Raw genomic sequence first — 124,638 nt, forward strand, 5'->3', positions numbered from 1 at the left:
GGAGTTATTTTATTGAATTTTCACCATCCAAAGTTTCAACAACTTTACCTTGATCAAGGGGAGACATATTTAAATCATTTTCCACCATCCCAATAGACTTCCAACCACTTTTTGGCTTTGTTTCAACTAACCAACTCCTAATTGCTCTTACAATGCAAAAATTGTCTTGAGAACATTTTGGCAACATTGACAATTTTATCAAAAATGCAACCTAGACTCAAACCGAGACTTTTATGGATCACAACCAATATTAATAGGTCCAAATAGAAATAAAATACCTTCATACATCATAAAATACCATATATGACCCTATTAAGATATATTTGCCACAAAATGACAATTTTGACAATTTTTACAATTCTTGAGCTATATCAACAATATGACCCTACTAGGACTTTACCTAACATCCAATGGTCTCAATGACTTTATTACATCACATATGGTCTCAAAAGACCTTATTTACAACCTTTATCCTTCAAAACACAAAAACTTCATAATTTGCCTCATAGAAGCCTGATGGTGCCTTGGGTGCTCCTGCACCAAAGATGTAAATTGTGTTTTGGAAACCTAAAATGGGATTAAAAAGTACATGTTACCTATCAACAATAAAAAATAAAAATTGAAAAAATAAAATTTAAATTACCTTCAACAACTCCAACTTGGAGAAGGTCTTGAGTATGGCTTGTGGCATATGATGATTAGTAATAAACATTTGTATCTATGTGGCCTACATGTAGACTTGTTTGACCCATTCAATTTGTGTGTCAATATTTTGCAATATCAAATTGAGTGACTAGACCACACATGGTGTGCAAAAATTTTGACTATATGTAGTGTCCACTATAGACCCAACTACTCTATAATTTTTAGCATTTGTTATGACTTGAACAAAATTTTAAAGCCACACCATAACAATGGATTCCATGAGGATATTGACAATGAAACTTACAACTTTTACTTTCCCCTTACAATCCAACCTTCAAAAACATCATTCGTTTAAGCAACAATACTCTATTTTGATAACTAGTCTATTTTTGCAATTTTTCCATCCATCAGGAGTGATGGACGCACCTCTTTTGTGCCATGTATCCTTTTATGACTCTCAATGATGTCTCCATTGAAGTTTTCCCCTTCATCGATAAAGTGGTTCACACCTTTTCATACCAAAGACAAACATAATCAAGAGGTGCTTGGCAAAGGGTATTCACCATATCCCACCCATAAAGCGATCTAACAATGTTGAAAGGAATACCATTGTCATATATGCAACAAGCAATCATCTTATTTGCAACCTCTCTTACATTATTTTTGAAGGCCTTGTCCAATGGATCTCTTTTTCATGAAACCAAAACATTCTCTTCTTTGAAATGGCAGCATTGCCCTATAAGAATGTGAGCCAATTGTTTGTGTGAAGCCACTAGGAGGTTTCTACGAGCTTTTATTAGCAAGAGGATGTGCAATAGCCTTTGATCTATTACTTTTCTTGCTAGCATCATCTTGTTCTTTAACATAAGCCAATATTAGTTCCTTTGCAACCCTTTTTTATTTGGTACAGGATAAAATTTTATTAATTGTAAAAGGATTTGCATAAGTGAGCTTTCACTCAAAAAAATTATCTCTTAATACTCTTTCCCATGATAGTTACTTCGCCAAAGAAAATGCCTACCACCAGGAATTTGATGAATCATTGTTATATATTGCCAAAGAGGCAACACTACATCAAATTTAAAATCTATCTTCATTTTTGGCAACCAAACAAGGACTTTCAACAATTTTATATGAAACTAAAATATTACAAATTAACAATAATACAATTCAAAAAAATCACCATTATAACCCCTTATTAGGCATTAAAATATCAAAAAAATAAAAATAAAATTTTATTGAAAACTTAAAAATAATGAAAGATTTGCTCACCTTTGATAATTAAATCTTCTTTGTGCAATGATTCATAAGCTCTCAATGTATGCCTTACTCATCCATAGCCCTCACCTTCAAACATAAAATAAGCAACCTTGAAATCCCAGCAATGGTTGAAGAAACAAATGGTCCTTGGTGCTTCGTGTTTATCAAATGACATGCAAAAACCAAATAGCAAACACTTTAGGGCAAATTAGGGAGAGCACGTTCACTAGGGAGAGTGTGGAAAAAAAAAATTGGTTCAAAAATCAACCTTTATAAACATCCCAAGTCGTGGATTCACCTAGGTACATCGAAGCAATACCCTAGACATACCTAGGCCAAAACTCATACCACACTGATACATGTACCTAGGCCCGAATACATGTACCCAATAACACAAATAGTGGCTGAGACTACCAACTCAAAAGTTATCCTACCACATATATGATTTCATTTCCCTTATATGCTTTAAATAATCATAATAATAAGCTAACAATAAAAACCCTCGAGCATTATTAGCTTGCAAACCACCTTTTGGTCAACATCATAATCATTGTACCTTGGCAATAATTTTTAGTTACTACAGAGGACCTTGATACTTGCTACAAGATTTTTGTGAGTTCTTGCCAATGTTCTCCATCTACACCACTATTGGTGGTGAACTCACAGCCACTCCACATTTCACAAAACCCTCATTGCAATCTTGATGTGAATCGTTATTAGTGGTCTCTTTTTATACTCCTATTGTAGGTGTACTCACAACCACTACACAATTCACAAACTCCTCCTATCAAACATTTGTTGCAAATTTCACATGTGTTCCAACAAGTGTTGCTCCTCCAACAATACATTGCATGTCAACCTATAGCCACTACAAGGACATCTTGAATAGTTGTGCCACTCCACCATTAGTAGTTTATCTAGTCCATCAAGACCTTTCTATAGTTCATTTGTCCCACACAAACCATGAGTTGCAAGTACTTCAATTCCATTGATCTCCTACCACAATATTGTTGTCTTCAGCTCTATCATATGCCATCACATCAACAATTCCACCTCAACATCAATTCTATCCTAACCATTACATCCATTATTTCTTTGGTCAATCAATAATAAAGTATCCATACTAAGATCATGTGTTATATATTTTGTTAAATATTTTTTGAATCATTTAATTACAATTGCATTGACTTAGTGCTTTATTTAATTTATTTATTACCATTTGAACAAATCCTCAATCTTCCATACCCCATCCCCATCAACCCTCTTCTTACAAATACTTTTCCTTAATCTAAATCACGTATGGATAAGTGAGTTTTCAATGGAGGATAATTGGCATGCATGACCTAATTGACAATTATATTGGTAGTTGATGTGATGGAATGGACAATAACGACATCACAATTTACCAAAGTCGTCACCTCAATCATGTTGTATTCACACAAGTGTGAGCTCTTAATTCTTATCACCTTAACTAACATCATTTTTCTAAAATTATGACTATTTTGAATTTGCCTACTAAATAATTGCAATAATTAAAAAAAAAAACTTGTTTCATGAGTTACTAGCAACCTAACAAAAAGAGCTATTTAGTAACCTAGAGTACTAGTTTCACCAACAACATGAGGAACTAGAGTTACTAGTAGCTTAAAGAAAATTGCCACCTTATTCCAACTCTTTGTAACACAATGGAGGAAAATAACATTTGTTGAAAGCCTACAAACCACACATTAATACAAAATTACCAAGCATGTCTACCTATCCTCTAGTAGGCGGGTTGGTTATATTATTTTCAATGACTAAATGGACTAGTAAAGGGCAAGTTCATGAATTTGTAGGAACTTATCTAATGATGTAGCAATTGTGAAAGGACTATCTCTAAGGGAATTATTATAGAAGTTTCAAGGTTACCCACAAAGAGAGATGTGATGATAAAGACCCAATGCAACAACAACCAAAAACAAGTTTGCATTGTCAAGAGACCAATTTGAGCACTTCTCACAAAGCACGAAAGCTAGTCCTTCCAAGGATATTCCTCATAAGGAAATCAAAAAGGATGAAGAGAATGTATTTGAAGTTAAAACAAGCAATGGCTTTGAAGCTTTATAGATTCAAGAAGAAGAAAATGTAATTATAGAAGAAATTCTTGAAGACGGTGAGATTGGAGACACAAATGAATCACAATATGAGATTCCAAAAGAAACAGAACAGGAATGTAATAAAGTGTGTTCAAAGGACTTTGAAGCTCTAGATGTAATCTTTGAAGAAAAGACCCAGTTTAGATTGCCCCAGGTTAACCTTAACTCTCTATTCTAGAACTTTGGGACTGATTTGCCCACCTCATCTCAGCGAAAAGGAGAAACTTGGAATAGTAAGAAGTCTGCATATAAAAATGAAGAAGATGAAGAGTTAATAGAAGTGGGACAAAAGAAAAACAAGAAAACAGGGTGTACTAATGGGGTTAAAACTAGAACCATATCTAAGGCGGATATTGGTCTTTCCAAATCTTCACAAGGGCGCAAAACTATGAAGTGGCACAGGGACCAGGAGAGCAAACAAAATATAGCTGATGGAAGATAGCGAACCATTCAAGAATCCTGCTCCCAAGTATACAAATGAAGGTAATCTCTTGGAACATTAGAGGCCTAAATGGTCTCCATAAGCAGGATGTGCTCAGGAATTTTATCAGAGATCATAAGCCAAACATTATCCTGGTTCAAGAAACTAAAATGAGTAAAGAAAAAGTAGAAAATTTAAAATTCTTTAAACTTGGGGGTGTGTGTGGCAGTAGTTCTAATGGAGCGTCTGGTGGGGTTGCCATATTTTGGAATAAGAAAACTATTGATAGAGACCTGATTGATGAAGATGGTAATATCATTTCTATGAGAGTCAAATGCATTGCTAAAGGACAGAACTGGGTGGTTACCAACATTTATGCCCCCAACTCTAAAGCTGCTCGAAGCAAGTTTTGGGACAAAATCCAGCAAAAAAGAGGGACTTTTACCCAGGATAGTTGGCTTTTGATGGGAGATTTCAACACTTCTCTGCGGGAAATTGAAAAATTTGGTGGAACCCAAGCTCAACTGGATAGAAGGATTGATCTTATGGACTTTATCAATGCCAATGCCCTCATTGACGTTGACCTTTTTGGAGCTTCCTACACTTGGTCTAATCGAAGGGATGGAGGAGAACTTATTCAGGTAAGGCTTGATAGATCTCTTATTACTCCTGACTGGGTCCTTAAGTATAGATGCTCTCTATCTGTTATTAACAGAATTGGTTCGAACCATTATCCTATTTATTTTGTTGTTGATTCTATAAGGGCAAACGTTGCTTTCCCTTCCGGTTTGAAAAAATGTGGATCTCACACCCTTCCTTGGAAGCTTCCATTTCCAAATGGTGGACTATAACTGTGGATGGTTCTGCCATGTTCAAAGTTGCAAAAAAAGTTAAGAAACATCAAAGATAACATCAAGGTTTGGAATAAAAAGGTTTTTGGGGATATTTTTTAATTTAAGAGGAAGCTCAAGGAGGAATTAGAACATATTCAAAATTCTATTCAAAAACATGGTTATAAGAATGTCCCCAAGGCTAAAGAAGATGAGGTTCTAGCCAAATTACACAACACTATTTCAAGAGAAGAAATTTACTGGAGGCAGAGATCTAGGGTAATTAGGTTAGAGGTTGGTGACATAAATACTAAATTCTTTCATATGACATCAATGAAGCATAAAAAAGCAAGTAGAATTTCCAGATTGATTGTTAATGATAAAAATCTTGTCAAAGATGATGATATAGCTGATGAAACTGTAAGGTTCTTCTCTAACCTTCTAACTAGTAGCAAGGAACTTGACCTTGTTAAGCAGCAAGATCTGGTTGAAAATATTCCTAAGATTATTGGACCTAATCAGAATAGAATTTTATCTGCCATCCCCTCAGTTGATGAAATTAAAAGCGTTGTTTTCTCCTTCCAAGGGGATAAGGCACCGGGCCCGGATGGCTTCCCCATGTTTTTCTTTCAGGGAATATTGGCACATTGTTGGGGCTGATGTGGTCAATGTTGTCAAAGAATTCTTTGGTTCCAGAAGAATTCTTAAAGAAATCAACTCTACCTTCATTTCTCTAATTCCTAAGGTGACTGGAGTTGATTCTATGGGTAAGTTTAGGCCAATAAGTCTATGCAATTCTTTTTACAAGATAATCTCAAAAGCCCTGACTTCTAGATTGTTGGTTGTTCTTCCTCTTGTTATCTCTGAGGAGCAAAAAGGATCTGTCCCAGGTAGGCAGATTTTGGACTCTATAATTCTTGTGCATGAGAATATCCATTCTCTTAATGCTGCAAACAAAGAGGGATTCCTCATAAAGGTGGATTTGGAAAAAGCCTACGACAGGGTTGAATGGCAGGTTCTTTTTAGGATCATGGAAGCCTTTGGATTTGATGAGAAGGTTATCAAAATCACTAGAGAGTTGATATCTATGCCGAATTTTTCTATTCTTGTTAATGGATCTCCTTCCATATTTTTTAAGTCTTCCAGGGGTCTCAGCCAAGGAGATCCTATCTCACCCATTCTTTTCACTATTTTGGCGGAATGTTTGAGTAGATTGATTCAAAAGTTGAAGGAGAAAAGGATCATCAAAGGATTGCAATCCTCTTCAACCAATTTCTTCTGCACTCATCAACAGTTTCTTGATGATACTATATTATTGGGATACTCTTCTGTGAGTGAAGCTTCTGCCTTCAAAAATGCTCTCAGTTCTTATTCCCTTGTTACTGGCCAACAGGTTAACAGGGATAAATCTACTATTTACTTCATCAACACTCTCTTGTTGAAGCAGCAGAGGATTGCTAACATAATTGGCTGTAAGGTTGAGTTGCTCCCCTCTACTTATTTGGGCCTCACTCTTGGTTTGGCTCCTCCAAACTCTTTCTAGAATTCTTTGATTGATAAGTTCAACAAAAAATTGGCTGGATGGAAAGGCTCTATGTTGTCGCAGGCTCGTAAGCTTTAGCTTCTTCAAGCTACCCTTCAGAATCTACATGTTTATGCTCTTAGTTTGTTTAGTATACCAGTCAAATTTGCAGAAGTATTAGAAAGAATTCAAAAAAGATTTCTTTGGTCTGGTGTGGAAGATAAGAAAATGATTGCTTTGGTTGCTTGAGATAAATTTTGTGGTCCTAAAAGTAGTGGGGGTTAGGTATCAAATCCCTTAAACCTTTCAATAAAGCTTTGTTAGCCAAACAGGTTTGGAGGGCCTATGGTATTAAGAGAGATTGGAGTAGGGTGTGGTTTGACTAATACATCCATAATCAGCTCATTCATTCCCTTCTCTATTTTGAAGATATCCCTGCTGGATCTTTTATTTGGAATAGTATGATAAAATCTATTAAAATTGCTAAAGCTAGAGCTGGCTGGGTCCTTGGCAAAGGTAACAAAATCAAATTTTGGGAGGATGTCTGGATCAAAAATGAGCCTCATTTTTAACTAGGATTGCAGCCATATCATTGAAGATTGTAAAAGGAGGTTTGGTTCTATGGTCTGTAATTATTGGGAGGAGAATAAATGGGTTAAACTTGATGTTGTTTATGTTGGATTCTCTTCGCTCCAGCATAATTTGTTGTCCTTTTCTGTCGGCAAAGACTCAGATAATGTCTTCTTATGAAAGAGTAATCCTAGGGGTACTTTTACTGTTGCTTCTGCTTACAAAAAGATATCAACTCAAGCTTGTAACCCTATATGGACTAAAGTTTGGAATAGATTCCTCATTCCTAAAGTTAATATGTTTTTATGGCTTGCCACTCATAACAAGATTGTCACTATTGATAACCTGGTCAAAAGAGGATTTATGATCCCTAATAGGTGTGAGTTATGTCAGAAAGAGGTTGAGTCTGTGGATCATTTGTTCATTCACTGTTCTTTTACCTGGGAAATATGGGGTAAAATGTGGACGCAATGGAAAGTTGATTGGGTTATGCAGAATAGTTTTAAGGAAGTCCTTTGGCATTAGATTTTTCCTACCAAGCTTCCCATCATCAAGACCCTTTGGTCCTTTCTTCTTCCTATGACCTGTTGGCATATTTGGAAGGAGAGAAACAATAGAATTTTTAGGGAGACTAAGTGTTCTTCTCAAGTGGACTTTGAAAAGATTTGTAGGGCTATTAAAGAAAACAACAACACCATTCACAAAAGAAACAAGCAGTGTAGTTATATTGATATGAATGATAATGATAAATTGATTCTTGTAGAATGGAAATTATTGATTAAGGTTTGGAAGTTTGATTTGAAGAGTAGAAGAGATAATGTGGTTTGGAGGTTCCCTCCTTATGATTGGGTGAAGGTGAACTTTGATGGTGCAGCTAAAGGAAATCCGGGTAATGCTGGTGTGGGAGGTGTTATCAGAAATTCTCATGGCTTTTGTGTTGTTGCGATTGCTTCTCCCTTTGGAATTCAAAACATGTTGCAGAAGCTCTGACAATGTTAAAATGTCTTCAGCTTGCTCAGGGGTTCAATTTTTTTTTTAAATGGCTGGAGGGGGATTCCCTTAATATAATTCAAGTTATTAAAAGAATTAGTTCCCCTTCTTGGAATATCCAAAATATCATTGATAAGGCAAAAAAAATGTTAGATTCTTGTGATAGTGTGGTTATTACCCATACCTTTAGGGAAGGTAATAGGGTATTCGATTTGTTAGCAAATGAGGGGGTCATTTTAGTGGAAGATGCTAATTATATGGGAGAGTCATCATGTAAGAACAAAGTTCGAGAGCAATTATTTTATGACAGGATCAATGGTACATATTAATGCTGGAGCTCAAAATTGATAATGTGGTTAAGGATATTAATGATAAAGGAAAAGAGGAAAATTCTGAGGATAATAGTGAAGCAGAGGATGAAAAAGAAATTCCTGAATGGTCGGAGGGTGAGATCATAAAGGGAGATGTGAAGCACCTGGAGGATGTGGTGAGGACTCTCAAAGAAAAGGGTGAGTCTGATTATGAACTGATAAACAACAGGGTTCAAAAAACCGAGAGTGCTCTGAGGAAAATCATGAAGCATAGCTTGGTTGTGATGAAGGTGACTTCCCAAAATATGAATGTGTTGGTTGCATGCCTGGAGAAGGATAAGCAAAACAAAGATACTGTGATTGTTGATGATGAGCCAAGTACTAGCTCTGTCCAACGTTCTTCCAGATGCAGAACTAGGCAAAATGCTAAAGAGTTGGAGTTGAAGACTAAAGGTAATCAACAGGTGCAGGAAAGCAAAGACTTTAAAGAGGCAGCAAATGCTATGATGATGCTTGTCAAGGATGCTGAGGAGACCATAAAGATTTTCACCTAGATGTTCTAGTTTTGTTTTAGGTGTGCCAATATCTTACTGGTCTTTTGCTGTACTTTTCTCTAGTTGTTGTCTTTTGTGATGATCTGTTGATGCCTTTCTTTCTTCGTTATGTCCTTTCTTTCTTCTCTAATGCTTTTATTTATGACATGTAAGTGGGTTTCGGGTCCCTTAAAACCTGTTGTTCCTTGATCAAAAACATTATGGGCTAAAGTATCAATGCACATCATCAAATACATTACCTATCAAGATAAGCAATCTTTATTGTATATAGAGCACTTTGAACTCTTAAACCACCTTTGGCACAATATGTTGGCAAATGCCCCCAATTTCTTGATCAATTTGTTAGGAGAATGCCAAAGAATACTTTTGGCAAAAAGGTAGGCCTGATTCTCTTTCAATCTAATTGTTTGATTCAATTGCTCATTACAAACAATTTGAATGATCATTTGTTTAATGTTTATTGAAGCAATTACTTGTTATGAATGATACTAGAGATGACCAAACATAGGAAATGAATGATCAATTCTTTAAAGTTTCATGGAAGGGATTTCTTGCGATGAATGATACTAGAGATTGATCCAACATTGGAAAAGCAGCCCATAGTAAAAGGTTGAGAGAGACAATTGCAAAGGCTGCAAGAGGAATATACCACAACAAGGAGAACGTTGAGACTACAAGAAAATTCAAATGAAGAAGAGAGCAATGTGGAAGCTATTAAGATTAAGGTGTCATCTACCTTGTAAATATTATGTCATATTGCATGGTTCCAACACTCTTGAATAGTGTCCCAGAGCACTTAGGGTGTATTGGAAAAAAAATATTAATATTTATTCTCATGATTGTTTATAATACATTTACAAGGAGTGATGAGTTCCACTAGCAACGATAAAGTTGACTTGCACACATGAACATTTAATATTGTTTTCCCCACATGTGGATCCCTAGAATGGGATTGTTAATGACACGAGAAGAGGACAAATGAGTGATTGTTGGGCTTCTCCAAGTGGGCACTTGGAAGAGGCAACAAGTGTCTCTTGGTATTTCACCACTTATTGCATCTAATGTAATGTTTATCATCCATGTTTGGACACCCAAGTTGGAGGGAAAGTATTAGACCCAAAATCGATGTCCTTTTGCAAAAATGCAATCAAGAGTTTGGGATGTTTGAAATGAAAATTCTAGAGGCGCCTTGTTTGATGCTTCTACATAAACCACTCTTTGGATGTAGAATTAATGAGGAACAATTGAATGTAGAGTTACTTTGCAAGAATTAGGATCGAATGAGGCATAAAGTGATTGTTCATAGGTACACAAGTCCCGTCATTTTGGAGGTAGAGAGGAGAATGGCAGTGGATGTTATTTATTTTATGATAATGTACACTTGGCATCTATTCTTGCTATAGTTTTTTTCCCACAAGGGTTTCTCCATGTAAATATTGTGTTATGTGATGCTCTTATGTTGTTGATTTGTGCCTCTTTGTTGCTATCTTATGATGATGTTATTCATTATTTATTATTGATATAAGTTTACATAAGGTAGTGTTATTAAGCATGATATGAGAGTTGATTTTTAGCATCATAAAGAAATAGCTTTAATTATGATAATTCCATATTAAAGGAACTTATTTTCAAATTTGCGTATAAGTTTCAAATTTTTATATTGTACTTGTCCAAGCCTTATGTCTCATGCATTGGAGTCGTAAATTGATTTGTTGGATAGAGACTGTAACTTCCCAACCATTAGTATTAAAGAATAGGGGAGAAGACCCAATAGTTGTGCACCCTAACTTCGTGCTTCTCAAAATCCTACATGGAAATTTTAAATCACTCCCAATTTTTTACAGCAGCTTACTTGGCAAGTCCCCTACTTATAACTAAGGTTTTGAGGCCACATCAAAATGCTTTTTGCCAAGGTGTCCAAAACAGGCCAAAAACAAGGTGAGACCAATAGTGGTGCAAAAGGGGCCCCAATACTTGTGCAGCTGATGTGGCATCACATGATTGGTTGTCTGTTACAACTAATGGTACATTTCATTCAGTTATTGGTAGTCATCATCAACAATAACAACTTTAAATCACAACTATTGGTGCAATGTCAAAAAAATTAGACATTAAATCAACAAGTATGGGTATTAAATCAACAACTTATATCACAACAATTGGAACACATTCAACTACTAGATCCTTTCCCCTATATATTTCTCAATAGAAACAAGACATGTAACCACACATTTTGTCCATGCAACCTCCTCTTCCAAACCTATAGTCACAAGTTTTGCATATGCAACATTCTCCTCTGTACCTGCAACTATTGATTTTAAAAATACAGCATTATCCCTTGTGCATACATCCATGCCAACCTAATACATTACCCGCTATGCATGCAACCATACTAGTCATTATGGGGTATCCTCCAAACAAGCTAGAAGGAAACAAAAGTTCACCTCAACACCAAAACCTCCCCAACACAAGCACTCACACCATCTTAAGAAAAAAGGGGTTAACTCCAAGAACCTCTATTTCGGCTTCCAAAGTTGTCTTTGTTGAGACTAATATAGATTTTGAACAAGAAGAGTTGTTTACTCAAAGGATAAATGAAAACTCAAAGACTTATAGCAGCCTTGACTTTCATCCAAATGCGGTGTCAACTCTTTCCTCTAAACCTACAGCCCAAGAACACAAAGAAGAACCAATCCCTATAGCAACAAGAAAAAATAAAGAACTACAAACTGCCCTACAAAAAATTGAACAAATAGAAGCAAGGTTGCAAGCATATGAAAGTCAAAGAAGTGAGTTGGACACATTGACTCAAATAGTAGAATAAAAAATATAACATGAAAAAGCTGAGTCTATGCAGTACATAACCGAAGAAGCATCATCTATGGAACTACCCACAATGATTGTCACAAGCACTCTAGATATTAATAACCAAAATCTTTGTGAATTTACTAAATTTAAACAATTTGAAATGACCACTCAAATAAATGGACCAAACCTTGAAACATTATTGTGGAAAAAGGACGAGGCCATCGATCTATGAAAAAACATGGGCTTGAGATAAGAAAGAGATGGAAGAATAAGTGAATAAAGAACTATATTTAATGAACTAAAAAAAAAAATGTAAAAATCAATAGATTAAAGAAAAAGGTGGGAAAATTGGGTAAACCAACTACACAAATAATGAAATGTTGACCTCCTATTAGGATAAACTCAACTGGGAAACATGTAGAGCAAAAACGATACAAGGGGGATGGAAAGTTCTATACTCATTGCAAAATAGATGTTGAAGAGCTGAGCTATGGGATTGGAAGACTTAAGAACTCTTTTTGGGCTTTCAATAGTTTTGTTGGTGCTATACGGGTGCGAAGTATGGGGTAACAACACCTAGCAAGAAAGTGGAGACAGATAGAGAGATTACAAAAACATTTAATCACAAATAGCCTCAAGATTAAATCAACTATTCCATATGAAATTGTCCTAGCAAAGACCAGGGCTTTCCTCATTGAAGCATCAGCTATTTTTCGATTGTTAAGTTATCTAAGAAGACTAGATAACATGGAGACTCATCTCTGGCCAAAATCGGCAGCTAGAGAAAAATTAGATAGAAGGAAAAGCATGTGGATGAAACAAAACATCAAATGGATGAACAAGTGAGGTATTAGCATAAGCCAATGTCCAAATAACAATGGGCAAATAAAAAGTATGTGAGAAAAATTCAAAAAAAGCATGTGGAAAGGGTCGCTTGGGAGGAAAAAGGAATACTATATCAAACATTTTAATCCTACATATGATCACACTCAAAAATTCTACATAGGAATTGAAATAAAATGGAAAGCAAAAAATGTTAATCAACCAAATTGTCAACTTGATCAACACCTTTTGGATTCGTGACATGTACTTCCTCCGCCTCCCGTGGACCCTTTTCTCTAGCCGCTCTCCCGTTCGTTGAAAGCTCGAGCTTTTCACATAACAGCAGCGATGATTCCAACAATTGGTATTAGAGCGCTGGGTTATGGGTTCGAATCCCAGGAGGCCTCCTTCATTCTATCAGTGTGGAACCCTCAGTTGGTGCTGCGGGGGAGATTGGTGACTTGGTTAACACCTCCTTCGGGATTCACACAATGTGCTTCCTCCCGCCTCCCGTGGATCCTGACAACAGGCAATAGAAAACTCTGTAGCAATTCAGACTAAATTTGTGTCATACCGTAATTCTTTTTCTTGAGTTTTACACAGTTAAAAACAATTTTGAATATATATAACTCCTTTCTTTGAGATAAAGAGACAAGCATACCAAGCTATCACCTGTGACATAATAGGAGGACTTGATAAGCTACTAAATTTGGACCCACAGATATCATCTTGACAGCAAAATGTAGTTAACAAAAACAAGAAAGACTTACCAAGACTCTGCTTGAGAAAGCGGTATTTTCCTCAAAGCATCCATTAGACTTCCACACCCATCTAGTATTTAGTTGGTTTCATGTTGCCATCATAAAAGTTTCAATCAACCATCCGCGGAGCACTCAGAGTGGCATTGAAAGAATTGACAGGGGGATGCGGAAGGCAGGGTAGAAGTTTGGGGCTGTGGGTTTTAGTTTGCAAAGTCTGCTCAGTTGGCTAAGCATGTACATTCTACTCTCTCCTAACCCCAAGCAGTTTCTCTATTGCAACATTACAACTACGAATGCTCTGGTACACATCTCAGCATTAAAAGCCTTCTTGTTTGGAGCTCTTGCAAGGTGGGTATATTGTGGGCCTTCACTGTACCAGCGAGTTATTTAGATTTGCTAACGCAGTTTCAATCTTTGGAATTGGAGGGACTTGTATTCTTCTTATCTATTCAACATTGTTGCCAAAGGCAGGGTAAGGAATGTAGGCTTCAGCAGGATTGTTAGAGATTCTAGAAAGGCTAAGATGGGTTCCAAACTGCATAAGATTAAGCGTAGAAAATGGTATTATTGTCCTCAGCAGTGTTACAGACTCCTGAATTAAGAAAAGACTAAGCAGTTACCATTGCATAAAATTTAAAAGTTGTTAATATAACTTTGCTATAACTAAGCCTATTATAGCACATTTCGTCTTCAACCAGCCCTGGTATCTGGTGTTCAAAGCTATTTAAGAACTTTTTGTAGGATATACATCTATATTAATGTAGAGTATACATAGCAAGACACGTGCAAAAAGGATTGTTTAGTAATTTCAATGCACATCTAGCAAAGAATACATACAAGGCTGAGTTCTACTTTATGGTCGCAATCATAAATCAGTATAGCATAGGATGCACAAGTATTTTGAATTTGATAAATTATTATGACTGTTCAAATATTTTGATACTTTTTTATATCATGAATATTCTATATAAAGAAGCCTCAACTCAGACACTTGTTTGTTTATTGTACAGCTTGTTGCCTGTTGACTGACTACTAAAGTGCATGTATTGTCCATTTCTACTACTAAAATGAAAGAGTGCATCATGGAAGAAGCCTGCATTGATTAACTGCTTAATTACATTACCAATTTATTATCCAATCTTATAAATTTTACCCAGCACAGCTTTGGATATATTTAATCATAAAAGTTTGATTCCGAGACATTCATGACAAATGTAATAGAAAAATTGTAGAACCTGCAGTATCATTTGTTGATTGTCCCGCAGAGGCTTTAGGACCTAATTGGCAAACTTCATCCAATCCCACATCCCAACCTAAAAAAGAAAATCTTAAGGTTCAAACCACAACGTATAGTAAATGATTAGTTGTGCATTTCTATGTTACCCCAAGTTTCCGGGATGGGGACAGCAGGGGACAGGGGTACGCGTTTCCGGGACGGTGATTTTTTTTGCCAGTTTTGGGGACGGCTAGGGGACGGCTATATAAAAGTAGGGAAAATTAAAATATATAAGGAAATTTTAAATATTCATATGAAAACATGGATAAAACATGCACATATCCATTATAGAACCTTAACATATAAGAACTAGTAGAGTTCTTATGGCAAATTTGTGTTAAATTGAGAGTCAAAGTCAAATTGCTTATAGAATTCATTGTCTATATGCAGAATTTATGAGGACGTCCCCTAGGAGTCCCCTGTCCCTGGGATGTCCCCGAGACGGAGACGGCTGAAAAAAATACCGAGGACGCGTCCCCGGGTAACATAGGTGCATTTCCTTCTACCATCTACTCATACCATCTCAATATTACAATTCTACTGACAACGAGGCTAAAAATGAGAATATACAATTTGCTATTTTAGCCAACTCGTGATTTGAAAAGAATTCCCTGAGCAAATATTCATGATATATTCACTGCACTGTAAATTGTTGTAGATCATTCGTCGCCAGTTCCACAGATGGGTGTACATAATCATATAGTGAAGGCTCATCAAAGTCATTTGGCAATGACTCCCAATGTAAATTTGGAACCCAATTAGCACTCTTCAATACCTTTAAAAGCTCCTCAAGCAGAATTTGATTGCCAATAGGGCTCAAGTGCAGTCCATCACTGTCAATTTTCAAAAGCTCTAAATATTTAGCGACAAAATATTCAGTACATAGCATAAGAAATAAGCAGAGAAATTAAGATAACACATTACATCATGAGATTTACCCCACCCATAAGGGCGCTAGATCTAACAGATTTGAGACTATTTTGCCAAATATTCCTGTTCAGCTGATATACAAAAAAAAGGAACTACATTACAAGAGATACAATCTAGACAAATGCCTGCATAGCTGCATCACAAACATCTGAGATGTGAAAATAAAAGAGTGCCCTGGGACATGGAAATAGACTATTTCAAAGAAGAGACATTTAAGAGAGAAAGGTGGGAGAAATAAACTGTAAAACACCTATAAACCCATTAATCATTAACACCTATAACATTTCTCAATTTGGCAACATGTAGCTGTGATCATTACAGCAACTTCCACATGGAGAAAATGTCTTTGAGAGGACGGTTTTTAAATGTTTTTGCCTATGAATATGAACTGTTGAGATTGCACCTTGAATTGGAAGGCTAGGATGGCAAGCTAATCAAGAAGGGATGATTGATGCAAGTGGGGGGATAGGATGAAATCAAGTGATGAATGGTAAAGATTACCTTAATTTGCATGGAAAGAGAAGATGGAAACACGTGGAAGCTTGGGATAAGTGCAAGTGCATGAGAAAGATTGAATCATGTGATGGATGATCAAGATTTTATTAATTTGAATGTAAGGATGAGATGCGAATTCAATTTTTGGCTCTCTGTAGTGAGGTAGAGATGAATTTTCATTTTATTTTTTAAATGAGATGAACGGAAGGATGTGCATTATGACATTAGTATAATTAATCAAAGATGCATTTATTTAACTTATTCGTGAAGATAAGTTAGTCTAATTAATTAAATTTAATTAATTATTATGATGTATTTAATTTATTTAAGAAGAAACAATGTGGAATGAATGATGTGATCACAGAAACATGACTGTTGAGTTAGAATGCTGAAGCAAATTTCAAGCATCTACACCTTGATGCAAATGTCAATGCATTGCACTTCTTATCGGGAATGATTTCTGCCACTATACATCACCATTCTAAGTGCACACTGCTGGAAAAAATTCCAAACCCCTCTTGCCATTACATCAATGCACTCCTTCCTTAATATAAGTATTATTCATGCTCTATCCTATGAATTATTTACCAAAATTTGAAAGCCCGTATATAAAAAAAGGAAAGCCTGCTGATGCAACATATCTATTATAGCTTCAACAAAAACGGTTGTGGAAAGCTATGAATCGACCTGAGACATTCTGTCTCCCACTCCTTTGTTCTTTGAATAGCATTCCATAGATCTACGACACCAACATCCATTTCCTTTGCTACGTCCACGCAGGCCTCAGCATACTCCTGTGCTCGTTCATTTGTGCGATCAGGATAATTTCCAGCATTGATTCCCCACTTGCGTCTATATCAAGCAATTATTGTAAAATGTTACAAAATATACTAAAAATTTAATGAATTATCAGCAAAGTATCATTTCAAAGTAAGGATTGAATATGAAAAATTAAATTCAAATGCTATCATAGAAACAAATTTGATTACTATGTCAAATGTTACAATATGTGGTTAAAGCTTTTAATAAATTAACAGAAAAGTATTATTTCAAAGCAAGGATTAAATGTGACAATTTTATTAAAAAAATGTCATATAACCAAATTCGACAGCCATATGATGAGAAATTAGAACATTTGATGGAATGGAACATATAAGTTAGTTTTGAAAAAAAACAGAAAATCGGAATATAACAGTTGGTAAGAAATATTCATACAAAATTAAGAATGTTGCATAAAACAACTTGATTCAATAAGCCACGATTCTGAAAATGGAATTAACAAAACAAAAATTGCTAATTGTGAGGGACATCAGTATGGTGTCCTCCCTCCAAAACAACAAAACATAAAATAACCATGGATGCAAACGTACTTAAGGACCAACAAAATGCAGAAGTGTCGAATACTAATTTAATATTGTTGTATAAGCTAGCCCCTCTAGGGAAACACTACATGACCAACTCAAGCCTCTGTGAGGTCTTCCACGGCTGGCCCAATAGTCATATATAATAATGTAATTGGGTGTTACGAAAAATTGTAATGTGTAGTTTAAAACTTTAATGTAATAGGATAACTGGCAGTTGCCTCTAAACTAGTTTGTACCTCTGCACATCATATTGTCTATATCAAACATCATTAAGTGCTTTGGCAGAAAATGCATTTTTCTTGATCATGATAAAAAAATTTCCAGCTTGGCAAACATCCATCACAGAAATCCTGCACAATGTTATCCTTCAGAGTAATGTAAAACACCTACAGATATGTTTCCAGATTATCAGATAGGCACGTAATTATAGATACTTGGACACAAGATACAAGAAAAACAGCAGGCATTTATAATTATATATCTTACTGTGAATATTGATTTCAATGATTATCAGTCAAATAATCACGAGCAACTACAAGAATGACTACAAAATGATATTGATATTATTGAGTTCTAGTTAATTTTGCAATGAATTGTGCAAATGCTTATAAAGCATTGCATTTTCATACCTTCCCCAAAACTCCCTACTACCTTACAGAAACCAACTCCTGACTGATTATTAATTAAATCTAACAGCAAGTCACTAAGGTGACTTTATTATAAAATGTGAACCTTAAATTTTCAAACACATTTATCAATTATAATTATAAACAATTGCTGATGTTTTGTTCACAGTAGGATATGCAATTATAAATATTTCAACACAAGATACAAGAAACAACAAATATTTATAATTACATATCTTACCATCAATATGGGCCTCAATGATTATCAGTCAAATAATCATTGAAACAAATAACTAGTTGGGCGGCAGTAGTATATGAAAGGATCAAACGCCAATAATAATGGGTTTACATCATCATCTGATATAAGGATTGGATTACTTTCAAGTTTTCAACCGTAGTTACTAGGTTTCGAAAAATTCAATTTGTTCAAGAGCTAAGACAAAAAAAAATAAGAATACCAAAATTTTCAAAATAATTCGGAAAATTTTCTACAGGGCTTAAATAAACTAGGCCAAATTTGCGAAGTTATGCTTTCAAATGATTCTTATATCTATAGTTTGCAGACTTGGCCTCGGATTGTACTTGGCAAACCCAAAATTTTTGACTCGGCAAAAACTTGGCAACTTAAGCCATCAGGAAGGGCTGGCATATTTTGAAGAACCTCAATGATGGGAGGGTGCAAAAAGAAAATAGACAAAAACCAATGTTTTACCCGCATTGACCTTTTTACCTCTGTTTTTCTTGCATTTGTAAAAGCTTGCGAGTTAAACTTGTAAAAACACATGGAGCAAAAAAAAAAAAGTGTACAAGGCAACACGGCTTTTTCTATGCTTTAATACTTGGACTATCAATATTTACTGTGTACATAGATCATACAAATACTAGCCTTCTACCTCAAAAACACCTACCATGTTGCAAAAATGTCGTGCAATAAGAATATGCTGCAAACGACATTCAATATTATTGGCAGTAAGTACTTACCATGCATATAGATCATGTAAAAATGTCCTGCATTTCATATCTGTTGCTAATTTAAAACCTGCAATATTGCTGCAAATCACTTTATTGTTTCAAATACAAAGTCAGGAGTGATCAATGTTGGATAAATGTTGTGCACTTTTTCATGTTCATTGTTTAAAGGGAGGGGATCAACCTCACAAGTTGATCGGCAGAAATTTTCTGATTCACAAAAAATATAATTCTGAAAAATGCTGTAGCGTTCTTAGGAAACAAATTGATGTTATTTTAAGTATTTACTATTTATGTCGAAGTATTAAAGTTCTCGTGTTTACCTTTTGCATGATTTCATAAAATGTGTAAATCTGCTTACGATGAACCAATTTTTATCTGTATGCGGGAAAAGTGGGCTGATAGAATTAAATATGTGAAAATATTTCAAATAACTAGTCCACACACACACACAGGACTTCTTGATGCAAGCTATGGAGTAACGTAGTGTTACTCAGCTTCCCAAGGAGGGTCCCATGGTTCTCTATCTCACAATGTCCCTCAAACCAACGTTTTTGCTCTCAGATCACTGAGCAAAATGGTTTAGGGATGGCAAATATGAGAACGAGAGATGCTTTTGCTAAATTTAGTATGAAATAGATGTTAAGCTATGTATGATGCTAAAAATGCAATAAACTAAATGATAAGATGACGGGGTTAGTATGAATACTATCCTAGCATACTATATGTAGTCTATGATTGAACTAAAATGATAAAGAAAGTAATCTAAGCATGCATATTTGATCTAATTCCTGATCTAAAAGAGGCTAAATGATTAGCATAAAGATGATATGAAAGCTTGAAAGAATTTGAGCATAAGTGTAATGCTTCAAATTTGAAAGATGATTGTTAAGAATGGAGGAATGAGAGCTCTATTTATAGCACAAACAGGGCAATGGATGGTCAAGATTGAATGGTTTAATCAAGGGCCAAGTTTGAAAGTTGGGGATCCATGTGCACAATTTGCACCAATGAAATGGTGACAAGTGTCTACATAGGATTGGGCTAAGAGAAGAGGTTGGAGGCATTAAAGGCCTGAGAAGACCTCATGGTTATCTAAAGGCTAAGGGTCAAGTCTAAGTTAGACTTACCCACTGGATTAAGAGTTAATCCAAGGATAAACCTTTGTGCAAATGATTAAGAGATAATCATGGTCAAAGCATTAAAGGCCTGATGAGACCCTTGGGTTGGATAGAGGTTGAGTCAAAACAAATGTTTTAACCATGTGGGAGGGTTTGAATTAACCATTAATGGTTATTGGAGACTTTGGGGATTAAGTGGTTGAAGGTTGGAAGCCTTTAATGGTTTTCAAAGACTTTAAGGGTTTTAGTGGTTGAAGGTTGAAAACCTTCAATGGTTATCAAAGACTTTAAGGTTTTTGAGAAGTGACTTCCCTTTGCTTAGGGATGTGACAAAATTTAGATGAGGGTTAGGTTAATTAGAAGCGATTAGAAGATTCTAGAAGGGATTAGGAAGGGGTTTGGGATTTTGCAAGTGGATGGAGGGATAATAGGATTTAATTGAATTAAATGATTTAATTCAATTTGGTTGTAATTTGAAGAAATTAAATAAATTAGATTTATTCAATTTTAGGATAACTATTTAATTAAATTTGAATTTAATTAAAAGTGGATAGGAGGATTTATTTGAATAAAATGATTTATTCATTAAATGGGTATAGTGAATTTAATTTAAATAAATTGAGTAATTTACTTAATTAAATAGAGGAATGTGTGTAATTTAATTAAATTGGATTTAATTAAATAGAGAAATGAACATAAAATATTCATTTACGAATATGGTCATTTTTATACGTCTACAATATCCACACATTCTTACAGGTGAAGAAAGACAGATTCATTATTGTATTGGAGAATGGTTCAGTTTTTACATGAAAAATTTTACTGTGCTGTGATTTTTACCCAAAAGCATTTTCCCAAGTGAAAATACAGCATATTGTCTTTACTTTCTATTTTTCTGTTTTTGGTTTCAGATTTGTATATGCACTGCTTCTACTATACAGGTTTACTAAGAGTTTGTCCCCTAAAACCAAGACCACTTAGAGATAAAGCCAACCTTAAAACCAGTATTATATGTATCGAGTCATCCAACAAAATGAATATATGGTATCAATAGCCAAACAACAGCATCTAGAAGTGAAAGACTGCAACATGAAGATGCCATCAAATGACATGACTACAGGACCATATGTATGTTAAAAAACCTAATTAAATAGGACATGTTACAAGCTTAAAAATTACAAATGTTGAATATTATATAAGGTAAAGTACCTCATCCAATTTTAAAAATGACATAACACCAAATAAGGTTAAATGCAAGTCCTATATGAATTTGACAAAAGAGATCAAGAAAAACCTGAGTGGTTACTATTTGCCAATTAATAATATTTCAAATTGTGACATCCAATTTTGTCTTTTCCTACAGACCATCTTGCCTTCTATAGCACTAAAATTTATTTAAAATTGAACTATCCTCCATTAAAATCACCCTGTCACGGTTCTCTTAAATTTTCAGAAGTAAAAAATTTGACTTAAATAATATGCGTGAATGGATCCTAGTCAACAAGAATTTATTAGAAAAAATCTATATTTAGGTTCATTTGGCCATTAATTTAACATGGGCATTTACTCATGGAGTCTTGCTCATCATAAAATTGCATCTCATGTTTTGTCTTTGGATTCTAAATTTCTAATTGTTAGAAACTCGCAAAAACCATTACACAATTCTCAAAGATTCACCACTTACAGTTTGCATCAAAAATACAGAAGGTTTGTAATAATTCATTTTCGTACTTGAACTATTTAATCATTTGATCAGATTCTAAGTGTTCTTCTACACAGTCCAAGACTCTACTTCCATATATAATTAAGTTTGTATCTATATTTTAACGTGACACAAATAATCAATTTACCTAAGTTTGCTTCTCTAAGGTTTGGGTCTCAAGTCTCTACCGTTGTATTCTAGAATCTGAAAATTGAATTTATCATAGCTTTCACTCTTGTAATTGAGGTAATGGACTTCCAGTGAAAATGGAATCCCCAATGTTGATCGTTTGTTGAAAGAACAGTGAAAATTGAGATAAAAAATATTAGAAAACAGCAAAGTTCGGTTTGTTTTTTCATATCTCAACTCTACCTCTAGGTACTTGATCCTCCCCAGTTTCTTGTTTGTATAAAATTATCACCTGGTAACCTCTAAGTGGCACTTGAGACCATATTGCTTAATAGAATAGCTAACTAGGTATCCTGCTTATTTGATAAGCTTCAAAACTAAATCATGACCCCCCAATCCCCATCATTCAATCGACAGATAAATGAAACATGGGAAGTCTATTTCCACCAGCAAATTCACCCACATCCTGCAAAAATGAGATCCAGAAGACATGCATACCCATTCAATTTGTTTAGACTTGCGGCCCTGACTTAAAGGTTCTACATATTGAATCAATCAAATCTGCTAATCCACTCAAAGAGAGAAAGAAATTATATTAATGTCCACTAACAACATTTAATTTTAGAAGGGAAATTAATAAATTATATTAATATCAAAGGGAATATTATATTAATTTAATATTATTAAATTTTGATTACAAATACATTTATTAACTAATTTAATTAATCAATTTGTTTTTATATGTCCAGGATTATTCACCAAACCAAGCAAAATGCTTTTTTCTTTAAGTAGAACTTCACATAAGAAATTAACTTACTTTTAGCATCAGCCTGAATGTCTTCAATTTACTATATTATATTTTAGCCATAAGCATAAATTTACTAAGAAATTTTTACTTTTTTGGAAATAGGTCAAGAATTAATGTTATCAGCCATTATTTGTTAGGATTGAAGAAAAGATATTTTAAATCATTTTTTTTTTAATCTTGGAAAAGATAACACTCTACTGTGACTTCTAAGCCAGAGGTCACCCAGCAAGAGGATATATTAAACCTAAAAAACCAGATATTATACTCATCATGTATATGCCTGGCATTATCAATGCTAATTATATTGTAACCTATAGTTGGCAAGATTGAGTTTAGCAGTGAACTTTGTTCTTGTCAAATTTTCAACTCTGATCAAAAAATGTTTCTCTACTTTGTGTTCAATTTCCTAGTGTTCCACCAAATCTTTTTTAAACAAATCAAATAATAAATTTTAAAAACATATGATTCTGATTCCATCTGAAATAAAATCAAAGAATTTACCTTAACCAATTGAATTTCAGAAAATAAGAAGTCCAAAAAAAGATCTCATTAATTTCTATTTAAAAGAATGAAAGAAAGAAATTATATTAATGTCCATGAATGAGCAAAGAATAGGTCAAAGGCACTGGAACACACATAAGGTACAACAGTAAATAATTAGGACAAAAGGAGATCTAGACTTGAAGCAAATACAGTAAAACAAGAAAAATATTAAAAACATACACATGGAAGTTAACCTTAAAGCATACAGTGTAAGGAGAAGACCCTGCAAAGCAGTGAGAGCAAATGAGGACCAACTAGGGAGGCAATAAACCTCAAGTGTTTATACTCCTAAAAATATTCTAAAACAAATAAAACACACATGATTCTGATTTCATCTGAAATAAAATCAAAGAATTTACCTTAACCAATTGAATTTCAGAAAATAAGAAGTCCAAAAAAAGATCTCATTAATTTCTATTTAAAAGAATGAAAGAAAGAAATTATGTTAATGTCCATGAATGAGCAAAGAATAGGTCAAAGGCACTGGAACACACATAAGGTACAACAGTAAATAATTAGGACAAAAGGAGATCTAGACTTTAAGTAAATACAGTAAAACAAGAAAAGTATTAAAAACATACACATGGAAGTTAACCTTAAAAAAAGTAACCACCAACCTAGTACAATGTATAAATAGGTGTGTAAGGAGAAGACCCTGCAAAGCAGTGAGAGCAAATGAGGACCAACTAGGGAGGCAATAAACCTCAAGTGTTTATACTCCGAAAAATATTCTAAAACATATAAAACACACACAAAAGGCAATAGACATAACATGAAAATATAAACACATAGAAGGTGAGAGTATTTATATATTAATAGCTAAGTACAAGTCAAGGGATACACCCTTTAATTAGGGATGTAAATCTTCTTAACTAGTAGATTTATTAACCTAATAAATACAAGATAAAAATAACAATGTTAGAAATTAAGAATTAGAATATAAATTACACTTAAGAAGTTGAGTCATTGGCTAGAGAAAATCAAAGCCTCTAATGAAGGGATTTACATTCATTATCTTAACACTGGTTCATAGGGCAAGATCTATGGTGCAAAAGGGGTCTGTAATAAAGAGAACAACTTCTCCATCAGAGCCTATGTAATCCCTTTCTTGGCAAGCAAAAACAAAGAGGAAAAGACATCATAAGTCAAAGAGTACATAATTCAGACTGCCATGGACCATTGTTTTGGGCATGTGACAAAACCACCACTGTTCAATAGGGGATGGTTACGAAACCATGACTTTTGTGTAGTTTTTCCCCTCCTACTTCCAAAAGCCAAAACTTTTGCATATGGACTATTTTTGAAATTGCCTTTCTTAGAGGAATCTGACTATGCAAGAATTCAACATTGGATGCCACCAAAACACCATTTGAGGCCCTACAACACAAGTATCCTTTGAGTTGTGATAACTTATCATGGTGTCATAATGTGACTCAACAAATTTTTTGATCATCATTGTCTTTTCCATTGGCAAAGGGAAGATTATAAGATGTTCTAGCCTAGATGTAACTTTCTGAAGACTATGTAAATGGAAAAAAGGTCACAAACTAAAGCAAGATGATTGTAAACACCCTATGATGCCAAGTCCTATAGGACTATAATCCTCACATCTAGCTTACCCTTTAGCATTCATAGTGCAGAGAACAGGTGATGTAAGGATAGATAAAAATCATGTGCATGAATTTGGATGCATCAAGAATATAAAATATAAGGAGCCTCATTTCATCAAGCTAAATTTGGAGCTAGGAGACCCTCAACTGATCATGGTTGGGGATGACTGGGACACAATGTTGAGAATTCTAACATTCCAAATATTTATGGATTAAAAGGACTTGTTTGCCTTAAGTTACAAGGATATCACTTAAGATATGTGTACATAGAATCAATTTAGCACTAGGAGCACGACCAATTAGAATGAAAGTATATAAAATGTGTACATAAATTATGTTGCAAAAGTTCAAGAAGAGATTGATAAAATCCTTGAAGCACGTATAATCATTAAGGTGGAAACAATTGAATGAATATCCTCCATAATAATCAACCGGAAGAAAAAATCGGGACAAATATACACGTGGGTTGATTATAGAAGCTAAATGCAATCAGTATCAAGGACTCATTCCCCATTTCACTTACAGATTCTATACTAGAAGAAATGACCAAGGATGAGATTTACTTCATTTATAGATGGATTTTTTGGATACATCTAGATTAACATAATTGAAGAGCCCAAAATGAAGACTACTTCATACTGAAGGTAACCGTTTCTTCCTGCTATAGATACTTCCTCCCACCCACCACTATAATCCCAACTCAACCTGACCTGCTACTTATTCCCAAACACTATTCTTTCCTCTTAGTATAAAATCATCTCTAACTACCTATCTATTACATCATTTCCAAGAGATATGACACCTATGAAAACAAAGGAAACTATCAATTTAAGGCATGAATGTTCCAACTTCCAACCACTTATGTATGCCTTGATCGTATGTTATGATGATACGTTATGAAGAAATTTGCAGTGTACTTCAAGAAGCACACGAGTTCTAGTCAGATGTACAAGGCACCTAATTCTACAAGTAAGTACTTTAAGAAGGACTGTGGTGTACAATAACATACCATGGGTGTTCGGGTGTGACACTTGCCAGACTGGTAAGTTGCACAAAATGACTATGTTTCTACAGTTGTCTCATCATTTACAAATATTTAACCACAAGGGCTTGGACTTTATTGGACCATTGAAAACAAGCAAGGCATGAAGGTGCAAGTACATCATGATTGCAACTCGATATTTAACAAACTATGCAAAATCTCAAGGCTTGCTTAACAACAATGCACAAAGTATGACAAGATTCATTTTTGAACAAGTACTCTCTTGGTTCAAAATCCCAACACAAATTACTAATGATCAAGGTGAACACCTTGTCAACCACAAATCCAAATAATGATGATTGAATTTCAAAACTTCCATTCACTCACTAGCTTGTAATACCCACAAGCCAATGGTCAAGTAAAGTCCACAAATAAAATTTTGATTACGATAATCCAAAAGTCATTTAGCATAGAGTAAACTAGAAAGAATGCTTACTTGTAATGTTATGGGTTTACCAAATGACCTACAAATTGACTTCATGACACACCCCTTTCCAACTTATGTACAATCAAGAAATTCTCATACTTATAAAATATTTTTAATGTCTCTTTACCAATTTTTCAATAAAAAAACAGATTTGTAACATAAAAAGCTATCTTCACCAAGCCATATCCAAACAGCAGCAATTAATCATACACAAACAGCACTAGTAACTAGCCGGATAACACATAAACTTGCACAAAATTAATCAACCTCCAGTAGCCACTTATATTGATTATAATCTGATTACTACAGAAAAAGGACTGTTATGACAATCGTTACAACAACACACAACTACAATTCTGCGACAAACAATGCTCAAATGAACAACTAAACTTCCTGCAAATCCTTGAAGCTAAAAATGCACTTTGAGTGACAATATCCTCAAGAACCAAAGGGTTTTTGTCCTCTGATTCCAGCAACCAATGGATTTTCATCCATTGATTACTTTCTCCTATGGGTTTTTGTCCACAAAAGAAATTACAAATACAAAGTACTCCAAAAGTGAATATAACATCAGCATCGATGATCTCGAAACACTAAGTTTTCCTAGTTTTATATGCTGCAACCTAAATGTCAAAACTAGTCAGCCTAAACCTATATTGATGCCAAGGCCCAAATTTGAACTGTACATGCTACATCGCAGGTCAACCTTAGTGGACCTTTTGTACATTACATCGGGAGTCAGCCTTGTAGGCCTCACAAACTTTCTTGTCAGAGGTTTGGAGTTTCTCCTCCCTTCTGACTTGGCACAAGTCGGGTGGTAACTCCAATCACCAATTCTCAACAACTCCTTGGCATGCACTAAGAAGCAACCCTAATCCCCGACCACCAACAAATCCTTGGCATGATCGTGTGGCATCACTAATCCTTAACCTCGAACAAGTTCTTGGCACGAGTTAGGCAACCCACAACCTTTGACAACTCCTTGGCATGCATCAGGCAGCAACTCCAATCCTTGACCTTCGACGGGTCACTAGCATGAGTCAAACAATGGTTCCAAATTTCCAAACCCTAAACTGCAATGACTACTTGAGCAAACAATATTTAATCTAGTTTTGAAATAGAGACATGACAAGTTCTGCCTCTCCAAGATTGCTTGTACTCAAAAAATGCAAATTGGGATGCTCAAGTATCTTAGGTCCTTCCAATGTGGCATCTTCAATTGTTAGATTTTTCCATTTAATCAAATATTGTGCGATGCTCTTGTTTCTCAAGTGTTTGACTCAAGTATCCATCAGCTCTTCTAGGATCAGAATCAACTTACCTCGTCATCTAAGGGTGGCAACTCCTTTGATATGAATCATGCTATTATGTGGAAGCTCCAACTCATAGGCCACTTCATCTATCATTTTCACAATCCTATAAGGTCCATATTATTGAGGTTTGAGCTTTTCAACTCCACTCTTCTTAATAGAAGTTCGTGTAATGGCTACAATCTCAAGAATACCAAGTCTCCCATCTCAAAAGATCTATGTCATTTTCCGATCTTTAAAAGTCTTTTGTTCATTTTGTGCTCACTACGAATTATCTTTTAGTGTCCTCAATGTCTTCTGACTTTGATTTAGTCAAATACTTGTTGCAGGTACTCTACCATATTATGTCCCCTCCTTGATCATTATATATATCCTAAATGAAACAATTATTATTAATTAATATAATAATTACCAACAAATGATTATTTGAAATTTTTTATTATTATTTAATTAATATTTATTACTAATAATATTCTTGAAATATTCAAATAAAAATAAATTAATATTATATTATAAACATAAATTATATATTATAAATTATAATATATAAATTATGATCCAATAAATAAAGGAAGAACAGCATTGGCAATGCACATAAATACGGACATCATGGAGAACGATGATAAGGCAAATACAAAGGCAGCCATCGATCATATAGCACATACAAAAATTATGCAAGCGACTCAACTACAACACAAGGCAATGAGTTAGTCTATAAATAATAATATGATTGGATAAGTGCAAGGTGGTGTTCATGAGGATACGATTATTAAAGAATGATCGATTTCCAATGAGGAGGAGCAGCGATTGGTAGTAATAAACAAAGACAAGTAAGTGATTATTATTAAACAAACTAAGCCAGCGATCAAGGGAACCAATTGATACCAAAGGATGCGATTCATGAGAACAGTGCACTTAAAGAAACAAAGCACATAACTATTAATTAAAACCCTCATCTCATGAGGAGTACGATGGGATTTTAGTCAAGTAAGAAGCAACGATTAATGATTAGTAGCACTTGCACCAAAAAAGGGTTATACTGATAGTAAGATATAGACAAACTATTTGAAATGAAGATGTTGTTGTCACATCATTAGAGAAATAAGTAACTGAACAAAAAAATACCAATTGCATATGCTATTAAACAAATTTATAAATCCTTAAAATCCAATTAATCCAATAACATATTTCACATTTGCAAACTTTAAGATACCTAATTCTGTGTTAGAGTTGTACTCAAATTCCCTTGTAATGTATAATGCAGCTACCTCATGCAATTTTCCCATCAATCAATTCCAATTTAGATTGTAGATTCAATCATCTGATATCTTTTTTTAAGGTGGTCTGCTAACATAGTAGTAATGAATTAGTTATGTCTTGCCTTTTCTTTGTTTGCTTTAAAAATTCACACTTTTTTTTTGAAATTCTATTAATTCACATATATTTGTTGATGTTACGAAGGCAAACAACTTCAATTGTTGATTTGTTTTTGAATTGGTTGGATATTTAGCATTAATGATTATACATTTATTATAGATCCTTCAAAAATATTGTACCATATGTCGTGTCAAAAATTATTGTGACAAAGGTGGCTACAATGACACATTTTAATTATAAATATATTCAATATAATACACATTTGAAATGAATATTTTCAAAACCATTAATAAAAATATAATGCTATGAATTTTCCAAATTTGTCTTTTATCAAGAGAAAGTAGGTTGAATGTGAAGTTTGGGAGGATGACATAAACTTTGCCTAAAAAGAAACCCTCTTAAATATATCTCCTGGTTTTAAATATTTTATTTTGGTGTTTTATATTTATTTTCCAAGAGGTTTCAATGTTTACAAGCCCTTCAGTAAGCATTTTATAGTTCCATTTCCTTTCCTAATCTATGTTTCATTGTTTCTCCTTTAATTGCCTTTGTAAGAACTTGCTTTGAATGACACACCACACAAAGCCTTTTTTCTCTTAATTTGTAAATTCTATAGCTTTTTTCTCTCCTTTTCTCTTAAAGCTATGCTTTAGAAGTGAAAATCATTTGTTTAAAAATGAACAATGGAGAACATGCTCACTATTTGTATCGGGGCTTTGGGGTATCTATCTATCTATCAAAATGCATTAAATTATTTTTGTATTTATATGTTATTCTATAATCAAACTTTAGTGATCTCTCTATAAATTTCTATCGGCAAATATTTCCATTTTGAATTTAAGGTTTTGAAATTTCATGTGTTGCAGATATGTTGTAGTTGCAAATGTTATAGGTTGTTTGTATTCCGTCATACAAATTATACAAGAATTTGTTGGTCTATCTAGAATATTCTACTTTTATCTAAGCTCGATCTTCGATTAGGTTTGTGTTTCATTTCGAGTTAATGAAAAACAGAGGGTGATTTAAAATTTCTCAACCTTTACAAATATAGGGATCCTTAAAGAAAAGGAATTCATTGTGATGAAGTAGTTAGTGGCCTACATAGATCCGATGAAGTGCAATGGTTACATCGATAGAAAGATATGCTTTGTGTAATATATTGGAGGTCAAACAAAAGTTGGAGAAAGCAAACATTGCCTTTGTTAGGAGTAGTTATTTAAAATACAATTGAATTGATTTTGAAATGTGGAAAAAAATTAAATATGAACGGATGAAACTTATAATTTAATAGGTAAGCTATGAAAAATGTTTTTACAATATATGAAAATGATTAACTTAGGATATTGATTACATTTACTACATTTGTTGTTGGTTGTTGAAAACATCTTATATAGAAGTGTCACAATTGAGAAAAATATAAAATTTTGTTATTTACATATATTACAAACAATATTAAGAAATTTAAATTATGTAATTAATGGCTATGTATTAGTGATTTATGAAATTAAATATTTAATTTTCACAACTGACTAAATATTTTATATTTCGTTCTATATTTTTCAATAAATGTTATTTTTTGTATAGCCATTTTGCAATTGACAGACTCTACAATGGAGCTTTCAGCAGAGTTAAAGATTGATTCAACCTTTCTAGCCTTATTTTCAAATATTCGTCTATTGTGCTCTTTCAAAATTTCCCAAATTAAACAAGGAGGACTGAATTCCCATAAAGAACTGAGAATTCCATCCTTGGGTCTAATTGGTCAACCCTGAAAAATTGAAACAATATCATTAGGGAGAGCGTTTATCCATCCAAGTTTAGCAGAGAGCCACCTTCAGCACCTGGCCGAGAAAGGGCAATTGATAAGGAGATGGTCAACTGTTTCCTCATTTGCTTTACAAAGAACACATCTCGAGGGACCTTCAAATCTCATTTTCTTGAATCTTTCTGTTGTTAGAATTTTCAACAGGCAGTATCCCTTTCCTTGGTGGTATGCACGGTGATGTGCTCAATATGATGATTAAATATTTGAAGCCCGATAATGATCATGTGTAGAATTTAATAATAATATAAATATAGATATTAATATATTGGTTACAATATGTATATAATCTTATAGCAACTGCTCGGCAGTAATATATAATAACTCATGTAACTAGTAATTAATAAATATGTAAATAATTTACAATGAATCAGAATAAGGATAACAAATGTAATATCAATAAGATTATATACATATTGTAATGTCCCCACTTTAAAATAGAATTTAATAATAAATAATAATAATAAAATTAAAATATAAAAGAATATAATTAAATATAATTAATTAAAATTTAATTAAGTTAATGAATGGTATGGAAGGAAAAGTTGTGACTCTCTCAACAATGAGATATAAAAGAGAGAAGAGAACCTCATTTGAGGGGGGGATAATTTGGAAATGAGAAGTGCACATCTGATTTAAATAAGAAGTGTAGACCTGATTATGAAACGTTATGTCCCTTTCAAAGGGCAGAAATAATCAAGAGTTGCACTCTTTCAAAAGGTGCTAATGGTGAAAGGATGTGTCTCTTGCCAAAGGGCATGCATGATGAAGAGGTGTGACCTCTCCCTCACATTGAGAGATACAAAGGAAAGGAATCAAAGCATCCAGCAACATCACCATGGATTGGATCAGATCAGAGCTGTTATATTTGATTGTGTTCTACTCTTTCTAATCAACACATAATAAAATGCTAAGTATCCTATCCTCTCTTGAATAAGGAAATTCCTAATGCTGTTTTAGATGATCAAAGGGAACAACCTCAAGGTTCCAACTGTCAGGTCTTAACGGCTTAGGATAACTTAACGATGATGTGTTTTGCTAGTAAACACAAGGAGATTTACGAATGCAACAAATTGGTTTGCATCTGTTGATGCCTTGGATCTCAAGCTGGGAAAATTGTGAGATTTTGCCAAGATCTAGAGGCAATGGAAAGCACAAATAAGAGAGACAAAATAGATGATAGAAATAAACTGTATTCTATCAAGATGAAAATACTAATCAACTGGATCATCAATCGTTACATACAATGAATATGAGCCTGCTTATATAGGCAAGGCTATATGGATATGTGAGCACACAAACATGACATGTGGCTCAATAAGAAACAAGGGTAGGTAGGAAATAGGTGTGGGTAGGTAAGAGAAACAATATAATATTCCACATGAGGTGGAATGTAACAACAAGATAAGATCAACACCATAAAAGGTGGAAATTCTCCTACACACACTATCCTAATGTGGCACAAACACCCAAGTGTCTCATACCCAAACTACTATGGAATGCATTTTCTAAGTAAAATGTAATAACATCCAAGATGAATAATTATTTACACCAACAAAAATAAATAACAAAAGGAATAGAGTTTAGGAATCCTATGGACAATGGAGTAATGATTAATTTTGTGGGTGGATGGATGCATTTGCAAGCATTAATAAGGCCGACAAGAACAAAACAATCATTTTTGAGGCCCCTGAACAACCAAACTCTTTCCTATCTTCACCCACAAAAATCCTAGCTCTTAAGACTTACGGAAAAATTCATTAGGGATTTTCTCGGCGAAATGGAGGAAAAAATCGCGACTTTTCCTTCTGCGCTTTGACGCCTTAAGGATTTCGTGAATGATCACTTTGGGGGGTGGGTTTCTTTGGGGATTTCAGAGGCGTGAGCAAGGCATTATGTGAAGATCATGACCTTGCACACAGAGGAGATGACATAAAAAAGCTCGAAATCCTTTTTCAGGGCATGTGTGTGATACACACAACAAATTGTAAGTCAAAAAGAGCTCAAAAGATAATAAACCATAAGAAGAATATATATATATATCCAAAGAGGGGTAATCTAAATCCAAGCAATAGGTTAAGTCCCAAGATAGGGTGGGGATCAACGACCCATTAACCTTAAGGGTATAGACCCAAGATAGGTAAAGGCTTGGATCTGTAAACCATGAGGGAACCTATTGTATTGTGGTATCTAAGCACTTTGGTAGCATAGACCATCATCTTCTTCCTTAAAGTTGAAGTGGTAATAAAGGTTGATATTCGCATTGAGAATTATGAATGATAAAATTAACTAGCAATTGCACTGGTGTGCAATGGGTATGCCGAAGAGGCATGAATTATCAAATTAGGAAACATTTTGGTCTTTTTTTTTTTGCACACATTGGTGTATTGCATGAGATTGATTGGTAGGGCATAGGGCATTTAGAAAATGATGGTGTTTGTTCAACAAAGATCTTAATGGAGAAGAAACAACTTTAAATCAATTATGCATTCACTTACAAGGATCCAAACATGGTTGAAAAAACCTCTAAACTAGGAGGTTAATTAGGATCCATTATGAACGAGGTCATGCTATATTTGCAACAACGAGAGAGTGAGAGTGAGTAAGAGATATAGATAAAATGAGGGAGAAATAGAGGGGTAATATGAGAGAGATAGAGAGAGGGTGGGACTGAGAAGAGATAGAGAGGAAGATTGGAAAATACCTCTAAATATGGAAAAGGGAGAGGGAGGGGGAGAGATGGGATGGGTAGAGAGTTAGAGACATGTCTAGAGATAAAGGGGAAGAGACGAAGATGGATGCAAAGATGAAGATAGAGGAAATATAGAGAGGGAAAGATGGAGAGGGATAGAGAGGGATGCTAATGATAGAGATGGAGATGGAGATGGAGATGGAGAGAAGGATTGGGAGAGATAAAGATAGAGAGATGAGAGAGGGATAAATAAATATGAAGCTAAAAATATAGAGAGGGGGAGAAAAAGAGTGAGAGATACAAAGATAAAGGTAGAGATATGAAGTGATCTATAAAGAGATGTGGAGAGAGGGATATACATACGGGTCGAGAGATGGAGAGATAACAAGACAAAGATAGTGGGAGAGATGGAAGAAGAAATATGGAGAGGTAGAGATAGAGAGACAACGAGATACAAATATAGAGGTCTAGGAAGAGAGAGAGAGAGGGGTGATAGAAAGATAGAGTAAATATAAAGGGAAAGGGAGAGAGAGAGGAAGAGCAAAAAAATAGATAGGGAAATGGGACAAGTAGAGGGATATGCATAGAGAAAGGGGGAGAGTGATGTCCCCATCTAAACCTGATAATGTCCGCTCTAAAATAGAATTTAATAATAAATAATAATACAATTAAAATATAAAATATATATAATCAAATAAATTTTACAATATTATTATTGAAAAAATAACAATATAAATATCATAAGAATACATTATTGCAAAAATAATATTATAAATACTTCAACCAATAATCAGATGTGAAATAAAGTATTAATATTCAGTCCACTGTACATCCTGGACCCACCAGCTTGAAAACAATGCTTTAGATTGTTAATTGCTCACCACCGAAATATATTATGGAACATTAAAGGTAATTTTTCCCGAAGTCCCTGCCTTCAGCAGACACCAAATCAGGGGAAGTTAGAATGTCAGAATAGTGTCAATTTTGGTCCCTTAAAACTACAATAAGATATTTAGAACCGATGAAGACTTAACTCAGCAGTCAAACTATAATCTTTGATTTTTTTGAATGCTTATCTTAATAATTATGATTGATACTATATTCAAGTAAAATTATAGGCGCTGATTAAGAGGATAAAGACAAAAGAGCATGGTTGGCACTAACTTAAGTAGTTGCCACCTCAGCAATGTAGTTCCACATGGAGTTCGATAACCAAATGATATAATTGTTTTACACCGCTGATGATAGCTAAGACTATTGATTAAGAGAGAGCGGCTACGTTAGTCATTAGAAGGGCGATTTTATAATTGTGGATTACGAAAGGAATTAGTGGTTACAGAGAATGACTAACCTGGTTGACATCGATATTGCCCAGTAATCAACAACCTATGTCGATGAAGAGCATTACTAATATCAATTAAGGGAATCGATTTAGTAAAGAAGACTAAGCGAATTGCATACTAATGAAAGGGCGTGATTGGTATACAACGGTTTGTTATAAATATATTTAGTAATCACCTTGAAGAAGCACGAGAGTCAAGAGTCAAGGGATGTATCTCGTCAGTACCAAAGCGTACGATTCTTTCAGTTTGGAGCTATATAAAGATATTTCCCATTCTGTTGTGGGGAATATTATCGAACATTTCTTCTTTTATACATATCCAATATTGATCTGCTCTTTGAGTACATTGCCTCTCAGCAAATCAGCAGCAGACAATTATTGTAAATCAGACACAGTCAGCATATTGCATATACATCAAAATCAGATCAGACACAGCAATTTTATTGAATTTTCAGTCTTATTAACGGACAATCATGATATCAGACCCTCTTTGACAGATAATTCAGATCAGTATTAATCCCGCTATGTCTATTAAAATATGTATATATGTTCAAATGTCAAACCATTACTAAAATAATTATTCCTTTAAGCAAACTGAAAGTCAATTTCCCGTATTTGCACTTTAGTATTGCCCAATCTAGGAATATCAACAGGGGGACATTATAGAGAGTGGGAGAAGCAAAGAGATAGAGAGATAGAGAGTGGGAATAGAATAGAGAGGGAGAGAGAAACAAGGACATGGGGATAGAGAGAGGGGATGTGATAGAGAGAGGGAGAGAGATAAAGGGAGAAAGAGAGAGAAGAGGGGGACAAAGGGGGAGAGAGAATAAGGAGGAAAGAGGGAGAGATAGGTCAGTCAATATATAGGAGAGATAACTCTATATAGAGAGGGAGAGGGAGAGGGAGAGATAGCGGTAGAAGGGAGAGATAGATATAACTTGGGGGAGAGAGAGAGAGAGAGTGTGTGTGAGAGTTAGTGAGATATGTAGATATAGATTTATTTGATTATCTATTTCTACATTATTTACAATATTTATTAATTAAAAGAAATATTATTTCTATAATTATGAAATTATTAAAATAAAAACATAATAAAAATCTTGTAAAAAAATAAGAACATAAATATTTAATATAGTGAAAAATGATAAAATATCCAAAATAAATTTTATAAAATATTATATAAATAGAGAGAAAAGTTCAAAATATGATTATTGTACAACAATTTGAATTTTAATTAAAGAAACATAATTATAAATTGAACTACTTCTAATAGCTTTTATTTTTATTTTATTTTTTATTTCACAAAATAGACAAATAATTATAATAATTTCAAATTTAAAGCTAAATTTAAAACTTAAATAAAATTTTAAAATGCAAAGCTAAAATATATATCTAAATGTTAATAAAAATAACAATTTAAAATAAATAAAATTAATAATAAATAATAAAAATAACTTTTGTATATAATAAGCTTATTAATAGATGGAATTAGTTTTTCCATGGTCTATGAATTCAAATGCAAGATGTTTAGGGTTAAACTGTGCAATTTTTGGAATTGACGTTTGAATCACACCTAATGATTCATCATCAGGGAGAGGAGAAAGTGAGTAAGAACTCTTCTCTACGTGTGATTCTAAACATACATTCCAAAAAATTGCACACAATTTAATCCCAAAAATCTTGCATTTGAAACTTATTAATATTAAACACTTGGAATGTCATTTTAAATATGAAGTAATCCATATAATACAAACATAAATTAGTTATTTATTTGTTTAATTCAACCTAAATATGAATAAAAATAATTATTAAAAACTTAATATTATTTACCTATACATATTTTTAAAAAATAATATTATTATTATTAAAATTTGTATATGATATATATTTTTATATAATAATTATAAAAATAAATAGGAATTAAAATTTTAAAAGTTTTACATATATAATTTATTATTATTATTATTAAAATTTGTATATGATATATATTTTTATATAATAATTATAAAAATAAATAGGAATTAAAATTTTAAAAGTTTTAAATATATAATTTATTATTAAAAAATTCTAAATATATAATTTATAACTCTATCTATTATTTTGATAATATAAATTTTTAAAAACTAATAAAAAGCAATAGATAAAAAGTCTAAAAGAAATTAATATAAATTATTTTTAAAACTCAAAAATGTAAATTTTAAAAAAATATATATAAAATTTAAAGCTTTTAAAAACTATTAAAATTCAAATGAAAATGAATACGTTTTCTATGAATCGGAATTTTAATAGAATTTTGTATGCATTTTTAACTTAATATAATTTTAGTAGTCCGTATTTGGGATAAGTAGTCTAAATTTTTTGCACGGAAAAACATGACTAGAGAATGAACGATGAGCGGGAAAGCCATTAGCTGATGGGCTTTCTTCCGGTGAAGCACGCTTTTGTGATCTCCGTTGGACGGTTTTTTTTTCACACCATTGCAAAGTAAAAAAAATAAGAGGTGACGATACAAAGGGAATCCATCATGCGTCCGTCATAAAAATACGGACGGCGTCGGCAATGTAGGCCTAATTTAATTTTTGTGCGACTGAAAATGAACAAAGGGGATTAATTTCATCGTCTCGCACATCCCTCCGAAATTACACACCGTTGATTTTTCAACTGAAGGCCTTTTCTTTCATAAGGAACACAATTCGGCATAATTACCTAGTATAGTGGATAAACAATTTATCAACACAATTTAATGGTTGATAAATCAATGGAACTATGGAATATCACAGATTTGATGAATGTTAAGATGGAATTGTTTCCTAAATCAATCTAGTTTAAGTCATAAACCTAGTAGGGGACATTAGATACTATCTAAAAGCAATAAAGTCAACAAAAGAAAGTGCATCAAAACCATATAGAGCTCTAAAAGGTGACATGTAATGTCTCCTTTCTTAATATTTAGGAATATGGGACAATTAACTTTAAAAATCAATTACAAGACACTTCTTAGTAAAAACTCTAAATCCTCATGAATATTATAATGCTGATAACAAATACTTAATAGAATGATAATGTATCAATTCTGAAATATATGATAATACAATTATTATATAGTTTGCAACTAGTTGCTTGGTTGATTGGATGTAATATCACTGCTGTTTCTGATTTAATCTTGAGGGATTATGCAAGGTTAAGACATTCCAATCAACCAAGCTACTATTTGCAGACTAAATAATATTTGTATTATCATATATTTCAGAATTGATACATTATCATTCCGTCTATTATTTGTTATCAACATTATAGTACTCATATAAGGATTTAGAGTTTTTACAAAGAGGAAGTCTCTTGCAATTGATTTTTGAAATTAAATATTCCTAAATACTAATGTAATGGTATCAGAGCATTGCATTTTGTGATTATATTGCATTGTTCCTAAAACGGGACATTACATGACATTCAATGGACATGTGATGTGAAGTATTGTAGCAATATTCACCCAAGTGCAACCACTTGATCCATTCAATTTGTTAATTTGAAACATAGTTTCTTAAGTGCCTTCAATCTACTTATTTACTATTCATGTTTGATGGTTGACCATCAGGATGGTAACTAGCAAGTTCTGTGCCTGTAAAATTAAACAATTCTTGCCAAAAAGAAATAAGAAATTTCCTATCCCTATCATCGACAATGCTCTTGGGCAAGCCATGCAATCTAATTATTTCTTTGAAGAATATATCTGCTACTTCAGATGCCTTGAAATCTGAAATAAATGCAATAAAATGTGCATAATTAGTCATTCTATCAACCACAACATAAATAAATTTCCACCTTGCACCTTGGGAAGACCTATAACGAAGTCCATGGAAAAGCTCTCCCTTTATGACTAAAGAATCAGTAGTGGTTGAAGTAGGTCTTCTGGAGAAGTTTATTCTCCCTTTTTCTATATAGGCATGTCATGCACTCTCTGATATGTTTACGAACAACCCCCTTCAATCCCTTCCACGCGAACCTGTCACGGATTTGCCTATAAGTCTTATAATACCGTTGATGTCCTGCTAGTGGAGCATCATGAAAGGCTTTCAAAATCTTTTACTTGATCTTATACCCAAGCACCAGAAAGATGAAATTTATAGAGGATCTGCCCTTCCATCACAACAAAACTATCATCTTTAACAACCTGATCAAAGATATCAGTAGAAAATTTACTCTTAGCATACTCAACAATAGTGAAAACTTTCCAATTAGCAGAAACAATGGAGAGTGAGCATTGAATAGGTCTCCTAGAAAGTGCATCAGCCAACACATTTTTCTTATCTTTCATGTATTCTATGTGAAAGTCGTAATCATGCAACTTGCTCACCCACTTCTGCTGGCAATCATTCAAATATTTTTGGTAAAAAATAATTTAAGAGTATTATGATCAGTCTTTACCAAAAATCTTCCCTTGTCTAAACTTTTCCAAGGCATGCATAATTGCCAACATTTCCTTGTCATAAATAAAATAACCTCTTTCTAGTTTAATCAATGTTTTGCTCTCAAATGCCATTGGATGTCCCATTTGGGTTACGACAATGCAAATACGTCCTCCAGATGCATCACATTCAACAACAAAAGGCAATTAAAAATCAAGAATAGCAAGTACAAAGCACTAGCCCGTTACCTCCTTAAGCTTGTGGAAGTTTTTTGAGCATCTCTAGTCCATGCAAAAGCTCGTTACTTTGACAAATCAGTCAAAGGAACAGCCAACCAGGAGGAACCTTTCATAAACCTCGATAGTATCAACATGATCCAAAAAATCCTTTCAATTGTGTTAGACTAGTGGCAAGTGGCCAATCTAGAATTGCTTGGATCTTATGTTGATCCACCTGAATGCCCTTGGTACTAATGACATGTCCCAAATACAAAATCTCCTCCAAACCAAATTCACATTCTGCAAACTCCCCTGAACTGATTGCATGTCATACCATTGCGAAGCTTACAGAAAACCCAAAAGGAAACCTCAATCTGGACAACTTTACAAAACAAGACTACTGCTCCAAAGTACCCAAAACTATATCTAGATGTTTCAAATGGTCCTCCCATGCTTTACTATATATCAAAATGTCAACAAAGAATACTGCACAAATTTTTGGAGATGTTACTAAATATCTAATTCAAGCATAATTGGAAAGTGGTTGGAGCATTAGTGAGACCAAAAGGCATGACCAAACACTCAAAATGCCCATAATGACACCTAAAAGTTGTCTTATCAACATCTTATCTCTTATGTGGATTTGATGGTATCTATCATCACTTTGAAGTGCACCCTACTAAAACTTCTTGTTGCAACATTCCAATGACACATTAGAATGATCTCAACGTGTGGGAATTTGCAAATGAGATCAAACCTTCAAAGAAGGCCGACTTCCTTTCTAACCTAGATGTACAAGTATTGATCCAACCTAATACAAGTAAATCTACAGACTTCCTATTCTACTGATTTCCCAGGAAAGGGAGAGAAGGAAAGCAAAAAATGAAAGGGGCACTGGTGCACCTAAATTGAATGGTGTTTCTTCTTGCCCACTATAGCACAAAGATCAATTAGACCACCTAAAGAACTTACATAGTTCTTTGTTATACCAACTTCCAAAGATGCATATGGAGATTAGGATTTGACAAGAGATTGAGAGAGACAAACTTGCTCCACAATTAGCTCCTACAAATGGATTAACAAAGCATATAACATAGAAGAACAATTAACATTCATTCAAAAATGAATGAAAGAAGGTTTTACACAACATAATACAAAAGCGTGGAGTTTGTTACATGAGTAGAGTTGCAAAACATGCAAGTTTCTATAGAGAACAAAAAGAAGAACCCTCAACAATGAGCACAAAGCACCTTTTATACATCAAAAGGACACAAGTGGGAGCAGCACATGGCAAAGGCAAGAAACCATAATAATGGCTCTACCAAACTTCAAACATATTTGCACAAAAATCACAATCTGTAGGTGTTGAAATCATTCTAAACATCCTTTTCCATACACCGCATTGATCATTCCTGAGGAAGAGTGTGCACAAAAACCTGTGAAGAGCATTAAAAATGTAGCCTAGGAATGCTCGTCTAACAAAAAGGAGTCTACAAATCAATAAATGAGCATGGGCACCATTTCCTTCCCTTTGGATTCATGTAAATCCAACTTCCAATGATATTTGGGCCACATATCAAATCAAATCTGGTATTGGTAGCTGGTAGAAACAAAGAAACGGGACTCGGACTCGGCTCGGACTCGGCAAGGCCGACTCGAACTCGGACTCGGACTCGGGACTCGGCGTCAGACTCGGCTGGAGTCGGGAAAGTGAAAAACTCAAGAAATTTAGAGATTTTTAAAGATTTAAAACTTGTTTCAGGCATCCTTTATTGAATACACCTTAAAGACACAATAACATCATCAAACTCGGCTCATTTGATTACATACACAAGTATACATCAATCACATAAGCATAAACGCAAATTGTAGCTGAAGGAAATAACAAACATAGATATATAAATATTATCAAATGTATACAATATTACAAAACTCATGGAATAAAAAATCCATGTCATCGTATGATCATCATCAAATATTTCATACAAATACCAAAGGTAAATACAACTACAAGCCTATGGCTCAAAGGAGCCTGCACCCTCCGGCCCCGGCCCCCTGCGAAGGCGTCTAAGGTAGGTCCTAGATGATTCGACAGCCATAGCCGCTCCCTGTGACACCATGCCATGCTCACCAACATCAGGAACATCCGTGTCACTATCTGACTCTGAATCTCCTGTCTGTGCTCATGCTCTCCGCTCCTCCTCTGCCATGGCTACAGTCTCAGCCTCTATATATACCTGGTCGATCCAATCAGTGTCAGACTCAGAGCTTAAATTTTCCCTACTTCTATCGATGCAGTTTCCCCCCATATTTTTCGACGGGGGTTTGGGGGCATCGCCCCCAAGGTGGGGTCAAGGGGCATCGCCCCTTGCGGGGTCAAGGGGCAGCGCTCCCTGTCGCAATACAGGGCGGGGTCGAGGGGCAGCACCCCGCGAGGCCAAAAAAACTTATTATTTAATAAAGGTGTCGGGTGTTATTTTTCTATTGGCTGACATGTTGTAACCCTAATTTTTCTCATTCTCAGGCGAAGGTTGTAGTGAACAAAGACAATACCATTCATTTAAAAAAAACTTTTTAAAATGAATTTTTTTTGTCATTTTACTAACCCAACCAGTAGCCGAGTTTGAGGCTTGGGACTCGCCGAGCTTGGCAAGATTGAGCCAAACTCGCCGAGTTGCTCGCCAAACTCAGACGAGTCCGAATCCGAGCCCCAGAGACTCGGCGAGCATGACTCGGATTCGGACTCGCTGAGTTTAGGCGAGTCCGGGCCAATCCCTTTTCTATGGGTAGAAAGCATTAATGGTGAAATTTTGATCGTTTTGGTGCTTCTATGAGTCTTGAGAGTGTAACTGAACCATTTCTCGAAAAATCCGTGTTAATTGCACCTTGCAGGAAAGAGCTATGATACTACACCTTTCTGGAAGTTCGATGCAGATGAAAAACCTTGATGATGACTGTAATGTCCCCTTTTGGGATCACCTTATCCTTTGCCCTAAAATCTTCATTCTATTTTTTTTTAAATCCACAATGAGTGTAGACAACAATATAGATATAAGTTGTGAAATACATCCAATCTTGGGTTTGGGATATATATGTATATATATACACAACCAATATCAACAATTACATGGAGACTCAACCATAATGAGGGTTGGAAGACATAATGAGGTGTCCCAAGTATCCTCTACCCTAGGCCCAGCAGCAAGACCTTATCCTTTGTGGCCTCATGTGGTCCTTAACCGATGGTCCTTAACCATCATCATGAGATGGCATACCTAGTGAGGGCTTTACACCGTTCCCCTCCATCATATCAACCTCTCATCTCTTATGGTTGATTCACTTCAATAATAAGGTGTCTTTGACCCTCATTTAGTCATCATCCTAGTTCCTTTACAATTGGCCTTCTTGCATTTGTGAGCCATGGTGGAGAAGAGGGTGATGAATAATGATAAACAGTTAGTACCAAACCGGTACTGAGAGGGGGGGTGAATCAGTACAGACAAAAAACTTTCCCTGAACCAGTTTGATTGCGAAGATTGCACTTAACTGGTAAACGATAACACCGGTCTAAATCAGGGCACTACCGGTAACAACACAGTGAGACTGTGAAACACACAAACCGGTAACACCTAGATCAATTCAAGACCTAATACCTTATCACAACTTCACCCAAAAGCTTAAGCAAGTAATACATCAGAAATACTTATGACCATTGAATCAACTTGCATTGCCACTTAACATAAAACACTAAACCATCACATGAAAAGCATCACACATGACACACTGATTTTTCACGTGGAAACCCAACTGGGAAAAACCACGGTGGGGATGAATACTCACAAGCTGTTCTTTGAACTCTTCTGAAGTCCGCTCTATTAGGAGCCTAGTCCAGTTAAAGACTTTTACAATAGGTTTTGCTAGGAACCGATCCTGCTAGGGATCACCCGGTTAAGGGATGGCTAAATACCCGGTTAAAGGTTAGAACCCTATTAAAGGTTACCTCGCAAGAGGATTTGAAGAACTCATTGAATTGAGTCACCTTGTTAAAGGATTTATACAAAAGTTTGTTAAAGCTACCCGATTAAGGGATTTTCCAACTGCTGAAATGGTTAGAAGTCAATAGGTAACACACTGATATGATAACAGCACACAATGCCAAGGCAGATCCTCTTTAGCTCCTTTGCTTCTGCAATCACACTCTGCAGGTATCAACACACTTCTTCGGTCTGGCAAGAATCAAGTATCTCTTCACTTGGATACACACAACATTCGCCAACAACTTCAAAATGAAAAACATCATCGACCTTATAGGAAACAGATAGGTCAGTAGCATAAACCCTAAACCCTAAACATTTAGGTTTAACACTTTAGTCGATTCATTCCTGACCGTTAATCATACTGCATTGAATACAACAGTCTTGAACAGATCTCAAGAAGTTCTCCAACGTTCATTCTTTGCCACTTCAGGAAGTTGATAACCCATCATGCGCTCTCCACCGTTTACAGAGACTTCGCACATTCTCGAGGTAGATAGGATCAATCTCCATGCAAGATCCTCAAGGAAATCCTTCACGCGCACAAGGCTGACGTGGAAACATGATCTGATCTTCATTACAATGCTAACTCATCACAAGATGTCATCAGTTGAATCACACAAGCTTGGAATGCATCAACCAGAAACCCTGAAGCTGAGACTACCAACCGGTAGTCATGCCAAATGAAACCCCGATACAAAACTTCTCATATACCGGTTCTCATTCCAACATACCGCTTCACTTTTACACATATACCGGTTCTCTTGTCAGTTTGCTTACTTCAATATACCAATTCACTCTTCAACATATTGACATGAATGACAACAATGACAACATACAATATCATCATGTCATCAAGCTCTGCACATATGCCAACAGAGGGGAGAGATTGCGGAGAGTGCCCTAGAAACAATCTCTTTCTAGACCCAAAGACCATACCCTTTGTACTCCTTTGGCCTCTATGGGCTCATCTTGTCCCACTTCAAGGTGGTGTATCTAGAAGGATGCTCATACATTGTACCCCTCTAGCAATGGTCTCACACACTCCTTTCACCATTGCCTATATATGAATCATATAGTATAAGTGACAAAGAATCAATGTGCGTATTATGACAATAACTAGTTATTGCTGAACCCATTTATCAGATTTGACATTAACGATGTCTCTAATAATATTATCGTGTTGTATTATTCACATTATTTTATGTTACTTACATTTTATTATATTACATTTCAGTATTGTATTGCATTGATAATATTTTACTCTATTAGCGATATTATATCAGATTTGGTTAACTGTATAAGCCTCAGAATTTATAAACATCATTATATTATTTTGTTATCTTAATATTATATTACACTAGCCATATTACTATGTTTATTGTAATAATGATATTAACAATATTAAATTGTATTAATATTATTAATTATATTAGCAGTGCTGACTGTATTAACAGTAAAACAGCAGCATGCGATGCTGTAGATAACCACACACCCGTGTTATTTTCCCAGTCTTAGTGACTGCCGAACTCTCCTCAATCCTCCTTCCTTCCTATTTTCTTCTTACTTTCCCGTGTGCCTTAGAAGTGATTAATGCTGCCTCTTTAATAGGCCTTTGGGCTGAATAGTTGCATCTCTTGCTAGTAAGTGGACACATCATTATCCTTTCTTAATCGCACACTTCCATTATTTATAACATCTGTTAACCTTTTATTTAACCTTTAACTGGGGGGCTCGTAGCGTCAAAAGTAGTACTTACAATAATGAATAGGTCGTGTTACCCCCCGCCTGGGGTTGGGTCGGTAGATAAAATGTTGTTGGGTGGGGGGGAAAAAACATGATAGTAGGGGTCAAAGGGTGGGGGGGTTGGGACCCCACCCGATATAGTGAGAGAAAGGGCGATAGATAGGGGTGGGGGAAGAACGGCCGACCATTGGGTTATTCCATCTGACAAATCTAGAATCCCGGAAAACACACATCTCTAGTTAGACCCGAGTCTGGGTGAATATAAAGTACCGGCTTAGAAAGTTCCCGAGTTTGGATGGAGATTAAAGCACCGGCTTACAAATGGATGCAAAGTTTCGATCCTGTTTCCTCGTAATCGTTGGCAACCCCCTACCACGGATCCCCATGGGATCATTGGATACACCTTTATACAAATTGTGTTTGTTTATTAATGAATATGTAATATTAATGAATATTTAATATTAATAAGAATATTAATGAATATTTAATATTAGTAAGAATATTAATATGTGATGTGTAACATTTAATGAATATGCAATATGAATCTGTATAATTTACTATTAACATTTTATGAATCTAACTATTGGGTTAAGGGTGGGGGCATGACAATGACAAAAACAAAGGGAAAAAATGGCATTGGCAAAAGGATCAGATGGCATCAGCATGGGTTAGTGGTGATTTGGATGAGATGACATCGTTAAAGTGAGAGGACGTCGCCAACGGACGTGATAATGACAGGAAATGGATAGAATGCGAGAGGGGTTGGAAGTGAACCTACAAGAAAATCCGTCTAAAATGCACCTTTTGGCTTTGAATCAATTCACTTAGTTTCATATACATGTTCAATAGGCCAGCAAAAGTCAACAAAACTCCTTGCGAGAACTTGGCCAGCATCCAATTTTGCGAGTCGAGAACCTCCATCTGCACTACACCTTGAACATGACCCTGATCACTTGGAAAGTGCTGATGATGATGATGTCATCAAAGAGGTATAATGATGTCAGCATGATGTCATGATGGATTAAGATGGCTTCCATTGGGATGACATCATCAAGGGTGGATTACAAGAAAATGGACCAGATCTAGATATGGTAGAAAGTTGATCAACATCAGGCCTATGCGAAGAACTTAAGCATCAAGACCATGCAACATCAAGGCCTCTGATTGAACAAAGGTCTGGAAGCTCCTATTAAACTAAAACTTTTCAATCGGTTCACTTAGAAATACCTGCAAAACTACTTAGCCATTATATTCCTTGCAGCTACTTTTTTGCACGACTTCAATTGGCAACTAAACCATGCAAAAAAACCACTTCCATTTGAACTTGTAGGAAGTTCACTTCCATTTGCCTACAAAACCACTTGCAAACCAAAAACTCAGGTGACCATAACCAAATAATTTTTCACCCAATTCTAACCAAATAATTAGGCTCCTCTACAAGATGAAAGGCTCCAAATCATTCACAATTAACTAGTATTTTGGATTTTTATAATTTGAACAACTGACTAAGACGAAAGGAAGGGAAAGTCACAACTAGGAGCATAATTTGCACTATGACGCACACAATTTTCTCAAATTGGTTATAATCAATTGGAAGTTACAAAAGGGCACAAGTGACAATATTCTTTTGTTGGGTGTCAAGCCTAACCTACCATATACACCATGGTTAAAGAGGAAAAATGGAAGAGGGATGTCAAAAGTCCGACCTCCAAGGAAGGGTGAAGCCTCATGGAAATGAAGAATGAAATGAAGGTAGGAAGGTATGCAAAGCCTCGAACATCTAATGAAAGACTTAATAGAATTGCAACAAGCGAAGAGAGTGAGTCAAGGATTGTGAAACAAGAAGAATGCACATTATATGCCAAAATGGTAATGGGGGAAGAAGATCTTCAAACCTCCAACTAGTCGAAGACTTGGACGTTTTTACAAAGACCTTGGCAAGGTTTCAAGGATAAGGAAGACAAAGGGAGGCATTCCTAAAAGGAGCAAAGACAAGGAAGAAGTCGATGACTCAAAAGTTTGATGAATCAGCACTTGGCAATTTTAGGCTTCGAACTAGGTGAATCAAGGGGGCAAAGGAGATTGTAGGGAGGCAAAGGAAACCCAAAAGCCTAAAAGCCCAATGGATCAACGCTTAGGTGATTTTGGACTAAAAGAGTTGGTGATTGAGGAAACTTAGGACAAAATGCTTAAAGAGGAAGGGGAATACAAAAAACGTTGAGGACCTGATGGATTGACAAATATGACACTTAGCAACTTTTACTCTTCAGACTTTGAGGAACCAGTATGTGGAGAAAAAGGGGTGGATCGAAAAGTTATGATGGCACAAATGCGAGCGAAAGTCCGACACCTCGAAACTTCAACACAAACAAGCCCTTTAATCAATTCACATTTGCATATTGCCATCCTTATTCACAAGAACCACTCAAGATGCAAATGGACTAGATCTTAGTCTTATGAAGCCCATGTCAAGAAGTTCTTTGACAGCCTTCTCAATCTCCTCTTTATATCCTCTTGGATGATGGTATGTAGTTATAACAACTTTAGCCCCTTCTTCTAAAACTCTATAACATGCTAAAATCCTCTATGTGGTGGTAGCCCTAGAGGCATATCACTGAAAACTACACTATGCTTATCTAGAATTCTTCAAATCCCAATGTTATGCGTACCTTTCTTGTCACCAGCCATGGAGTTCCATTTGAGATCCCTCTTTGTACAATATTATTCCCATCCATTGTAAGCTTAATCTTCATATCTGGTAATTTTGTGTATACTCCCCTAGAAAATGCAACCACTGTACACACAAAATCATATCTATATCTCCTAAACCAACCACATAAAAGTTATCACATACCTTATGGTCCCCTAGAGTTATATTGAGTCACTTGATTACTTGTTAAATGGAATGGCGAATCCATTAGCTACTATGACATTGAAGCCTTCAAATTCTTTTGTCTTCAATCCTATCTTCACTACCAAACCTTCATCAATAAAATTGTGGGTAGCCTCACTATCTATCAACATAGTCATCCGATGTCCAAAAAGCACTCCACAAACTTTGGAAGGGTGATATTTTGAATATCTTGAGAGAGCTGCAAGTGTACTTTCCTATGCGATTGCATGTTCTACCCCTTCAGCAATATGATCACTAGAATCTTCAAATACCTTGGGTTTATCCTTTAGCTCTAAATATTTATTTGACACCACTTCAATGTAATGTATTTGTCCTTTACCCAAGCATCTATGTCCAAGAGTACATGGCTCTCTCCAAGAAAAGCACGATTTTTTTCTTCGAAGTTTATTCCTAGATTCCTCATCCATGTTTGGTTTTGCAAGTAGCACCTTGGATTAAGGGAAACTCTTATGAGGAGAATTCTTATTCCACATCGTTGGTGCATTCTTAGAAAGAATTTGTTTTTTCTCACTAAACCCTCTAGATCTCGAGCCCTTCAAATGGCCTCTTGCAAGGAATGCAAAAAAATGCCCTTACCAAACCCTTGAGTGGTTCAAATAGACCATCTACAAAGAGAACTATGAGTATCTTTTTGTTACATTTGGAAACATTAATGATAACCTCTGAAATTCTATCACATAGTGCTCAACTATACCCTCTTGCTTTGATTTTGCAACTCCCTAAAGTGTATTTCCAAATCCTCCTTGTCAAACCTCTCCATCAATATTTGGCTAAACTCCACTAGGGTAGTGATTGATCCATGTCCTTAGGTCCATGCCATGGTACCACTACTAATGAGTCAAACCCTCTAGGTGCAAGGTGGCAAACTTAAGGGCTTCTTATTCCATCATGGGATTTTCAAAATATGTATCCAACTTCTACAACCACACCCTTGTTGAACAGCTGCTTGATCCATCATGTGTGGCTATATTGACCTTTCCCAAACATTGGTGAGTGTCCCTACAAAGATTTTCTCCTACCTTCTCATCCTATGCCCATTTCTTGTCTTCATCTCATAGTACTCAGCAAAAGCTATGTGACTACAGATGGCAAGATCCAAGCTATTATATTCAATGTGATACCTCACCATATCATCCTCTTTGCATGGGTGTATAGGTCCTTCTTCTTCCAAGAGTTTTGTCTCATCTCAATCCAAAAATTTCACTCTAAATTTCTTTGGAGTTAGTTAATTGAAGTCCTACCATTCACTAAATTACTTTGTTCTGCGCCATTTGGAGTAGATCTTCCAGCACTTCATTGTTGATTCATTCTTTTCAAAGTCCTCAAAATCTATATTGTGGACTCCCTCAAATTGGATTGATATTCCCTAGCCAACTCTCTGTTTTCAATCCTAATGTCCTCAAGGAAGCGGACTTCCTCATTTCTATCACCCATAGCCTCTTCTTTTCTCTTTTCCCTTCACAAGTACCTACTTTCCCTATCAATTTTTTTGTGTGAACTTGCATCACCATACACTCACAAGCTAGCAAAAAAGGTGGCTCTAATACCATTATAATGTCCCTTTCCAAATTTTTCAACAAAATAAACAGCGATCTTCACCAAGCTATATCCAAACAACAAAAATTAGTCATACTCAAACAGCACCAATAACTAGCTAGATAGCACATAAACTTCCACAAAAGAAATCAAACTCCAATAGCAGATTATATTGATTATAATCTGATTACTACAGAAAAAGGACTCTTATGGCAATCATTACAATGGCAACACACAACTACTACAATTGTAAAACAAACAATGCTCAAATGAACAATTGAACTTCTCTACAAATCCTTGAAGCTCCAATCAACTCCCTAAATGAAACTAAAGGGTTTTTGTTCTTTGATTCTGGCAACCAATGGGTTTTTGTCCACTAATTACTTTCCCCTATAGGTTTTCAGCCACAGAAGAAATTATGAACAAACGGTGCTCTATAAGTGAAATAGCATAAACATAAATGATCTCAAAATGCAAAGTTTTCCCAGTTTTATATGGTACATCCCAAATGACAAAGCTAGTTAGCCTAAACCTAAATTGGCGCCAAGGCCCAAATTTGAATTCTACATGCTACATCACAGGTCGGCCTTAGTGGACCTTTTGAACGTTACGTTGCAAATCAACCTTACAAGTCTTACAAACTTTCCCATTGAAGGTTCAAAGTCCCTCCCTCCTAAGCTTGTATGAGTTGAGTGATAGCTCCAAACCCCGATCCTCAACAGCTCCTTGGTATGCATCCAATAGCAACCATGATCCTCAGCCTTTGATAGCTCCTTGGCCTGCATTGGGCAACATCCCCATTCCCCAATCTCTGACATGTGATTGGCATGCATCAGGCAGCAACCCTGATCCCTAACCTTCAACAAGTCCCTGGCATGGGTCAGACAGCAACTTCAATCCCCAAACTCTGATGACTCCTTGAGAAAACAGTCTTTCATCTGATTTTGCATAAGGGACATGAAATATCTAATGCCAACTCTCAAAATAGAAATCAACAACAACAAGCAATAGCACAACAACAAAAAGTGCCCCAAACAACAACAAGAAGCAATAGCACAGTGCGGCTGCAAAGGTCATGCAAACAAGACAATAGTACTAGCAAGATAAAATCCTCTAGAAGATGAACTTTGTTAGAATTTTAATTTGCATCTTGCAAGACATCACAAAACGAAACAACGCATACGATAGAATTGTTCTTCAAATTATAAGGGGAAGCTCCCTGAGACATATTGTGTCGGAATTAGGCAAGCCTGATTCATTAAATGCCACCTTTCACAGCATCAGTATGGTGCAGTTGAAAGGGCGAAATGCCACCAAGTTTATGATCCCCTACTGTCTAACATTCTATTGCCAAGGTTGCATTCTAATCCTTGCAAATCCGAACCAACCCAATAATAGATCTCAACAAGATCATGAGCATGTGGCAATTACTAATCGCCAATGTAAAAATATGTATTTGGTAATTCATCATTGGAAAATAGGAACTTGGTTGAAGTCACAAATTATAATAATTATATTTTCAGTTAACTTTAATGTATCTACTATTTGCAAATACATGAAATGTATATGGCTGAAATAAATATTAAAATTTCTTATAGTGCACGAAACAAACCCATTCAGTCTCAGAGGCCTGTTCTGATGGGCCTAATTAAGTTCTTCATTGAGTAGGACTCAATGTACTATTTTTTTCTAAATTAATAGAGTTCCACTTTCTGACATGCAATTACTTAGCAAGTTTTTGGCCCATGGAAAGCCAAATTGTTCATTATAAATTGCATTTCGGCCCTTCTGAACATGGAAGACATAATTTAAGAAGTATTTCATTCTCTATTTCTTCATAACAATGACATTGACAATGGTAACAAGAAACAAAGAACATTCCAACATTCAGATAAGATCTGATAGATAATGGCACTAAAGCCATAATGTGGAGAGTCGGACTTGGCAAGAACTTGGAAAGCTTTTTTGAAACTTGCACTCAGACTTTGTGGAAATACTTGGCAATTAAAATAATAATAAAATATGAAAAAATATTTTTAATGCCTTCTTTAATTTCCAGTTCATTTTCTGTTTTTTACAGACTCGACCAACTCTAACAATCAGCTTGCAAGTCTGCTGATTGCTGATACTCGCATGTTTCAGCAGACTAGCAAGTCTTGGCTTCCAGACTTGGCCAAGTCTGTAAATTGAGGCTGCAGACTTGCCAAGCCTTGCTCCGACTCAGATAAGCAGGTCCTTATCAAGTCTCAAGAAACTTAATAAAACTGTAAAAGAGTCCCTTGTAAATGCATCAACAAGAAGATTCATAAGTTTGAAAACCTTTTTGATATCAATATGATTGTCTACATCATGCCAGAACAAAAAGATCAGTAAAACTCCCTACCTGGCATGAGCCCTCCGTGCTTCTTCAAATACAGGTGGTGGAGTAATAAGAACCACGCGAGACATATCTGAAAGACCCTGAATGATTAATTGATTTTAGGTTGCTGGATATAAAAATTATGACACATTTGTTGGAAAAAACATAAAAGACATATGTATAGATCCTTCACACGCCAAACATTCAAGTACATCTATGAAAAACAGATTCCCATTGTACACAACATGAACATGAGCAATATAATAGCTTGTGTAATTTGATATATTTCGTACCTAGTCCAAATGTGCTATTTAATGTTAAATTCACCTAGAAGGTTACAGTTTCTAGAAAAGAGAACTAAACAAACACCTCAATTCTAAAGGAAACAACACATATGAAGTTAAATGTTAGCTGAAATTAACTCAATAAAATGTGGAAACCTTAAAAAAATCATATAGACACAAGCCAGTCCATCTTCAACTAGGTAAAGACCTCTCATCAGGCAGCTAAACTACCTTATAGTTATCAAACATTTGTCACATTTTATTCAGAAAACAGATTGCCTATGGCACTGGACCTTTCTCAGTTGAAAACCAACGAAACATCATATGGAGACATTCCAAAACTGGTATTTGTATTCCAGCCACTCAACTACATCAAACAGTTGAATGCTATTAAGAAAATCACGACAGGACACTCCTTATCCAACATTCTCTCCTTTGAATTTTACTACATAAACATTGGTTAAAGAATTATGTAGTTAATTAGAGAGCAATAGAAACTATGCAATTCTTTACTACAAAAGTTAACAAGATAGCTTGATGAACCAATACTCTAGGTGAGTACCATAGTCTATAGCCACTAGGCTACAAGTAAGGTGATATACAGAAGGGTTGCACAGCATTATATCAAACAGTTCCACACTAATAAGGGCCAGAAGAAGAATGCTGCAGAGGAGCAGAATTCTTCAACCTTGATTTTTCCTGTTTATTCGTTTATTTACTCAGAATACCCGTTTCAATATCAAAGTAAGCATGCATGTATAACCATTGTTTCCTTATAAATCTAATACAGCTGCTTGAAACAGTGATAAAAGCAATTAACAAAAAAGCATAGCTAATACAGTACAATTAAGGCAATATGCAAAAGTGTAGCACAAAATTATCTTTTCACCATAAAGCACCACAATTCATCTATTTTTTTTTCAATCCAATTCGTAGAATATGATTTAATTATATCAATCAAAAGGGAACACATGAATTTGATCAAAGATCATATATTAATAATTGTCAATCCATATTTCTAAAACAGCTTATCTGTGTTTACTATTTCTGTTTGCATATAATTTTATAAACTACACATAAGAAAGAGAACTACTCAAAATCAATACTGACCTTGATATGTGCACAAATTTGTCGAAGGTTTGCTTTGTACTCTTGAAGTGGCACATGCTGGCCCTTTCCACTACGAAGTGGGCAGGCAGCATCATTGGATCCAAAAAATACTATCACCAGAGCAGGCTGAGATGGATGATCCTATAAGACACATAACATTATATTAGTGTGAAAGAAAATCCCCTTGTGACTAATATGCAATATAATGTTATATATATACAGCTGTAGCAGAAGGCACCATAGATGACTTTCAGTCAACATCACTTCATGTTAGTTATACTCAATCTTAACATAAGCTGGCAACTATCACTTGAAAGATACATTTCAGTAACGTCATCCCACCTTGAGAAGAGAAATTGGTCCCTTTTTTGTCAAATAAAATGTTTAAACCACCCAAAACTTTCACAGCATTTCAAGCTGTGATCAATTGTCACATGGTGATACAAAATCTTAAACCATAAAAAATATATCACAATATCAATAGTCTCAATTGTAAAAAGTTACTAGTAGCACTGTCTACATCACAGTCATGTAGAAAAAATAAACTGAAAAGAGTTTTTCACATATGCCAATGATCACATTATGTTTTAGGTTAGGCTTCTTTTGGCTTTGAAGGTAATTTCTTAAGTCATTTTTAAAAAATTATTTCGTAAGAGGGAATGCGCAAACATATGTTATGGGGATGCCCTGCAATGTCTTTTTCTGATATTCACATAAAATAAGCAATTCTTTATATTTTCTGATTAATGCAAACTATTTAAATACCAAATACTGAACATACAATAGCTAACTCTTATATCAATAACTGGATCTTGGCACATTAATTATTATAAATTATAATCATTGCAGCATACAGAAATATTCAACTCTAGACAAACAGCAAATAAAGGGCTGCAATCAGAACCTGAAGCAGCTGTATGGCCACTGGAGGCAAAGATTGTACAGCAGTTGCACCAAAAAACTTCCTACTCACATCTTAATATAATGATGTGGCATAAGTTACCATGAGACGTGGACTACTATAATAGTTGATACAGAAATCTTTAAGGAAAGTACAGCCTCCTTCCAATTCTATATGGCACCCAAAGACCTGCACTTGAAATAAGAAAATATAGTACAGCTGGCAGTGTTGGTTAAAAAATTTGTACACGTGGGGGATGTGCAAAATTGTGGTTTCAGCCACAATGTGTGAGTATGTGTTTTGACCTTTTCACACATCGCCCCATTGCTAACGGCCCCCCCCACTTTCACTGCTTTCTGCGTTGTTAGGTTAGGGTTTTGGTTGCTTAGTGGGCAATTTTGTGTTTCCCGTGCCTGAGTCTCGGAGTTTTGATCATGCCTAGTGTCGTTTAAGGTTTTTGAAGTTATAGGATCAAGCGCGTGAAAATTGAGATTTCTAGATGATCCTAGTTCTATCTAAGTGTAGACCCCTTTGGAGCATTAACATGTTTTTGAATATCCTCATCGGTGATTTTAGGTGCTGGGGCGTTTTCAAACCTTTTGGAGTTGTTTTCTCGCTCCTAAAGAATTATTCAAGTCGATTTCGCACTTTATCCCGATGGTTTTCCTTGTGTTACGCTCCAATTTCTGATGAATTTGCCTAAGTCCAGTTGAGTTTTATTAAGTTTCGAGGTTTCTAAGTGAATTCTGAGTGGAAAAATCATCATTTTCCGAAGTGAAATCCATATTCTAAGGGTTAAAAGGTCAAAATTTCATGCTACAGGTGCTTTTCCCCTCATATTCCTGACTACCCATGGTTTTCCCCTCTCAGAATCCAGACTGGACATGGATTTCCCTTGAAATCCATACTTGCCTCATTTTTCCACCACTATTTAATCCATACTAGGGTCGTTTTTCCCCTGGAAGCATTAAAATTTGACTAAGTGTCACAATTTACCCACGATTTTCCACCAGGGAAGTATGGATAGGTTGTTGATGATGTTTGCATTCATTCCACACCTGGGTCGATTTTCCACCAGGTCTTTGTGACAAATTTTTGAGGATTTTTGTCCGGATTTTCATCCAGACTCGTAGCGATTTTCCACTAGGAGTGCATTTCATGATTTTGAGTCCGGAATTTCTGAGGTCGTTTTTCCACCAGAGGGGTATTTTTGGGTGATGACTTAATTTTTGAGAGGAATTTTCATTCCAAACTCACATCGATTTTCCCCCTAGCCCCATTTTGTGCACATTTGATAAGTTGAGTCCGGATTTTCATCTAGACTGGGATCGATTTTCCCCTAGGGGATACTTGACGATTTTAAAGTGATTTTGTGAGGATTTTTAAATCCTTACTAGGATCGATTTTCCCCAATTAGCCCATTTTTTATTTAAAATGAAATATTTTAATAAATGAGCCTCATTTTAATTGTTTTAATAAAGGGCAATGATTATTTAAAAGACGAAAGCAATTAATAAATAATTTGCAATGAGCATTTAATGTTTTCAATCTCCTAGAAGCAAGTTAGTTTCACCCAAGCAAGTATAAGAACAAGTGTTTTATCCCACATTGCTTGTATGGTGAAAATCGGTGATGAAAATAAGTTTAAAGGGAGGAGTCCAGCATTATTTTATTATTAAGTTTGTCAGGTGTCTCCATGCAAAGGCGATTTTCTCTCTTATTGGTAAATTTTGGCGAAGTGTTTTGGTGAAGCGATTGGTAGAGGACTCCATTCTTCTCCATTTTGTCCAACTTAGCAACCTTTTGGTGGCTGCCATTCATGGCTTAGTGCCACGATTTTCCAAGTTTGGCACTATTTTTGGTGTTTGGCGATTTTGGTGAATGGTAGCGAATCTAGCGATATTGGTATTGGCGAACTTTGGCGATTTTTCCTTGACTCCATCATTGCTTGCTGTTCTCAGACCTCCATTGTGCAGATTGTGTGCAGATTGAAGTAAATTTTGAAGACATTTTCAGACTTAAGTGTTTGGCGCCATGATTAAAAAAATACGATTTTGATTTAGCAAGAGGTTTGTGCCTTTTTGGGTGGATTACCTCGTGTTTGGTGGTCACCATTATTCCCTACTTGCTGATGTTGCTTCAGATCTGAGTCTTAACGCCATTATTGCAGTTGGTTCAGCCTCCGTTGTTGGCCGGTTATCTATTTTCAGACTTAAACTTTCATTGCCAGCCAGCTCCAGCTTCAACAATTTTCCTTTGGGAGGGTTTTCCAAGTCATTTTCAGTCAATCATTTGACCATTTGAGGGCTGTTACAGGTCTGCAACTTTGCCATGGCTACTTGTCTTCAGAAGATTTAACTCTTACCAGCCATACCATTATTCCCGGATTTGACTTGATTTCATTGTAATTCATCAAATTTATGCACATTTAGATAATTGCAACATGTTTTGAGAGGTTTATTCATATAGTTGCAGGTTGTCTTCAGATTTGTGACCTCCATTGTTGACTGCAAAAGGTGCCTTCAGACATAATTTTTGTGAAAACACAACCTTTCACACCTTTCCCCAGTCACTCTTAATCCGGTATACTCCTTTGCACTATGATTTGCACGAAATTTCTAAGTATAAAGAGGTGTTGATTTCATGAGGGTTTTCATACCCTAGTCTTGTCACGTTTTATGTTTAAATTGTTAAGATCTACCTAGAGTGTGGACTATTTTCCTGACTTCTTGCTCTAATTAGCCTAAATCATTAGGAAGTCGGGAATTCTATCAAGAATATTGTATTTTTTTTTCTTAAGTTCTAACTTCAAGCTTCGTAAAGGTGCGATCAAGAAGTCTGGATTTAAGGAAAGAAGAGAACAGCAGAAGATATTGGAGACTAGATTCTATCCAGAGTCTAAGATGTCATCCAAATGGAAGGAGATTACAGATACAAACATGCATTTCCTAAGCCTGAACCTGATGCGACAGCGGATGTTCGGAGTTCGAAATCAGATTCCTTCCCCAACATATGTAAACACTATGAAGACTGGTATTTTTCAAGCCGTTGGATTTCCACAATCCATACAATGCAGTGACCTTATCCTGGAGTGCACACGATGTTATGATCCTCGCTCACGAATGATCAAGACTCCTAAGGGCGTTGTCATTGCCTACCTTGCTGAGGATGCGATTGCTGAGGTGTTTGGAATTCCACGTGGAGCGGATATGAAGGATGCAACTAAGGATGAATATGAAGAGCGGTACACAACGAAGATGGATGTGTGTACGAGTATGATAAACAAAGAGTGGATGATCGAGCCTAGGCTTCATCATTCCAAGGCTCCTAAGACACTCATGTGCACAGACTTCAAAGAGGAATATAGTGACTTAGTATTCCTGCTTAACAAAGTGATGGGGACGCTGCAGGGTGCAATATTCAATGGATAGATGTTCTACTTTATCCAGGATTGTCTTAGAAGGACATTGATAAATTGGTCTAGAATCATAAGTGACAATCTGGACTTTCAGCTGAGGAATGTAGAGCGATCCAAGTCATTCGCCATGACTTCCTACTTGGTATACCTGCTTGCACGGTTTGTTTCATACAAAGGATTGATATGCAAAGGTGAAGTCGGGAATGGGCAAGGACAATTCAGGAGTCATGAGTGCTATCCCCAGCTGAACATGTATAGAATTGAAGACTATAAGAGAGTGAATGACGTATTCATAATGTACATCACGCGGATGCTGCAAGGCAGAATCCACAAAAGATTTTCCAAGGAGGCAACAAAGCTAATAGAGAAATATTGATCATGGTATATTCAGTTTCCCACTTTCATGTACCTTAGGATTCATGGGTTTCAATCCAAACCCTACAGGCTTCCTAGGTATCCTTCCGACAGAATGATCTTGTTGGAAGTGGTGAGACGACTTGTAGAGTTTGATTCCATTCAGAGAGATAAGCATAGGATAGGCATGACATTCCCTATTTCAGTTGGGAAGACATTGGAGGTTTGCTAGTCTGCCTTAGCCACCAGCACTGTGAGTGAGGAGCTTGCATTCTATCGATTTGCAACCTTTAAGAAAAGAGAAAGATTTGATCCGGATAAGAAAGTTGGAAGGATCAGGGGAGAGAAGTTCATCCACAAGGTAGACATAGAAGATTATTGGGCCAACCTAATGGACGAGCAAGCAGTCGAGAGACGAATGTGGTCTAGAATGTCAGTGGATTTCATGAGGAAGTGTGGACTTTTCCTCATTCCTGATAAAGTGTTAGATGACAGGGATTATACGCATCCACAGTATGAAAATGAAATGAAGAAGGCAATCTTATTGCCTAATTGGTCAGAATCAAAAGAGATTGATCTGAATGTATTGATGAGAGAGGTCTTGAGTTTCTCCTGCACATGGGTGGATATTCAGATGAATAAGTTAGTTGATATGGGTGTTTCCTTTACTTATGAAAAGATGAAGTCGGAAGAATCTACTTCCAAAGATGATCAGAGGATTGTCAGTGATGTCAGGATTCATGCAGATGAAGAGAATCAAGATCCCAAGAGAAGGAAAAACACGCCAAGAGGAGTCAAGGCCAGAGGGAAGAAGATTGAGGAGGTGAAGAAGAAGAAACAAAAGATTATCATTCCTCCACCTATCATTCCTTCACCACCTCTTAGTGTCTCATCAATTAAGGTAATTGAAATAACAGAGCAGAATAAGGAAACCTAGCAATGTTCCAACACAGTGATACTACCAGAGAATATTCAGGAGTTACATGCCACAGCGACATTTGCTCCACCAAATGAGAATGATGATCAACGAGGATCCCCTACTGTCCTTTTGGAGGTTAGTTTGGAAAATGAGATATATGATTTGACTAGGAATAATCCTGATGATGATGATGATGTTATCTCAACATTGAGAGGGCTTGATCGAGAGATGTGTCTCGATGGTGGTATGGAGATGGTCGCTATTCCTGATTGGCTGATGAGAAGTATGGAAAAGAGTAAGAAAATGATAGAGGTACAGCTTATTGATAACATTGATGATTACCTGGCTAGGAGCAATAAGGAGAAAGAACCTAAGAGAGCTGAGATTTTGTCGCACATAGCTAGAGATGAGACAAGAATGTGGATTGCGTAGGTTGTTGTTCCTATTGGAGGTGTTACAACGGACATTGCTACTCCTATGGATTTCCAAATTACTCTGGTTGCCCTTGGTCGTACATCGGGAGAGCAAGAGCTTTAGGAGGTTGGTGATAACCTTAAAGCGATCAGCGCCAAGTTAGATAGAGAAATTGAAGAGAAGGAAAAGTAGAGAAGAGAATATCAGACTTAGAGAGTATATTGCGGGGATAAGGTGTGAGAATCCCACCCTTATTTCCCCTATTGCAATTGATCATGGACTACATTCACACTATGAAGCAGCAAGAGATACACTCTCGAAGGTGGAAAAGTGGATTGAGAGTGCAAGAAAATAGGCGGATGATTTCCTTACTCAATTTGTCCAGGCATATGATAGGACAACAGGGCTCATGTTTAGAATCCAGTATTTGGAGGGAGTTTGGGATGAATTTCAGCCTATTCAGGAGAAGACTATTCCACGCCTCAAGGCTTTGCAGAAAATTCCTAATTCCACTTTGGTCAACGAGAGCATTGTGCACAGTGGAGACAGATACGATTTCCATGGCTGGTATTGTTCATTGACCGTGAAGAGATCAACTTATGAGAACGCCCAGTTGAGTTGTATGGAGATGGAAGGATTGATTCAAGACATTCAAATGAAGATCCTTGCCTCAATTGAGGAGTTACTGGGTGTTGGTGTTAGTGATGCTAGTGGTTTACACTTAGCCGAATTAAGAGACAAGATGAAACTTATGTATTTTTGTCAGTTGGACTCTTTGAAGAAGAGTTAGATAGATGACTTGGTCTCTTTGTTGATTCATGTTCATAGTTCGCAGAAGCTCGTGCCAGATTGGGAGAACACTTTGGACGCTTACTCAAATTCACTGGACATGATTGATTTGTAGCAAGATACCTTGCCTAGCATTTCCATGGAGGAGTTAGATTCTGTATTGGCTAGATTCTTGGAGTATGCTAGGAGGGAGAGAGGGAGAGAGAGAGAGAGAGAGAAATGCAGGGAGGAATCTTCTGGAAGATTCCCTATTTGATGACTAGGTATCTTTTTATTGGGCCATATGTTTGTGGCACCATTTTTTATGTAAACCCTAATTAGGGCAATTCTAGGGTTTTGTTGGCATGATCTTGGCCATTGATCTTGTATCAATCGTGGCCATCCATTTTTGTAAGAGACTCTATATATACCTCCTTGTCTCTCATTTGTAAGAGAGTTGTTTTGTAGAATTGTTGGTATATGTTGCAGCTATTAGAATATAAATCATTGTTCAATTGTTGATGATTTTGCTCTTCAAATGTTGTCTTTGCATTCATGGTTCTCAATTCCTCCAAGTTAGATTAGAATTTTAGATTAGAATTTATTTTCATCTTTGTTAGATTGAGTGAAAGATTTGTTGAATATATTTGTATGCAATCCTTAATCCATACCACTAGCCCCTTGTCGCTGGTAAGTGCGCCTTGTGTGGTCAACTGGAAATTTGAGTAAGCTTAACTTCAATTATTACGCATCCCTTTACAAACATCAAATTGGATGGTGTCAACGTTTAATGGTGATAGTCTGAAAATCCTTGAGTATACCTTAGATGATTGCACTAAGCTTGTGCCAATACCTGTTTGTGAGACCTTGCCTAGTTTGATTCTAATAGATTTGTTCATCATTTCCTACATTCTTAGGCCTAGAGTGGATTCCTAAACCCTATTCCTTTTGCCCAATTTTTTTAGTAAGAATTAAATCCAGAGCTACATTGTTAAATCCTAAGTTGTCGGCACACCTATTCCACATATTTCATGATTGAAGAAGATAATCCTAACATTTGCGAAGTCCCCAAGTAAACACAGCAATTCACATCAACCATTGAGTTACCCACTAGTCAAGACCTGACATGTAGAAACCTTGGAATCATTTTAGTTGATCTTATCCTTAGCATCTGAGGTGATTTTGTTCAAGAGAGGGTAAATTACCTTGGTATTTTATTTTGAAATGTTATGTGCATAAAACACGCATCAACAGTACGATACTCTCCTAATTTAGGGAAGGCTCCCCCTATCAACAAACTAAACCTATCTAATATGGGTGGGGCAGTAGTCTTTCTTCTTCTTTCAAGAAAAACTATACTCTTTTCTCTTCACAGAAAAGTAATAGCAATTGGAAATAAATAACAGCAAATACAGAAATGAGACTTTTTTGTAGGATTTTTGGAACATAAAGGGAAGTAAAGTTTCCATAAAAGCACAAAGACCTTCGTCACTTCCCCGGGACGGGAAAACAGAAATGAAAGCACAAGGCCTTCAGCACTTCTACTGTCCTATCAACCTTCTCAAAATAATAACAATGTACAACACACAGCAGCTCAAAGTCTGTCTATATGATGCACTTCACCTTTCATGCACAAGTCTTAAAAATAGAAGCACCACAAAGTCTACAAGCTATCTTCCCACTTGAGCATTCCACACTATCTCCAAATATGATAAGCAGCTCAAAGTCTGCAAGACCAAGTTTGAAAACCAAACATACAACTCTAAATACAATTAACAGCTCAAAGTCTACAAGATTGAATTTAAATCCCTCTTGAACAATAGAACAAAAATCACAATCAAATCCAAAAAATGTCGTCACATAACAACTTGAATTGGCACAAAGCCTCAACACAATTTGCCTCTTTTATTGAAATCAATTTCATTTACATCTAAGCTCAAAGCCTTATAGTGCACATACAAACTGGCAGAATTTTGTTGCATTGCCAAAAGATATCCATTACAATAAACCCCCTCAAGTATTTATATGAGAGGAGCCTTGAGAAAAAGGTGGGAGCATCCTAACTAACTTGAGAAATTCTCTCAACCACCATGACTTATTCCAACTACTAACTAAGACTCATTCAAAATTACAAGTCCTATTCTAAATTGACTTCTAATCAGCTTACTTGTTAAATTACAAAAGTGCAAGTGATAAACTTACAATTACAAAATTGTTTTTTTACAAGTAAACTTGTCAAAAAAAATTACAAATACACAATTGAAACTATTAATGTGTCTGAAGACATGACTCTAATTACATCATCCTCTGTTTTGAAAATCTTCATGTTGCTACTTGAAGTATTCAGGATTGGTGAAGACATCTCGAACCGAAACGGGAATTTGCATCCTTAATGATCTTTGTGTCCTTAGCAAATGAACTTCAATCTTATCTTCTTGCTTAGGGTAGTATTGGCTTTTCAGGAGGGAAGTTCTTTGCAAGGTTGAAGTAAGAAACCTATCTCTGCCTTGAAAGCATTCTATGCTTTCAATCATTCACATCACTTATCCATCTCCTTGTGTGGCTCCATCATATTGTTGTTCTTTCTTTGTATCATCCTCTAATCTTGGAATCTGCTTGCAAAATAAGGCCCATGCCTTAATTTATTGATTTGGTAGGTCGTGTGTGGAAACAAGACTAACAAGGGAAGGGATAAATTGATGCAAAAATGGTCTCACAAGTGAATTTCGGGTTCTGGAAGGTACATAAAAATGTGTGGAAAAACAAAAGCATTAACTTACAATTGTGGAGAACAAACATGTAACTTCATATGTGTAATGGGTAGCCACAAGTTTGCACTTGTAATTGGACCTTTAAGACTCATTTTCAAGTGTTTTTTGAGTGCATTTTGGACCAATTTCGGGTTCTGAAAGGCTGACTGCAAGTGAAGACACAATTGCAATCGGGTTTTTAAAATTTCGACTGCAAGTAGACTTTAAATGGGAAAAATGAATGAAGGTGTGAAATGAGTGGATGAAATGGTGGGATAAGGGATTTTGATATGTGAGAAATGATGGGAATGAAGCTTATGACCTTGTACATGTATGGGAAGGAATATTTTCAGCTTGACAACTTGGAAAAGGGGGAAAACTTCAACTTGTACTCAGATTTGTAAATCCCAAAATCAAATGAATGACTCTCGTGGCAATTCTTCCACATTTGTAATTTTTGTAAAAAGAAGACTAACTCTTTCTACCAAAGGGGGAAGGTCAATATTACCACAGTTACTTGTAATCGGGTTTTGAAAGCCCGAATACAAGTAAATAGGAAAAATGAAAGAGGGGGAAATCTTGCACATTTACAACTTGCATTCAATGAACCTTGCTTGAAGAATGCCCTAGACCAAAACAAATGAGCTTGGGAAGAACTGAAATGCTCTATAAATAGACTGAGAAATCACCACATTGATATTCCTTGACAGCTAAAACGGATTTCCATTCATCCAACTCCACAAAAAACGGCTTGGAATGAGAGATACGTTTGATGTCAAACACTCTTCAATGAATGAAGGATGCAAAACGTGTTGCAAATGTGGCAACAATGGCAGAATATGGGCACCAAAAATGTGGAGCTTACACTGCAAAAAATGGAGCCAAAAATCCCCACATTTATGCACATGTTTGCCAAAACTGTTGAATCCCAAAAATGTGGCACCAGCCATCAATCTCCAACAGCATAGCAAAAATGTGGGATGGATTCAAGGGAATAATGCCACAAAAATCAAAGTTGTGAGAGCAAGAATGCAGATCGGGTTTTTCCTCTCCAACTGCAAGCAAATGTGCCCTCCAAAGATGCAATCGGGTTTTTTAAACCCCTTTACAAGTTTTAAATTGCATTACTTTTCCTTCACTTGAGCAATTTCAGGTTTGAAAGGAAGAAGAGCAAAAAGAAATAACAAAACAACTTGTAATAGGGAAATAAAATCCCCATTACAAGTTTTAAAAACATAAAGGAACATAAAGACTTGTAATAGGGAATTTATTTCCCTATTACAACTAAAACAAACAAATAAAAACATAAAAACTTGTAATAGGGAAATAAAATTCCCATTACAAGACAGAAGACATAAAAACACTTTAAAAACTTAAAAAGACTTGTAATAGGGAAATAAAATCCCTATTACAACTTCAAAGCACAAAGTAGGTACTTTTATGAGAACTTACAAGTTCTCATTAAATTTGTAATTTTAAATTCACTTGCAATTTGTCTAAAAAGATCCTACAACAAATTAAAAGACAAAAGAAAACTCTTAACTTGCAAAAGAAGAAAAAATTTCCCACTTGTAGTCAAAAGGAAAAAACCCAAATTTGAAGGAAAAACATAGCAAACGAACTCGAAACGCGATGAAATTTGAAATGCGAATCGAGGATGAACCGAAGAACAGTCCAGTTCAACAAGAAGCAAAAAGTTTGCCTCGAGAAGCGTGCCTTGAGAGTAAAATCTTCAACCTGCAGTGACTGCTCTGAAACCCGAAATTGCACAAAAAACTAGGAAAAAAAAGACCAAAACTTGGACAATGATGGCAAAGACACCCCCCAATGATTTGACACTAACAAGTGTGAGTTTTGCACCTCGTAAAATGTGCCTTAGAGACAAAAAAAAAAGCACATTTTAAGCAAAAATTTGTAGGGGTTGTCACATTTTTAAAAATCCAAGAATGAGGACAACAGGCAGCAAGGTTGTACAGCTACTAGAAGATTGTACGACCAACATAAAACAAGCCATAGCTCTTAACAAGGCATAGCAGTCTGTATAGAGGATATGATTTGAAATTTGAACTGGTACAGCAGCTAATAAAGTGCCTTAGAAAATCATACAATGCCCTTCATATATGTAAAGCTGGCTGTAAAGAGGTATTACTGGTCATAAAATGGCAGTGATTAATATTTGCTAGCCAGCAGCAAATACAATTTACACTATAAAATATCAACAATGAATCCTCCACATTAAAAATCTAGAATTTGTCAGCAAAATTCGAAATTCAAACACAACTCAAAAATTAATGCTAGTAGATTTCCACAATCCATGTGATTGATATGAGCAGCTTCTGGATTCAATTGTGTGAATTTTTTTTCATCGAATCCAGAAGCTGCTCACATCAACAACTCAAAAAAATCTTCAAAACCAAACTATGACTGGAAAATGCCTCCAATCTCTCAACAAAAATGTGATCTATAGATGGAATCACCTCAAATAGACAAGGATTTTTGTCCTCCAATTCAATCTGCAAACCAAGAGGGCTGTCATCCTCCTAATTTTCTGCACACCAAAAGGTTTTCATCCTCCACCGAATAGGTGAACACAAGTGCTCAACTCAAAGAGAAGGGTTTGATAAGAATAATAATGGGTGCCCCTTTCTTTGCCAAACTCTTCTTTTTATATTCATATTTTTAAATTAAGTTTTCTTTTCTTTTATTGTCTGATAATCTGTCCAAACGACTCCAAAGATGTTCCTCCAGATGCTTATATAGGGTCAGCCTCCTATATAGTTAAGAGTATAGTAGAGTATAGTGTAGTCAGTAGGTGTTGTGACGTTTTCACACATTGCCCCATTAAAAATGGGGAACACCACTTTTTGCTCAGCTTAGGTGTTTTGTTAGGCCGTTTTAGCTTGGCAGCAGTTTCTTAGGCTTCAATAGCCATTGCTTGTGAGAGAAGATGAGTTTTGTCAAGACAAGGTTGAGGGGGTGTGTGATATCAATTGTACAAATATGGTCAATGATGTTAAGCTTGCTAGGTCATCAATGTTGTCAATATGGTGAAAGTTGCTCAGATATTGCAAAGTTGTCAAAGTTGTCAACATGGTGGAGAATGGTCAAATATTGTAGAACCTATTAGATTAAGTTATGCATTTTAAGTGGACAATTTACTTGTGATTCCGTTAGGAAAAGCAAGTATTACATATGCAGGTTTTGCTTTACAATGTTGAAAACAAGCACTAAAATTGTCAAAATGTGAAATGTTGTAAACATTGTTGATTTGGTGTCAAGATGCTAAGTGTCAGTATAGTGTTAGAGCTGTCAAGTTACATGTTGCATTTGGTCTAAGTGATTGAGCTAGCTACGAATTTTCGCACTAAAGGGAATATGGATTAATGCAAAATCCTCTCAAAGTCCAACCTAGGTGTAGATCAATGCAAAAATCAACTCGGAGTCCAACCTCTTCATTGTGCAAAAATTATACAAATTCTGACCTAAAAATGCACAACAGTCAAAAACTCCAACATCAAAGCAAGAAGGGGGAATGCAAAGTCTTACCAAAGTCTGACTTTGCAACATTGTGAAATCTCACTAAATTCTGACCTTCACAATGCAATCTTGTCATAGACTGCCCTTTCAATGCAAGAATGTTTGAAACTTCGACTTTGCACATAATGCAAAACATTCAAAAAGTCCAACCTGATTCTTTCTAAATAATTCATGGCAGCCGACCTATTATAATGCAATGATTATAATTTGAAAAGGGAAGTTGAAGTCGGCTAAGGGTGAAGGGGTATGTCTCTTTGGATTAGCACATATATAGAGGGGTAATTACAATTCATTTCAAAGCAATTCAAGGCAGAATTGTCCAGCAGAGCAGAGTGACTTCATCAGCAGAAGTTCGGCAAATTTGATCACCTCGTTGAGCAAATTTGCAATCAGTCCTAATGCAAATTTGTCAAGGCATGTTTTGGTGCAACTTTGGGGACATTTTCTTCATTTTTACAGACCTGATTTGGACGATATTTTACCAGTTTTGGAGCATGTCTTAGGTGCAGAGAATCAGAGTTGAAGCAGGCAAAATCAGACTTGAATCCTTATATTTTTGAGCAACAAAATACATTTTCAGATTTGAAAGGGGGTTTTATCACTTGATTAATGAGGTTTCAATGTGACAAGGGTGTGTTAGATTAAGTTCATTTTATTATTATTACATCGTTATGATTCAATATATTTTCTTTTTTCAGGTTTGATTGGAGAAAGATAATGAGGAAAGAGGATGCACATTCAGGACTACATCAATAAGGATGAACGATTGCAGCCCCAACAGGCATCAAGATCAAGGTACATCAAGGAGGCAAATGCAACATCAGGATTCAAGACATTCATGAAGGCATGGTAGAGAACATTTAGGCAACAACTCTACTAAGTCATACAGCTACAACAAGGAATTCAGCATGTGCAAGACAAAGAATCAAGTGAGAGGACTCAGCAACTCAACATGAAGAAGAATAGACATAAAGAGAAGACCTTATTACAATCTTGAATTTCCTTCAAAAATCCAAGAATCACTGCTAGTACAACAAGTAATCCAGGCCAAAGATGTAAATATCTTAATCGGCAATAAATCGTTTGGCCGAAATTTTTTAAAAAATCGGGAATCGGGAAAAAATCGGGAAAAAATCAGCAATAAATCGGCAAAATTATCGAACATTTGAAAATATATAATTTTTTTAAATATTCTAAAAAAACACATGTATACACTAAATTTATAGAACACAATAGCATATTACTGGTTTCCATCATATATAAATCATAGTTTGAGACTTCAAGTCAAATACATACCATATGGCATATAGCAAAGTGATATACCAAAAAAACAAGTTCAAGTTCTAAACAGTAAATACGATTGAGTCAAATCCATATTGTAGAGCCTAGCCCACAAAACAAATCAGTGAAGTCTGAATACATATTAAGTTCATGGTTTCATATCATTGAAAACTGGAAATCATAGATTGCGTTTGCGACTAAAGCTCAAAAAACTCTGTTGCCGCTGAGTGGATGCTGAAGTAGATGGTGTTGCAGCAGCTGCTGCTGCTGCTGCAATATCCTCAACTGGTGATGAATCTGCCTCTTCTGGATCAACAAACTCATCTCCCGCCTCCTCACGTTCTGCCACCTCTGCCGCCCATTCAGCTGCCTCCCTCTCCATCTCATCTAACTGAGCATCAGTGATAAATGCATCCACATCAATATCACCAGTAGCACCATCAAGTTCAGCAATCCAATCCGCTGTGTATGGATCAATCTCATCAATGTCAAGTGCGTCATATGAATTGTTCCCTTGTACCCTCTTTTCATGCAGTCGAAGGTTGTACCGCACATATACAAGGTCATTCAAATGCTTCTGAGTCAACCTATTGCGCTTTTTTGTGTGAATGGCCTCAAAGACACTCCAGTTGCGCTCACAACCAGAAGCACTACAAGGCTGAGATAATATGCGGATTGCAAGCTTTTGAAGATTAGGCGTTGTGGCACCATAATCTTCCCACCACAGATCTGCAAACATACAAATTGGCATTTATAACTTGGTAAATATTTTTATAAACTTAAAGATTGAAATAAATGGTAAAGTTAAACCATAAAATAGATTTAAGAGCACATTTTTTTTTACCTGGCAACAGGGTGTCTCTTTTACGAATACCAATAGGTGAAGAAAACAATGGCCCATCTCCCTTCTTGTACCTCTGCAACTCATCAACAATGAGGTCTTGAATATTTTCATTAGGAACCAACCTCTGAATACATGTGTCAAGGCCAAGTTGAACCTCCTGATCTATTTTGAAACTGCGGGAGTAAAAGAACTTGGGGTTCAAATAGTAGGCAGCAGCATGGATATGTTGGTGGAGTTGTCGGTTCCACCTTCGATCAATTATGCGCCATATGGGTTCATATTTAGTCCTCTCTGACCCATACAAGTGCTGAATTGCCTCTTTGGCCTTATCCATGGCCTCATATAGATACCCTATGGGGCTTTTATCCCCATCCACCATTCGTAGAACCCTCACCAACGGTTCTGACAACTAGACATGACAAATTTAACAAAAATCAGCAATGTGTAATATTAGAAAATTTAAAAATATATCATCAATTGAAATTTGAACACTTACATTGATGATCTCCTCCATGAGTTTGGCAAATCTATCATCAAAAACGGCCTTCACGACCTTCTCTGCTTCAGGCTTCCTACAATAAGGGCTTTGCAACCATCTTTCACTCACAAACATCCTCTTCAGGTTGGGCAATGCACGTAATATGCTCTGTAAGTTGAGGAAATTCGTGGCAAAACGTGTGACTCCTGAACGCACAAGATCCTTACCATCAGTGTGTTGTCTCATAAGCTCCAAGACCCATGTGTGGTTGTATATGTACTTTGTGATTTCCCTTCCATCTTCAACCACATTCTTCACCCAACTAAGTTTCCCTATGTCCTCGAGGAGTAAATCAAGGCAATGAGCAGCACAAGGGCTCCAAAATAATGACGGATGCCTAGCCTGTAGAAGTTTACCCGCTGCCACATATGCAGCTGCATTATCGGTCACAACCTGAACAACATTCTGCACTCCCACTTCGGTCACCACCTCATCCAACATGTTGCACAAGGTCTCTGCATTCTTCACTTGATCTGAGGCATCAATCGATTTTAAAAATACCACCTGTCCCCCTGAAGCAACTAGAAAGTTTATGAGTGTCCTATTCCTACTATCCGTCCACCCATCAGATAAAATGGTGCAGCCATTCCTTTCCCAATTCCTCCTTTGTTGTTCCACCAGCTGATGTGTGTTTTGGACCTCATCTTGCAATAATGGCCCACTCAACTCATAACGACTTGGGGACTTGAACCCCTTACCAGAAATGGTCAATCCACTGACCATTTGCTCCCAATATGGACTCTCAATAATACTAAACGGAATATTGTTGTAAATCCAAAATCTAGCCACTGCCGCTCTTGTCTGCTGATGCACTTCCTTATTCCATGAAGTACCTAACAATCCAGGTTGTGCACCAGGAGTGTTACGAGGAATGAAAAAACCAGATGTATTGCTGCCCACCCCAAAATTTTCTGACTCTGTAGAACTAATATTCCTCTCTGGGGCTGTCATTGCCTCTGCTGTCCTCTTTTTTTCTACTTTCTTTTGCTCAAATTCTGAAAGTTTTGCTTTTGCCTCCCTTTGAACCTCTTCAGGACAATTGTCACATACCGTAATATTTTGTCCACTGATCTGTGCAAGGTGAATTTTGAGTCGGTATATTCCACCGGTCATAGTTTTCCTGCAATGGTTACAAATAACCTCTCCTGCCACTGCACCTGGTGTGCCATGTTTCCACATAGGATCCCTCTTTCTACCACCACCTCTAATTGTAGAAGCCATTGTCTTTTATAAAAATTCGAAAGAAACCTAGCAAAAGAGACCAAACATGGATCAATATATGCCATTAAGAAAAAATGCTGGTCTTTCTTTAGCTGATATTGGAATGGCATGAAAAGTCTAGGTTCTACACATTACAGACATTCTGAAATATACAGTTATTGAGAAGAAACTGGCAAACAATCTGTTTTAGTTTGTTTTTAACAACAATTACAAATTTACAACATCTTCAAAAGACAATTATTCAGTATTCTTAATTTCCTGCATTTTCACGATTCACCTTTATCCTTGGATCCTTGGTTTAGTTCTATTGCATGATTTACAAGGTTTACTATTGTGTAATATAAAATTTTAAATCACAAACTCAAAGTTTACAGTAAATCATGTAATATAAATCGAAGCTTATGTGAAATAGGAGTTGTGTAATTCTAAATTCTAATTACTAATTACTAATTAATAAATTATAATATATTGTTTACAAGGTTTTGAACTTTTGATTGTGTTTACTGTTTACTGTTTTATTATTTTATAATATAAAATAATAAAACAGTAAACAGTAAACACAATCAAAAGTTCAAAACCTTGATTGTGTTTAGTGTTTACAACTTTACTGTTTTATCATACTGATAATTTATAATTTTATTATTATATATCATTCTAGATTTTATATTCAGAGATTGCTCTTCACACTTCACAAATTACCTATTTTTCATTTTAATTGATTGCAAACTAATATATGATAATTATTAATGATAACAAATAATAGATATATCATTTTTTTTTAAATTCTATAAATATAGCTAAATGGTGAGCAAAATATATATATCGTAATATTTGTTGATTGCTGAATTGTTCAACTTCACAATGGCAAATCCAAACCTGGAAGTCGCGACTGTAAGGCTTTCTTGAAGGATGAAAGTTTTATCTGCTCTTCTGGTGGGTAAGGCATATATGGTCGGTGGAGCTTGGTGCTAACCGGAAGGAATTCGAAGCTGCCTTATTCTAGTTGTTCGTTCAACCGGTTACCCACCCGTGAACTCCCCTTCATTGGCCTAACATAGAGAAGGGCCTGCTAACATTGGATCGGATCCTGCTAACAGCTGAACCCCCGATCTATATTTACATACGTTATATCATTCAAAGAAGTCGCGGAGCCGGAAGTCGAGCCGCAGTCGCGCGTTTTCGTCAGCAAAAATAAAACCCTTTTCTCATCATTTCACGCGACCCTTTTTACCTTTTAGGGTTTGCGTGCTTTTTTTTTAAACGCTTTTTGGTTTATGCCGAGTTTCCAGGATTTAATCGCGATTTTTTACGATTAAAAATCGCGATTTTTGGCGAATAAATCGCATGCGATTAAAACGGCGATTAAATCTTTTAGCCAAATGACTCGCGATAAATCGCGATTTTCACGATATTTTCACGATATTTACATCTCTGATCCAGGCGATGAAATTCAAGATGAAGGATAGTGCAATTGAAGGTCAGGATTCCCAAGTTAGAGGATTGAAAGGTAAATGTGATCAAGGAAGTCGATAGTTTCAGAAGAGTTACAAAAAGTTACAAGGTTTGCTTGATCATGCCGAGATGATACAATTTGGGAATACACCCCACCATCATCATCATGTTGAGCAAATTGGATAATGTTGAGTATCAAGAGATATTGCTCAATCACACTTTGTGCTCATCTACAAGGCAGGTTGAGGTGGCATCCCAATCATCATCCAACCCATCCAATTGTGCCACATCATTTCAAGTCAAAGCATCCAAATTCATTGAACCTGACTCATCCAACGAAGACGATAACTACAACATGTGGTGGCACAAAGTTCCATGTACCTAACCTCATTTTTCATTGGTTAACATTCAAGGAAGTACATGTGTCACAATCATTGTAATTATTTCATTGGTCAACAAGGAGTTTGTTGTAACAAACCCTAATTAGGGTTTCATTGTATAATCTTGGCCATTGATTTAAAAACCAATCTAGGCCCTTCATTGTAATTGGGGTATCTATAAAAGGCCTAGCCTTTTCATTTGTAAAGGTTAATAGTTGATAATTACAATCAATAGTAGTTAAGAGTAGAGTAGGAGGAAAGGAGATTGTTGCCAAGGCTCGCCGTAATAAACAAACTTTCTTCATTGAAGTTATGGTGATTTTGGTGTGCTATTTCAACTTATTGCATGGTCTCTACTTCTCATAGTGTAAATGTTTGTTAGATGAATGAAAGATCTTATTGTTGATGAATGGTGAACCTATGTTCATACAACTTGGAGTTTGTTGATTGCAAATTGCAATGTGGTTAAAGTGAACTTGATCAAAAGCTTAACTTCAATTACTTTATGCTCATTGTTCGTGATGTTGGTGTGCATTGGTGATATGAAAATCATTCATTTATCCTTAGGAGATTGCACCATCTTTGTGTATTTGTTCCCACATGGGGAAACAAAGCTTGGTTTGGTTGCACCGAATGAACAATCATTTCCTACATTCTTATGCATAGCATAGTCTTTCTAAACCCTTATCCTTTTTTGCCTTTATTTTCCCAAACAAGATTAGTTAGAGTCTATGCTCCAACAAAATTCATAAACATAAGTCCCCTTGTGATTCCAGCAATATCAAATCATATCATTGAGTCTATCTCGAGCATTTAAGTCACATAGTTCACATTGTAAACCTTGGAGTTGCTTTGATTGATCACTTTGTTTAGCATTCAAAGTTTCTTTGTTCAAGATAGGATAGAATGCCTTGGGTATTTTATATTAGAATAATATTTGCTTACCTTATTTAATGGTCAATAGTGTATTATAGGTAGATTAGATTCTTTCTAATTTAGTCTTCAATTACCGAATGTTTCTTTAGGAAACTTCGACAATGTAATTGCCTATATATGTACATTTCATTCCTTTAATAAATAATACAATTACCATTGTTTAACATGGTATCCGAGCGAGTTTTTTAAACTCGCCAAAAAATCTTTGAAAGATTTTTTAGTTTCTTTTTTGAGTTTTTCCTATAATTCGTGAAAAAGGACTAATGTTTTTTTTCACGTGGTGAAACTGGCAATCGAAAGTTTGTCTTTATTTTTTGCGAATCGTGGCTCTACACATCGTGGGTTGGCAAGTCAAGGTTTTTACTTGGAAAATCCAGTTGTTTTCCTATTCAAGGGTTTTGGCACAATTTGGTTTTGCATCTGTCAAAAATCGTGTCTATCAAAATCGCCACTTCTGAGTTTGACATCCTGTGTTTTTCATGTTTTTCCAACGCGATTTTGTGCTTGAACATGCAATCTCAGTTCTGCAAACGCAAATTTTTTGCGCCCAACATAGTTCATTTCTATGTTTTGTCGCATTTTTGCTCGCGATTTTGTGGCTGCGTGACCTCTGTGATTGATGCGAACCTCTATCAAATTGCGTGTCATGGAGTTTTTTCGGCCATTTTATCCGCATTTTTTGGGCAACATTTTTTTTCTAGGCGATTTTCTGAAGGTGGACATTTGCACATTCAACATTGTGGGTTTTCTCTCTACGCTTTTTTTTTTTTTTTGGTCACAATTTTCTTCACGACTGCAACCTATCAAATTTATTTCTTAGTCACGACCTAGGGTTACTAGATCTCTGTTTCAGCAACCAACATATGAGAAAAAAAAAATTGCCTGTAGCTTGTTTTCACAATTTTTGACAAAATCATCTAGTTTCTATACAAATTTCTGAGATTCGACCCAAAGTTTTTGCATTATCTCAAAATTATGGCCTCGAGTTCCATGGCCAAATTTTTCAGTGTTTTTCTACCTTGGAATTTGCGCTTCAGAATTGTCATCGTCTTTACATTGGGATCCATGACTCGGATTTCGTGCAATCAGCGTTTGATTGTTTTTTCACCAATTTTCAGCCTCTTATATTTATCTCACTTTTTGTGCCTCAAAAAGCACGAAAGATGGCATCTTTGACCAACATCATGTTGGAGCACAATTAGAAGTTCAACGGCTTCAACTACAACACCTGGAATCAATGAATGATGACCATATTTGAATATCGCCATCTTGATATGCTCGTTCTAGGTTTGGAATCTCTTCCTACAAATAGACAAGACCAGGACAAATTTGATGACCGCAACCGAGAAGTCGTGATGCTTATCAAACTTTCAATTACTGATGATCAGCTACCTCACATGTCGTTAGGCAAGTCAACTATAGAGATTTGGACTCATCTGAAGGATCTCCATGAAACATCAGACAAGAGTCGTGCGTTCTTTGTGTTTAAAATGCATAAAAAAAACATCAACAGTAAGCACTTAACTAAGTAAACGGGAGTCCCCCACGAGTGAGATACCTAACTAATAATGAATGAAATGGGCCCCAAGTAGGTTCATAAGTTGTAATTTTTAAATATGTTATAAAATAAAGTTACCAGAGCAAATTAAAATATTCTTATTAAAATTATTTTTCTAACTTCTATCTTCCAAATATTTTAATTCTTAGAAGGGGCATGACATGCCCCCCTAGAAACCTTTCAAAGAGGACAGAATGTAGTATCCCTGTTCCTATCCCTTGGGGATGTATCTCCCATCCGTGTCGTTGTAGAGACTAATGCACTATGGGATTGAATGGTAGAGACACAACCCTATGAAACATATTATTTTTTGGTTCCAACATTCTCATCTTTTTGTGTGAAACTCAAAGCCTACAAATTACATTCAACAAAAATTTAGAAATTTTAACTTTTATTGTAGAAAACAGCTAGAAAACACATTGATTGAATGAAATACAAGAAAATATGCATTCATACAAAAGAAAAACATTTATGTTGAAGAAAACTCTTAGATTGGAGATTTCCACAAAGATAAATATGGAACTACTTATCTTTCTTGAATACTATATGACAAATTTACAAAGATATCTATTCTCTTTGGAACAATTCTACGATTCCTTGTTCAGAATTTCTATAATGATTTCTATCATTTCTTATGAATCTCCAGCTCAAAAAATGCACTTTTAAGAATATTTTTTATTGATTTTTCTTTAGTTACTTGGTCCATTTTTAGAAAGAGACCCATGTATTTAGATTACAAAACCTCTAGTTTTCTTTATGCTCATGCAATGTCAATAAGGGCTAACATAAAACGTATTTCGTTACTTGAAGTTTCAAAATTCAAGAAAAATTAATGTCTAGCCAAATACCAACTGGTGAACTTATTCTTGAACCATTCCCTAATTTTCACTTAATTTTCCATTTGTTGTGCCCCAAAACCAAACCTTTTAAGGAATCTTCAACCTGGCACCTATCTTGTCATCTTGGTTTCACACAATTTTTTTTTTAAGGCCCAAGGATGTAAATGCAAAAATGAATAGGAATTAGAAAAAAAGCAAGATATTCGAAGAAAAAAATCACCATTCATCAATCAATTAAAATGAAATACAATGTACATATTTATCAAATATGAAATGGTTGTTCAGTTCATCTTCTAGATGACTATTCAGCTTCTAGTGTATCTAGGAAATATAAAATATTATCCTAATACACCTAGGATTATTTACAATAGTGTTACATCCATCCCTTAATCCATAGGGTAGAGGTAAAACCAATGTTTGTATCGTGCATTGGGCAATTGTTTGTTTCATCTCATTTGTCTGATACAAAGCTCCAATCTCTAACAAAAGGTTTTGCCAGAGTGACAGCTTCTTGTGAACTTTTAAATTTTTCAAAACCAGAGATATTTATTTGGTAGAGACTGGAGTTCAATTTCTCAATTCAACTCAGTTGTCCACAATGCAATATCCCATTTTGATTGCATACCACACCCTTTTGCTATGAAAAATTTCACCACCATTTTTTACGTTGATCAACAACTCAACATTACTTCTCAATGACAAAATTTGCGAATTCATCACCATTTTTTCTACTGATTGAAAACTCAACATTACTTCTAGGTGATGATATTTGCAAAAGAAGGTTGTTCGGCTTTCGTCTATGTCACTTATTTTTTTGAAACGAAGCAAGGTATGTGGAACGCACTTAGTACACCAATCTAATAAGAAGATTTGTACAATTTTTTAAATTTTAACAATTACACTAATGAGGATACTTAGTACAAAGAAGATCAAATAACATCACATGCAAGTATAAAACCACACAACATAAGATATACACGGGGAAAACCCTTTTGGAAGAAAAAACCCACACTCCAAAAGCCTTCTGAATTTATTACAAATCAAAGGACGATTACAAACACTTGCATAGCAAGTTTCTTCCACGAGTTTATAGTGGTGATTTCTAGAACAATTCCAACAGCATAACAATACCTGCAAAATGAATCATATAATCTACTCCACAAACATTCAACTTATAGAGAATAGCAAGCATGAAGGAAGCTTCTAGAGGAAGATGGAAGAGGTAGGCATCCAAATCCACATGGCATAAATTCTAACACCTCTTTGCATGCAATGGAAACTTGTACAAGATTCTCCTTCACCTCTTCCAACCCTCCAAACTTGGGCACTCCATATTTTCCAATAATAGGTACGAGTCATGGTAGATGCTCTTGCACATCTTACAGCTATCATAGAATCTATCATAATTGACAACACTTACAACTATAAGAGAATTTATCATAATTGACTAATAATAGCTTATTCTCTTACAGTTTGTCATATCACAGCTAGGGCACTCACATTCCCCATTCAAGATTGATGGAAAAGCATCTAGTGCATGAGCGATCAACACCAACCAAAAAAAAAATCAACTTGGTTTTTGAGTTTCCGTTCAATTTTTCATAGTTTTTGTTGGTTTTGGTAGTTTGCTTCTATAGGCATTTTGGGCTGAATTTGGGCAAATTGTAGACATCACCTTGTAGAAAGGCCTAATGAGTACCTGCAATTTTAATTTGACAAAAAAGGGATGAAATACAACAAAGTCATGCAAAGTCAGAGGTTTCAACCTCTTCGAGAACTAGTAGAGGTTTGAAAAATTTTGAGAACCCCCGAAACAGCCAACAGTTTCTCATTCTTGATCTGGCACTAACAAGTCCTAAATGGTGTATAATCTCTAATCTCTTTCTTTTAAGCTGATGAAGTGACTTTTCTAAGTGTTTGCATGGTTCCTAATAAGGCAAGAAGCTCCAATGGAGTTGAAAACAAATGTTGAAGTGTGGGTTGTCAATTTGAGGTGTATCAAGAACCCCCGATAGGTTCTTGTTCCCACTCTAAGCCCCAACAAGTTCTAAACATCAACAATTCAAAGTGTGTCGGGAACCTTTGCAAACTCCAACAAGCTCTTGTTCTTGATCAAGTTGATTTCCCTGACAAGTCCCAAGACTTAGAAGTTTTCATAAAGCTCCTAAGGTTGCAAGTTCCCAATGGATCAAAAAAACTCCTACAAGTTTGGGAAACAATGAGTCAAAGGTGAGGCAAGTTCCGAGAACCCCCAAAACCCCTGACAAATTTTGGTTCCCACTCTTACTTTCAATAAAGGCTATGAATGGCAAGTCTCAAGAGTTCCGCATGGGCTCTAAAGCCCCGACCAAGTGATGAAGGAGAGACAAGAAGATAATGTGCCTAGTAAAGCCCAAACCCTAACAAAACTAAGACACAGGGATCACGACAAAGGAAGGAGGTTGGGTGAAAGCACAAGGGTCAAAAGCTTGACCAAGTGCTTAGTGCTCAATAAAGATGACAACCCCAATGCCCGACAAGCAAAAATACTTCAAAAGTTCCAAGCTAGGTGTTGGTTCCCGATAAGGATAGAATTTCCAACTAGTGAAGGAGCATCAATCAGCTTTTCGAAGGACAATTTAGTTCACAATGCGTGGCAAAAGGAGGTTAAATGGTTTGTGACTACGTAGTTTCATAACCAAAGAGAAAAAAATTCAACTTTGCAACTAGTGAAGTATAAAAGGGAAGAAATATGCAGCGATAAGGATCTTTTTGGCCGTGGGAGAAAGGTAGAGACCAAGAAGGCTTTTGGGAAACTAGTTGACAGAAGAATTTGCCAGGAGTAGCAAGCACAAAGGTAAAGAATACCTATGAGAGCAATGACTACTAGAGGAAATGGCTGGGATTAGAAAGAGAAAGGCCATGAAAGAATGCCGCAATGCTAAGTTGCTGAATCATGGAATTTTTCGAGCGATTCTGGGTATGAAAAAAACAAAATCAGAATCTGAAACAAATCTCCATGGGATGCATTTGGGGTTGATGTTTCTAGATGTAGAAATGTTTAGTGATTCTAGTTTGATCTTTTTGATATTCTTAAGACCTATAGTGTTGATTAGTGAACTCAAAACTTATCTATCATGAGATTCTAGTTTGATCTTTTTGATATTGAAAACTGAATTTAAATTAGTATGTTATGTTTCAAAATTTGAAATTTTTAATGGTTTTGTTTAGCATATGTATATGTATATGTATATGTATATGTATATGTATATGTGTATGTATATGTGTATATATGTATATGTATGTGTGTGTATATGTGGGTGTATATGTATATGTATGTGTGTGTATATGTGTGTGTGTGTGTATATAATTTTAGTATATGTATATGTGTATATCTATGTATAAGTATATGTGTATATCTATGTATATGTATATGTATATGTATGTGTGTGTGTGTGTGTGTGTATAATTTTAGTATATGTATATGTGTATATCTATGTATAAGTATATGTGTATATCTATGTATGTGTGTGTGTGTGTGTATATATATATAATTTTAGTATGAATGTACCAAAAACATATCACTATCCAGCCCTCGAAAAAAATTCTTCTGTACTGGCATTTCATACCCTCATACCCATTCCTATTACTATACCTGATTCAGCAACTTAGCCAAATTGTAATGTAATAGTGTTGAATGTAATGTTTTGAAACAAACATTATAAAATCAAATAGGAATCCTTAAGAAAGAATGACCATTCACAATAAACATGAATGTGCCAAAATTTTCACAATATAAACCTGCACTTCTTCATCCTTCTTCAGCCAAAGCTCTAATACCAATGTCCAGCCCAGGAATGTAAATGCAAAAATGAATGGGAGTCAGACGAAAAGCAAGACAATCAATCATCCAGTCATCAAAATGGAAAACATTGTACATATCTATCAATATGAAATGACTCTTCAGTTCATCTTCTAGATGACCATGCAGCTTCTGCTGTATCTAGAAAATATAAAATATCATCCTACTACATCTCATATTATGTACAATATAGTTACATTTTCTGGGATGATTTAGACTTCAATATTGCCATGACTTCAAGAAGAAAATGAAGCTCTGCGATGGACCACGATTCATATGCAAAATGTTTCACTAGCGGAAGATTTCCATGAAACTGTGTTTCCTTGTTTTTAAGATGATCCATTTTTTATCAACGCCACAAAATGGAACCTAGGATAAATAACGTGAGGAGATTTGGCAATAATAAAAAGTATTATTAACTTGAGAATCAGAAATAAAAGGATCCCAACATGTGATAATTTCAAATCTAAACTCCTTGCACCAAATCAGGTTTCTTCTCAAATAGTTAGGATCAAATCTTCTTGTCTCCAAGAAATTTGCCTGCAATTGGATTTCAAGCGATTTGTAACATTGTTAAGAGAATGAGAAAAGAATAGTGTCACCCATTTGTGATTAGAAATGATAAATAGGAGCTAAGCATTGTTAAAAACACTAGATAGGAGTGCCTAAAGTTTCACCTACATAACATCTATGAGAGTGACTACATGCTCAATTTCAACAATTGGATTATTTTCCATATGAGATTGATCCAGAATCAGATTGGATTATCACTGCTGAGATATTTGATAACAAGGACTCAACCCTCTTTGAGGAGGCAATTACCATTACTACAATTGAATTTTGATAAAACAAAACATTCAAGCTTCAACATCATATTTTCTATCTTGCAATGAGACATACCCTCATAGACTTTTGTTTTGTTACTTTGTAATATTAGATTCTAATTTGTAAGGTACTAAGTGAAAATTGATAGTCTAGATTTGAACTTTGAACTTCGAGACAAAGTTTCCATTGTAATTGAAAAAATTAAAAGACAAATTCCATCTTTCATGTCTTAGACTCGTTTGTTTCACTTTTCATCCCTATGCACTTTACTTGGCACGAAATAGGAAAAACAGTGTTTTTTCTCCTATTTAATAAGTACTTCAGCCATTTTCAGTTTGTCCATTTTTCCTGTATTTAATCATAACTAAGCGAATTCCACTTCTACTTTTGGCCTGCCAAGTCAATATTAAATAAATGTAATCCTACTATGGAGTTCACTATCATCATGAATTATTATCGACAATATTGAAGAATTTATAGCATAGAAACTGTTAACATAATGACTTAGTTTAAGCCCTCAGATCATATTGGAGATAAAATTCTTTTCAGTTCTGCAAGACATTCCCCATTGATGAGTATCATTTCAAAAACAAAAATCTTGCAGAATAAGCAAGAGACGTGAACTAGAAAAATATGTGATAAAAATTCTAACATGCATAATATCAGCAGTACCTTTGGAAAAAACTTTTCCAAAACAGCTACAGCTCGACGAGTATTCCATCCATGAAATCCTCTAAGCAAAATATCAGCCTGCGGATGGCTATCACAGGTCAATATAGGAGGACTTGTATGATTTAAAAAATTTGAAGGCAAGAATGAATAAAAATTTCAAAAAAGTTTGCACATGGCAAAAGATCTATAGATACTGTGAACCATTTGAAGATGCATACAAGACATAATTTGAAAGTAACCTCAAACAACATTAATAGTAACAAATGCCAAGAAACAACATAGAAATACATTAGATGTTTCAAGCTATTAGTTTAATCATTCGTACATTTACCAAGATCACCTATTTACGCCAAGCAGAATTAGGAATTAGCCATTTCAATCCCTCAATGTTAAGTAAGATATTTATCCGCCTATCTACCACCCAGAAGTCAGAATCCTTCCCTGCAAATGATATCCCAAGCAAGAACAGACAGAAGAAAGACAAAACAGTACTGAGTTGTGTATTGACTTTGCAGCACATAAAGATAAAAAATTCACATCCAAATGTCATAACAAGATACCATACTCTCTGAAAAAAGACAAAATATAGGCATATGTATTCCTCCAATATGAAAAAATGTTGCCCATCTGAACAATTATTAATTCCAAAAGTTAGAAGAATATTAGATGGTAACTTAAGGTCAATTACAAGGAAATAAAGAACCATACAAAATATTACGAACTTATAGATATGAATCGTAAACAAGAGTTCAGACCAAAGATGAAAAAATTGTCATTAAATCGTCTGACTCGCGATTTATCACGAGTCAAAAATGGTGACGATTAAATTGTCAAAAACTTGTTGCCAATTTTTAGGAAAAACTCACGTGGATTTCTGGGAAAAAATCACGAGGAGATGGTGGAAAATGGCGGTTAAAAAAAGCGATTTTGATTTTAAAGAAATCCTAAAAATTTATCGTAATATACATTTCTTTTGACCACCAAAAGAAAGTGATTTGACACGCACGGGAGAAAAGGCACACGAACACCGACGGGAGGGAGAAAGGGCACGTGAGTCATCAAATCAGGTTTTTGGCCTAAGGGATGATTAAAGTATTATCTATCAGACTGTCTATTTCATCATTTTGGTAAATAAACATTGCATAATATAGAACAAACTTTGTTCTATGTTTCCATCAAACTCAATGCATTTGTTGCCCACCATCATCATTAGAGCTTGTAATTCCATTGACATCTAGCAGTGGAAGATGTTGCACAATCGAGTATCTCTGATCTTGCCATGGAGATGCCTAATTCAATTAGGTATCTAGCCTGAGGAAAATAGAAGTTTCATCTATCTACACCATCATTTTGATAAATAGACATTGTATATAATATGTATACAGCAACCATATTTATATATATATCCAGATATTATTATTTGTTTGTGGTTCTGCTTCTGGTATCCCTTGGTAGCCAGGTGCAGGTTAGATTTTCGATTTCAATTTCAGTGTTACTTTGGTTGGGATTCTTAAAATAGTTTACGGCTGTCATGGCCCTAGACTGGGTTATGTTTAGATTCAGCAGATCTTATAAGTTAAATCTTTCTGTGCTCTTACTTTACCTCGATTTACTCTGCTATCTGTTGGTATGAATTAGCCGGATTGACTCGAGAGTAATCTGATCTTTTATGGGTAATCTTTTGGTGCATTCTCACAGTGGAAAGTTATGGTAATTGTCTTTACTTAGATAAAACAGGGGAATTTAACAAGTATGGCTACAGTTGTTTTACTTTCTGTTTGAGACTTGTCTAACAGTATGCATGAAGAGTGCATAGTTGTTTTGGCAATCTGGTTTTGCAGGATTCAAGTGGAGGTTCCAACATGTTTTATTCAGAACTGCCCTATACCATCATTATCAGAATATGGCATTGTTGTAGTCAATTTCTGCAAACATCTTCGTTGGAATTAGTATGATAGTTGTGACAGGGATTATCAAATGTATTGGTTCGGAATGGCAATTGGCCACTTACTGCTTTTTCTGATTATTTCCAAGAAATTTCTTTCCTTGGGCAAGACCGGAGGTTTTCTTAGCCCGATTCTTTCCTTCCGGTGCCCACACTGAATTGGGTTGTAAACTTTATGTAATTTCATTTAATTAATAAAATTATTCGGCCTTAGGCCCATTATCTATCAAAAAAAAAAATATATGTATATAGCAACCTTCTTACAGGTGATACTAAAATGTACATAAGGCCTTAAAAAAATGTATCATATTATCATCTATTATTAAATTTTCGTATTGCCATTCTCTTATATGCACAATGTATGCATATCACATCCTTCTTACTCAAAATATTGACCTATGCATTTTGCATGGAAAAAGTATTGTCTGTCTATAAGTAAGAAGTTTGATACGACGATACTAAGAAGTATCGTATGTCTGCCAATGACATCTAATGGAAGCATCAATTGGCTTATTTAGTGTGTATGTGTGTTTTTTTAAGAATATTTTAAAAAATAATATATTTTCAAATGTTCGATAAATTTGCTGATTTTTTGCCGAGTCTCGATTTTTTAAAAATTAACTGAGAACTGAACCTAAAAACACAAATACGCATGCCCTTATCCTGGGAAAACCCTCCACCTGAGGGTGAAAAACCCAGCCCACAAAATAAAACTTTTATTGAGATTTCAACAATATGACTTTAATCCTTGCACCATACTGAGAATTTAGACTTCTCAGAATATACAAATGAATACTCAGAACATCAATGATGATCGAACTCCTTAGCTCATTAACTTGCTCATGGGCATGCATACAAGAATCAATATGCCGGAAGGAGAAAAAGTGCCAAGAAAGGAGCACAATATATAATATATCAAATGGCATACAAAATAGTCATCACGATGGGAGATGAGAAGTCACCGACAGCCATAGAGGCTCAGTTACATCACCGACAGTCACAGAAACATAGACGAACAGCCAACATAGCATTAGAAAATACGATGGAGGAAATACGAAAGAAAAACGGTCGACACCATGGTGGAACAAGATGGATAATAGTAACGGTAGCCACAAGAAGATGCCAGGTCACATAATCCCAGTCATCACAATTGAATAACCACGATAAGATACACCAACACGGACATAGAAGAGCAGAATACTTCAAGCACAATTATCCAGCATAAAGCAAAGAAACACGAAGTGCAAATAGAGCCGAAAACGGTAATAAAGATCTCTATTGCAGCTATTTTCTTCAACAGATTATAAGAAGAAATAGCACTGTGCTTCTGTTTTTATCTTTAATATTAATCTCTTTTTGTTGTTGAATTTCTATTAGAGGGAGTTCGAGACGTGTTCTTGGCAAAGTTTTGCATTGACAATTTTGTGTCATATTTCATCAATATGAAGGATTTTGATGTTTACATCTTTGATAAATCTACAGCAAAAGCAACAATTCCATAATTTCTTTATTATACTTTGCTCAAGCAATAGCTTTGAAAAAGTTGTCCTAATCTCACTGTAGTTAGAGAGGCATGTAATTATGATTTTTCATTAATGATGATGGTAAATAACTCCTCATAAATAAGGTGTTGTCCATTATAACTGAAATTCCTTAAGAGTTACCCTATTTGGTCCATAGATTAAAACTCACTGAAAAATCGGCTCACTGGATGCAACTTGTGGGTTTTTCTGCTAACCACTCTGAGTCAAGGCAACTCCAAGTCAAGTCAGCTGAGTGCCCAATGTGTTTTTTATTGTGACTTGACAAAGTTTTCCATTGCGAATCGCAAGTTCTTGGCACAAATTTGCCTACCAATGGATAAAACAAAACCCACATGATTTCATAATGAGTAGTAAGGGGAAGATCCTACATGGAAGTATGAGACACTATGTGTTGTGAAAGGCCAAGTCCATTGTAATGAATGGAAACTTCCTCTAACATGAGGGATTAATAGATTAACATATCACCTTCCTAAAATACATGGACATGATGTGAAGGTGTATGTTAACATGACCGAAGAGGTTACAACAGAAATGGATGCCCTATTTGCCAATTATGATTTGAATCTCAATCCTAATTCATCTATAGATTCCTTTATTGCCCCACATATTCATCACCTGCTTTCCTTTGTTGATGAGACTTTTGAGGGTTCTACTTCTAGTTGTCTTCCTTCTTCATCGACATCCAATTTCTTTATTTCATGCAATGTTCTAGGAGCACAGCCTTCACTTGAAAGTACCAGTTGGAATTAGGAAAACACCACGAGGCTAGAATTACAGCAGCAAACTTTTGGTAGTACAATGATTTACCCTCAATTCAGTGAACAGCCCATACTGGGAAGGGTTGGTGAATGCATTAATAGTCTCCAACAAGGGGCTTATGACTCCCTGCCAAAAAATGGGCCATTGCTAGAGGATGCCTTCAAAAAATACAAAGGTAGTGGTTAGTGATCAAAAGAACGTATGGCCCAGAAAGGCCTGCAACATCTTATCAAATGGATGGATAGACGGGCAGAATAACGACTCTTTTTATTGTTTAGTGGCTTCTAATGGCACATTGGTGTTTTTGATGTCCATAGATGTCTTACATGAAATATAAAATTCTAAGCCTTTCCGCAACCTATTGGATGAGGTGATCCAAGAGGTTGAGGTTGAGAATGTTAACCAAATTATCATAGACGAGACAACAACATATGTATCCACAAGGAGAGTTATTATGGAGAGGCATCCTACTATTTATTGGACTCCTTGTGCTGCGCATTGCTTGGATTTGATGCTAGAGAACATTGGAAAGATTGGTTAAGTCAAAATTCTGTTTCCAGATTCTAAACAAATTACCAAATTTATCTGCAACCCTACTTGGGTACTTTATAAAAGAGAAATCATACGAATGGTAACGAGCTTATGAAAGTGATAGTTTCAAATTTTGTTTCAATTTTTTAGGTGGCAAAACCTTTGATCAATGTTCTTCATAATGCAGATGGGGATGACATGTTGATCAATTAAATTTGAGGCCATGAATGGGCCAAAGAGGCCATTTTGTGTCTGTACGGTCGAATTAAAAGAAAGATGAGATTATTTGGTACATCATTAATCATTGATGGATAAACCAACTCCTCTAGTCGATACATGCCTTGGCTTACTAGCTAAACCCAAAGTTCTAACTTCTCTAATGCAAGGCCAATAAGATGGTTATGGCAGGTGTTGTTTCATGCTTTCATAAGATAGTTATAGAAAATGAGATGAGAGAAAAAGTTCTTAATGAGTTGGAGGTCTACAAGGGTGGGAAGTGAAGGCTCTTTTCTTCAGCTCAAACAATTCAAACAAGGGAAAGACACCAGCAAAGTAGAAAGATAATGCTTTAATTTTTAGCTTAATACCATAAGTAGAAGCTAGAAACTTGAAAGATTGAATAAGCTCTAAAAAAAATTCTTATATTTTTTTAAATGCTTTTTTGTGTACACTTGTGGTTAATGAATGATAGTGTTGGCAAACCAAATCTGAAAGATCCCTGATGGATCCCCTTGCTGATCTGCTGTAATTTTTAAAATAATAAACTATATTTTCTTGTGATTTTGCTGATGGTCTTACAGAATAGAGAGAAGTTGCAGAATGTTTGGTTTCTTTTTGTATTTTTTTGAATATATAAGCAAGTAATGAATAAAGAACAGCAAATAAGGAAGGAAGCTGAAACAAGTAAGAACATTCAATTAAATCAGAATTGATACAAATCGTACCAGGCAGATTTCTGATTTATAATATCCAGATTATTCCCTACGCACTAGGGATGTGCTTACATCCAATAATGGCGCCAACTGAAGGGTAGATGATGAACACAAACCAAGAACACCAGGTATGGCTGAATGAAAGTCTTCACCACTTCCAGCGTAAAGTGTACCTGCTGTAATGGTGGCATCAAGCTGAAACAATCACGCCCCAGCTAGGAAATTCAGCCACCTTGCTGAAACCCTCACCAAGCAATCTGAATCTCCACAAGGAATAGCGCATACACTCTGACCAATAATGCCAATGCCAAAAGAATCCACTGCCAATCAATAGCTGAGGGCTACATCCCAGCCAGTGCCAATCATGGGGTTTGCGTCCCAGATTGAAGAATTGCTCTACCAGAGCAATATCGCACCAAACAAGTTTTCAATATGTAAAAGATAATGAGAAATTAGGTTTCCTTCTCCTTATATCTCTTTCCTTCCAAATCGAACCCTAAAGATATATAAAAAGTGCGCTTTAATATAAAGTCATATTTCCCAATATTGGCGCCCAAGTATAGAAAAAACACCACTTTTTCAATATAAAATAACTCCAAGTGCCAAAAGGACCCTGGCAAGTGAAAATCATTTAGAAAAGTTCAAGACCTTTCCAACAAGCTATAACACATGGGCATACGAATCCAGATGAAGCCAAAAACCCCTTATTACTCTGAAATGGCTATAGACATAGCCTTATTTAAAATATTAAAAATATAACCCAAATAGCTATAGACATAGCCTTATTTAAAATATTAAAAATATAACCCAAATAGCTACAGAAAGCTCGAAACACACCAAAAGCCTGAAACTGAACCTGTCACCTGTCTGTGACTGATGTCGGAAATCATGGATCAACTGGCAGTCTCATCCCTAAAATCTAGGGATGCTCCTAGAAACTAGGAAACACACCCAAATCTCCTGAAACTGAAACCAAGGAATGGTCTCATGGAACCTCAACCCTGGATGTTGTCATAACCTCCTAAAAGTAGGAACAGCCTCCTAAAATGTAGGAACTGCCTCCTAAAATCAAGGAACTGCTCCAAACTGGTCTACTACTGCCAGAAACACCAAATCCAAACACTGAATATCCTGACTGAGTCTCTATCCACCATTGCCAGCCTACAAGACTCCATAATAGGCTAACTCACATGTCTTTACTAGACAGAGCTAAAGAGGGGACATGACAAAATCTTCAAAGGTTAGCTATCTATGTTGTCGTTAATGTACAATGTCTCTTATTATGTTTTGATAATACAATTGTGTTCCTCTTGACAACTATCAAGTTCTTTGTATAGATTTTGTATCGTCGAGGAAAGCAATATGATCTAGTCGGATCGAGTCCAATCCTCAACTAACCATCTTTAGTCTACTTATGTAACAATTCATGTGTGAATAAAGATATACTTTTACTCCTCTATTTGGTATTCATTACTAATTTTGTTCACCATTTCAAATATTCATTTCATTAAAAGAGTAAACATTGGCAGCATCAACATAAAAGAAAACAGATAACATTTGAGAGGCAAGAAGAGACCACGAGGTGGTCAAGACCATGAGATCAAGCAATCTTTAAGAATAGTAAAGCAAAGAGAACGAAGCAGAAGATTACGAGAAGCACTTGACGAAATACAATTGTATGATTCCCAAGACAATGCCCTTCTCAAGAACGTAATCGAAGTTGGAGCATAACCTAAAGTTGAAATGCAAGCTAAGTCAAAACTTCAATCTAGAAAATAAAAATAATTCCTTCACGAGAGACCAAACAAGTAGGGAATAACATCGGATGTAGTAAACAATTGTTGATCAAAGAAGAGATGGTTGAAGGATGCAAACCTAAGACTTCTGGGCCAAAGACAAATGAAGAAACTAAAGGCAACTCTCTAAAGAACACTCGAGCAAAAGGAATTGAAGATTCCAACATGGCCAAGGGTGTGAATGAACCACAATAGCATTGAATCAAAACTCCCTAATAAGTCGGTTCCAAGCATTGGCATTGCATGAGAACAAGATGGTGACTCCCCTATCATGTCCCAATATTGAACGGCAATAGTTACCTAAATTCATAGGCAATGGATCGGAGCACCCCACACAACGTTGCAAGACATGTGAAACAATCTAGACAGTGAATGGCCAAGAAGATAGAACCTATTGGCAACAATATTTTCAAGCAAACTTAAGAGGTGTAGCTTTTAATTCGTACACAGAAGTTGATCCAGCCTCCAAAACTAATTGGGAGAGATTAAGGAAGATTTCAAGAAAGAATTCAAATTACTAAGTGAAGACAATGAAATTGTAGCAGATATCTATAGTAAAAAGCAAGGTAACCACAAAAATTTAAGGGCTTACAACTGAAGACTTAAAACTATTACTAAAATTAGAAAAGGAACCAACAAACTGTCTTAAAAAAAATTGTTCATAGAAGGCCTTATTCCCTCTTTACGAAAGAAAATGAAGGTAGTGCCACCATTTTCCCAAACTGAAGCATACAATCCGGACATGAGCATAGTCAATGAAGATAAAATGTCCTTGTGGAAAAAGAAAAAAAAAAAGATTATGAGAGTTTGGATGATAGTAGCAAGAGTGAATTAGGGGCAATACAAGCACCCTAAAGAGACATGCTACAAATAATGAAAGAACTAAAGGAACCAAAAGAGAGGAAAGCAAGGAGAGCAAAGAACTTTGTTGCACAAAATGTAAATGTGAGGGACATGCTAAAGCTAATTGTCCAAGAAGCTATTTTGTGAGATCAGTTAGGGCCTAGGCCACTCAACTAAAGAATGCCCATACAACTTGGAGACCAGGAGTACACAAGTACACTTTAAACAAGGAGAGCACTCCACCCCATCAAAACCACATAATTCATCCCCTAGCCATTATCAAAATCAAAGAGGATGTCAAAATCAAATACAATACAACCTCAAAGGATATCCAATCATACAATGCTGACAAGGCAATGAATGGTAACACTTTGTGATAGATTGCAAGCACAAGCAAGATAAGACTACCGTGCAAATGGTGTGGACTTGGAGACCATGAAGACATCGGATGTCCGAAGCAAAAGGCCAATGTCAATATGACTAATGTAAGGCATAATGAGGCATTGAAAAAAATAATGTTGTGTACCCAGACCCACGTACAAAAAAAGGAAGACTTCATAAAGCAAGGGCCAATGTGGAGAATTCTATGGCTAATGAAAGACGCCACTCAAATGCTAATGCATCTATGATAACAAATCAATTACAATCCAATACAAATATTATAGGACAAGTACTTGAAACTACCATACCAATTAAAGTAGTGGATTTATTACAAAGTATTCTTTAACTTCAAAATGCTATTATATCAAGGAAGAATGTGATTGTGCATACTACAACCCACCTAGAATCTAACAAAAATGAAGATCTGGTAAATAAACCTCCATTGTCAAGCAACCAAGTGATTGATCCAATGCTACTAACAATTAACATGGCAAAGAAACCAATGGTGATGAAAATGGAAATCCTTGGAAGGAATCTCAACAATACAATTGTTGATGGTAACTTTGGTGTGAACATACTTCCAAAAGAAACTTGGACATTTTTAGAAAGGCTGACCATTTGGCCCCTAACTTTTCAATTGGTGGGTGCAAATCAACAAGGTATTAAGGTACTTGGAGTTTTAATGGGTAAAAAGGTAATTACTGGAACCCAAAGGTTTTTGTTGAATTTGTGGTCATTTTATTATGGAAGAAAGCATACGATGCATTGTTGGGTCAAGGTATTGGAACCCAAAGACTTTTGTTGAATTTGTGGTCATTTTATTATGTAAAAAAGCATACGATGCATTGTAGGGTCAAGGTTGGCTGGTAGCAACCATGACCAATCAAAACTGGAAAAAGAATACAATCTCAATTGAGAACAAGACACGAAAGTATATAATTGATTTGAAGAACTAAGCAGTATGTGAGGAAACAACTTCCCCGGATTCAATAGATTTAGACTTTGAAGAAGAATGGAAGCAGGATCAGGGCTTGATCAAATCGAACAACAAAGGAATTTTGGAAGTACAATGTGTTCAAGCGATGAAACAAATTCTCTCCACGGCCTATTTCACTAGAAATGGAGGACTATGAGATACTTTTGTTGAACTAAAGTTTTATTAAAGCTACGAAATCAAAAAAAAATTGGATAGTTTGTGTGTCGGATGCAATACAAGCTTTGCAAAAGATAACACTTTCAATTCCAACAAAGGCGCCCAACTTTACTAAAGATCACAAAATTGATGACAATGTCTCAAAGTACTACTGAAATATTTAATCTAGAAATTATGAATACTTGTTGTCAAGTCTAAGCACCTTTGTAGCAAAATTATGACAAAAGGAAAAGTAAAAATTTTGAGGGAAAAATTAAAATACCAAACATACAACCTTCATTCTTAAAAATGCAAAATACTCTTCACTAAACTCTATACATTTCCCTCCTTGGCTCACCATATTATAAGAATTTGGGCAAAGCAAATAGAAGCCAATTAATTTTATGCCTAAAAAACAATGCTTCTATATTCACTTCATTCAATACATTTGCATATCATATTTTATAGGAGGGTTCTTCCATCTCCTCTAACCATCCCTCTAAATTTGTTAGTTGTTAAAATAACTCAATAATAATATATATTTGTACAATCTTGATATATTGTGCTACACATGATTTTTAGAAAACTATAACAAACCTAATGATGCAATAGTCCTAACACCCCCCCCATATTGCATCATTCTCTCAATGGGGATAACTAAACCAACAATACTTGATGAGCACATTTTGAAGTTCATCATAAGGTATGAATAGGGACATGTACATCTACTCATGAGAAGCAATAGTGGAACTAGCCTCACTATGTTCACTATACTTTCATCGAAGGATATGGACAAACACATCTACCCACAAAACCAAAGATAGAAACTAACACATCCATAGGCAAACACATATATCCAACATTGGTCATAAACAGGGACACACATAAATGCTCACAACAATTATGATTCAGGACAAACATATCCTATCATAATCACCAACTCTTGTGAGTGGGGATAAACATGTCCAATCACTTACATCATCTCTTGTCAATGGAGACAAACACATCCAATCACTTACATCATCTTGTGAATTGGCACAAACACATCTATTCGCAAACAACGAAGAATACTAATCGACCACAACTTACGAAGTTTCTTAGGTGGCTAGGAAGTGATCAAGTTCTCTCTCTCTCTCTCCAAGGTGTGGTTGAGTAAGTAGCTCTCAAAACTTCGGCAATGACCGATTTGTGATGATAATTCCATTTGATCATCATCATTGGCTTTCAAAATCAAAGATGAAGTGCTAAGTTAGAATATGGAGAATCGTCAAAGGAGAATGGAATGCTTGAAAGGAAGATTGGTTAAGGCCTAAACAATCATGAATTGGCTTAAAACATGGCAATTGAAGGAGCGAAATTGAACATTTGATGTCACTTCCTTTGACCCCTTGAAAGCCCGATCAAGCTTGAGGTATTTTTATTGCCCCCTTGAAAGTCCGACCAGCTCTCGGGCATTTCCTTTGACCCCCTAAATGCCCAATCAAGGTGATGAGCTATTTATACTCAGCAAGATGACTTTGAGTGAGCAAATAGTGATGATTGGGATAAGTCAAATCTTCTTGCAATTAATGGGAATGCCTTGAACCAACTAATTGAGCTAGAGAAGCTGACATCTTAAGAGCATTACCTTTGCCCTCCTAAATCCCCGACCAACCTAATGAGCATTTCCTTTGCCCTCCTAAATCCCTAACCTACCTCATGAGCATTTCCTTTGCCCTCCTAAATCCCCAACCTACCTCATGAGCACTTCCTTTGCCTAATGAAAACCCCAAACTTCTTTGAATACTTCCAGTGAACGCTTAAATGCTCTTTCATGCTGTTAGGAAATGAATGATTTCGATGATCAAGCACATCATGCAAGTGATCAAATGTTGAAGGGAATGCAAAGGAGAAAGGGAGGAAGAGACCACTACCAATGCACTATGAAAACCCCGACCTATCACTATCAATGCACCTCTAAATCTCCAATCACTTTTGATGACTATCATTGACCCCTTGAAGCAAAAACTTCCTTTGCCTAGTCAAAAGCCCGACCTTCCTTTGACCCCCTAAAAGCCCGACCCTACATAGAATCAGAAACAATAAGAAATCCGACATATAAAAGTGAGAAATCGGACATAAATCAAGCCTGAGACACAAAATCAGACTTTGAAATGTGAAATCAGAGGTCAAGTAAAGGGAATTCATTTCAGATTTTAAGATTGATATTGTTCTCTTCTTCATTTTGATCAAGGTTTGTTTGCTTTTCAGGTTATGGACGCAAGGAAGATCGAACTTCATCACTTGAAAAGGATGAGGACATGCAAGGAATCAGCTCCAAGATGAAGGCTAATCAGCTCACATACAACATCAAGATAACACCATTTGAGACCTCAGCATATGAAGGAGGGTCCAGACATTGCAATACTCTAAGTCTCAAAGCTCATGCAAGGCAGAGGATAGGATGACTTCCATCACAAAGAAAGACACTATAAAGCAAGTGTAGGGCATAGCATCCAAGGAAGTTATCATGCATACTTCATTCTTTCAACATTATAACCCAAGCTAGGAGAGTATACATGTAGGGATGTCAGCTTGCTTCATAAAGGGAGAGATCTCACCACATAGAAGAGATCAAACAAGCACAAGATTTACAAGAGCAAGCATGAGAGTGCAAGTGCTAAAGGAAGAAAATTTTCACAATCTTGAATTTCCTCCGGAAATCCAAGAATCAGTGCCAGTACATCAAGAAAGTAATCCAAGATGGAAGCTTCCAGTGAAAGAATTTAGAATCAAGACACGAGATAGTTTCAGAAGAATTCATCAAAGTTAGAAAATAATGCACTTTGGGAATATCTCCCACTATCATCGCATTATTCACTCCAGGTGCTTGATAATGTTGAGTATCAAGAGATACACCTCAATCACCTACAACACTTGTGATGAGTTACAACAAGCTAGTTGAGGTGGCACCCAATCATCACTTATCTAATCCCATCATTGTAAGTTGAGGCATCCAAGTTCAATGCAACTAACTCATCCGACAAGGCGGATAATTACCACATGTAGGCACAAAGTCCGATCCACCTACCCTCATCATCTATTGGTCAAATATTCAAGGAAGGACATGTGTCCTATTTTTTGTAATTTTATCATTGGCCAAGCATTAAATGTGTAAATGATATTCAAATTTATGTTCAAATCTGAAGTTGTAGGAGTTTAGATATTCTTTTACTGTTTTATTGACTATTGCTTCTTATATTGCAGGTTGTTGTAGACGACATTTATTAATTTCGATGATTGCTACAGCATTCCACACGGCATATACTTATATGTGATGCCCACCGATCAAGGCATGCCTTGACCGGACATGTCTCTTGACATGCCCGATCAAGACATGTCTTGATTGGTTCACAAGCATCATTTCATTAAAACATTTTACCAATAACTATTTATAGTTATCATAAATCCAATCTGTTTTATTACAATTACACCACAGCATATGAAATATGGTCATAGCACGATCGATTACATTTGATAATGATGTTCAAGTGTCGAACTATGCAATCCGATGCTTGGATTGTGAAATGCATATAAAGATGATTATAACAAGTTTATTCACTCAATCATGAAGTCTACCATTAGCTTGTAGTTACATTGATAAGGTAGATGATTGAATGAGAGATAAATGAAGTCTCCCATTCAATCATTTATCTTACCGAAGCTACTTGGTTTCAACAAAATGCTTTGTAATGGATGTAGCAAACCCTAATTAGGGTTTCCATCTTGTAATCTTGGCCATTGGTTGTGAATCAATCTAAGCCACTCATTGTAATGAGAGCACTATATAAGGCTCCACTTCTTCATTTGTAAGGGTTAATAGTTAATAGTGGATAGTTAATAGTTGATAGCAAGATAGCTAGAGCAGAGTAGGAAAAAGGAGATTGTTGCCAAGACTTTTTTGCGAGAAGCATATTATTTTCATTGACGATATGGTGAACTTTATGTGTTGATTCAACATTTGCATGGTCTCTACTTCTCATTAAATTTTCATGTTGTTTAGATGAATGGAAGAACTTTGTGCATGATCAATGGTGAAATTTGTACATCCATACTACTAACACCTTGCTAATTGTAAAGTCTCTTGCGTAGTCAACTGGATCCATCTTAGTCAAGCATAACTTCAGTTGCTACTTCTTCATTGATACGCATCGTCTTGATGGTGTCTACATTGTTGGTAGTGATTTGAACATCATACGCTTACCTTAGGAGATTGCACTGAACTTTGTGAAGATGTTGCTTTGCATGGCAAAGCAAAGTCTAGTTGAGTTTCACCAAAGATTGTCCATTGCTCTTGCAATCCTAGGATTACATCAACTTTCTCAACCCTTCATCCTTTTTCCTCTTTTTTTTTCAATCAAGCTAATTTCCACGTTCCAACAACATTCAAGCAGTCAAGATTCAACGTAAGTCCACCTTGTGATTCCAACAATATCACATCATACAAACTTAGTCTATCCAAGAGCACATCAAGACCTGACATTTAGAACCTTGGAGTCATCCCATTTGATCACCCAATTTAGCACTTGGGAGGATTTTGTTCAAGAGAGGATAGAATACTGTTTATTTTTATTCTTGTGTTGCATAGTGCATAAAAAACACATCAATAGGATGCAGCCACCATTATAGATCATCGCCACTTTGATCACAAATGATATGAGATGATTGTTGCTACCACTTGGAAATAGATCTTGGCTTTAGTCATTTTGGCATTGATAGTTTACTCATTGTGCAATTTAATGGCAATGTCGCTGGTGACTGACAAAAGGTCATTGAATGTCCTCCACCCTCATGTGCCTTTGTCCTCCACTTTGTTACTTAGCAAATTTGTCTTTTGAGGCTCATTTCATCAATTGTGAGGAAAGAATATATCCTCCCCACTCTTGATGTGAATTTCTTACAAGGAGTGTAGTACCATCGATCATGCACTCCAATTACAATTGAAACATTTTTTATAATTTACATATATATATTTTCAAAACTTTTAATTTTTGACACAAAATAAGAACTAATAATATTTTTTGAGACACAAATTCTATAGAAGTAGACTTTGATGACTTGACTCAATGCTAATTGACGTAACTTTAATTTATATTACAAATACAACAAATCTACCAAATTATAATCATTAATCTACAAAGACCCCATAAATGATTACAACCACAAGATCCACTAAACTTTATGTCTACACAAAAAATATATATATATATATCATCGACCAATCATTACTCCTGCAAGGTTTCAATGCATGATGCTTGTGAGCCATTGGCTATAACTAAGGTGACTAGATCGACAGTTACTACCAATAATCCTTTCTCCTTACACTTTGTGGACTTGCAGTTTTAATGCTATATTAAAGATGATGCAACAAGCATAACTTGGTCTTCAATAACATCCCACTCTCTCATGTAAATAGTTCACTTTTGTTAAAAAAGCTAGATTTATGTTTCTTTTGTAGAAATCTGCTAGCAAGAAATCTCAATTGGATGCTTGATATGGATATGTGTGATTCAAAATTTTCATGTTGCAAGGAGTCACTCTAAAAGGGACAAGAACATGGAGAAGATATGCAACGCCCACCACCTCCTCACAATCACTTGAAATGTACACAAGAGGAGACCACTTGTTCTTACGTGAGAAATTTCATGGAAGATGACAAAGTGCATTATATCAAAAAAGAAGATAGATTTGATCTGCAATACATAATTTCATGACGACAATAGTGATCAAGGCAATGTTGTGCGTGTGATAAATATGAAAATATAGATTTGGTTCTATCTGTTGAAGGATCGTCTATGATGTTTACAATATTTTTCATGCCCTTTGAAGATGATTCTTCTGATCAATGCAAAAATTGTTTATTATTTGCATAACAAAATAAATTGAAAAAACGAAGAGCCAAATCTTCATGCCCTTCCTGGGAATTGGCAAAAATTTCTAGCATCTAGTGGCCTAAGCATAGAAAGATATAGGCCTCAAGTCAAAGAGCTAACAATCAAAATTGTGCCCACAACTTTCACTCTTGAATTATCACAAATTTTGCAGACTCCTCACCGCAATGACATTCCCAATTATGACATTTGTATGGCTGATGTGGACTTTACCAACAAGGCCTACACTACACAAATTTTTCAGAGATTCGTGTGACTGACATGGACTTTACCAGCTCCTTTGCTGAATCGCTTTCTTCCAATGCATCAATGCCTCTTCCTCTGCCATTGCATCAAAAGAGTTCAACTACTCAACACAATGATGTGTGCTTTGATTACATATAAGAATTTGGACAAAGAAAACAGAAGTCGATTAATTTTATGCATAAAAAATCAATGATTATATGTTCATTTCGTTCAAAACGTTTGCATAGGACTTGCATATCATATTTTATAGGAAGGTTTTTCTATCTTCTCTAACCAACCCTCTAAATTTGTGAGTTGTTAAGACAACTCAATACTAACATATATTTGTACAACCTTGATATATTTTGCTACACAATTTTAAGAAAACTATAACAAACCTAATGATGTGATATTTCTAACACATATGCCTTCTGCAAAGCATTTGATTTCCACTTACCTTGCACACTATATGGACTCAAAATAGCATTGTATGACTAACCACATTTTCCATTGCTATACAACCTCTTTTGAACGCTATACGACCTCTTCTACATGTATGACCTCTTGTGCATGTCGTACAACCCTTACCCATCCCATCATATGGTTTGATAATCAAACCTTGTTGTATGCCTAAGTTGAATTGTACACCATTCCATTTTCATTGTACACAATACCTTTCCTCACTTCACACTTGTTGTACATCCTTAGGAAAATCTAAACATGCATCCTTGTGGCAATCCTACTACTGTACGACCTTGATTCACTCTAGATGTATGTCCATTGTAAAACCTACAAACTTCGTCGTCAACCTACAACCATATGCCATGTACTCCTTGATTCTTGTTGCCATACACCTCCAATTACCATACAACGTACACTTAGCACAATACCCCTGTATCATTCACTTTAGCCATAGTTAGCTTCTAGAATTGTGCATTGTCTAGCATAGACAAAATACAACTTGCTACAATACTATCTACACTCAATGGTTGATTGGGTACAGCATTCTCAACTTTCAGTGTTTAATCAAATGGGGTTCCTTGGTTGGTTGGTCCAAAGCATTATTCACATAATAGCGAACAATAGTTAAACACTCGAAAAGCTCTATTTTTTTTGTGTTATAAGCATTCTTTTTTTCTCTTAAAAAATCATGAAAAAAGGTGTGCCATGAAGGTTTGTGATTTTAAAGGTCCTAATTTCAGCTTGGTGACAAGAGCTCCACCCCTCAACCACACTCTGTATCACAACAAGGAACACACTAGGAGTGCTACCCCTAGACCCCATGAGGGGCATTGTCCCTCAACCTTGCTGAGGGCATTGCCCCTAGACCCCCAAAACATTCATTTGATTTGCCAAGTACTCTCTAAGTCCGAGTTTGCAAACTACAATCCCAAGTTTGCATACAGGTCTTTGTCTACAATATTGTCATCAATTTGAAAAGTCTTCACTAATGTTACTTGATGCTTACTTGCTTTCCTTGTCATATGGAAAATGACTTTTTCTTTTAGGGGGATGATGTAGTTAGTGTACAATGCCTATTATTATGTTTCAATTATATGGTTTTATCCAACAATGATTTAATTGTTTGTAGGCTTCAAGTAGTTATAAGCATCAATTTGCCAATGACTGTGTTACTATTGGCAATTGTTGGATCCTTTAAAATGATTTTGTATCATCAAGGAAAGCAATATGATCTAAATGAATCAAATATGATCTTAGGCTAGTCATATCTAGCCTACTTATGTAATAATTCATGTGCATATAAAGATGTACTTTTACTCCTCTATTTAGTATGCATAATTAATTATGTTCACTATTTCATAAATTCATTTTATCAAATGAGTAAACATGTGTTTTGTCCCAGCCCTATATTGCTTCTAGGGTGAACACAATTGGAACTTAGAGCATTCACACAAAAAAGAGAAATAGGTTGACCAAAGAATGCATCAATAGACTCTTCGTTTGGCACAACCTTCACCTTCAAACCAAAAAGGTGAAGGGTTTTTCTCATGGTACCATTGACTTTGATGACATCATTCCTTTTGCTAATTGGATTGTCAAAGAACATAGTGGTGTCCTTCTTACTAGTGAAGATCTTGTTGAATTGGAGAAACAAGCAACAAAAGCAGTAAAATTGGATGCATTTCAAGAAAATGAACAATTTTGCAGAAACAATTATCATCATTTCTATAACAACTTACTTTCTAGTTCAAAGCCCAAAAAATTAAGTTACATGGGTGCGAAAGAGGAAGAGGTAAATTGTATTTGGCTATTCTTTGACATTATCATTGTATGTAAAAATATTTAGTGTTGTTATACAGTTATTTTATAGAATTTTGTTGCATTACAATGTATTGTTTGACTTTGAAACTGAGAAATTTTAAATTTTGAGTGTTTGAGAGTCACACGGTATATGTAAGTTTGAATTATGACACATTGATATTCAAAATAGACTTTTGAGTTATCTAAACGCATTAATTTCTTTTTTGTGTGTAATTATGTTTCTATTTTTGGTTTTGCCGAGTTTTATTGAGTCCCAAGTTTGTGTCAAATTCTTGGGCTGCATAGTTTGCACCAAGTCCATGTTTTTCAAATTTGATTCAGCCTATTGAGGTGAGGAAGAGAACAAAACTATGGTTTTTTCTAACTAAACATATTGCTTTTGTCCACTTCCTTTTTGTTTCACAGTTTTCCTTGTTTATCTTAGGTTGGATAGATAATAACAGGCAAACCAATTTTCCATGCTCGAAGCAGACCCTAAATGGTTATCCTACCTAAATCATTGTGTAGTACGTTGTACAACTTTAGGGAGTTTTGCTGAATTGTTGATGTGTTTTTTAGGACACCTCAAACACAAAATAAAATACTAAGTATTCTATCCTCTCTTGAACAAAGAAACTTCATATGCTAATGAATATGATCAAATGAGATGACTCCAAGGTTTACAATGTGAACAATAGACTTTATGCTCAAAATAGACTCGGTGATGTATGATGTGATATTGTCGGAATCACAAAGGGACTTACATTTATGAATACTGTTGGAGCATGGAATCTATGCTAACTCACTTAGGAAATAAAGATAAAAGGAGATAAGGGTTAGGAACTCTAATCTAACCCTAAGAATGTAGGAAATGATTGTTGACTAGGTGCATCCAAACCAAATCTTTGCTTCACCATGAGGAAACAACTACACAAAGATGGTGCAACCTCCTAAGGATAAGCGAATGATTTTCATATCACCTATGCACACCAACATTATGAACAATGAGCATATAACAATTGAAGTTAAGCTTTTAATCAAGTTCAATCTAACCACGCACTACAGTTTGCAATCAACAAATTCCAAGTGGTATAAACAAGGTTTCACCATTCATCAACAATAAGATCTTCCAATCATCTAATTAACATCTACACTATGAGAAGTGAAGAGCATGCAACAAATTGAAATAGCACACCAAATTCACCATAACTTCAATGAAGAAAGTATGTTTATTACAACATGCCTTGGCAACAATCTCCTTTTCTCCTACTCTACAACTACTGATTGTCTTATTTACAAATGAGAGCACTGAGCCTTATATAGAGGTCTCTTTACAATTCAATGGCTCAGATTGATTCAAAATCAATGACCCAGATTACATGATACAACCCTAATGGGTTAGTTATAACTAATTCTTTTCAACCAATGAGAAAATTACAATAAAATGGACACATGCCCTTCTTTAAATTCTAACCAATGGGAGGTGAGGTTGGGTATGTTGAACAAACTCCAATACAATGCCATGTGTCACTTTCTCCTTCATGAGATGAATCAGGTTCAATGAACTTGGATGCGCTGATTTGGAAGAAATTGATTGATTGATGACGACTAGGATACCACCTCAACTTGCCTTGTAGGTGAAGAAATATTTGTGCTTGAGCAATATCTCTTGATACTCAACATTATCTAATTGCTCAATGTGATGTTGATGATGATCATATTCCCAAATTGCATCATCTTGAGTGATCAAGCTATCTTTCTAACTTTCCTTAACTCTTTTGAAACTATCTACTTGATCACACTTGCACAATTTCACCTCCTAACTTGGAAATATCGACTTTGCATATCACCTCCTATGTATGGTGCTTGATCTCGACTTTCATGATGTCTTCATTTGACTTAGATAGCTTGCCTTGATCACGTTTGCATTCTTCCATCTTCATGCTTGGGAATCTACCTCCTTGAATAGTATTTCACCTTGATGATATTTGATGTAGACCTTGTCATGCCTATGCTTAATGTACTTGACTTTGAACATCTTGACCTTCTTCCTAACAATCTTGCATTGATGTAGGGGCACCTTCATGGTATAACGAAGGTCTTTCCATACGATCTATTTGAATGTGGACCCCCTTCACTATTGAGCAATCCTTGTTAATCTTTTATGAACGAATCATCCTTGAGGTATCATCCAATTTGGATCTTGGATTTCCGAAGAAAATTCAAAATTGTCAAATTTCCTCATCTTCACCGTGATGCCATGATCTTGTCTACTTTGTAGTGCAATGTTGAAAATGAGATGTGTATGTGTTGCTCTCTTCCTACACTTGAAGTTTTGACACCCTCATGTCGCTATGATGCAACAAAAGCTTTGAATGTATTGCTCCTCATGTTGTAATGCTAGCCTCGAATGTCTTGATTGACCACCATATGATGCCCTCACTCCCGGCCTTGATCCTACAAAACCAATAATTCATACATTAAAACATAAATGAAACATTCAAACAATCTCATTATACCATTCAAGCTCTTAAGTTAATTAGATGCCTCATGAACGAATTTCAAAAACATGTAGGCATAAACTTCATGTGTGAATTTACCCTAGGCCTAGATCACCCACCCCCTTGGGTGCATATGCTACCCTACCTTGCATAGCGGATTTGTAATGTTAGTGTGCACAAGCACGAGGAGGAGTGCATATGAATTAGTGACATGCATGGCGGGTTTTAGGACCATGTGTGCATAACATAGGATGAGCACATGAGAAGGGTACACGCACAAGCATGGAAGGTCAGCCAAGGCTGGAGTGCATATGAATTAGGGACATGCATGGCGGGTTTTAGGACCATGTGTGCATAACATAGGATGAGCACATGAGAAGGGTACATGCACAAGCATGGAAGGTCAGCCAAGGCTACTAACTAGGAGAATATGATTAAAGACATATAAAAGAAGGCAAATCTTTCCCTTCAAAACAACATTCACTCTTGATATATCATTGCTCTTCCCTAATTTAAAGATTCAAGGTCTGATTTTCTGTATTGCTAATCTGATTTTGATGCCTTCTTGTTTGGTATGAGCTTCAAGCTTTAAGGCCAAATCTTCATCCCATTAATCCCTTTCAACTTGGGCACATATCAAGCTCAGCTCCACATAGCGCATTTGCTAGGTAGCCCTATATTGATACTTAACATTCTCCCATGAGCGCATTCCACGAGTACTGCATAAAATTTTATGTGGTTGAGCGCATAGGGAGGCCCTGCTTGCACTAGCAGATTTAAAGGCTACCTCTGCACAAATGAGTGTTGGGTGGATTTAAGTAGGTAGCATGCACAACACATGGTGAAAAATGAGCACACAAGAGAGTAGGTCTGATCCTCCTTTATTAGTCTCACTTTCAACCTGACTTAAGTTTGATTTGCATGTTACTCAGGCCTGAGTTTGATGTATCTTCTAGGGTCTAATCTTTTCAACTTCAAAGGTCTGATTCTCAGTTTTCATGCCCTTGACTGATTGCTCATGTTTTTTTCAGGTCTGAGCACATGTGAACCTCCCTCTTGCAGAGGGCACTTAGAGCTCCTATTTGCATAGTGGGATTATATTAGCATAATATCTTCGTTAGTATCTTTCTATTTTGATTAATGGTCAATATTGTATATTTTGTAGTTTTAGATTCTTTTTAGATTCTTTCTAATTCTTACGATTGTTTCATATTAGAAACATCATCTCTGTAATCTATAAATGATCTATTGATAATTCTTTTTAATTCAATAAGTGTTTTACCAAATACTATTGTATTATGGTATCAGAGCATGTTAAGATTTATTTTTTGGGATTTTTTGCTCCCAAAAATCGATTCAGTTTAAAAAATCTTTCTTCCTATCAGTAATTATTCTGGGCGGATTTTTCAATCAGAATTTCGTGAAAATTGTTTGCGTGATTGTTTGAAGGGTTTTTCGCGTCATTTTTTGATGCGTTCTTGCTGCAAACCCCATGTCCATTATTGGACGTCCAAAATCACACCTGCCTATGTTCCCGGTCGCGTTTATGATTGTTACGGCCACAAGTTTTGCCATCGCAAGTTTTCCTGCCCACGCAAAAAGGGTTTTCACGGCTGTTGTTTTTCGTCTGTGACTATCATGCAATTTATTGTCCGCAATTTTCAGACGGCACTTCTTCTCTCTATGCATCAGTTCTGCTCGCGCGATTTTGGTAACCTGCGCGACGGAATTTCTGTGGCGCCCGTTCCTCTTTTGCCCGCGATCTAGAAAAATTACAACCCTCTTTGCAAATATCGCGATTTTAATCTGCAATTTCGCCCGCGCGATTTTGTGCCCTTTTTTTTCGCACCTGTGTTGTGTGTGGATTCAAACATCGCGATTTTCTTTTTTTTGCAACCTGTGTTTTCTATAAAAAAAACGCAGGATTTTTGTTGCACGATCTGGGTTTGCAGTTTTCGCACCTTGTTCCTACCGCCTAGGGTTTTTCCGAACCCTCCGTCCTTTTTCTACAGCTAGGGTTTTCCGAAAAACCATTTTTAAAAATCTATCATATGGGTTTTTTAAGTTTTTCAAAAACTCATTTGGGTCTCTTTATCATTTTTTTCTAGGTCTAGGTCCTTCAAAATCTGTACATTGGGATCCGTGCCAAAAATATTTTCAAATTTGCCTCGAAATCAATGCCTATTTTCTGCCTTTGTTATCTTGCACGCGTCATGTTTACACGATTTCACTCATCTTCTACCTCAATATTCGTGCCATCATTCGATCAATCAACTTTGACCTCAATTTTCAGGGATGGCATCTTTGACGAATATTTTGCTCGAGGGAAGCCAGAAATTCAATGGTAGAAATTATAACACCTATAAACAACGGATGCTCACAATTTTTGAGTATCGCGTTATTGATCAGTTGGTTCTTGGAAAGGCCACCCATCCCACTACAGCAAATCCTAAACAAACAAAGTTTGATGAACAAAATCGTGAAGCATTCATGCTCATCAAGCTCTCAGTGACTAACGATCAACTTCCTCAAATGCCTTCCGACAAAACAGCTGTCGAGATATGGAAGCATCTCAAGACACTACATGAGACATCTGATAAGAACAAAGCCTTCTTTCTGAAAAATATGCTCTTCTCTATTGTCATGGATGAGCGCAAATCCCTTTAGGATCATCTCAATCAGATCAAGGAAATTCATGACCAGTTGGAAGCCATCGATCGGAAAATGGAAGACATGGTCATGATAACTCTAAAGAGCTTACCAAAGTCCTACGAGCATTTTGTCGAAACACTCAACATCACCTCAACTAGTGTTGATCTGAAGTTCGTTGATCTCTGCACTAAACTTTTGCAACAGGATCGGTGGAAGCAGCAGTTCGGCAACGGTAATAGCTCATCTTCTTCAGAAAAGGCATTTGCAACTAAATCCTGTCAGAAGGATAAAGGCAAATCACAATCTTCTCAGTCTTCTCAGCAGAAACCCTCTACTCCATCATCAGAAGGCTCAAAGAAGAAAAATGTTCAGTGCAATTAGTGCCATAAGTTTGGTCATATGAAGCTTGAGTGTCGTAAACGATTGGCTGCACAGGTTAAGCAAAGTGGATCCCAGCTGAAAGCAAATGTAGTCGAGCACACTGAGCAAAGTGAGTCTGCCTTTTACGCCTTCATGGCTAAAAGACCTACAAACCATGTCAAATCCTCTGCCTGGTATATAGATTCGGGTAATTCACGCCACTTCACTCATCACCGGGATTGGTTCACTGATTTTCAGCCTTACTCAGATTAGGTTATTTTGGAGGAGGGGAAGAGTACACCATTGTCGAAAAGGGCAATGTGCAGATTCAATCTGGAGGGAGGAAATTAATTTTCCTCGATGTGTACTATGTTCCAGGATTGGAACTCAACCTTCTCTCAATCAATCAAATTCTGAGACATTCTCCTCAGCTATAAGTGACCTTTAGTTCACATCAATGCAATATCATTGATCAAGAGACTTAGACAACTATTGCTATGGGTCTTGAGGATCATGGTCTTTTCAAACTAGTTGACTCAGGTAATTCTCAGGAGCTTGCCATGGCAGCCAAACGCTCCTTTGTTAGTACACTCTGGCATCAACGTTATGGGCACTTAAATGTGCACTATCTTTCTCAGCTTTTTCGAGAAGATCTTGTCATCGGATTGCCAGAGATCCAAACCCAGAATCTTGGAGTTTGCGGAGCATGTCAAGATGGCAAGCAGCATTGGACTCCATTTTCAGATGGTGACTCCTTGAGAGCTTCTAAGGTACTGCAACTAGTTCATGCTGATATCAGTGGGCCTATGGCCACTCCTGCTACTGGGTCCAGGTATTTTCTACTTTTTGTTGATATTTTAATAGAAAATGTGAGTGTATTTTCTTCATCAGAAATCAGAAGTGTTTGTTGTATTTCAAAAGTTCAAAGCATTAGTAGAAAAAGAGTCTGGTAATCATATTATTACTCTTCGATCTAATAATGGGGGAGACTTTTGTTCTTCTGCCTTCTCCCATTTCTATGAACAACATGGCATCAAGCGCCAACTCACTACATCATACACCACTTAGCAAAACAGTGTCGTTGAGCAGAGAAACTGCACGATTACCGAAATGGCCCGATCTATACTTGAACACAAGAATGTTCCAAAGAAATTTTGGGCTGAAGCAGTTAATACTGCAGTCTATCTTCTGAATCGGTCTCCTACTGTGGCTGTGAAGACTTCGGAAGAGGCCTAGTTAGACCGCAAGCCCAGAATCAGTCACCTGAAGGTTTTTGGCTCCATTGCCTTTGTTTGGATCCCTAATCGAAACGCACCAAGTTGGATGCCAAGAGTCAGAAACTCATGCACACCGGCTATAGTGATAATCATAAAGCCTACCAACTAGTTGACATTGAGACAGATTGTCTCATTTACAGTCGTGATGTGGTTTTTGATGAGGATCGAGGGCCATTTCAGCTCTCTCCTCCAATTGTGGATTTCGCAAATCAGCCTTTAAAGGCTTCATACTTGGGTGTTCGTCTTCCATTAGGTCCACCTAATGGGAGGGCTCTAGCTGTTCCAACTCCTGCACCTTCACCAGTTCCTTCTCCTGCAGGATCACCTAGACATGCAGTTGCACCACCTGATTTTCCACAAGATTCATCCGATCTTTTGTTAGATGAACCTGATCCTGTTGCACCTCCTGCATCTGATGTTGGCACTTCTACTCTCCGGACTAAATGGTGGGCTAAGACACTTGCTAATCTTCATGATGATGAGCTCATCAAGGGTAGAACTGCTCGAAAAAAGAGCAAGCAGCCTTACTATGTCAATTTTTCTCTCATGGCCAACATTCACAGTGTGTATGAACCTCAAACATATACAGAGGCAAAAGGGATACCTGAGTGGGAACAAGCTATGGCAACTGAGCACCAAAGCTTGCTGAAAAATAATACTTGGGCTTTGTCCGATCTTCCTCCAAGAAAAAAACCCATTGGATGCAAATGGATCTATAAGGTAAAATACAAGGTTGATGGTACTTTAGATAAGTACAAAGCTTGTCTCGTTGCCAAGGGCATCTCTCAACATCAAGGAATTGATTACGAGGAGACCTTTGCTCCAACAACAAAGATGAGCACCATCAGATTAATCCTAGCCATGGCAACTCAATGTGGCTGCAAGGTCCATCAAATGGATGTCAAGAGTGCCTTCCTGAATGGTGAGTTACAGGAAGACGTCTACATGACGCAACCTCCTGGATTCAAGGTTGCCGGCAAAGAACACCAAGTGCTCAAACTAGTGTAAGCACTCTATGGCTTGAAACAAGCTCCTCGGGCATGGTACATGAAAATTGATAAGTACCTCACAGATCAAGGTTTCCAGAGGAGTCCGTTTGACTCAAAGAAGTATGTCAAGACTACTGGCAATGATATCATCATTCTAGTTATTTATGTTGATGATTTGATCATCACTGGCAACTCGGCATCTTTGGTTCAGGGAATCAAACAGAATTTATGCCAGTCTTTTGACATGACCAACCTTGGGCTTTTACACTACTGCCTAGGTGTTGAGGTTTGGCAGCAATCTCATGGCATCTTCATCTCTCATCCAAATATGCCAGGGCTCTACTAGACAAGTTCCGAATGAAGGACTGCAAACCTGCATCTACACCTATGGCGAAAGGCCTGAAGTTGTTGGCCAAATCTAGTTCTCCAGTTGAGAATGAATCCGATTTCAAGCAACTAGTGGGCAATTTAATATATCTTACCTCCACTAGACCTGATCTGAGCTATGCAGTGAGTTACATATCCCACTTCATGACAGCTCCTACATCAGAACATTGGGCTGCAGCGAGGCAGATCTTGCGCTATGTCAAGGGCACTTCAGACTTTGGTATCCTTTATGGACGGACCAAAGATCCCAGACTCATCGGTTACACAAATTCGAACTGGGGAGGCTCTGTTGATAAGAGAAAGTCTACATCCTGATATGTCTTTAGTTTGGGCACAAGTGCTATCACTTGGACTAGTAAGAAGCAGCAGGTCGTAGCTCTTTCCTCGATTGAAGCTAAATATCGAGGAACAGTCAAAGCAGCTTGTGAGGCAGTTTGGCGTCATCGGATGCTTTCAAACATCCAACAGTCTCAAGTCGGTCCTACACCCCTCTTCTGTGACAATCAAGGGGTGCTGAAACTCACTAAGAATCCAGTCTTCCATGAGTGGACCAAGCATGTTGAGCTTCATTGTCACTTCATCCGCAAGCTGGTTGAAGATGGATCCGTGGATTTGCAATATGTTTCTACAGAGGACTAGACTGTCGATATCCTCACCAAGTCCCTACTTCCAAATAAGTTTGCTAAGTTCAGGGGGCTACTTAGTGTAGTAGACAGATTGACCATTAAGGGAGGGTATTAGCATAATATCTCCATATAGTATCTTTCTATTTTGATTAATGGTCAATATTGTATATTTTGTAGTTTTAGTTTCTTTCTAATTCTTACGATTGTTTCATATTACAAACATCATCTCTGTAATCTATAAATCTATTGATCATTCTTTTTAATTCAATTAGTGTTTTAGCAAATACTATTGTATTAGATTAAGGTGGAGCCTTGCGTCACAAAGAGAGTTGGCTTGAAGGTAGCAAGCACAAAACATGATATCACAAAATTAAGGCCAGATTGTAAGATGTAAGTTGTTTACTCCCAAATAGCGGTAAATATTCCCGCCTATCATGTGGGTGACCCGGGTTCGATCCCTGGCAACGGAGCCAAAATGTTTACTCCCGAATGGGATAGTTACAAATTAGACAGAGTAAACGAAATACATAAACATAGCAGAAATGGTAGCAATCAATATTCAACACAGCATATGGCAGAATGATATTCCTTTATTATCTAGCCTAAAGTGTGTATACATTATTCATAGATTGTTTCCCCACACAATACGCCAACATATATAGTGCCTAGCAGTTGGTTAAGACTGCCAACCATCAGCAACTGACACAACCTTTCGGAAACAATTAGTTACACTGCCAAGTACTAACAACCATATAACCAAAACATTATTTATTTACTAATGGCAGATTTGTCGTCTACATAGGTGCACAAAATGGGGAGCGGAAATCAGCCCCCCTCTTGCACAAGTATGATATCACAAAGCACACTTTTGATTGCACAGATCCAAGAAGGTGGAGTGTATTCGAAGTACATACATGCACAAGTTTAAAAGGGAACGCATTTGGAAGGGATGCTTGCACTAATCAGCTGCACTTAGCAGGTTACCTTGCACAAATTGTTGCCTTCATCTTGGGCAGAATGTATACCTCAACTTGCACAACTAGGCCGGGTTTAAATCATGTTCATGTATTGAGTGCAATAATGAATTTGCTTGATAATGCTCATGATCGGATTTGAGGCATAGCCATGCAATGATATCTCTAAGGGTGAAATACTGCATGCTTGCACATTGAAAGGAATCAAGACAAAGTGAATAAGACCTGCAAACATAAGGGCATAAATCCCTCATTACCATTTATTAGACCTGGGTCAGGATTTGATTTTTATCATGCATACAACATAAAGCGCATAAGGGGTGTCACCTTGCACAAAAGAACATGAAGGTAAGTGCACTTGAAGGGGCTCCTTGCTCCATTTTACACATGAAATGAGGGGGTTGGAGTTTACCTAGGCAAATTTTCATGATTTTACCCCTCTAGACCTTACATAGTGTAGACTTTGCAACTCATGGGTCCAAAGTGATGTGCTGTGTGCTTGCAGTTTTTGACAGAACTACAATCAAGCTTACTCCTACATGCACGAACATCAATCTCCAATGACATCTTGCTCCCGTTGCCACTTAACAACATTTGACAACATTTAGCAACTTGACCTCAACCAATCAACCCTAACACTCACAACTCTCTCTCTCTCTTGCAAGCAAAGATTAACAGCCACGACTACAATCTAAGACACCTAAGCAAAGCAAAAAGTAGGGGTCCCCATTTGCAATGGAGCGATGTGTGAAAACGTCACAACAAACATGTCTTCTATTAATCATATTTTGTAAAGGTCAAGTCCAATCGTTTACATGTAACTATTATATGATCTTCTTGTTGAGGCAATTTTAGGAATGCATGCCACATAAGCTTTGAATAGACATCAAGAATATGCTTTGCTCATAAGTTGTATTTGCTGATTGAATCATCTATATAATTTGTAGAACTTTAGGGAGTTTTGCTGAATAGCACGTCTTCTAATAATCATATTTTGTAAAGGTCAAGACCAATCGTTTACATTGCAAGTATTATATGATCTTCGATCTTCTTGTTGAGGCAATTTTAGGAATCCATGCCACATAAGCTTTGAAAAGACATCAAGAATATGCTTTGCTCATAAGTTGTATATGCTGATTGAATCATCTATGTAATTTGCAGAACTTTAGGGAGTTTTGCTGAATAGCACGTCTTCTAATAATCATATTTTGTAAAAGTCAAGTCCAATCGTTTACGTGTAAGTATTATATGATCTTCTTGTTGAGGCAATTATAGGAATCCATGCCACATAAGCTTTGAATTGACATCAAGAATATGCTTTGCTCATAAGTTGTATATGCTGATTGAATCATCTATATAATTTGTAGAACTTTAGGGAGTTTTGCTGAATAGGACATGTCTTCTAATAATCATATTTTGTAAAGGTCAAGTCCAATCGTTTACATGTAACTATTATATAATCTTCTTATTGAGGCAATTTTAGGAATCCATGCCACATAAGCTTTGAATAGACATCAAGAATATGCTTTGCTCATAAGTTGCATATGTGCTGATTGAATCATCTATATAATAACAGACCTTAATTTCTCTCATCTACACCTATAGGCTAGAAAACATAAAATTTATATTTAGTTTCCTCTTTGTAACCATGATTATTGGTGCATAAAGATATATCTTACATTTACAATATTTATCTCTGTATAGTTTTCTTACCTGTGACATATTTTTAATGTTTTGTTTAGTGTTTTTCTATGAAATAGTAGAAGATATTTGATGTTTTGTGTGTGTCTTTCTATGAAAATATATTACATAGATTGTCTTGATGTCTTTCTTCGATATCAATGTGTAAGAAGTTAGTAGGCTATACTATTTTGAAAAGGTGGACTGGTAGTAACATGATTTGCTTTCTTCTGAGAAGGTATCTTTAGATTGAGACGCATGAGTTTGTGGGATCAAGTAGGTTGTCTCCATATTTTAAGGTATGCATGTTAATATTTTGAGATTATGATTCTGAAAAATAATGTATTTCTTGGTAGTTGGTAGTTTTATTCTGTGCATCATAATAAATAAACAAATACTGTTTTCTAAAGATTTCGCCAAGGCAAAGAGCAGAGCATGGTAGGCACAAGCCACCATAAAATACAATTTGGAAGAAAAAAAATAAAGAAAGAAATACATCTGACCAATTTTTTGGCCATTCCAGCAAACTTAAAGTAACCACCAGGAAGAATTTGGTAAATTGGGAGATTTCGAGCACAACCCAATCCTGACAGTATTAGACTTGATCAAAATTATATACCCAAAACATAGAAAAAAAAATAGAGAAGGAAAGCAGCCTAATAGCTTTGGAAAGATGGTGGGGACAAAGTGCAGCCAGCACCAAAAGTCGTATTTGTCATCAATGAATGCAGAGCCAAAATGAGGGATAGCTAAGGCAATGATGCCAATATTGACTTGACAGATTTCACAATAAGTGGTTTTTGAAACTCAATCCCTTATGTAACCGTTTCATGAGAGTTGGAATGGTTATGGCCCGTCTCTTTCCCAGATCTGTATAGATGCTTTAAGTCTACCTCTTCATGTAAATGTATTGTAATTTCCAATTTAATGGACAAGTTATATGCAGGATGGTGTATTTTAAATTTGATATTATGTCAATGACACTAATATTGTTATCTCTCTTTTACTGCAGGTAAGGAGAAATGAACATGTATCGATTTCAATGTCATCTCCTTTGATTGGAATGATGTAAATAGTAGGGTGGCCACAATCAAGTGGCACCTTGATCGGACATGTCTTTAGACATGTCCGGCCAAGATGTCACTTGGTCGTGACCCCTACTAACAACAACCAATCCATAACTAATCGGTGCTTCAATCATACCCGATAATGCATCGGTATCTTTAATGATAACAGCGTTTATAACATGCCCGATAATGAATCGGTATCATTGTTGATGATAATAGTGCTTAATCATATCCGATCGATATGTTAATGATAATAGTGCTTAAACATATCCGATCGATATCATATGTCTTTTGTTAATTGTTACAAACATACCCGATTATGAATCGATATCAAAGTATATGGATTAACATAAACAATAACAATAGTTGTTAGCATTATATGCTATCGGGTTAATACCCCGATAGCATATTAATGCCGATATGAATCGACATTAATATGCTATCGGGTTAATAGCCCGATAGCATTATAGATTGATGCTTAACATAGTTAAGCATGTCGTCAATCTAATCCAATATCAATATCATAATTGTGACCAATGTTATAGTCTGATAAACATAAAGCATGAAATGAGTAAACAGAATATAGGAGATTACTGAGTTAGGAGAGTCTTATCTTGCAGAGGCTACTAATGCATTAACACTCCCTCTTAGCTTTTGGAAGATAAGGTAACCTGCATCACATATATATATCATCTATACATATAATATGAAGTACCATCAGAACATAGGATACAAACATAAAACATTACCCTAAGTATGTGACATAGGGTACCAACAATCTATGTGATATAATAGATTCATCATTTTATTATGACAAGATATCACCTAAACACGTGATATCAGTATTGCCTAAACACGCAATACTGAGGATAAACATATGAGGATGGTTAAATTCTCATCTTATCCAGGTTGTGATATGTGCACAAACATTTCATTCAAATGTTTTATCACAACAACATCATGGCACATCCATGACATGCCAGAGATCCAACATGATAACTAGTTTGAAAATCATAAGATCGTCACCTTATGATGTCTACATACAAGTGTTCATAATCTGAGAGATCGTCACCTCTTAGATATGAGCACAGGGGGTAAAACCCAGAATGTCTCAACATGACAAAAGAAATTTACATTTTCAACATCTTATTTACAAAGCAGATTACCTTTCTATCATACCTAAACCCTTTCTGAAGTGATCAACCTTCACTCTGGAAAGTGGTTTGGTCAGAATACCTGCAGTCTGATCTCCTGTACTAACATATTCTAATTTGATCACATTTTTGTCTACCATGTCTCGTACATAATGGTATGGGATCTCAATATGTTTGGATCTATCATGGAACACTGGATTCACTGAAAGTTTTATGCAACTTTGATTGTCGCAATAGATGATAGTAGGTTTCATCGGATTGCCAAACAATCCCACAAGCAACTTTCTAAGCCACACTGCTTCTCAGGCAGCCATGGAGGCTGCAATGTATTCGGCCTCAGTGGAACTTTGCGCTACAGAAGACTGCTTTCTGCTGATCCAAGATATCATGGCTGATCCCAAACTGAAGCAGCACCCAGAGGTGCTTTTCCGATCAGTCACACTTCCAGCCCAATCTGAATCTGAGAATCCGTGTAGATTAAGATCAATTTTCTTATACTTGAGACCAAGGTTTAAGGTGCCTTGTAAATATCTCATAATGTGTTTTACTGCTACCAGGTGTATCTCTTTTGGCTCACACATAAACTGACTCAAGGCATTTACTGCATAGCATATATCTGGTCTTGTATTTACTAGATACATAAGAGACCCAATCATTTGCCTGTATAGAGTGGGGTCAGTAGAAGGTGATTCTGCTACTGCTTCTTTAATTTTATGAAGATTGGTTTCCATTGGAGTGGTCATAGGTCTACAGTTGAGCATTCCAAATCTCTTCAGGATATCTAATGTATACTTGCCTTGGTTTAGAACAATATTGTCAAGATTCTGCCATACTTCCAACCATAGGAAATAATGAAGGAATCCCAAGTCCTTCATATCAAATTCTTTGGATAGCTCTTTCTTGCATTGATCTATAAGATGATCCTCTCCAGGCCCTGGGAGCTTGTTTGAGCCCATATAGAGCTTTCTTGAGTTTGCACACATGGGATTCTGCATGATGGATCTCAAATCCTTCAGGTTGCTCTAGGTATACTTCTTCAGATATCTCTCCATTAAGAAAAGTTGTCTTTACATCCATTTGATGTACCTTCCATCCCTTTGCTGCTGCAATGGCTAGTACAGCTCTTACTGAGGTATATCTGGCTACAGGAGCAAATGTTTCTTCATAGTCTATCCCTTCCTTTTGAGAAAAACCTCTGGCTACAAATCTTGCCTTATATTTTTCAATGCTGCCATCTGCTGCATGTTTGATCTTGAAGAGCCATTTAGAAGAAACAACAAACTTCTTAGTTGGCCTAGGGACAATTTCCCATACATCATTTTTTATTATGGATTGATACTCTTCAGACATAGCATCCTTCCATACTTGATGTTTAAGGGCATCCGTTACATTGTCAAGTCCGTTTTTAGATAGGTCATTCATAAGAGCAACATAGCTAGTAAATTTATTAGGTCTTTTGCTTTCTCTGAAGGTTCCAGAAGGAGCAGCAAACCTCTGAGCTTCTTCTACTGTTTTGGTGGCCCATAGTGGTCTTTTCTTGAGATTTCTAGGTGTGATTTCATTTTCATTTTCAGTTTCATCTAGATTCTCCCTTTGAAACTCAGGGGCAGGATTTTCATCTAAGTTAGAGGTAGGTACATAGATTTTAGGTTCTATGAAGTTCTGAGCTATTTTGAAAGCCAGGTCTTCTTCAAATATTACATCCCTACTTAGTTCAATATTTCTTTGACCAGGTACATAGATTCTGTAGGCTTTGGAGGTTTCACTATATCCTACAAGCAATCCTCTTTTTCCAGAAGGTTCTAGTTTTAGTCTCCTTTCTTTAGGTATATGGATATAGACAGGACATCCAAATATCCTAAGGTGGCTAATATCAGGCTTAATCTTAGTGAATACTTCCTCAGGAGTTTTGTCCTCAAGATGGGAGTGAGGGCACTTGTTCTGTATATACACAACGGTGTTGGAAGCTTCAGCCCAGAGATTAGTGTTAAGGTTTTGATCCAGTATCATGGCTTTGGCAGCTTCAACTATAGTCCTATTTTTCCTTTCCGCTACCCCATTTTGTTGGGGGTTATAAGGTATAGTAAGCTCCCTCTTAATCCCATTATCTCTACAAAATTCTTTAAATGAATATGATGTGTATTCTCCCCCATTGTCGGTTCTTAGGGTTTTAACTTTGTTTCCTGAGTGGTTTTCAATTAGTGATTTAAATTCTTTAAACCTAGAAAGGATCTCTTCTAATTCTTTACTTTTCAGAAAGTAGATCCAAGTCTTCCTAGAGAAGTCGTCAACAAATATTACATAATACAAGAATCCCCCTAGAGAGGATACGGACATAGGTCCACATAAATCAGAATGAACTAATTTAGAATTTTGCTAGTTTTCCTAGTACTATTTTGGAATGCACCTTTGGTATTCTTACCTAGGGCACATCCTTTGCATGCCCCTGAATGATCTTGCTTTAATTTGGGTAGACCTGTGACAAGGTTTCTCATTGAAGATAAAGCCCTAAAATTCAAATGGCCTAATCTTCTATGCCAAACTTCATTTGCATTAGTGGCTTCATGGATTAGGGCTAGATTGGTTTCCATGCACAGCTCATACAAATAGCCCTGTCTCTGTCCAATGGTCTTTGCCTTCTTGATGGAGGAGTTCCTTGGCCAGGCCAATACTTTGTTGTCCATGAACGTCACTCTATATCCTTTATCTTCCAGTGCCGATATAGAAACGAGGTTTCTTTTGATGTCGAGGACATATAGTACTCCTTCAAGCTGTAAGGTTATGCCTGTCTTCAATTTGATGGTGCAGGTTCCTACTCCTCTGACTGGATATGTGAAGTCATCTCCGATGGTTACGTCCTCATCACTCTCCTCTGTCATGGAATCAAGTACTTCTCTAAACCCAGTGAAGTGCCTGGATGAACCACTGTCAATCACCCATGAGTTGATTTTGTTAGAAGCTTGACTTGTGAGTGCTGAGTAGAATACGTATTTCCTGGAGTCATCTTCCCCTTTAGTCTTCCCTGCTTTGACAAATGTAGCATGTTTCTTGGTTCTTTCTGAGCATTTTGCAACGAAGTGTCCGAACTGATCACATCTGTAACACTAAATGTGAGATAAGTCCTCCTTTGAAGTGTTCTTGCCTTGACGACCTTTTCTCTTTCTAAACTGCCTTTTCTTGTTTTGCTTGGTGGAGTTGGTGTTTAGAACCTGCAGGTCTTCATCTATATTCTTGTGTTTCATTCCTATTTTGTTCAATCTTGATTCCTCTTGGAGACAGTCATCCCTTAATCTTTCAAATTTGGGATATTTGGACCTTGCACTGATGCCTTGGACGAATGTGCTCCATCCACTAGGCAACCCATCTAAAGCAATGAGTGTTAGCTCTTTGCTTTGGATCTCGTAGTCCAGAGTTGCAAGTTCATCTTTTAGAACTGATTTCCACATAAAGTAGGCGTTGATGGTCTCCCCTTTGTTCATGGTGATATGATTTATTTCTCGTTTTAGTGCTAGAGTTCGACTTGCATTTGATATCTCAAATGTGCTTTCAAGAGCTTTGAACATTTTATAGGCTGTCTGATGTTTTCTTATGATGGGCATTATGTTGTTTCTCACCCCATCAACTATTATTTTTATTGCCTTTTCATTTCCCTCAATCCATGTTGTTTTGTCAAGTTCATTTTCATTTTTAGTTTGAACAAACGAATCCACTTTGTTCTCCTTTAAGATCATTTGAATTCTGAATTTCTAGGCTAAAAAATCATCGCCACCTCCGAGTCTGTCTTTGAATCTGATAGCACTGGCCATTTGAAGAAATGTGATGTAGTATATAACCTTGTTCTTTAAATTTGTTTCACGAAATTAAATAGCCTCAAGTTCGATCAACTTGGCTTTGATACCATGTAAATGTATTGTAATTTCCAGTCTGAAAAATCATCGCCACCTCCGAGTCTGTCTTTGAATCTGATAGCACTGGCCATTTGAAGAAATGTGATGTAGTATATAACCTTGTTCTTTAAATTTGTTTCACGAAATTAAATAGCCTCAAGTTCGATCAACTTGGCTTTGATACCATGTAAATGTATTGTAATTTCCAGTTTAATAGACAAGTTATATGCAAGATGGTGTATTTTAAATTTGATATTATGTCAATGACACTAATATTGTTATCTTTCTTTTACTGCAGGTAAGGAGAAATGAACATGTATCGATTTCAATGTCATCTCCTTTGATTGGAATGATGTATAAATAGTAGGGTGGCCACGATCAAGTGGCACCTTGATCGGACATGTCTTTTAGACATGTCCGACCAAGATGTCACTTGGTCGTGACCCCTACTAACAACAACCAATCCATAACTAATCGGTGCTTCAATCATACCCGATAATGCATCGGTATCTTTAATGATAACAGCGTTTATAACATGCCCGATAATGAATCAGTATCATTGCTGATGATAATAGTGCTTAATCATATCCGATCGATATGTTAATGATAATAGTGCTTAAACATATCCGATCGATATCATATGTCTTTTGTTAATTGTTACAAACATACCCGATTATGAATCGGTATCAAAGTATATGAATTAACATAAACAATAACAATAGTTGTTAGCATTATATGCTATATCGGCATTAATATGCTATCGGGTTAATAGTCCGATAGCATTATAGATTGACGTTTAACATAGTTAAGCATGTCGTCAATCTAATCCAATATCAATATCATAATTGTGACCAATGTTATAGTCTGATAAACATAAAGCATGAAATGAGTAAACAGAATATAGGAGATTACTGAGTTAGGAGAGTCTTATCTTGCAGATGCTACTAATGCATTAACACTTCAATGGTTGGTCTTATTGTGGAAAGTCAAGTTCTTATACAATCAGACTCCTCTGACAGAGATTTTGTTGATGTAAACAATGCTTGTTTGATTTGGTTTTGCAAAAGCATTCAAAGCATCTTTCTCGTCTGAAATAATTGGTGTAAGTGCTAATGCACATTTCAGTAGACTGATAGATAGGCAAAATCTCTATTCAGTTGAGGGTTCTATGGGGAGCTTCAGGATCTATTTTTAAGGAGCAGGAGGTCCTATGGAGAAAAAACGAAAAAAATTGCTACAGGATTAATCGAAACTGTACTAAGATCACAATCAGTTTTTGACACAAAATAGGAACTGGTTCAGTTTGATTCAAAACTTTGGGGGCACTTGACCTAAATGAAGAAAAACGTCTCAAACCTGATAGAATTAAACATATACATCTTCTAATTCAAGATTTTCATAAATAATTAAAATTAACTAGTAGGCTAGAAATATGCTACTCCCACAAGAAAAACTCTATCAATTTTGTGTATATAAAAAACCAAATATTATTTAAATAAATAGAGATCAATCTTTCTACAATTTAACTTTATCAAAACTTACTATCTCTAAAATCTAAGCATAAAATATGCATTCTAGGAAAAACATAAAATTTAGTAATACAAAAATTTGGAAAATATTATTTAAACAAACAAATTCTTTAATTCACCATTTAATTTTCCGCCTGCTTCCATTATGGCAGCAAAACAATTAAATTTTCTATAATCATTTTTAAAAAAAAGGAAATATTTATTTTATTAAAATAAATACTTCAATTAATGTGAGATCTCTCATTTAAACCCTGCTAGTAACCCTATACTCAGGTTGTCAAAAAATTGAAGCATGCACTAAATACAGTGGGGATCAACCCCGGAAGTTGAAAGAAAATCAGTTTTGATGTGAAATCTGATTCTTAACTGCTAGGAAAAAAAACATGACTAGCACTTTCTTAAAATCTAGTCTATAGGCTAAATACACGCTATGGCAAATCTTTAACTTTGGGTCAAATATTATATAAGATTTTGGCCAATATTATTTTTAATCAAAAAAAAAAGTAAAAAATTTGCAGTTTGAACTCTGCTGTTAACCCTTTACACCCACAGATTGTAAACGTAAATACACGCCACTGGCAGCAGTAGAAAGTACTTCAATCGTAACAACAGAGGGGAGTTCAGGAAAACCAAACGTTTTCATAATATTAAAACATAATAAAATCTTAATTGGTAATACTTTCCAATGGATTATAGAGGCTCTCCTTTCCCGTAAGGTAAAGGTGGCTAATTATGATTTACAACATGTATCATTTTTTTTAGGGCTAGCAATTTTGTGTAGGTGTAGGCAGATATCATTTTTGTAAGTTAGCTCTTTGACTTATACTAAAGAGGTACCTGTGTGTAACGGTTTGGCTCTTGGCTTGTGGGTGTCTCTGGTTATTTCAAGCAGCGTTAGTTAAGCTGTAGTGGTGTTGGCTCTGATCCAGTATGGTTAAGATTCTGGATGTTTCATATAATTTTATAATAATTTCATTTAACGGGAGAGGGACCCACTTCCCTCAATTTACTGATCACAAATAATACAACAAAATTTTAAAAAATTAACTTAAAAATCAGTCACACTGCTCCTGTCTATTAACTTTTTCCCAGGCTCGATAATCCTACAATTAAATTTGCAAAATAACTTTCTTTTCAAAAGTTGAATCCTCCAATTAATTAGTGGACTTTCTTTTCAAAATTTCAAACTTCTTAAAATTAATCAGGTGTGTTCAATATTCCCACAATTAAATTTGCAAAATACCTTTATTCTCCACAGCTAAATCTTCCAATTAATTAGTGTACTTTTAGATTTCTTTTTAGAAGTCCAATCTTTCTAAAAATTAATCAGATGCGTTCAATACAAAAATAAATTAATGAATTTTGTAGATTGCCTTTTTTCTCTCCCTAAAAGTTGATTATTCCCACAAGTAAGTTTGTTAAGAAATTCCCTGTTTGGCGGTAAAAGAATAAGTGCATATAAAATCTCTGTGACGAGGAATTCAAGAAATAAAGAGCAAGAAGAAGTTATATGTGCTTTATTTCGCCCTTACCTTGCGGGAGTAATAATCAGCCAAACTGGCGCCCCATCCTCCGGGCTGAAAAGAATACTCCGTCAGAGATGCTCCAAAGAGCACAAACAACGGGCGCTGGTGCCCTGCCATATCTCTCTACAATTGCATAAATATATTTCCTCTGCGTGCTCCCATTTATTTAGGTCACTCGCTCACACGCACTTCATTCATTCATTTCACCAGTTGGTTTCAATTTGTGTGAGAAGGGACACGTGTACATCGCAATCAATCATAATACAATGCTAGTGGCGGGTACAAATGTATGTGGAATTCCCCTACTTTATTGCTGGCCATGATGAGTTGGGTATCTGTTATGATTCGGACACCATACAACATCAAATGTTCCCAATAAAGTTGAGACACATTACATTATCATATGTTGAAAAGCTGGTTTGCTAATAAAATGTCATTCATTGAAATTGAAATTTAACCACAATAAAAAGGTTACATCTGAATGAGAAGGTGATCCTATCAACGACTAGGAAAACAAGAAAGTTAGGCCAATGGGGCAAAACAAATATAAAAGGAAACACTTTGAAAATGATGGCGGATAATGCTTTTTTGTAGATTGGGCATGCACTATACAAATAATAATAATAATAAGAAGAAGAAGAAATGAGTTAAAAAGGTGTTTTGTCTTGGGATGTCCTCTGTATTTGGATGATTATTCTCCTCTTTTTTTTAAGTGCTAGGTGTGTAAAAAGTTAACGTCAACCTATTTTTCTTGGCCAATGTTTAGAGTATGAGCCACTACATTGAGAATTTATTTTTTTTCATATTATAATTTTAATTTTTATGATGATGATTAGTTAGTATATATATATAGGAAATAAAAAATGGAGCGAAAGGGGCAGAGCGAATTTTCGTAGGGTTTGGAAGATGCGGAGGCAGAAGTTGTGGCATGTTTCAGGGGGGGCGAAAAGCAAAACGGCGAAGACCTGGAGTACATCCATACCATTGATGTTTCTGAGGGGATTGAAGAGGATGTGGAATTCCTTAAGGACTTGGCAATAATTTGTAGGTTCATAGGAGCCAGTGCAGATCGCAAAAGGATTAGCAAATGGATCGAGGATACTTGGCAAACTCCTCAGATCACTAAATTCCTACCCCGAGGGTTTTTCATTGTCATTTTTGCATCCGAAGAAGAGCGCCAAAAATTTTTGGAGGGAGGCATCTGGTCAATGGATGCAAAACCATTATATATCCAATGATGGCATCGAAACTTCAATCCGCTTAAAACAGACCCCTATGATAAACCAATATGGATTCGGCTAAACAATTTACTGATGGAATACTGGACAGAGGAAGCGCTGGAAAAGATCGAGAGGCCTCTAGGCACGTTGATGGAGATTGATGCAGACATAGCGCAAGGCGACTCCTATTTATATGCGAGATTGCAACTAGCAACGGTTAGGAAGATTCTGTCGAAGATCGGGCTTTATACGCAGGGGAAGGACTGGATTCAATCGGTTGAGATTGAGGAGGATAAATTCTTTTGTCTGAATTGTCAGAAACAGAATCACACAACAAGCAATTGTTGGATCCCAAGGAAAGAGAAGAAAGAATGGAGGCCTAAACAGAAGAACAGTCATGAAAACCATAGGAAAGCGCTTTGCATTGAATACAAAAAAGTGGAGGATGAGCACCTTGTCACTCCTCTGAAGGCGTTTGCACAGAACAACAATACTTCAATTGACAACAATATGGGAATATTGGACAGCAAGGCTGGTATCGATCATGATTTACAATCAGAGAAAGAGGAATTATCGAATGCGGAGTCGGAAGGGGATGAATTGGGAATAACTAATAGATAAGTATTGGACAATCATTGATAGCAAGCACGAACAGAATGAAATTAAGTAGGGGCAAGAAATCAAATAAAATCAGGAGGGAAGAGGAGGTCGCGAATAAGGGTTTTCTAAGTGTCTCAGAGTTTCTCAAAATGAAAAGTACCAAGGGAGTTGAGATCTCCCTTGGGAAACAATGAAGATCTCCACATGGAAAGTCGGGAGCGTAACGGCCCCTGACAAACGTTGGATGTTAAAAGGACATCTGAGAAAATTAGATAGCGAAATAATTCTGCTTCAGGAAATGATATGTTGCAAGGAGGAGGGAGATAGGTTTGTGAGTTATTGTAGAGAATGGCAAGGTTTTTTCCAATCGACTATTGGTCGGGCTGGTGGCTTGGGGATGTTGTGGAAGTCGACTTTCATTAAGATAAAAATTCTGAAAAGTAGAAACAATTAGATAAGGTGTAAGGCGAGTAGCATAATTAATCAGTGTGACTTTGATCTGTGGAATATATATGGGCCCACTTAATCCCAAGATAAAAGGAACCTATGGGAAGAGATTTACCAGGAGGTACAAGTCAATGGCAATAAAAAAGTAATTATGGGTGGTGATTTCAATGCAATACTTGATCTTACTAAAAAGAATGGGGGAGCAAATAAAATCACAAAAGACATGTTAGATTTCAAGGATTTTGTGAAAAAAATAGAAGCATCTGACGGCAAGCCGTCAAAAGTCTGGTTTACTTGGACCAATAGAAGGAAAGGCTTCTCTAGCATTTCGAAGCGATTGGATAGGTTCTTGGTGGGGAACGACTAGTTGCAGGAAGGAATCCAAATATCGTAAAAAATATTACCTTTAAGCATCTCAGATCATTATTTGGTATAGCTGGACATAGGTGGATTAACGTGTGGGGGCAGTGGTTATTTCAAATTCCATAACATGTGGTGGAGAGAGAACACGCTTAGGGAGTGATTAGAAGATTGGTGGAATCAATGCAACTATGTTAAAGGTACTCCTAGTTACTGTTTTTTGAAAAATATTTCATTCATTAAGGATCAGCTTATAACATGGAACAAAATAGTTTTCAAAAATATTTTTTTGGAAAAGGAACGATTAGAAGCAAAGTTAGAAGCCCTAAACAAGAAGGTATTCGAGGTGGGCATGAATGAGGAATATTTTTGTAAGGAGAAGGAGCCAAAAGAAATGTTGTCGTAAGTTTTAGCCAGAGAAGAAATTTATTGGAGAGATAAGTCCATAGAACTGTGGATCAATGAATGAGACAAAAACACCAAATTTTTTCATGCTTCAGTTAAAACAAGGAGGGCACAAAATCTAATAAGTGAAATAGATTATGGACAAGGCATTTGCCTAAAAGACAGAGAGAGCATTGGACAGGCTACCGTGGAATTCTTTGAGAAACTACTGAACTCGAGAGAAAGGACTGATGAAAATATCAGAGAGAAAATATTGGAGGATATCCCCAAGTTGATAACACGAGGACGATTTGATGTTGTTGGTGCCCTTCACTAAAGAGGAGGTCAGGGCTTTGGTGTTTGGCCTCAATTTGGATAAGGTCGTAGGACCGGACAGCTTTCCAACAAGATTTTATCAGAATTGCTAGGAATTTATGAAATGAGATTTGTGTAAAATTATTGAGCAGGTCATAATTAAAGAGAAAATCATCAAGAAATTCAATAACATAATGATAACCATAATTCCCAAGAAGCTTAATTTGAAGTCATTTTAATATTTTGGGCCCATTTCTCTGTGTAACATGGTATATAATATCATAACCAAGGCCATTACAAATAGAGTAAAGAGACTTTTACCAAAGCTAATTTCACCAAAGCAAAATGGCTTCACACTAGGGAGAGAAATTGCGAACGGTATCATTCTGGCATCGGAAACCATCCACTCCATTGTCACTGAAAGCAAAAAGGCAATGGTTGTAAAGCTCGATATATCTAAGGCATATGACAAAGTGTGATGGGATTTTTTAATAGGTGTCTTGGGAAGAATGGCTTTCAAGAGCAATTGGATTAGAACCCCTCATTTTCAATAGCAATCAATGGTGCTTTGTACTGGTTTTTGAAGATCCATAATGGACTAAGATAGGGCGATCCAATGTCACCTTTCCTTTTCATCCTTATGGTCAAGTATTTGAGTAGACATATTAAGAAGGGAAGCAATATAGAATGGGATATTTATCCACAAGGAGCTAGATCCTATCTCGCACTCCCAGTTCGCAGATGACATGATGTTGTTCGGTGAGGCCACAGTCAGGGAGGTCGAGGTGATCGATGATGCTCTAGGTCTGTACACGTTAGTTGTCGGACAACATATTAATGTGAAGAAGACAAAACTGTTTTTCTTAAATAAAAAGATGGCTACTCAGAGGAGAATTGCAAATACGTTGGGTTGGCAAGTTGGTAAGATGTCGACTAAGTATTTAGGGGTTCCATTATTCTCTGATGCAACTAAATCAGAATTATGGGAAGATCTAATCTCGAAATGCAGGAACAAAATAGACTTATGGAAACATAAATGGCTTTTGTTACCAGGGAGAATACAACTAATCAAATTTGTGCTGACAGCAATGCCAATACACGCCATGTCAGTATTCAAACTATCCAACAAGGCTCTACAGGCGTTGGAAAGTTTC

At 36.0% G+C, this 124,638-nt stretch overlaps 2 protein-coding genes across 2 annotated transcripts; both read right to left on the reverse strand.

Annotated features, from left to right (window-relative positions):
• Positions 1-15,159: 15,159 nt before the first annotated feature.
• On the reverse strand, positions 15,160-120,713 carry LOC131044328 (GDSL esterase/lipase WDL1). The gene is made up of 6 exons (XM_057977630.2): positions 120,165-120,713; positions 81,270-81,347; positions 53,822-53,962; positions 52,452-52,528; positions 17,018-17,182; positions 15,160-15,738 (listed from the first exon to the last, which is right to left on the reverse strand). Exons 1-6 carry the CDS (start codon positions 120,273-120,275, stop codon positions 15,540-15,542), a joined length of 771 nt encoding a protein of 256 aa, XP_057833613.2. The 5' UTR covers positions 120,276-120,713; the 3' UTR covers positions 15,160-15,539.
• On the reverse strand, positions 68,107-70,820 carry LOC131856150 (uncharacterized). Its single transcript, XM_059207570.1, has 3 exons — positions 69,504-70,820; positions 69,008-69,416; positions 68,107-68,892 (listed from the first exon to the last, which is right to left on the reverse strand). Exons 1-3 carry the CDS (start codon positions 70,764-70,766, stop codon positions 68,342-68,344), a joined length of 2,223 nt encoding a protein of 740 aa, XP_059063553.1. The 5' UTR covers positions 70,767-70,820; the 3' UTR covers positions 68,107-68,341.
• Positions 120,714-124,638: the final 3,925 nt, after the last annotated feature.

Source organism: Cryptomeria japonica, chromosome 6 (genome assembly GCF_030272615.1).
Source record: "Cryptomeria japonica chromosome 6, Sugi_1.0, whole genome shotgun sequence".
NCBI lineage: Eukaryota > Viridiplantae > Streptophyta > Pinopsida > Cupressales > Cupressaceae > Cryptomeria > Cryptomeria japonica.

What these genes read in the sequence shown, in the direction of transcription:
- LOC131856150 (XM_059207570.1), bottom strand. Translation starts at nt 70,766, where the DNA reads ATGGCTTCTACAATTAGAGGTGGTGGTAGAAAGAGGGATCCTATGTGG. An exon ending in TCATGGAGGAGATCATCAAT is followed by an intron (nt 69,417 to 69,503) that starts GTAAGTGTTCAA and finishes TGTCATGTCTAG; the next exon opens with TTGTCAGAACCGTTGGTGAG. An exon ending in AAGAGACACCCTGTTGCCAG is followed by an intron (nt 68,893 to 69,007) that starts GTAAAAAAAAAT and finishes GTATGTTTGCAG; the next exon opens with ATCTGTGGTGGGAAGATTAT.
- LOC131044328 (XM_057977630.2), bottom strand. Translation starts at nt 120,275, where the DNA reads ATGGCAGGGCACCAGCGCCCGTTGTTTGTGCTCTTTGGAGCATCTCTG. An exon ending in TGGAAAAGTTTTTTCCAAAG is followed by an intron (nt 53,963 to 81,269) that starts GTACTGCTGATA and finishes TGTGTCTTATAG; the next exon opens with GATCATCCATCTCAGCCTGC. An exon ending in TGGGAGACAGAATGTCTCAG is followed by an intron (nt 15,739 to 17,017) that starts GTCGATTCATAG and finishes GAAAATTGACAG; the next exon opens with TGATGGACTGCACTTGAGCC.